This window comes from Terrapene carolina, unplaced genomic scaffold (genome assembly GCF_002925995.2).
Source record: "Terrapene carolina triunguis isolate 2854851 unplaced genomic scaffold, T_m_triunguis-2.0 Scaffold88, whole genome shotgun sequence".
NCBI lineage: Eukaryota > Metazoa > Chordata > Testudines > Emydidae > Terrapene > Terrapene triunguis.
In genome coordinates, this window is record NW_020664439.1 from 47,969,426 (window position 1) to 48,113,604 (window position 144,179).

General features: G+C 48.7%; 1 protein-coding gene across 2 annotated transcripts; it reads right to left on the minus strand.

Annotated features, from left to right (window-relative positions):
* Positions 1 to 3,253: 3,253 nt before the first annotated feature.
* Positions 3,254 to 117,446, minus strand: P3H2 (prolyl 3-hydroxylase 2). 2 transcript variants are annotated; one of them, XM_024202385.3, is made up of 15 exons: positions 116,624 to 117,446; positions 35,671 to 35,817; positions 34,122 to 34,311; positions 28,372 to 28,503; positions 26,212 to 26,354; positions 25,069 to 25,158; positions 23,684 to 23,724; positions 22,202 to 22,296; positions 15,096 to 15,223; positions 13,788 to 13,883; positions 13,531 to 13,681; positions 12,941 to 13,058; positions 12,171 to 12,246; positions 6,781 to 6,921; positions 3,254 to 3,444 (listed from the first exon to the last, which is right to left on the minus strand). In XM_024202385.3, exons 1-15 carry the CDS (start codon positions 117,056 to 117,058, stop codon positions 3,352 to 3,354), a joined length of 2,076 nt encoding a protein of 691 aa, XP_024058153.2. In that variant the 5' UTR covers positions 117,059 to 117,446; the 3' UTR covers positions 3,254 to 3,351. The 2 variants fall into 2 exon arrangements, with proteins under 2 accessions (XP_024058153.2, XP_024058154.2); XM_024202386.2 differs by lacking the exon at positions 116,624 to 117,446 and adding an exon at positions 116,456 to 116,481.
* Between the last annotated feature and the right edge of the window lie 26,733 nt (positions 117,447 to 144,179).

Here is a 144,179-nt window from a genome sequence, read left to right on the forward strand (position 1 = left end):
TTGAGCAGGGGGTTGGACTAGATGACCTCTTGAGGTCCCTTCCAACCCTGATATTCTAAATCCCTCTGGGCGACACAAAACCACAGAGGGGAACCGCACCGTGCCCCAGCTGCAGGAGAGGGCAGATTGCTGCAGGGATGCTGGGGCTGGATAAACGATGCCAAGAAAAGGACCATCCCACTTGAATAAAATCCTTCTGAATAATATAGCTCAGCGCTGTCTTTCAGCAGGCGCATCCCCACCCAAACGCAAACACCCTGCCCGTCAGCCAGCTAAGTACGTTCTTACATCCATTTCCCTGATAGCAAGCTTCCTTTCTGCTCTTTTGCAGACAGAACTCAGACTCTGCTAAACCTGTCCTACTGCTGTTTTTAGTACTAGGAGGGGTCTGGCTCAGTTAACAAGGAACTAAGCTACAGTGCTCAAGGCCTTTTCCAAACCCCACCCGTCACACCCATTGTCGCTGAGAAAGCTGGGTCAGCTCTAATAATCTGAGAAAGTGGCTGCCTGAGCTCCTTTAGCGCCGATACAGAGGCGAATGAGGGCTTGCCAAACCTACTGTGTTACCCAACAGTTAACTTACAGCTGTGCAAACAAGTGACCACTGCAAGTGCAAAAACCAATGCTTCCTCCAGAGAGGCCTCCTCCCAGCCGATCATGGACCTGTCTGGATAAATCACCCGAGGCCAAGGCTGTGTCCTCTGTGGAGTTTATTCCCCTGGGTTTAGACACAGGTCTCTAGCGAACAGCAAAATAGCAGCAGCCAACTCACAACCTGCAATGGGAGCGCGATAGCGCATCTGCCGTCTTGTTCCTTTCCTCACCGGACGCTGCAAGAACCGATGGAGATGCATGTAAATAGGGCTGCGCCCTTCTGGCTTCGGCGGCAATGAGAACTGGAGCGTGCAGCAGGTGGGTGGAGACGAGCAGGCTTGCTTTTGCAGGGGAGCTGGGGGCGTTTTAGGGCTCCTGGGATTTTCAGTGGCAGGGTAAGCCGCTGGCCCCCAACCCCAGCACAGACGGGGTGGGAGCTAGTGTTGATGTCAGGGATGCGTTAATGAAGGGGGAAGCCGCGTAAACCCCCTCGAACAACACAGACGAAGCATTTGCTGATTAATAAACTAGGCACCAGGGGTCAGTGTGGGGCAGCAGCTTACAGCGCTCGCCTGTAAGGACGTAAATACCATTTCTCATGCATTGCTGCTCCTGCGGTTTGAACAGGGCACCCCTGGTTCTGGAAGAGACGTTACAGGGGGGCTGGGATATTAGAAAAGAAACCGGCTGAAGATTTGCAGCAGCCTCGCAGCACGTTGGAGGGATCCTACCGCACCTGCATGCTGCCTCCGTCTTACTGCCGAAACAAAAACGTTGATCCCACCAGACCTGGGGCTGGGGCAAGAACCCCCGGGAAACAGGGCCAGAGCGAAGGCTGGCTGTTTGCATGGTTGCGTACCACGTGGGCTGAGGGAAGTTGCCCCCTCCCAGCCTCAGCAGGAAGGTGGCAGCAAATTCTGGCTCAGGGGCACGCGGTAAACGCCCTTCTTCCCTTGCAAGGATGTAGCTCTGTCCCCTTCCGGGCCTGGTCACGTAATCGACCTGCAGTCAGGAGCAGCCCGCACTGAGATGGCTCCGCTCCTGTGCTAAGGGATGAAGCCGCTGGGCGTTTTGACAGACGTCTATCTGAACGAGAGCAAGCGCATGAGCACCAGTTCCCCTGCCCGCTGAGGTGGCGGCTTTGGAAGCAGACAAGCCCTGAGGAAGGCCTTTGCAGCCAGGAGGAGGAAGGCATTGCTGCAGATTCAGGAAAACGTGGGGCAGGTTCAGCATTAGCTCCGTTATAGAGGAGAGAGAACAAGTGACTGGGTTCAGATTCCCAATGCCCTCGAAATGCCGGGGGGGCAGAGGGATTCTGAGCACGGGCCAAGCTCCCAGCAGCACTTTTTGGCAAAGGGACAGTATCGCCGGGAACCCCCCCCCCCCCCCCCCCCAGTCTCCAGCCTGCCAAGGTGCTCTTTGCTTTGCAGCTGATCGATTGGGGTAAGACTCAGCCCTGTGCATGGGGCCAGCACTGAGGGTCAGGATCCTCACTGGCTTCAGTGATTGCGCTGATTTAGAGCAGCTGAGGATCTGATCCTATAGCCCTCCCAGCCTGGCCCCAGAGTTATATTCACCCTATGAGTGGAGAAGATGACACAGCAAGATACGGACTTAGTGGCCTACCGGAGCTCATGAACTTAACAAACAGCCCACGCTACCCACAGAAGAAGCCAGATCCTTCAAGACATTACACTTCGAGTGAAGAACGCAGTAAGCACATAACACCGACAGGAGCATAAATGGCTTTTGCTGCGGCAGGGCATGCGCTCACTCCCCGGGACAGGATGTAGCTACAGTATCTTGCCCGTGAACAGATGCAAACTGCACACCCAGTAGCATGTCCCCATAACATCCTTGACACTGTCAGACGCTTTACTGCATGGGCCTGGGGCTGGGGACTTCTAGCCTTAAATTTCACCAGTAGCGGCACCAGTTAGTGATGGACCAATGATAGGCCATTGATGGACCTATCCAAAGATGACAGCAGGAGGCTGAGTTTCTTTCCTGCGCCCCAAGCTGTTAATGGGGAAACTGCAATCACAGAGTGCCAATCTCACTGTGGAGCAGCTGGAAATCAAGCGGCTTGGCTTAGTCCCCTTTTCTTCGCAGCCCTTTGCCTGGGCCTTGTGCAAAACACATGCGGGAGCCTGCGGCAGAGCAGTTCCATCTTGTGCTCAGCGGACATGATTTCTTAAAGGACAATTCCAACCCCCTGGCTGTGCTCAGCAATTTATGGCCAGATCCGAGCCATGCACCAGGAGCCTGGACACTTCCCAGAGCAGGATTCAGACCTAACTCCTCAAATGGCAAATGGCTCTGGAAGGGGAGACACCACAAAAAACCAAACCAGCCAGGTCTGACCCCCACTGCACGAGCCCAGGACAACGCAAGAACTGTCCAGTTCCCCTCAATCTGCGGTCAGCACCCTGCCGGGAATGGGGCGTGTGATCCTCCAGGAACTCTCACTCTATGTTCTCCTTGTCTGGGTCTGAGGAGAGACCCCTGCCTGAGGAATGGGAAGAGAGCCTGCCAGGGGAATAGAAGTGCTGGGGAAGACCAGTGAATGCAGCCGGAAGAGTCGGCCCCAGCAGGAGAGGTGCGCACATGGGGCCCAGAGGGAGCTGTGCCAAAACACAGAGGCGCCATGTTCGTATTAACCACTTCATTTATACCGAGGCTCTGTATAAAAATAAAAGGGTTCTAATAGGATTAACAATATTAAATAAATATTTAATCGAAAGTCCTTGGCCTAGTTTATAGCTCGTCCTTTGGGTTGATGTTCAGGTCGCTGGCTCCTCGATGCTCTTGGTCTAACGTCGCTATCACTTCGTCTGCCTGGATTCGCTCCTGCAGAGAAGAGGAGGAGAAGGAGGAATAAACATCAGCAGCAGTGTTGGTGTCTCTTCTCGTCTCTGAGCTATTTCTCCATCAAAGAGGAAATTCATCCTGGCACAGAAGGCCAGTATAAGACCTCGGCACAACTCACCTGGGGACACGGTGCGGTCTAATGGATTGGGCACTAAGCTGGCACTTGGGAGAGCCATTCTCAGCTCTGCCATGACCTTGCTGTATGACCTTGGGGAGGTCACGTGACTGCTTCGTGCCTCAGTTTCCCCTCCCACCCTTTGACTGTCTTGCCAACTTAGATTTGAAGCTCTTTGGGGCAGGTCTCGTCCGATGCACGTACAGCATGTAGCACAACACAAATCACGACAGCACTGCCATGTACATGTGTCCTAAACTAAGGCCCCAAGGGATGGACGGGCTGTGGTTGCCAGACCCCAGAAAGCAGAAGCACAGTCTAACAACTGGATTAGTAGACTCGGTGCCAGGGCTCCTGGGCTTTATTCTGTTTTGCCGATGACTTGCTGTGTGCCCTGAGGGAGCTGTTTAACCCCCGGTACCAGAATTTTGCCATCGGTGAAAAGGGCCCCACCAGGCTGAAGTAACTAATGGTTGTTAAGGGCTTTGAGATCACTGGCTGAAAGCACCGTGCGCTCACAAAGCCGGGGTGCGCTCCTGGTCCTCCCCCTTGCTGTGGATTTCCACTGGGATACCGGTCATTAACTGAATTGTCCACTAGGTGTCACTAATGCTCAGCATAAACATCACTCCAAGGTTCTGTCTACACTGCAATTAAGAACCTGCGGCTGACCCCTGCCAGCCGACTTGGGCTTGGGGGGCTTGAGCAAACTGCAGCATAGATGTTCGTGCTCAGGCTGGGGTCCAGGCTCTAGGACCCTGCGAGGTGGGAGGCTCCCAGACCTTGGCCTGCAGCCCGCCGGTGTGTGTCTGCAGTGTAGACACACCCTCAGAGCCGGGCCCAGATTGCAGGCCCTGCTTCGAGACCTGGCCAAAAACGCAGCCCACGCTAGGGTCACACGGGAAACCCTCTGGGCATTTAGCTCAAATCCATTTCCTTTAGCATCCTGACCCCTGTCTGTGCGCTCACTGGCGGGAGCCAGTCTTTGGAGGAGGGAAAAGAAGTTACAAAACCAGGAGGTGAGAGGACGGCAGAAATGCGAGGTGAATTTGGGTCTGGAACAAACCAGGGACACTGGAGCTATGTCTACACTGCAGCCTGGGGTGTGACCGGCGGCTTGTGCAGATGGACCTGGCTAGCTCACGACAAACAGCAGTCCAAGCCCAGGACGTACTCGCTCGCGAAGGCCAAGCCGCGGCGTCCTCGTGGCTATGTACAGTGAGCAGGTCTGCACCCCCGGCTGCAGTGTAGACAGCCCTGGGGAGGTAGAGCTGGTTCATCGCAGAGCAGTGAGCTTTCCCTCCACCCCTGCACACCTCCCTCACGCTGGGAATGACCGATAAGGCGTTGCTACAAGAGAGACACGGGCAGATTTTCAGAAGTGCTGGGGGAGCAAGGAACTCCTTTCCCTGGGTCTCATGCAGCTCACTCTCTGAAGACCTTTGAAAACCCCGCCCCCAGTTTTGATGCCTGTCAGTGACAGAGAATCATAGAATCATAGAATATCAGGGTTGGAAGAGACCTCAGGAGGTATCTAGTCCAACCCCCTGCTCAAAGCAGGACCAATCTCCAACTAAATCATCCCAGCCAGGGCTTTGTCAAGCCGGGCCTTAAAAACCTCCAAGGAAGGAGACTCCACCACCTCCCTAGGTAACCCATTCCAGTGCTTCACCACCCTCCTAGTGAAATAGTGTTTCCTAATATCCAACCTAGACCTCCCCCACTGCAACTTGAGACCATTGCTGCTTGTTCTGTCATCTGCCACCACTGAGAACAGCCGAGCTCCATCCTCTTTGGAACCCCCCTTCAGGTAGTTGAAGGCTGCTATCAAATCCCCCCTCATCCTTCTCTTCTGGAGACTAAACAATCCCAGTTCCCTCAGCCTCTCCTCATAAGTCATGTGCTCCAGACCCCTAATCATTTTTGTTGCCCTCCACTGGACTCTTTCCAATTTTTCCACATCCTTCTTGTAGTGTGGGGCCCAAAACTGGACACAGTACTCCAGACGAGGCCTCAACAATGTCGAATAAAGGGGAACGATCACGCAGCTCTAGAAGCTCAGACTGATGTGGGTAGAGGCGGCCCAGGCTTCAAGGCAATGCACATGACGGGGTGAGGAAGGAGCGTGTAGCCCCTGGCCCACAACAGGGCACAACGGGCCAGGTGCACTATGGGTTTTCTTTGTGTTCCTCTGAAGCGCTTTGTCATGTTTGGGGCAGGAGAGACCTGAGGAACCACTGAGCTGATCCAATACAACAAATCCTCTTCTAGGGTGACAGTCCCCTCTGGGGAGAGCCCAGAACTAGGGCTATGCACCAGGCCAGTCCCATTCAAGGACTCGTCCCAGGACCTGACTGGTGCATATGTGATGGCTGCCACCTTGGCCCAACCCAGGGGTCCAGCCGGTGCATGGGTGACTGGGTGGTGTTGGTGGCTTGTGAGATACCGGAGGTCAGCCTGGATCATCTGGTGGTCCCGTCTGCCCTTACACTCTATGACTTGCAGAACAAAGCGCACGAGTCTCTACAGCTTGAGCCAAAGAGCCCAGCTCTGTAACAGACTGACCCCCTGAGACCAGGCACAGCAGGGGACATAAATCACACCAGCTAGTGGGTTACACAGAGACCTGGCACTTGCCCTGTCACCCTCTAAGTGGAGGTTTCAGTATAACCACGATCTGCCCAGCCCTCCACCCCCCCAGTGTCGTAATAGGCAGCTCCCAAACATGGCCGAATTTATCAGCGCAAGCCCCTCTGAGGCAGGACAGGGTACTGTCCCCACTGTGCAGATGGGAACTGGGGCCCAGAGAAGTGAAGGTCACACAGCTCAATCCAGATCTCCTGACTCCCAGTCCAGGCCTGCTACAATGCATTTATTGCATTCATTGGGGGTGGGGGGGAAGGGTTCGTTTTGCTTGGGGGAGGCTGGTTGATCCCAAAAGTCCCTTTCCATCTCTAACCCTACGCTCTGTACAGCATGACAGTATCCAAGGCCCTGAAGATGGGTTCCACCCAGCTATGGAAACATCCCCTGGTTCCGAGGCAGACACAACACCTCTGCCTAGGCAGGCATCTTTGTGGCTAGGCAGAGGGGCCTCTTTGCTGCACATGACGGAGCTCCTTGGTTTTCCACTAGCTCCCCGCTGTACCCCCCGTGCCATTCGTGACTGTCTCTGCTCCTGCCACGATGAAAGAACTCACCAGCTCTCTGTAAAGTGGGTCCAAAGTGAACCAGAGGGCCACAGCACACCGCTGGCCTTTGGTGACGGCTTTGACCCCGTGGGGGTTCTCCCCGCCGGATGAGAAGCTGATCATGCGCCCACACTTTGGCTTGATAGAAGCCTGTAAAAAAAATAAAACCAAGTAAAACATTGCAAACACAACCAGCATTTAGACTCATGGCAAAGAACCAGCATACTGCAGATCTCTTGGGTTGCCCTGGATTCCCGTCAGTTCAGGCCTTTGACTTTAATGGATCTCTCTGGATAGCTCTAGGATACTCAAAAACTTAGTGCCAAGATGGGCATTTAGCTCCAGAAGAAGGGCTCCGTCCTGTTGCAGAGGAATAACCCAGAAAAGATGATGCAGTGTGCAAAGTCTGTGCAAAATTCAGTGCAACACACTCAATCATTGCAAACCAGCTGTGCTCACACTAGGTAATAATTAGATGTTCCTTCAATGAGATCAGGTTGACCATCACACTCTGACTGCATACAAGGAAATAAGGCATACATTTCTGACAGTGAGGGTAACTGCTCCAATGGTTAAGTTACCAAGGGTCACGGTGGATTTTCCATCACTGACCATTTTTAATCAAGGCGGGATGTTTTTCTAAAAGACCTGCTCTGGGAATTATTTTGGGGCAGTTCTCTGGCATGTGCTCTACAGGGGTCAGACAAGATGATCACAAAGGTTCCTTCTAGCCTTGGAAACCAGGAATCTATGAAACACGAGCAGTGTTCCTCTTCTTCCTCTTTTGGAGCCATATGTAATTTCTGATGGGGCCAGATAATATTCAGAGATGGCTGAAGCTGGCTTTGGGATAATTTATGTCTTGTGGCTAGCTATATAAACAACATATAAAGCAAACCTGACCCCGATGCTGCTACAATCTAGCCTGGCTGAATTCACACTGAATCACTGCAACGGCTCTGCAAGGGGGACTGGCAAGCCCCCAGGAAGCAGGGCCCTGCCTGATGTCCTGCAGCGGGTGTGGTGACTTTAAACTGCCTGCTTCAGCCTGGTCCACATGGCTCAACGTGGGAGCAGTTCTAGAGTCAGCAAAATGACCAGCTGGGATAATAACCCCCCTCCACACTCCTCCCCGCTTCCTGCAGAGTCACTCCTAATATAGGGTAATCTTCAGTGCTGGAATACAAAAGACTCCTGAATTTCAGGACAATTGGCCCAGCCCCGGTCAATCGATCTGATTTCCCTTGCAGCCTGAGCGGCTGTGGAGCTCCTGCAATATCCGGGCTGAACTGACACACCATAGGGGTGACTAGCACTTTTGAAAACAGACATTTCTCTAAAGGCCTGGCATTGGACTCCTCATTCCGAAAGTGCCTTTCAAACAGAGAACTGGACAGTTGATATTTCATACATAAGAACATAAGAACGCCCATACTGGGTCAGACCAAGGGTCCATCTAGCCCAGTATCCTGTCTACCGACAGTGGCCAATGCCAGATGCCCCAGAGGGAATGAACAGAGCAGGGAATCAAGTGATCCATCCCCTGTTGCCCATTCCCAGCTTCTGGCAAACAGAGGCTAGGGACACCATCCCTGTCCATCCTGGCTAATAGCCATTGATGGACCTGTCCTCCATGAATTACAGGCAGTCCTCGACTTTACGACGTTCGACTTAAGACATTTCTGAATTGACACTCTGATTTAACTTACGACAATTGGTTTTGACTTTACGACATTCGGTCCCGAGTGGAGTGGAGTGGATTGCGGTTCCGAGTTACAACATTTCGACTTACAACGCAATTTTCAGGAACCAATTGTGTCGTAAGTCCGAAGACTGCCTGAATCTAGTTCTTTTTTGAACCATGTTATAGTCTTGGCCTTCACAACATCTTCTGGCAAAGAGTTCCACAGGTGGACTGTGAGTTGTGTGAAAAAATTACCAGGTACTTCCTTTTGTTTGTTTTAAACCTGCTGCCTATTAATTTCATTTGGTGACCCCGGGTTCTTGTGTTATGAGGAGGAGTAAATAACACTTCCTTATTTACGTTCTCCACACCAGTCATGATTTTATAGACCTCTATCATATCCCCCTTAGCCGTCTCTTTTCCAAGCTGAAAAGTCCCAGTCTTATTAATCTCTCTTCATATGGAAGCCGTTCCCCATCCTAATCATTTTTGTTGCCCTTTTCTGAACATTTTCCAATTCCAATATATCTTTTTTGAGGTGGGGTGACCACATCTGCATGCAGTATTCAAGATGTGGGCGTACCATGGATTTATATAGAGGCAATATGATCTTTTGTCTTATTATCTATCCCTTTCCCAACATTCTGTTCGCTTTTTTGACTGCCGCTGCACACTGAGTGGATGTTTTCAGAGAACTATCCACAATGACTCCAAGATCTCTTTCTTGAGTAGTAACAGCTAATTTAGACCCCATCATTGTATATCTATAGTTGGGATTATACATAACCAATGTGCATTACTTTGCATTTATCAACACTGAACTGAATTCAAAGGACTCATAGCAAGCACAAATTCTGTCTTTAAATGAAGGTGGCTGGAGAGTGGAGGAGACAAGGATGGGGACACACTTACAATCTAACCCTACACTGTGATTGGCTTATTTCTTTAACAGGATATCACTTGAATCATTCTAGGTGGGTTAACAGGAGTGTCGTATGTAAGACGTTGGAGGTAATTGTCCTGCGCTACTCAGCACTGATGAGGCCTCTGCTGGAGTACTGTGCCCAATTTGAGGTGCCACATTTGAGGGAAGATGTGGACAGACTGGAGAGAGGCCAGAGGAGAGCAACAAAAATGATCCAAGGTTTAGAAAACCTGAACTATGAGGAAAGTTTAAAAAACGGGGCATGTTTAGTGTGGAGAAGAGCAGACCGAGAGGGGACCTGATAACAGTCTTCAGATATGTGAGAGGCTGTTATAAAAAGAACAGGGATCAAGTGTTCTCTGTGTCCACTGAAGAGAGGATCAGAAGCAATGGGCTTAATGTGCAGCAAGGGAGATGTAGGTTAGACATTAGGAAGAACTTTCTAACTCTCAGGGGAGTTGAGCTCTGGAACCGGCTCCCCAGGGAAGTTGTGGAATCCCCGTCACTGAAGGCTTTTAAGAACAGGGTGGACAGGGATGGTCTAGGTTTTCTTGGTCCTCCCGCAGCGCAGGGGGCCGGATTTGATGACCTTACTTTTCTATGATACAGTGTTGTTGAAGCCATGTTGGTCTCGGGATATTAGAGAGACAAGGTGGGGGAGGTCATATCTTTTATTGGACCAACTTCTGTTGGCGAGAGAGGCAAAGTTTTGTACCTCACCCACCTTGTCTTGCTTCCTTCAAATTTGACCACTAGGGGGTGCAGAAGCTCAGTCAATTGGGCAACCACATGAAGTAGGATCCTCCGCCAGCCTGTCAGGTTTTTTTTAATAAACTTTGTGTCTTAGTCTAAACCTTTTACTTAATGGATCAGAGATTCCAAAAATCCACTCTCTGCAGAAGTCAGGAATCCTGAGTGATTGTAGGCGCACAGGATGCCAGCAGCAAGGTTACGACACGGCTTTAGTAGGGAAAGTAACAAATACTTTCCTCATGGATTGTATTTTCTAAATGGACAACCAACCTAATTCTCAATCAGAGAGGGACAATCCCCTCTCATTGATTTATTTTGCTTTCCACAACCAAATCTCTGTCCAATTTCTCATGAGTGATGTACCCGAGTATTCAGATTCTAATATCTAAACTGTATTGTTAAACCTATTCACCTAAATGTGGGTTATTGAGGATTATATACTCTACGTATCATATGACTTTTAAAAACTAACATTGTATTTGTGGATAATCTAAGCACTATACCCAGATGTACAGACACTCTTTTCTCAACCTATGTATTATATAATTTTTTTAACATTAGCTTTAATACAAATTTTAAATTTGCTTCCACTCGTATCTCCCATAACTAGGGTGACCAGATGTCCCGATTTTATAGGGACAGTCACGATTTTTGGGTCTTTTTCTTATATAGGCTCCTATTGCCCTCGGCCCCCTGTCCTGATTTTTCACACTTGCTGTCTGGTCACCCTACTCATGACAGAGGAACAGAAATTGCTTGTTAGCTTAATTCGGTAGCAATAAAAACCCTCCCGCCGGTTAAGGCTGTCCTCATTGGCCGTTGTACAGAGGGGGTGGCTGTGGGCCACACTGAAGACCTCACACTCTGGGTAGCCTTGTTCTGCAGCATTAGGATGGTGAATGTCTTTTCAGATTACACCTAGAATGGATTCTAGTCTAAGGTTACCGAGGCTAGGGATGTGACTGTTTTATGGAGGGGCCCACTCGTCTGAGGTCATAGCTGAAGTCATCTGAAAAGCCCTGGCTGTCCATGGCCCCAGCTGTGGCCCTTTTACTGGATCCCAGCATGCGTTACCCTTTTCACTCCTGAGGGCCCAATCCTGCTGCCACTGAAATCACTGAGTGTTTTTCCATTGCCTCCAAGGAGACCAGGGTCAGTTTTGTTCAGCAACAGCGGCGTGCATCTTTCCCGCACTCCACCCTGCTGTCTCTCTGTGTGACTCAGTTTGGAAAGGAAGTTAACCAGCATCTTCCCGAGTGGCTCGACCAATCCCTGCTCGGCTGACACACGCTAGCAGAGAGTGGAAGAGCTCTGTGAACACGTCCCAGGGAACGGAGTTAGCAGCTTGACATTTGTGCTGCCTTATGAACAGGTTCCCTCTAGACCATCACTGGGCGGCCAAAGAAGAAGGCTGTTTGTCAGGACACCTGGGTTCTCTTTTTAGGCTTGATGCTAACCCGCTGCACAGCCTTGGGCAAGCTGCATCACCTCTCCGTGCCTCGGTTTCTCCATCTGTAAACTGGGGTAATCACCATCGCAATCCTCCTCACCAAGGCATGAGACTTATCCAATATTTCTCAAGTGCTTTGAGCTCTTCTGACGGAAAGCACTGCTGAATATCAGCGTCATCGTCAGACCGTGCATTTCGTCTGACTCCTCTGCCATCAAACGTTGGCCGATGGGAAAAAGCAGTAGACCAGCTCTGTTTACTGCACTGCTCAGCGTTAAGTGTAGGGAACAAGAACTCTAAGGGCCCAATCCCTCAAAAGGGTATTCAGGTGCCGAACTCCCATCGAACTCCTAAATACTTTTGAGGAGTTGGACCAAAGTCCCACGCACCATGGGCAGTTCATAGTGTTGGACACTTGTGAGACAAGATAGGCGGGACCAGCCTCCGGTTCAGGAACTCCCATGGGGCCTCCTCTCCCCTAGTACAAAAACTGGCGCTATGGAGGAACGGACTAGGAAGGAAAACAACATGGATCTCCTCAACCAACCCACTGACATCGGCTTTGCCAGTCAAGGCGGTTTACTTACAGTAACAGTTTTGGCATCCATCTCCGTGAATATAAACTCCCCACCTTCGAAATCCGTGTTCATGTACAGCAGGGCGCTGGGGGGAAGAATAACGAGATCCAGGTGAGGCTGGCTGGCCGCCCCTGGGCGGGAAGGGAGGGGCTCACAGTGAACATTAACACACACAGGATTTGCCCCAGTAGATCTGGCCCGTGGGCCAGTGGGAAGAAGAATGCTCACCACTCTCCCAGGGCCCACTCCGCCTGCCAGGGAAAGGCTCCCACTGACGTCAATGGGAGGTGGCTGGGCCCACAGGATTTCAGGGGTTCGAGTCCCGCCTGTCCTGTGGGTGCTAGCAGGGGCAGGTATGTGGGGGATGGAGATGGGGTGGGTAATCTCCCCTCTGGGTTGTATCTAAGCCCAGCAGGGACGCACCTCCGTCCTTCCTGGCATGGATGTGCTGACCATGTCCCCAGACTGGCCAGCCTTGCGAGGTGGGTGAAACAGCCTAGAACACCATGGGGCTGCCGCAGCCAACCGCTGCCTGGACCTTGGCCCCAATTCCTCCTAAAACCACGACCGTACCACGGATCTGGAGCCTGCCTCCTCAGCCCATCGCTGGCTGGGATCTACCTGCTCTAGGGCGGCCGACCTTTACCCGGCATCGGAGCCAAAGCAGACTCTCGTGGTCATGCCCACCGACCTAGTGCCCAGCGAGGAACATGCCCGGTCTGTTTCCCCTGGCCTGGCACCTGCATCTGGCACACAGCATCTCAGCCCCACGTTCCTACCTGTAATCCCGGAAGGTGTAGGCCGGGGGCTCCTTCCAGCACTCGCTGGCCTCAGGATCCAGCAGGCAGTTGTCGGCATGGATGGGATGGCTCAGGTCGTTCCTTTTCTCCTGCTGGCCTAGGCAGTACCACGCGGGGGGAGAGGAAGAGGTGAGATGAGTGTGACAGGGTCTCCGAGCTCAGCTCCCGACCGTGGCCTTTGCACTTGGGAGGGGTCTTGCTGCCAGCAAAAATGCTAAGACCGCGGGCGAAGAGGGGGACTCTGGGGAGCCCGGAGACAAAGAACTGACACCTGCCTTGCGCCCACCGCAGCAAGGCGGGAAACACCGTGGGTCAGATGGAACAGACACGCCAATCTGGGGTGACTGAGAGCAAAGGGGGGCACTGAGACAGAGAAGGGAAGGAGGAGAGGCAGACGAGAGATGAAGAACGAAAGAACGAACAAACTCATGCCCCCTGCAGGTGGCTTCCTCCAGGGAGGACGTGGGGGAGGCATCTCCGAGGCAGGAGACAGTACAAACAGCGCCGTTCCCTCCCTCCGGACTGTTTCTTTAGCACTGAGCCGCCAGGCCGGCCCCTGCCCCCCTTACCCGGCAGGGCGGTGCGGCACACCATGTGCGTGTAGGAGAAGTAGAGGGTGGAGTTCAGCCGGAAGTAGGACTCCACAATCCTGCGGGCCTTCTCGCTGACGTCGTAGAACAGGCGGGCGCTCTTGAGCGGGACGCGCCCCTCGTAGCCGAACTGCAGGGCAAGCACACGCCAGAGTGAGCACCGGCCGCCCAGAGGGCAGCAGAGCACCCCCCCCTCTCCCCGAGCCCCGGGGGCCGGAGAGAGGGGCAAATCGCACCTTGAGAGCTTTGAGGACGGTGGCCCCTTCAAACTTCTCGTTGGGGGTGTGGGGTGAGCTTTTCCCGCGATAGCCATCTCCAGCCAGCATGATCCCCTGGAAGAAAAGACATGAGCAGAGGTCAGAGGGCAGGGACATCGGTTATCCTGAGCAGAAACCCCCAAATCCGGTTTATCCTGCTCTCCCCACCCAAAATATCTAACCCTCACCAATAAGAAATACTGACGGAATTAGGTGAGTTCCCTTCTCCTTTGGTCACCGTCAATGGCAATGGCTAAGGACCGTTACTGGTTGAGATGACAATTGAGCCGCCATGGCTCTGTGACAACCCAGAGAGATTCAGGAGTGCAGGGCTGTGTTTTTAGCTCAGCTACTACTTTGCTTTCGGGCAAGCCGCTCCACAACGGGGCCTCAGTTTCCCCCTCTCTAAAATGGGGATAATGGTCCTTATCTCCTCTGCAAAGTCCTTGGAGATCTCTGGGTTGAAAGCACTATGTAAAAGCTGGGTAGTATTGTTCGAGAACCCAGCTCAAATTTTGCTAAAGAAGAAAAATGGAAAATTATCCTTGCAACTCATGAACTTTCCTTAAATGTCATCCAGTTTTTTTAAAATGAAAATATCTGCTGTGGGAGTCAAGGCTCCCCGCCAAAGTCTTGTTGAACTCAAAGCTTACGGCCCTGTGTGCAGAGAGAAACCGGGAGAAAATGATAGAGCGCTAGCGAAAACGGCCCGCTGCTATCGCTGTCCCCTCTGAGTGAAATGCAAAAAGTAAACAAACTGCACCCCTCGGGGAATCGCGAATGAGATGATTCAACTCACTTCAGGGGCTACCTGGAACCCAGGCAAAGGGATTATTTAGGGGTGGGCTATTCCCTAATGGGGTCTTCTTATGTAACCAGCAAACACAGTGGACCAGACCCTGAGCTGGTGTCTATCGGCGCTGCATGGGCCGGCAGTGGGGCTGGAGAGGACTGCAGACGGCCGTTTGATATGCTCCCCTAGTGCACAGATCACACCGTTTTGTTGCAGAAGCCAACCTCTGACCCTGGATACACCCACGCAACTCCCAGAGACCTCGTTAGCGGTTACGTGCGTGTGGGAGGCTGGAATTTGGAGACACATTCTTTGTGTTTGCTGGGGGCCTTGTGCAGTTAGGCAAAACCAGACAATTACACCCTCTGCACATGACTCCCCAGCCCAGATCCTCTGCCCACGTGGTTCCTCTGCAACCAGCAACTTCTCCGTCCCCGCCCCTCCACCCAGCAGCCCCCCTCCCTTACAGCCCCCCCGCCATCTCAGATGCTCACATTGGCCACTCTGCGCAGCTCCTGGCACTCCTCCTCCGAGATGACGTTATCCAGTAGCACTCGCTGCGTGCCGTTCAGCTGCTGGGAGTTATAGATGAACTGCACGTGGCTGTAGAGCAGAGACCCGCCTAACGGAAAGACAGATACAAAACAACCCTGAACAGGACACCTCTTCACTGGCTTGTCAGTCACACGGAGGCACCAGGCCAGCTGAGATCACCCTGGTGGTTTTCCAGAGGCCTGGCTTCACAGCCGTGTAACAGAGAGCAGGATCTGGCCTGGTGTCAATAACAAAGACACAGAGGTGAAATCCACTCACTGCGAGAGTGCCAGAGATTCCCACTTTCTCATCAGGCTCTTTGGCAACGCACGGGCCAGACTCGAAAACGCTGCACAGAGACGCAGCGGGGCCCCGGACACCAGCTAACTGGCTTTTTTGCAGAACAGCCAATAGAACCAATTCCTATTTTAAGTCGACCCTAAATTTCCACTGCATGCGTTCTGTACGAGCCTTTTTGTATTTGGCTCAAGGCACCGGCCCCTGGAATAGTCATCAGCATTTTTTCTGTCTTCTTTTTACTCTGTGGCTGCTGGGAGCGAGCTGCATTACTCCTACCTAATGCTGCTGACGGGAGCTTTCATTGAAGGCCAATCTGCGGTCATGGAGCGGATCTGCCCCCCACCCCACCCCACCCCACGCAGGGCTCCTGGGAGACCAGGAAGCTGTGGAAGTGGCAGTTCTGTGCCGCTGGGGACCACTCCATTGTGCTGCTCCCAGTAGCCTCACCCCTCCAGTGTCCCCCCTCCAGTTAGCTGAATCCTTCTCTTGTCTCGTTTTCTACGTTCTAAGCTCCTTGGCGCAGGGATGGTCTCACGACGCGTGCGCAGCAGCTCGCACGAAAGGGCCTGGCTTCCCAAACGGGGCCTCCAGGGGCTAGTGCATCACAAATCATTCCTAGTCCTAAGGCCCCATTACTAGAGGGGTCATTCCTAAAGGCCCTGGGAAGGGCTGGAGACAAAGGTAACTGCTGCCATCACAGGCAGCTCGAACACCAATGTTCCACCCCCTCCTCGTAGGCCTGCAGCAGCCGATTCGGCCTGGCTGCCCTTCCGTAACGCCAGAGAGGCGGCCGGGCCAAACTGCAGTGAGCAGCATTGCAACCTGGCCCGCAGGGTCACAATGCCGCTCAAATTGTCCTGACAGAGGAGCCAGATCTGCTGCCTAGTTTATCTATTGCTAGAAGAGCCCCTGGCTAGATTCGCTCTATGAAGGCAGGCCTGCACCTCCCTCTCCCATCATGCTCTGGGGCAGACCCCATTTTCCAGGCCTGCAAACTCGTAGGGGCACTAAAATTATTTCAGGCCAGCAAAACTTCATCCCGGTGTCCTGGCGCTGTAGCCGTCCAAGATGCGGTATGCTTTGGCTACAGGAAAGCCGTCCAACACCAGCTGAAGAGACATCGCATGTTTTACTGGGCATGGGGACGCACACAGTGGTTTCCTGTGGTATTCCCTGGAGATTCCAGCCAAGACCCCTTTTTTGAGGAAGGATTTTACATAATCAATTCATATCTGTTCACAATGGGTAATATCTTGGGTCGGTTTTGAGGTCCCCTTGAAATCTACCAGGCAATGTATTGTCCCGATAGCATGGAGATAATGCCGTCTTCGCTTGGCACAAGTCTGCCTTGGGCCAGCATTCCATACTGCAGATTGGGGTCAGGACAGGTTTTTTGTCCTGGGTTTGTACAGCGCCTAGCTCCTAGGAGCTAGGGTATTACAAATAAATACTAGGCAGTTGGTGAGTCGGACGCGTACCTTGCAGGGAGCGGGGAAGCGATTAGCTATTTGGCTCACACGCTCGCTCTCCTGCGCACGGACACGGGATGAGGCCGCCCTCATCCAAACAGAAAAACAAGACAATGAAAACAAAGTCTGTGTGTTTCGAAAACTAAATCCTTAACCAGATGTTTCTCTGGGGGAGGGATTGGGGGGGAAGGTGAAACGCTTCGGAGCCACGGGAAACAGAACTGCTGTTGGAAAGCTGCAGGATTCTACTAAATCCTCCTTTCTTTGCCAACTGCAGCACATTGCTGGTTGGGAAGGGCCCCAGGCCAACGGAGGAGACACGCTAGTGAGTCGAGATCCCATCGCTTGCCGAGGAATGATCTGCAAAGAAGATTTAGGTTTCTTGGACAGGGAGCATCCCTCACAGTCCGTTCTGTCGCTTGACGATAGTATTTATTATAAACACGCACGTATCAGAAAGAGAGTCCTGGATCCAAACCTCCCACGCTCGGGGCACTAGCCAGTTGGGCTCTGAACTTCCTGGATCAGGTTCGACTCTTATACAATACAGTGGGCACCTCTAAGAAAGATTTTGTTCCTGCTTCCTTCTGGATTTGCTTTCAGTAGCTCCCCATTGCTGGCAGAAGATCAACTTCAATAACCAGGATGGAGTTGTTAAAACGTGAACCACAAATAGCCAGCAAGCTGACATGGATGTGCCGCATGCCCCCGCCAGGGAAAGGAGGGTGACTGCTACGTCGCAAACCTGAAACTTCATTTTCCTTCTGTTTGTAAGGTGCTGATCTACCTGGCGCCTGTGCTGGGCCGGGTCCCAGCACGCACGGTGCTGGTGAGCTCTCCAGTGCAAACGGGGAAGTGCTAGGGCTTTGCTCGTGGCTAGACTGTCTTTACAAAACCGAAGGATTTGCCCTGGCCTTGCACTGTTCCTGTGGAGGTCTCCAAACACTTTACAGACATCCACCGAGCCTCTCACTGGGAAGCAGCAGCATCACTACTTAGAGGATGGGCAAACGCAGGCCCAAAGGGGTTAACTGGCCCCATGCAGCTGGGAATGGAACCCAGGAGCTCTGACGCGCAGTCCTCTGAATGTAACCAGGACCAGCCGACACAGTGCTGAAAGCGATCTGTCCTTGTCATCCTCATCTCATCTAACTCCGGGCCTCCCAGTGGTTAGGATAGCTCCCAGACAGGCCCATATAAGCCACCAAACAGCTGACCGAGGGCTCAATTCTGTTTGCTTCACCCAAGCGAACAATCCAGTGGAAGCGAACAGGACTCCTTCTGGGAGTAAAGCGAACAAGATCTGGGGCCTGATCCATTGACCACAAACCAGCGGGGAGTCAGACCAACGGTCCCAAGCAGTGAAAAGATCAAGGGATTAGGAACAGAGCCTATTACTAATCCCCACCCTACGCCATTCAGGAATGGAGCTCTAATGGTTGCCCCTTCGGGAGGCTTTTCATTTTTGGCGATATTTTTGTAATTCCAGCCAGCCGCTGGGGAAAGCCACGAATGACGCCAACTGTATGTTACGGTTACAACAGATCATTTGCAGCCAAAAAGAAAAAAGGAGCCGTATTCGTTCTGACAGCTCACATATGCTGCGAGATTCATTCTGAATCAATCCTCCGGCCAGCTTTGTGCACAAACGGGGGCGGCCAACCCAAAGGAGTTTGGCATCAGAGTTTGGAGGCAAAACCCAAGTACTCAAATTCTGAGGAGACACCAAGACCTTCTGAGGATCAGCTGTTTGGAGAACCGGCAGCTCCATTCCTGCAAAGCCCAGCAGCTCTAGCCCCATGGAGCCCCATGGAGCCCCTAAGCTTTGCAGCAATGCAGCTCCACGTCATGTTCAGGACTGGAAAAACCCTGCACACATACCACAGGTAATGAAACCAGCAGCTTCTGGAATAATGCTAACGCTGGGAGTTCGGCTAACTTCGGCAATCCTCATCCCTTCCCTGCTCTGCTCCGTGCCCTCTCCAGGCCCAGAGGACACAACCAATCTTTGGTTAAACCTGAATTTGAGTGAATCAAGGTTTGCCTGTAACTTCAAAGCCAGGTGAACCCTTAGCTCAAAACAAATGTGGCCTTTGCATCCCGAGTGCCTGTTCCATGTGGCCAGGGCTGAAGCGAGGCTGGCAGGAGGTGGCTTGGTGCGTGGAGAAGCTGAAGCTGCCGTCCCTTTCCTCCAGGTGCTCTGGGAGCCCATCCTCAAGCGCAGTATTTTCTGGAGAGGCTCGTGATGCGCTGGCTGGCTTTGGCGTCTGCCAGGGCTGGCCCTGCAACATTGGGATGTTTATCTTGGCAGAGAGGAGCCCAGTGTGGGTCGAGATCAAAGACCAAAAAAGCCTGAAGGAACAGAAGGCCTTACAAATGTGTTTTGGTTCCTTACAGCCGGTTTGCACAGAGCTGACCCAGCCAACTTGCAGCCGCCGCCTTGGGAGCTGTAGTGTGAACACTGCATCCTTGTATCACACCTTCGGTATGTACTTGGCTAGGATCCTCCAGCTTTCCGGGCCTGTGGTTACAACTGCAGCGGGATCAAGGGGAAACCTAACATCACACACACACATTGTGACGGTGCTAATGATTTGTTTGGCCTCCAGTGTGTCTCGAGACTTTATATGCTCATGAAAAGAGGGGCTCCGTTATCTAAGGCAGTACGTGCGTCAACACAAGCTGGAATGGAACAGGGCAACAAGATCACTGGCATTTTCTTGGGCTAAATCTAGACACCCAGGGGGCCAGATTCTGATCTAAACACACCACACCACAGAAACACCAACCCAGGAACCAATCCCTGTAGCAAACCTTGTTGCCTACTCTGTCCCCATATCTACTCTGGCGACACCATCAGAGGACCCAACCACATCAGCCACACCATCAAGGGCTCATTCACCTGCACATCCACTAATGTGATATATGCCATCATGTGCCAGCAATGCCCCTCTGCCATGTACATTGGCCAAACCGGACAGTCCCTCCGCAAAAGAATAAATGGACACAAATCGGACATCAGGAATGGTAACATACATAAGCCAGTAAGTGAACACTTCAATCTCCCTGGTCATTCTATTACAGATTTAAAAGTCACTATCATTGAACAAAAAAACTTCAGAAACAGACTGCAAAGAGAAACAGCAGAACTACAATTCATTTGCAAATTCAACACCATTAATCTGGGCTTGAATAGGGACTGGGAGTGGCTGGCTCATTACAAAAGCAGCTTTTCCTCTCCTGGAATTGACACCTCCTCATCTGTTATTGGGAGTGGACTACATCCACCCTGATTGAATTGGCCCTGTCAACACTGGTTCTCCACTTGCGAAGTAACTCCCTGCTCTCCATGTGTCAGTATATAATGCCTGCATCTGTAACTTTCACTCTATGCATCCGAAGAAGTGAGGTTTTTACTCACGAAAGCTTATGCCCAAATAAATCTGTTAGTCTTTAAGGTGCCACCAGACTCCTTGTTGTTTTTGTAGATACAGACTAACACGGCTACCTCCTGATACTTGACACGTGGGAATCTGCAGCAAGTCCACTGAGCTCAATGAAATGATGCCTATGCAAAGCCAGGACGGGAAAGAATCAGGTCCCAAATGTGTCATGGACAGAGTCTGTCACAAAGGGTTTTCTGGGCAAATCTCTGAAAGGAATGAAAAATAAAACCCATTTTTTGGAGAGTGATTTTTCAGATTTTTTACAAACAAAAAACAATCCTTTTTCCTTATGCCCCCCTTTTCTCTTCCCTTTCTTCTCCCCTTTTTTCACTGGAAACAGGGAAAATAAAAAGGAAATTAAAAGGTGGGGGGAGACAGAAACTGAAAGTCTTTTAGTTTTGGTGTGTGTTTTTTTTACTGAAAACTTGGACAATTTCAGCTAAAGTGAAAATTTCCCACAAAAAATTAAAGAAAGAAAAAACAAACCAAAAAGGATTCGACTAAAAAAATCCCAATGAGCTTTTGTACCAGGCAGCTTACTCGAGAGCTCTCAAGTCCCAGGCTTTCCGACATTGCCTGTGCTGTGCGAGAGCAATATATGGATCGCTTCCCGCGATGGTGGGCCAAATGCAGCTCCCGGAGGGACATGCAGCGTGGTCCGAGACTGCAGGGCCACTCAACTCAGGAGGGAGTGTTTGTTGCTGCTGAGAGTTGTGCCTGGATATTAAAGACGACGGTGGCCGTGATGTGCTTCGTTGCACGCAAACTGGGCACAGCCGCTGATGATCTGAACAAGTAGCTGATGTGGCCCTGGCAAGTGCAAATGTTAGTTTCCCCCAGTGTTGATCACACAGTGTTATTCATGCTCTGCGTCGTTTTTGACTGCCGCTGCCGACCATGATTTCCAAAAGGAGCAAGGGCCAGGATTACCCAGGAAGCATTGCAAGATCTTGTTACAGTGACAGCCACAGGGCAGAACCCTCCCTTCCCCCATCCAAAGAGCAGAGCAAAGGTCCTGATATTTGACGTGATTTTCTCTCCCGCCCACGCAAGGTGGAGCCGGCTCAGCGGTGGAGACAGGAGATCTGCTATGGCTGGCTTGCTGTCAGGCTGCTTTGTAGCGAAGGAATGGCTTTGGAGTTTGGCAAGAGCGCGCCTGATTTCAAAATCATCCTAGGGAAAAGCTCAACTGTTAGTATAATACTTGGTGGCTATTCTCTCTGGCTGGGAAACAATTACTGAGCCAGCTGAAAACTGGCAGATAACTGTGCCTATCAGGCGTTAGAAGGAAATAACTTGAACCAAGCCAAGATATGAAATTGCGAGCAAGGAGAACAAGTCAGCAGTGCTTACTGGAGTCGGAGGCTAGGCCTAGGACTACTAGCAATGGGGTGGGGGCTAGGAATTCCCCAAAAGTCTAATGCTTCACGGTCACTCAGTGTGTGAGAAATATTCCCCTCCCAGGGTATCGTGTGAGGATTAACGGCCGGACCACGTTTGGAAGGTGAAAGGCGCCCCAGAGCACTAAGGGGATAGAGTGCTCAGGCTCAGTATAAATCACAACACGGGAACGGCCATTTCCGAGCCGCACCTAATCCAGTCTCCCATCTCCAAATTCTGAGCTCAGTGGAGAACGCTCAGCAGCGTGCAGAGTTAGGCCCTAATTGCAGGGCATCATTAAGTCCCTCACTTTGGCACCGTCACACAGAGTTGTAACAAACAGAACCGCAACTCCCACAGCGGACACCAGGATGTGACTTGGTGGCTTCGTCCCCTCTATTGACAGAACTCGTGTCTTCATTGCTCCCAGAAAGCCTCTGGTTTGGGTGGAGATCCCTTGTGCAGACTTACCCTCCCGCAGCTCTCGATCCATTTGGGGCGCAGGTTTCTTTCCCACAGACAGGGCGGGACCGTCTGCCAGCTCACTGTTAACACCCGAGGGGACTCTGAGGAGCAGGAGACAAGAGGAAAAGCCACGACCTTTCAGTGGTTTCAGATTCTGGGAATACTGCTTTTTTCGCAGCCGTCAGAAGCTCAGTAAGAAATACATTGGAAAGGAAAGGTGGCCATGTTCAATACAGAGTCGGCATTTTGGGTGCCCAACCTGAGACTCCTTCAAAAAAAAGAGACCTGAATTTTTTTGGCAGGGCAAGGTCCTGCACTTGCTGAAAATTGGACCTCTTTACAGTGTCTGGGCCCCTAAAATCATGAGTCACTTTTGAAAACATTGGCCTCAGTGCTGGTTGCATGATCCTGACCAGGTTGGAACCGGTGGCCTGCAAAACGTTTGGGAACACGTCTAAACCGGTACCACCAGAAACTAGCACTTGAGGAAAAGAATAGCATGGCAGACATGCTTAATAGTGCTGTCCTATAACAGCACAGCTCCTAACGAACCACGGGATTGCCACTGGGGTAATGGGTCACAATCCATGTGAACTGCCTTTTTAAAAAAAAAAAAAACCAACAAACCCAAACCTTTGGGGTAGTATTTTGTGCTTTTGAAAGGTGTCATATTCACACCAAAGAGACTGAAGCTCCCCAGAGCAGGTTCCTTAGGTTTATGGGCTGTAGCTGTGCATGCCACAATGCCTCACCCAGGGAGTTTATCTGTGACCCAGAGGCACTGCAGAGACACGTGCAGCCCCACCCCTGCTCTGTGTTCTCTGAGCCCATCAGGTCTCACAAGCTAAACGCACTAGGTCCATCCTTATGGCAGAGACCTCCCAGGAACACCTACATGCTGCAGGAAGGCTAGGAGAGCTTCCACAGGTGGTGCTCTCCCCTCTGAAGGAGTCCGGAGCCCACGGCCCAGCATGGTGCACGGAGGTGAGGTGCTAGGCTTTTAATGAGATGAGAGCGTCTCAGAACCGTGTGCTCTAAGAAGAGCAGAATGTTCTCCGCACTCACACACAGCACTAGGGCTCAGGAGATCTGGGTTCTAGCACTTGGCTGGTTGGGTAGCCTTGGTCAAGTCACTTGGGCACTCCGTGCCTCAGTTTCCCCATCAGTAAAACCTGGCTGACACCATTTCCTTACTAGATAAGGGTGCTGGGAGGTTTAATTCATTAATGTTTGCGAGACACAAACCACGATGGGTGCTACAGAAAGGTCTGTAACTAGATTGAAAAGGGACCCATCGTTTCTGCTGAGTTACTGTGCTTGCTGGGACATTTGGAGTTCAGGACTGGAAACACCAGGTACCGCTCCAAGCTCTCTTCAGCAAACAGACTGTTCTCTCGATCACAGCAGCGTCCATTTTAAAACCCGGTGTTGATTCCTGCGTAACCCTAAATTCAGAAAACAAGGTTGTGCCTTTGGTCAGTGACTTACCTGTGCTCGTCCTGACGGGCACCGGAGCTGCTCCAGTAGCTCTGCAATGAGAGAGGGGGGTCGGGTTCTTTACATGGAACCAAAGTGACTCACGAAAACAATTCGGGAGGAAAAACAAAACATTTGAGTTTTTAAACACTGGAGATGGGAATGTAGAAAAAACGGGTTCCTGGGAATGTGCAGGTGATGTCTGTGCTGGCATGTCCCAGGGAGCACGTTTACACACCCTTTCTGTGACCTTCTCCATGGACTGTAGTGGTCTCTCTCTCTTACACACACACACACACACACACACGCTTTTCTCCATCCAGCTATGCCAAAACATATGCAGTGGTGCTTGTGTTGCATCTTGCTGATCTCTGCAGGAAGGGCAAGCAACAAACCAGACGATGTTAGCAGCTCTGACATACTCCACAATACTCTAGAGATGGGCCAAGATGTCTTTGGTTCTGAACTTGAGTATTCCCCAAGTCGAGCTGTGTTCAGAGTCCAGGTATTACAGAGACAAGCCACGCTATGAAGTCTACCTCCACAGTCAAACTTCTCCAGACTGTGAGAGGGTCCAGATCCTCCTATCTCTATCAGGACCATTCCTCCCTCACGCGTTAGGGAAAGGTGCACAGGTCACAGTGTCAGCAAATGGCACAAAGTCCAGGTAACAGCCACAGCATTGGTTCTCCCGAAGAAAGGCTGAGGCAGAAGGGAAAGGAGCGAAGAATCCGAGTGCATATTCCACTCGGCACTTCCACATGGGTGGAGTCATGGGTGCATGGCTTTGGAGCACTGTCGCAGTCCAGTGGCATTCAGGATGTTCTCTAATCTGCAAATCCATTACTTCAGCTGCTTACAAAGGATGTTCCAATGACTAACACACTGGCCTGGGGGCCATGTTCAATTCTCTGCTCTGCCACAGCCTTCCCTTGTGCCCTTGGGCAAGTTACTTCGCGGCTCTGTGCCTGCCTCAGTTTCCCCAACAGCAAAACATGGCTAACATGACTTCCCTAGTAGACAAGAATGCTGGGAGGTTTAATTCATTAATTGAGTGCTTCATGGATGACAAAACCACAATGAGGGTCACAAAAAGGCCTGTAACTAGATTGAAAAGGGGCCCATATTAAAGAATGTGAGGCAGCCACCTACTACAGTGATGGGGGTCTAACAGGTGTGGTCCGTCTCTTTTACACACTGGTAACACCTATATGCCTTGTCAGGCTAATAAATTCTTCTGGACTTAAACGGACATTGATAGACCGCTCTGAGACATACTGCACCCCTCACCTCACATGCTTGGCCTTGCTAATGGGGACAGAAAACCGGCCCGAAACCAAGCGGCAAAGTTTGGAACTAACAAACTGTAATGGCCAGGAAGAGCTACATGTCGTTACCGGCTCGGTGTATACGAATCCCAGGCCAGTTGCTCCCATCTGCAAGAGGTCAGATTCCAGCTTATGACGCCTCAGAAACTTGGCAGCTTCCTGCAACAGCCGAGGGAAGGGAAAAGGAAGTGTTAGGCTGGTCAGGGCATGAGCCTCCGATTCAGGATTCCTGCGTGACCTCGGGTGAAGCACTGAGCCTACAAGCGCAGACACTTGCTGCAGTGATGGAAGGGGTTTTCCGTCGCTGTAGGAGCCGCCGAGAGGCAGTACCGAGGAAGAATTCTTCCATCGACCAAACGGCGTCTACACTGGGATTTAGGTCGGCTGAACCATGTCTCTCAGGGGTGTGAATTTTTCATACCCCTAAGCAAAGGAGCTAGGTCAACCTAAATTTTAGGTGTAGACCAGGCCTCGGGTTCTCTGTACCCCTCCTTCCCCTCGGCACACGGGTATAACAGCCCTGCCCTACTGCACAGGGCTGTTGTGAGGATAAATTCCTTACTCATTGTGAGGCACTAGGCAAATGGGAGCCAGATAAGCATCTAAGATACATCCAGCTCTGGCAGGATGACACATCTCTCAGGGCTGTGACGGGAACATTCTCCAGCATGGGAAAGGTACCCACGACGGGAAAATTATCGCTACAAAGACATTTCCTCCAGTGGTGACTCAATAAGTCCTGTTTCGTCATCTGACCCAAGGCTAGTCCCTGCAGAACAGTTTGGAGTGCTTTGCCTAGTCTAGCTTTAAATGACTCAAGCGATAAGACTGGCTTTCACCACTTCCCCAGCTGACTAACAGCCGTCAATGTCTGGAGTTCTCCTGGTGCTCCTTACCCTATTTCATCACACTGCTCCTACTCCTGTCCTCCTAAACAATCCCTCTCCCTCCTTGGGCTGTACACATACCTGGGCATCACATCCGCCCTGCTTGGCTGTCATTGGGCTAAACACTGTCACATCAGCCACTGGCATTAATCCTGATTTACACTGATGTGACCGAGAGAACCACCTGGCCCTTAATCCTTTAACCTTTCCTCAGAATCGGTGATGGTACGAGGAGATTGCCAAATTGCTGCATCGATTGAGCTACTTCCAAACAACGCTTCCGTTGTGGTGCCGTGCAGGGTCATTTCAATACGTTTATTCTCACCTCTCTGGGTTTGATGGTCTCCGGGTCCATAGTCTCTTCCAAAAGGCTCTTGTAATAATCCGCGTTCTCCAAGACAGCTTCATCGTCCGGGTGGAACAGGAGGTAGGACTTGGCACACGCCAGGGCTTTCACGTACTCGCCAACTGCAAGGGAGCAGAGCAGAGGTTGGGGACGGCATGGAGATTACCTGGCATGACCGATCCAGGGGACTCAGGTGTGACAGGTGCATTGCGGCTCACTAGAGGTAAGAAAGAAGCCAGCCAGAGACGGAATGATGAGACTTTTCACTCAGACAGACTTTCACCCGATGGTCCCCAGGCTCATGACAGACATTTATGAATCAGCTCCACCACAGCCTTCTGCAATAGCTCTGTCTTATACTCTCAATTTTACATAGAGGGAAACTGAGGCACAGAAAGGTGGTGTGACTTTTCCGAGGCCACCCGGCAAATCAGGGAAGAGCTAGGACAGAAGCCCGGAATCAGCAGCAGCCCACAATCCCCGAGAGAAAATAAGGGGGATGGAATTCAGTGAATATGAGAAATGAGCAACCTTCCAGTTTTAAGTATGATTTATGATTCTCATGTTGTATTGCCACATTTGCTTATTTTCCCCTTCTCAGGCTCTTAGTATATTCCTCTCTAGGACACTAATTGTGGGTGCTTTTAATAAACAAACAGACCATTGTCTTATCCTACATGTTGTTTTACGATCGACAATAAGCACAAGTAATTACTTCTATGGTCTTGCCAATGCTCGCGGTTTTGTTGCGACTCTCGCAATCTTTGGTGTTTATCTTAGGTTACTACACGAGATTCTCAGTTCACCTTTCGTTAAAAGAGAAGTTTATAGCCCTAGTGGTTGCAGTGAAAAGCTCACAAACATGAACTCCAAAGGCTCGGAAACCAGAAAGCCAATGAAAAGATCCCAAAATGTATCATTAAAAAAAGAATCTCGTGATTGTTAAGCCAATCTCAGGAGTTTGTGGTGGTTGGTTGTGAGCAAATGAGACTTTTTAAAGCTTATTTAGGGGCCTAAAGACACAGATAAGCCCATAGTGGGATTTTCAACAGCGCGTTGGCATCTAACTCCCCTACCCGGTGCCTGTTTAGGCACCTAAATACCTTTAAAAATCTGGCCCTTTACTCTTTGCACTTCATTCAGCTTGGAGAGTAACACTAGACAGGGCTTTTCCACTCTCCGTTTCTAACCGGATTTATTTTCTAGTTCTCATAGACTGTCAGATGGGACCATCGTGATGATCTATTCTAGTCTGACCTCCTCCACAACGCAGCCCACAGAACCTCACCCACTCCTGAAATAGACCCCAACCTCTGGCTGAGACACTGAAGTGCTCAAGTCATGGTTTAAAGACTTCAAGTTTCAGAGAATCCACCATTTGCACTAGTTTAAACCTGCAAGTGACCCACACCCCAGGCTGCAGAGGAAAGTGGAACCCCTTCCTCCCCCCCCCCCCAGGCTCTCTGCCAATCTGACCAGGGGAAAAATTCTTTCCAGACCCCAAATATGGCGATTGGTTAGACCCTGAACATGTGGGCAAGACCCAAAAGGCAGATACCTGGGAAAGAATTCTCTGCAGTAACTCAGAGACCGCCCCATCTATTGTCCCATCTCCAGCAGTTGAGTATTTTTGTTACTGGCAGTCGCCAATGGGTCACATGCCATTAGGCAGTCTCATCATACCGTCCCCTCCATAAACTTATCAACCTGAGTCTTGAAGCCAGTTAGTTTTTTTTTGCCCCCACTGCTCCCCTTGGGAGGCTGTTCCAGAACTTCACTCCTCTGATGGTTAGAAACTTTTGTCTAATTTTGAGCCTAAACTTGTTGATGGCCAATTTATCTCCATTTGTTCTTGTGCTCACATTGGCACTTAACTTAAATAAATCCTCTCCGTCCCTGGTATTTATCCCTCTGATGTATTTATCGAGAGCAATCAGATCTCCCTTCAGCCTTCGTTTGGTTAGGCTAAACAAGCCAAGCTCTTTGAGTCTCCTTTCATAAGCTAGTCAGTGCCATTACGTTGGGATGGCACACCCCCTAGAGGAGAATATTTAAATCCCCAAATAAAACAGTCTCCACTAACCCAAAGAGTAACAAAACCAAGCAAGGGCTGCTAGAAATGGAGAAGCCCAGCTTTACCTCTGTAATAGGCAAACTGCAAGTAGTCGTAATGGAGGGGAAGGTAGTTCTCGATGGGTGATAAACGCCCGGGACGGGTGGCAAGTTCTCGGACACACTCATGTTGACACACCAGGATCTGCATGTAGTGATCTGCAAGGGAAAGAGAGATATGACAATGTCTGTGCTCGGAAGGCTGATGATCAGCTCTTGAGAGACGAGCTCAGCTGGGTTTATGGAGACCAACTTTCATGTCACAAGTAGATCAAAGTCACAGGGGCCCCCATCCTGTAAGCTGCCGAGTATGTCCGGAGAAGCCAGTGGGACATAAGGGTGCTCAGCAAGTTACAGGAACACATTGTCCATGCCCAATATCTGGGACTTCTGCCATGTTCCTTTCTAACAGGACCCGTAACTAAACTTGGGTATTGAGCATCTTGCAAGCACATAGTCTGCAGACACAACTTGGATACAGGTGTCTGATGTTTTACTCCATGTCAATTTCCAAGGGTGTTAATTTTGCACACATGGTGAGGAGAGACTATACTGGAAAAGCTACTATTTCTGTCTAAAGCCACAGCAAAGCTACCTCGACGTACAATAGGCCTCTTGAGAGATCTTTGCAATGGGAATTAACTGAAGTTGTCGGACTCTGAGGGTCAAAACGAAGTTGAGGGACACCAAGAAAGAGATCAAAGGAACTTGAGATGTGAAAGACTTATGAAGTCATCTAGCCCATCGGGTGAGGAATAGGGTAAGATTGCTCCCTGCTGCATATTTTCCAGTGGTTTGTTCAATCTGTTTTTAAATGCGTCTTGCAACAAGGTTTCCACAGCTTCCTTTTGGAGACTAATCTACAAAGTAACAGGATCTATTAGAAAGTTCTGGCTGATGGGCAGCCTATAATTTCCTGTGTTCAATTTCATCCCTTGACAACGAAATATACTCCTGTTGGAGAACTCTTTCAGAAGACTCTAAGAACTGGATCTTTGATCCTTTTTCTATCGCAACAGCATAATGCACAATAGGGGACACATACCAGCTGAGTGACATTCTGAGATTAATACTGCTGCAAGTCAGGTTGGGAAGTTCAGTGCGAACACTCAAGCTAAACTGGCCGGAATGTGTACTGCTAATATTAAGGGGGGAAATGCTATCGGCAGACGACCTCTGTTCATCGCTTCTTAAAGAGGACAAATTTCTCCGGTTAATTTAACGGACTAGCAAGCATCTGCCGTAAACAAGATTTCTAATTAGTGAAAGCATACAGTACATGTGCTGTGTCAGCTGTAGCATTTATAAGCCAAAGCGGACATCTGATTCCACTTTGGGACATTTTCTGCAATGTACTTACAAATTGACTTTGCTTGCTGCGTCTCTGTATACAATTAAAATCTTTAAGGAACAAACATGGGTTTGAAATAAAACATGCGCTCTGCTACCAGAGCGCTCCCCCAAGCTGCCAGAACGCCGGCTTTTGGAATTTGCATTGAAATCAAGTGGAAACTCAAAACAGTCCCCGTTTTGCTCTGGGGATTCAAAGAACTGTTAGCGTGAGTGGACATTTGATTTTCCACACACACTCAGAATAGTGCACTACAGAGAGTGGGGGAGGGGGAAGCTAAACTTTAAATCTATCGGGAGCATCCTAGATCTGAAGGTTGGCAGCAGATCCTAATATCAATCATCACTGACATATAGTGCTTCCCCTCAATGCTCTCAAAGCGTCCTTCAAAATTTTACAGGCTATAGTGCAGGAATCATTACCCACCATTGAAATGCAGCCATCTCTGGGGTGGAGAGTGGCAGCACCACAACAGCCCACAGCAGCACTACAAAATAGCTCAGGATAGGAAATGAAACACTGTTTTGGAGAAACTTAAAACTGTTTTCTCAATAGTATCAGAATTCCTTCTTTCCACTAAATATAATGAGTCTGGGAACCAGAGACCTGTCAGTAAATTATGGAGTAAGACATCCTGTAATGTATCACTCTCAGTCCTAGGTAGGAAGACAAGTAACAGCAACGGGAGTCTACATTATTTTGCCTAGCTGCTCCAGTCAAGCTGGTTTCTATGGGTGGCTGGATGGCTCTGGGACTTGGTAACGGGCTATAAACTCTTTCACCTCCTGGCCATGGAGTTAAATCCAAGTGAGAACTGAAAACCTCTCTCATATGATGGCTGTTCAGTGGCCTCTGGGAAGTGAGTTTCTTGGTCTTTCCCAAGTTCCCAATGGACAGCATCACAAAAACCATTCGCACCACTGGCCCCAATAAGCAGCAAGGCCAATGACGGAGTGGGCTACGGACATGGAAGAATCTTCTCCATCTAGATGAGGTCCCTCTGCGTCCATTGTGAGAAACAGTGACAGGGCGCGGGTGGAGGGAGGTTGCACTGCCCACACTTTATCTGCTCCGGGGCTTTACTTTCCAGAGCAGCGGGTGTGGCACCCTTCACTAATGCCACGGCAACGCTCCTCTTCCTCCTGGCACGACCTGCTGCTCTGACATTTCCCCAAACGACACCCCCGCACACATTGCCATCAGAGCGTAACGCCACCGAGCGCAGCAAGCACAACATACGTGCACTAAACCAGCGTGACTTTTTCCCACTGGGAACGAGTCCCACCTGCAGCTTTGCCAAATGATCTCCCCAAAGGAGGCTGATCAAAGCTGACTGACGCTAGGGCTGTCTCCTTGGGACTCTCAGCAAAGCATCCTCTGTTTGGAAAGGAGGTGGGACCTCAGCAGTGCTGGTCTCTGGGAGCATGCTCCAGGGGGAGGAGGAGCAGCAGATTTTCCTGGTCTCATGCATGGATGCCCAGGGTTTGGTATAGGTAAACTGAGAGGATGGATGGCAGAGCGGTATTAGCCTATCACGCGGAGACTCTTAGGGCTTATCCACACACAAAAGTGGGACTTTTATTATATTGGTGTAGATTTAACTATGTTGGTATAGTTAAAGCACTACAAGCCTCCTAGTATGGACACAGGTACCCTGGGATAGCTTATTCTTGTAGGGGAAGGGGAATAAGATATTGCAGAAGAAGACACCTTTATGGCAATATAACTATATCTACACTAGGGTACGTACTGGTATATCTATATTGGGGGGAAGGGGGAAATGACATCCCTAACTGACATACAGGTATGAAATCTACCTGTGGATCCAGCCTTTGAAAACTTCTCTTTTTTTCTTGCATGACTAAATATTAAAAACAATCTGCTGTCTTGTTCCAAAAATGATCAATCGATAAATCATCGGACAAAGTCTTCCCTCTTGTTTTACTAATTGTTTCCTGTCTCATTGGTCTCAGTTAGGCTCTCAACTTTGTGCTAGCAAATGAGTTTTGACACAAATAAAAACTAATCTGCACTTGAATGGAAATATTTTCCCTAGCAGCAGACGAAAAACAATCCCCCAAAGACCGTGCATCAGCTCTCAGAGCTGACAGGCCAACTGCAGATATAGGACTTCTGAAGCCAAGTGGGCTTTCCCTTACTGCTAATTACAGGCAATCCAGTTTATGGAGAGAGGGTTCCCACTTAACCCTGCCTTGCTCAGGGCCACACATGCAAATCAAAGGACAGTATAGCGGCAGTGTTCAATTCCCTGCACAGGTTTCTAATCTCTAGTAATTCTTTGCTGTTTTCCCATTATTTTAGCATCTGTCCTATTTTTTTGTCAGTGTCCCCAGCCTTTTCAGACAATGAACTGTTCAGAATATGACCTGACAAAATCCCTCCCTCCCGGATGAAAACAAGGGATGAGGTGTGCTGGGCCTATTTATCATGCCTGCCCGTCCCGGGACCCAGCCGTGTAGCCCTCCCCACCTCAGGAAGTCTAGGCAGATGGAAGGTAGGATGGCCATGTGGGTGAAAGTACAGGACTGGGCTCCAGGAGTTTTGTGTTCCAGTCTTGACTCTGCCAATGACTCGCTGACTGATCACAGGCAAGCTGCTTCCTCTCTGTGCCCCCGTTTTCCCCTCTTTATAAACAGGGGGGTAATTCCTCTCCCCGGGGTGCTATGCAACGTTTGCACAACGCTTTTAGCTCCCTCCGCTGGAAAGAGCGATAGAAGGGCAAAGTCTAGCGGTTATCATTCACTGGGTTGTGAACACATTATCCTGACACAGGGGCCGCGTTGCTCCCAACTCCAGGCTCCTGCATGTCCGACTTTGGAGCATGCCAGAGGGCCCTGCAGGTCAGCAAGTGCACAACTGGCAGGATCTGGATTCTCAGGGGGGTTTTGGTTCAGCCTGTTACGGTGACAGGGACCAGTCGTGAAATTCAGATGCAGACTCATCGTGGACTTCAGGGATGAACTCGGACCCCTGCATGCACAAGCTCAGGAACAGCCTTCCAATCCGTATTTGGGGAGCCCGAACCCGGGCTCGTTTTAAGATGGAGCATGATAAGTTTATGAATGAGGTCCTATGACAGGGCCGCCTCCAATGGCAGGCACCGGACTCTATGAGTGGGGCCCTACCAAATTCACGGCCATGAAAAATGCGTCATGGACCATGACATCTGGTCTCCCTTCATGAAATCTGGCCTTTTCTGTGCTTCTACCCTAGACGTCACAGATTTCATGGGGGAGACCAGCGTTTCTCAAACTGAGGGTCCTGACCTAAGAGGGGGCTGCGAGGGGAGGGGGGGAGGAGGGGGTCGCAAGGTTATTTTAGGGGCGTCGCAGTATTGCCACCCGTACTTCTCCACTGCCTTCAGAGCTGGGCTGCCAGAGCGTGGCGGCTGTTGGCCAGGTGCCTGGCGTTGACAGCAGCACCCAGCCAGCAGTAGCGTAGAAGAAAGGGCGGCAATACCATACCATTGCCATCCTTCCTTCTGCGCTGCTGCCTTCAGAGCTGGGCGGCCGGAGAGTGGCAGCTGCTGACCGAGGGCTCAGCTCTGAAGGCAGCAGCGCAGAAGTAAGGGTGGCAATACCATACCAGGCCATCCTTCCTTCTGCGCTGCTGCTGGCGGCGGCTCTGCCTTCAGAGCTGGGCTCCCAGCCAGCAGCCGCCGCTCTCCAGCCGCCCAGCTCTGAAGGCAGCGCCACCACCAGCAGCAGTGCAGAAGTACGGGTAGCAGTACCACAACCCCCCTACAATAACCTTGTGACCCCCCCCCCCCCCCCCCCCCACAACTCCTTTTTGGGTCAGGATCCCTGCAATTACAACACCGTGAAATTTCAGATTCAAATAGCGGAGATGATGACATTGACGATTTTTAAAATCGTATGACCGTGAAATTGACCAAAACGGACCGTGAATTTGGTAGGGCCCTAGCTATGACCCAGGAGGTTCCTTCAGTCCTGTGTCCTTACGCACATTGTTCTAGACCCCGTAGCATCTTCAGAACACTTTCCCCACAGCTAGCTAGCGCACGGCACGCGGCACGCTGGTCAGGCAGACGTTAATGTCCCCATTCGGCAGAGGGGAAAACGGAGGCAGAGAGGCGGAGGACCTGATTTTCAGACGTGCTGAGCGCCCACACCACCAACTGTAATCAATGAAAATTGCAGGGGCTCAGCACCTCAGAACGTCAGCCCCAGGCCCACTGAAGGAGATTGTTTCCGATTCAGGATTAAAAGGAGGAGTCCCTGGGTCCCAGCTGGCTTCACAGTTCAGCGCTGCCGGTTATTGAAGGGAAGCTGCTTTGCCCAATTCAGCAAAGGTGTTAAAGTTTCTAGTTGAAAACACCCCAGGAGCCAAGGCACATACACGTCCTGTGCCTCAAGGGGACTTGGGGACTGGTTAGAGACCTCACCTGCAATTGCTTCATAGAGGTCAGCTTTATACTCCAAGTACTCGTACTCCTCGAACCGCTGAGGCCCCTCGCACATGACCCGGCACTCCACATCCGCGGTGTAGTAGCCCCGCAGCGCTCGCTCCAAGGACTCGATGGCCAGCGCATACTCTTCTTGATCATAGTGCTTCACCCCTGCGCTGTAGTTCTCCTGCAAAGAAGCCCGGCAGGCTCATTAGGCAGCCGGGAAGTATGGGAGGTGTTGTAACACTGGGACTAAATCAGTGCCCGTGGGGCACATTGGTCTAAAAGAGAATCCTGTAGAACTGCACATTATGCTGAATGAACGGTGATGTTTGCTTAATGAACCTCCTGTGTGTACATTCTCCCGAGCCAGTGACTGCGATGAGCCCAGTTTTGGGGTTCATTTTGGTCGCTTCATAAAGCAGTTGTAAAGCTGGCTTAACCGGCTGGGCACCACTAGATAACACGTGGCCATATCCAAGACCTTACGGAGTCAATGGAAGTTTTTCCATGGGCTTCAATGAGCTTTGGATCATGCTCATGGACCTGACTTAATGCCGGTACCTCGCCCAGCATTGGCACTGGTGGCATGGCTGGGAAAAGAGACACAGCTGTGCTCTGGATCAGTCCTGGGGCTGGAGGAGGCAGGGAATGAAGATGGCTTAAATACCCCTTTGTCACTCCCCCCTCACTCATACCATCCTGTGCAGGGTGCATCTCAGGCAGTCTGCAGAATCCGGCCCCATGTAAATGTGTGAGAGCCAGGATGGGTAAACCCATTTACACAACGTGTGCAAAGCCTGCCGTTTACTGAGCCGGCCGTCAAACCCGGCCATTGTGGAGACTGAGAGCAGTCAGCGCGTGAGTCAGCAGCTCCTCTAAGGAGACAACAGGTTGGAGCGTTGGGTCACCAGGCATACAACAGGGGATACGTGTAACTGAGGATGTGCAGTCAGCGCCGAGAGGACACACATCGGAAAAGAAAAGGGAATTCTGACAGATTTGCTTTCCCAGTTGAACCTTCACAACCAGGGAACACTGGCATGACCACTGCCAGCCAGGGCTTAGCCCTCAGAATTTCACATTTGATGCATCGCCTTGGATGTACATGGATAAAACAGGTGGGTGAATAAGTGCCCTGGCTAAATGCATATGGCTGGAATACAGTGAAAATACAGGTGCACAGACGCCCATATGGAAGTGTAAATGAATGCAAAATGAGCATGCTGCCATGTCTATGCTTACTGACGTAAACCAGAGACACTGTGGTTACCTCTCGGCCATGCACAGGGTAACGGCGCAGCCAGGCAGATGCTACGGGGTGGAAATTGACAAACGCTGCCTCACAGACATGGCAGAAGGCTCGCACGCCAATATTCTCGTGCTAGCCCGCTAGAGCTCACGTCACAGCATTGTAAACGCCGTCCAACGGAGCTTGGCCAGTAACCCGTGTTACCTTCCTCCAGGCCCAAAACTCGTCCCCAAGCTGGCTGACCTTTGACATACTTGTTCAGCAGAGTGGGAAACCATCTCTCTCCAAACTCACCATGTGCGGCTTGGCCTCTCGATCAACCAGACGGACCTTCCCGGCCATGGTTTTGTAGTTCTCAATGTCCTGCTGCATTTCCATGTGCTCAGGGTTTGCCATGAAGAAGGTGTGAGCTGCATCTGCTGCCTCCTCCAGCTGGTTCAGCTAAAACAAGGGAAGAAACAGCCGGCCGGTAAGTGCCCTGCTAAGACAGCCAGAACCGCCCTCCGTGTGAAGGCACCACACTCAAGATTTCTTTCGCCACCTGCCACTGCTCGGCATTCCGGGGGCATCTGGGCCCACCCCACCAGCTGCTGCTGAAGACAGGGAGGAAATCCTGCCATTTCGTCTGTTCTAAGGGTGAATCAATGGCCGAAAGCAGGGATTGGGAAGGGACCAGCAACAAATGAGATAAACATTGAGTGATGAGCGAAATCAAGGAAAAACTGAGCATGAAGAACGAAGGAAGTGATTTCAATGCCATAGCCAGCCTGGTGCAGGGCAGTCAGGAGATTGGGAGTCTCTTCCCACCTGCCTGCGTGACCTTGGGCAAGTCACTTTGCTTCTCCGTGACTCAGTTTCCCCAAGTGTACTATGGGGTAGCAGCTCCTTCAGAGGTGGGTGCAGGCACAGAGTGGCAGGAACTGCTGCTTGGAGCCAGTAAATATACACAGCCTGGTGCTGAGACTGGCTATGCCTAAACCATCGTCGCCACGTCCCCCCGACACGGCGCAGAACGCAAACCCTAGGGGACTTGTGGAAGAAATCTGGGAGGGTCTCGGGGGAAGCTTGAGAAGCCACATGAGAGCGAGAGAGAGAGAGAGAGAGAGAGAGACCAGCCACCCCTCCCATTCCAGACCCCTCTCAACTCTCTGACCCGAATCCCCATGAAAGTCCCGCACTGGGAGTGGCGTGATTGTCCGAGAAGCGTTCTACGCCGCAGGCCCAGCACCCCAGCTGCCAGGCCACGGCTGGGCGGTTTTCAGGCACCCTGGGAGAAATGAGTTAGGAGGAGGGATTTCCCAGGTGCACAGCCCTGACTCCATGATCGGATGTTATCTCCCTGAAATGCCTCCTGCCTGCGTACGGCACCGGGAAGCAGATTCCAACCACACTTGTGCACATGTGGGAAGTTCATTCTCGATTACCACCATTTGACGGAGACCCAGCACGCCAGCCTTCCTGCCAGAGGGACCACAGAGCCTGGCCAGCTCCCAGAGGATGTCGTTCTCTCCCGGGAAGAGAACAAGAGCCCGTGCTGGACGTTGGCCAGTTCACAGTGTCACGGCACAGCATGACTGAGGGTGTAGGGCTGCGAACACGAACCGCGTGCCACTTGGACAGCACCGTGGGTTGTCGGTAAACCACACTGGTTTGTTTGCTTTGGTCCTGTCTGCTGCTCAGATTCCCAGACCAGATAATCGGCGTGGGGGCCCTTACATCTGTTGCCTTCTTTCTTAGTCTATGCTCTGGCTCAAGACGTAGGTTACAACGAAGTAGCACGCCCTGCATCAGCAAGTTGTCTGCCCAGCACACAGCTGGACCAGCTTGCACCAGCTGGACTTTGATTTGTGTGACTGGTCACACTTCATATTACGCTTCCATTTAGCAGCAGTTGATGGAGGGTTAATACATGACTGACAGATGTTTCAACAAATGATCAAGCAATTGTCAGCGTGTCTGCCTGGTCTATAGGTTGCTTATGACATGGGCTATGGGAATTTATAGCACCTTCTACAGGTGTTCATACCCCTCTATAACATGTACTACTTGTGTCTAACATAGATCAATCCTTTCTAAACCATTCATCAATGGAACCTAAGTAATAATAATTGTGACCATTTTACGTACGGACATGCCTCACTAACATCCCCACACCTCATGAACTTAATTGAGTTTGCCCTGACAACTCTCCTGTGAGTACCATCAACTACATTTTATCCACTGGGGAGCGCAGACACGCAGAGGTTAAGGCCCAGATTCATAAAGGGAATTAGGCACCTAAGTTTCACTAATTTCAATTGGTGTTAGGTGCCTAAACCCCATTTACGCCTCTGGGCCTAAGTGACTTGCCAAAGGCCGCGCAGGAAGAATGTGGCAGAGCTCCAAGCTCCCAGCCTTGTATCCTAACCACAGGACAATCTTGTCTCTGCATCTCTCTCGCTGCTTTTGCACGTTTCTGACCCCTTTCCTCCATCGGTTTACAGCACACTCCGGTCAGTCCCTGAGGAACAAGTTACGCTGCTAGCAGTGGTGCAATGCGCCGAGCAAAGGGGTGAGGGGAACAGACACGCTACGTAGCGTGGAGCATGGCATTATCTCTGTGCAGAATGTTTACGCCCTATGGCGGAATTGCTAGTTTTGCATCAAAGGCTTGTCAAAGCGCAGCCATGACATTCGCACTGCAAATATATTTTCATATCTCATGGCAAAAGAAATCAAAACCTGAACTGCTTCGAGGGAGGGGGAATCTGTGATGCTTTAACTTCACACTGGATGAAAACAGGCCCATTGGCAAGCTGGAATGTGCTACGTTCCACTAGGAAACCAGCCACGTTTCGAGCGAAGGTCAGCCCGCTCTTGAGCGAAGAACATGCAAGAAAAGTCATGTTTTTATGTTCCAAATGCAAAAAAAAGGTCCTGGGAAATCCCACCAGGCATTGATGATTTGCAGGCACAACACTGCCCCAAACTGAACGGGTATATTTAATATTCGCCTAGATCATCCCAGGGAAACCCAAAGGCAGGAGGACACCTCCACATGCAGATCTCCCCTGCTCAACGCAGAAGCTGCTTCCGTGATACTAGCCCCCACGGCCTGGCATCCAGCAGAGGGCTCTCCGCGAGGTCAGGAGCTCAGCGGGAGTTTGGGAGCAGCGGGGTCACCCCACAGCAGCCGTATGGAAATTACCTAGAAGGGGTGTCCATCTGCAGCTCTACTTCTTTTCTTGTGGCTCCCTTCAGCATGGGGACCCGAAGCCATCCCAGCTCGTTGGGATCCCCTGGAGTCTACTGAGGACAGAGCAGCAACTCATTCCCCGGGGGGCGGGGCAAACTCCAGAAGTTGGTGCTCAGTGGCTTTTCCTTCCCCGTGCGGGACTAAGGCTACGTCTGCACGACATGCGAGGAGTGCGATTCCCCCGGCTCGAGTACACATACGCGAGCTCTCCTTGAGCGAGCGCGAGTATAAAGAGCCGTGCAGCTGGTGCAGCCCAGGGAGCTGCAGCGGAGGCACGGCTGAGCCCGAAGCCGGGGGGGTACGCACGTGCCTAGTCTAGTTTCAGGCATCCGCTCCTGCACGGCTATTTATACTCGTGCTCGCTGAAGGAGAGCGGGCGTGAGCCTGTGCACACGAGCAGTGGAATCACACCCCTCGCCTGTAGCGTAGAGGTAGCCAGACTGGCCTATCTACCCAGTAACTGGCTACCATGGGACAGCGGCGGGTGGCTGACTCCGGCTCGCGGGGTTCCCAACGTCCAGAGTCCAGACAGCAATGAAACAGCCCCGCAGCCCGAGCCCCGCACACATGAGTCAGCTGGCACGGGCCAGCCCCGGGCTTTTCTTTGCTGTGTAGACATACCCTAAGTCAGTGGCTCTCAAACTTTTGTCCTGGTGACCCCTTTCACACAGCAAGCCTCTGAGTGCGACCCCCCCTTATATATTAAAAACACTTTATAATACATTTAACACCATTATCAATGCTGGAGACAAAACGGGGCTTGGGGTGGAGGCTGACAGCTCGCGACCCTCCCATGTAATAACCTCGTGACCCCCTAAGGGGTCCCGACCCTCAGTTTGAGAAGCTCTGCCCTAAGTGGTAACTGGGCTTGGCAACCGCTGGCCAGATGGCACGCACAGCTGTCGTCTGCCTAGCACGGCTGCAGTGCTCAGGACGCCTGGCTTTGGCGAGGGCTTGTTCACGGGACGTTGTGACCAGAACAGCATGGTAAAGAAGCCCCGTGTTTATGTTAGAGCAGGCATGGCCTGGAGCCGGGTAAGAGTGGCAGCTGGAGCAGAAGAATTCCTCTGGACGCAGCCGGCCCGGCTGAGTTGCTGCAAACCTGTTCCCATTCGGAAACTGGGGCTGGCTGCCAGGGTTCATAAGAGAAGCCAGTTGTTTAACTGGCATAGCGACACCTCCGCCTGTACTATATGTACGGTTCAGCGGGGCTTGGGAAAATACAAGGCTCAATGAGGGTGTATATTTTTGTTCTGAGGCAGCTTTTTCTAAATGTTTAGTGGGAACATATTTTGGCAGCAAACAAACTGGCTAGTACCATTCGAGTCTCCTCTCACAAACAGAAATTCCAAGTGGGAAAAAAGCATGAAGAAGCTACTGAATTGGATTTCCTTGAGGGCTGTAAGAACTAGTAGGGAATTAAAAAGTACAGCAAGCCACTGAAAATAATTTCACGTGAACAAAAAGCAAGCGAGCAAGCTTGGGGAATCAGAGAAGTGTCCCCAAGTCCAGCCACTCATTTCCCAGACTTCCTAGCGTTCTCCCAAAACGAGGCCCTGTGTTCGTGGTGGAGTGTGGGGAAACTTGACTGTCCATCTAACTTGACTGGTCAGAGGACAAAGAAAGTTGGCCTGTGGAATCATGGGATACTTTTGGCAGCTTCCTAGAGCACAAGTCCAGTGGGGCTGTGTCTACACTGCAAAGTAATAGGGCTTGAACCCTGGGCCCCAGCTCGATTTAGGCTCGAACTCCACACTCTGGGTCTGAGCCCTGGGTTAAGGTGATTTGTGTGTAGATGGGAGGGGGGTTAGGGTTGAACCGGAGTTCGAATCCTGGGCTTACATTGCAGTGTAGACGTACCCGGAGGGATAAAACACCCGCGGCCCGGCAGTCCGAGCCCCGCGAGGCCGAGTCAGCTGACCAAGCCCCAGGTTTTTCAATCGCAGTGCAGACATGCCCTAAGGGACTTAGCCTGGGGGCACAGGAATCAATTGCAGAGCTGGGAACAGAAACTGTGTCCTTACTGTCACTCCCATACTTCCCCGGGTGGCGTGTGGAGGGGACGCTGCAGTCCCATTTCGAACCCATTCTCAGATCACATGGAGTTTGAAATACAAACTTGGGTGAAAACAACTTTCTTCCAGGGGCTGGAATCCTACAGCAGGTGCCCCCCCCGGTCGCATTCAGAATCCTCCTGGCTCTGTGGCAAATGCTAACATGGAAAAACACTCCAGATGAAGATGGGGACCAACTTCAGTGGCATGCTCCATGCACTTTGCCTATCCTGTCACACTCCTGCTTTTCTCATTGGTAACAATGGGCTGAATCAGCCCTCAAATCAACACACACACTTTGCCTGGGAACTGAAGCTCACTGTAGTCAAGTTTCAGACAATAAAAACCTCTAAACTGCAGATTTTGTTCTATTGCCCTAACTCAGCCAAAGTCCACTGGCTGGTCCAATTCCCAGCAGACCCAGAGCAGGACTGCCTGAGAAGGAGCATGCGTGATTGCCTTTGAAAAGAAAATGCAAGCCCCAGTCAGAAGGCTTGTCAAAACAGGCTCCAGCTTTGTCCTTTGATTGAACAGCGAAGCGCCAGGGCACAGCAATGCCCAGAGGAACTTGAACCATTTGCCCTGTGCAAACTTGAGAATAGTTTTGGCTTTAACCCTGTAGTTACAACCCGTGCAGGAAACAGAGGCTGGCTTTGCTCTCCCTGCAAAAACAATAGCTCTCCCGTTTGTGTAGTCAATCCAAACAGAAGTAAAGGTTTGAGCTTACACTACACTCAATTACAGACCTAAAAGTGGCAATTCTTCAACAAAAATATAACTTCAAAAACGAACAGACTCCAACGAGAAACTGCAGAACTGGAATTAATTTGCAAACTGGACACCATCAAAGTAGGCCTGAATAAAGACTGTGAGTGGATGGGTCATTACACAAACTAAAAACTATTTCCCCATGCTAATTTCCCCCCCTGCTGTTGCTCACACCTTCTTGTCAACCGTTTGAAATGGGCCATGCTGATTACCACTATAAAAGTGATTTTTCATCCTGCTGAATAATAGCCCACTTTAATTGATTTGTCTCGTTAGAGAGGGTAAGGCAACTCCCATCTTTTCATGTTCTCTGTATATATCTTCCTATTGTATTTTCCACTTCATGCATCTGATGAAGCGGTTTTAGCCCATGAAGGCTTATGCCCAAATAAATGTGTTAGTCTCTAAGGTGCCACAAGGACTCCCCATTCTTTTTGCTGATACAGACTAACACGGCTGCTACTCTGAAACAAAAGAGACAGTGAGTGAGAGAGAGAGAGAATTATGTCTTGCAATGTAGTTGATCAGGTAAATTCTACTTCATCCATTTTACAGATGGGGAAAATAAGGCTCAGGGAAGTAATGTGATGTGCCCAAGGTCATATTATAAATAGGGGTCAGTGCCAAGAACTGAACTCGGGAGTCCTAACTCAAAGTCTCCCCTAAACCCTAGCCACAGAGGGTACGTCTACCCTGGAATAAAAGACCTGCTGCACAGCTGCGGCTGGCCCGGGTCAGCCGGCTTGGGCTCGCGGTGCTTGGCTCACAGGGCTAAAAACTGCAGTGTAGACATTCAGACTCTGGCTGAAGCCACCACGGGGTCCCAGAGCTCAGGCTCCAGACGGAGCCCGAATACCTACAGAGCAATTTTACAGCCCTGCAGCCTGAGCCCCGCGAGCGTGAGCTAGCTGACCCGGGCCAGCCAGGGGTGTTTAATGGCTGTGACATACTAGAGCATCTCAGTGACACGGTTGTAAGAATGTTTTTAACGTGGACAAAGCAGCTACTTACTGAGAGCAGAGTATCAGGAATCTTGGGGTCCAGTCCGGCTTCTGAGGGAAGTGATCTCTAGTGGTCACAGACCTTTCTGTCTCTAGCCTTGTCCCGTCTCTTTCCACCCCAACCCCAGATCTCTGTGCCAGTCTTCTCCCCAGCTCTTCATCCTCATCCCTGTGCCAGTCTCCTTGCTCGCTCTCAGTCTCCCCCCACAGGGGCTCCTTGCCTGATCCGTCATACCCCAAACCCCAGCTCCCAGTCTCCCCTACTCAATCTACTCCCTCTGCCTCTTCCTTGCCTTCCTTTGCCCGAAGGTGGGGAATTGAGAGTACAAGAGAGACAGGCTCCCTGTTCTCAGTTCCAGGGCCAGCCCCCTTGGCCACCAGGAGTAGCAGTTGCAGGAAAAGTCCTATTCAGTCCCTGCACCCCCAGGCTGGAGCATGTCGGTCACTGTGTGGGATGGTGCATGCATAGTCTGGTCACATGCAGGAGCTGGGAGAGATTGGAGCATGCTTTGTGCAGATGGAAGCTTCAGAGATTTAGCTGCCAGCATCTGTAAACTGAGATTTTTCCAAAGTCTTATAATTTGGCCAAATTTGGGTGCATTTTCATGAGAACAATAAAAGCCACAATCCTGGCACCAGGGCGAACCCCTCCTCCCTCACCAGCTCTGCTCCAAAGCAAGGGGGCACTAGCGCTTGTCAATGAAATGGTTATACAAATGTTTTTAATGTGGACAAAACAACGTATTTTCTCATTCTGAGAAAGGACAGCCATTTATGCTGAAGAACTGTCCAAAATGCACCCACCTGGAAAACGTCATCCCCAGTGGTTGAAGTTTGGCAAAGTTATAAGTGAAAACTGGGTCTTACAGTAAGAAGTGTCAGGCAACCTTCACTAGTGGCAGTGCTACCAGTTCAGTCTAAAATTACAGTGGGTTAATTGGTGACAAGAGGACAATAGGTTCATTAGAGAAAAAGAAGCCGCTGATTTGAGAGTACATTGATGATTGATGTTAAGGAAATCTTTGCACTACTCAGAGCTATTTACAGCGCAAACTTCAGCCTTGATCTCTCATTCTTGTTAACTTTGCAGCCCTTCACAGAGTTATGCTTCCAAAGGTTGTGTATTTTTTCTACCACTAAGCTCACTCCAGCTCTCTGCAGCACCAGGATCGGAAGCAAAATGCTTTGGGTTGTGATTGCATTGTTCTTGCGCTTTCTTTTTGAAAGGCGTATAACCTGTGATGGTTTCAGCTCTTCCTGGGGAAACTCGCTCTTGTATGGAGGGCTAGAATAATCCCTGGACGATAGAGAAGTTCCACCTAACTCCTCAAAATAGGGTGCAAGCAGTGTTGAGCTCGAGTGCTGGGTGAAACTCAAAACAGAACATCTGAGCTCCACCCTTTCAGGTTACCCCCTTCTTGTTTGCTTCTGAAATATTCAAGTTCCCGTAGAAGCCAAGCACCGATAAGTTTCTACTTGCCTTGGAGTGTTTAACTAGAAGCACATATATAAACAAATTCCAAACTGGTAAGCTATTCTCAGAAGCTAGGGTACAGAGGTATTATGAAACACACTGGGGTCTGCTGCCAAATTCCTTCGAGCCCCAAGGGAGAGGAAGAATGGTTTAAAGTACAGGACTTGGACTCAGGAGACCATGGCTCCGTTTCTGGTGCCATTGCAGAGCTCAGCTCTCCATCAGTTAGTGACCTGCCTAAGTCACAAAGTAGAATAGGAATAACAATAAATAATGCGTCTTTCCACCACCTTTTCTCGGTCTTGTCTATGTACAATTTCCCTGGGACAGGGACAATGTCTTACTAAGGGTATGTCTACACTACGAGAGTAGTTCGATTTTAGTTAAATCGAATATGTGCAATCGATATTAGAAAGTCGAACGTGTGTGTCTACACTAAGGACAGTAATTCGACTTTGTCAGTCCACACTACCAGGGAAAGCGTCGACATTGGAAGCAGTGCACTGTGGGCAGCTATCCCACAGTTCCCGCAGTCCCCGCTGCCCAGTGGAATTCTGGGTCGAGCCCCCAATGGCTTCTGGGTAAAAAATTGTGGCGAGGGTGCTTTTGGGTAACTGTCGTCATCCGTCAGTCACTACCGCCCTGCCTCCCTCCCTGAAAGCGCCGGCGGGAAATCAGTTCGCGCACTTTTTGATCAGTGACAGCGCGGACGCCACAGCACTGCGATCATGGATCCCGCTGCGACCATCGCTGCAGTTGTGGCCGTTCTCAACGCCTCGCACCTTATCATACACCTTTCCCAGAGGCAGATGCAGAGAAATCAGGCGAGGAGGCTACGGCAGCGGAGTGAGGGCCTGAAGTCGGAGAGTAGCACAGAGCTGTCAGAAACCACGACACCCAGCGCCGAGGACATCACGTTTGCAATGGGGCATGTGGATTTTGTTGAACGGCGATTCTGGGCCCGGGAAACAAGCACGGACTGGTGGGACCGCATAGTGCTTCAGGTCTGGGATGAATCCCAGTGGCTGCGAAACTTTCGCATGCGGAAGGGGACTTTCCTGGAACTTTGTGAGTTGCTGTCCCCTGCCCTGAAGCGCAAGGACACCCGCATGCGAGCAGCCCTGACTGTCCAGAAGCGAGTGGCCATAGCCCTCTGGAAGCTTGCAACGCCGGACAGCTACCGGTCAGTCGCGAACCACTTTGGCGTGGGCAAATCTACCGTGGGGGTTGTTGTCATGCAAGTAGCCAAGGCAATCGTCAAGGTACTGCTGTCAAAGGTAGTGACCCTGGGAAACGCGCAGGCCATCATAGATGGCTTCGCTGCGATGGGATTCCCAAACTGCGGTGGGGCTATAGATGGGACTCACATCCCTATCCTGGGACCGGGCCACCAGGCCAGCCAGTACATCAATAGAAAGGGGTACTTTTCAATGGTGCTGCAAGCACTGGTGGACCATCGGGGACGGTTTACAAACATCTACGTCGGATGGCCGGGCAAGGTTCATGACGCTCGCGTGTTCAGGAACTCTGGTCTGTTTAGACGGCTGCAGGAAGGTATTTACTTCCCGGACCACAAGATAACTGTTGGGGATGTGGAGATGCCTACAGTGATCCTCGGGGACCCAGCCTACCCGCTAATGCCCTGGCTCATGAAGCCCTATACTGGCGCCCTGGACACAGAAAAAGAACTGTTCAACTACCGGCTGAGCAAGTGCAGAATGGTAGTGGAGTGTGCTTTTGGCCGTCTCAAGGGGAGATGGAGAAGCTTACTCACTCGCTGTGATCTCAGCGAAACCAATATCCCCATCGTTATTGCAGCTTGCTGTGTGCTCCACAATCTGTGTGAGAGCAAGGGGGAGACCTTTATGGCGGGGTGGGAGGTTGAGGCAAATAGCCTGGCTGCTGATTACGCCCAGCCAGACAGCCGGGCGATTAGAAGAGCCCAGCGGGACGCGCTGTGCATCCGGGAGGCTTTGAAAGCCAGTTTCAAGGCTGAGCAGGGTACCCATTGACTTTTAAGTTTGTGGACACAGAAGCTGAACTTGCCCCCGTTTCTTTACCCAGTTGCCGTCGACTATCCTCTCCAATTACATACCCCCTTCACCCCCTTCCCAAAAAATAAAATCTGTTCTGTTTTGTTCATGGACACCGTTGTCTTTATTACTGTTTTCACGGGAATGTTTTAAACCTGGGACGCAGACTGTGGCGGGGAGCGGGTTTAGGGTTGTGATGCAAATGATGCTTCTAAACTCCAGGAATGACAGGCTCCGCGATGGTGGACTGGTTGTTTCAACGGAGCCTGCCAGCCCTCCTGGCCGGGACTGCGTGTATGTGTCGGCTATGTGACTGTCTTGCAGGGGGAGGAGGGTTACAGATCCCCTGCTGCGCGGCTCTGTGATCCAGGGTAAGGACCGCTGCATAAGATCTGTAACTGCCCTCCCCCGCCACCAAGTCACAGAGCAACACCACCGCCCCCACCACACAGAACATGAAAACCACCTCCCAGACTGACCAGGATAACTAGTCACTGCACTGTATATGTGCCCTGCTGCTGCACCTGCCCCCTGCTAAAGGTGACTGTCCTGTCCAATGACCAAGGCCCTTCCCCCCCCTCCAGACAGACTCCCCTCCAAAAGAAGAGGATGGAAACAGAAATGAACAGAAACGTATTCTTTATTAACAACCGCACATGGAACGGGGGGGTGAAACTTGGACGGGGTCTTGTGTGAGGCGGGTAGGAAAGGACTTTTCAAATTTTGGGGAATGAGAGCCTTCTAGTGGTAGAGCAGTCCGCAGGGGTGGAGTGAAATTTTTCCCGGCCCCTTCCACCCCTCCGTGTTTGGACTTTGGGTGAGGGGGGTATGGGACTTGGTGGCGGGGCAGGGCAGTTACAGAGAGACTGCAGCGGGGCTCTCTCCTCCTGCCTCCGGTCCTGCAGAACATCCACAAGGCGGCGGAGCGTGTCCGTTTGCTCCCTCATTAGTCCAAGCAGCGTTTGAGTAGCCTGCCTGTCCTCCTGTCGCCACCTCTCCTCCCGTTCAATGTTTGCCCGGTGCATTTGGGACAAGTTCTCCCTCCACTGTGTCTGCTGGGCTGCCTGTGCTCGGGAGCATTCCATTAGTTCAGCAAACATGTCTTCCCGTGTCCTCTTCTTCCTCCTCCTAATGTGCGCTAGCCTCTGGGCAGATGTGGCTGTGGGAATTGGAAAAAGGGAGTGAATTCCTGAGACAGAGCAATGTATCTGTGAACAGAGAACATAGTCTTTCTCTGTGAACAAGACCATGCAGAGCACCTATCACACGCGCACTGAGGACAAGGTCGAATTTTCGGCCCTCGCCTACAGTGCCTGCGGTCTTGCTGTGGCGAGCTGAGGAGCAGGGCAGGACACCGGACTTTGTCTAGATGGCAAACATGGTAAGCCGTAGACTTGTGGCCGCTTAAAACTTTAAGAGTGGCACTGGCCTCCTTTCACATAGAAAGCAATGCGAGTCTCTGCTGGCAGCAATCCTGCAAGCATGAACTCTGGCCCTGTCCCAGCCCCTCGCGGCTGTAAACCGCGTGGCTGTAAACCGGCGGTTGCAGTTCTGTAAAGGGACGGGCAAGCAGTCCCAATACTAACTTTCCCCTACCTAATTCACAGCAGGGAGTCATGCCTGACATCACCCTCCTGAAGGTCTCCGAGAGCCAGAAGGAGAAGATGCTCCGGGACAGCCTGCAGAAACCGGGGCCATTTGCTGCACTGCTGTGCAAGGCCATGATCCCGGAGTACCTGCTGGCGTTGTGGCAGGGAAACGTGTCCTACCACGGGGGGCCTAATAAGCTGTCCCTGCCCAGGAACCTGCTGATGAGGCTTGAAAAACACCTGCAGGAGGTGTATGAGGAGTTCTCCCCGGAGGATGTCGCCTCGATCCCCGGTTACATTGACCAGTTCTTGGCTTAGGTGCCCTTGGAGGGACAAATGACTGCAGGGTTTTGGGCACTATAATCATGAAGCGGACATTGTGAGATTTTTTTAAAATGGTTCGGACTATATATTGAGGCGCCCAAAGACGGAGTAATCATGATACACTTTGCACTGATTCCCCTTTTGTTTGACTTTCCTGTTTACATGTTTTTAAGCACTTTACCCACTGTTAATATTTTCAATCTTCCTGTTTTGTTGCAAATAAATGTTTACATGTTTTAAAGCACTTTAGCTACTGTTAATATTTTAAATATGCCAGTTATGTTGTAAATAAATGTTTGGATATTTAAAACACTTACTGCTTGATCCTTCCCCTGAATCTGTGTCTGGGGTAACGGCTGGGGAGGGTTGGTAGGGGATCTCTGTCAGGGTGATGAAGAGCTCCTGGCTGTCGGGCAAATCAGCGGTGCCAGCGCTGTCGACTGCCTCGTCCTCCTCATCTCCTTCTTCATCTTCCCCGTCCGCTAACATGTAGGAGGAACCGGCCGCGGACAATATCCCATCCTCAGAGTCCACGGTCAGGGGTGGGGTAGTGGTGGCGGCCGCACCTAGGATGGAATGCAGTGCCTCGTAGAAACGGGATGTGTGGGGCTGGGATCCAGAGCGTCCGTTTGCCTCTTTGGTCTTCTGGTAGCCTTGTCTCAGCTCCTTGATTTTCACGCGGCACTGCGTTGCATCCCGGCTGTAGCCTCTCTCTGCCATGGCTTTAGAGATCTTCTCATAGATCTTTGCATTCCGTCTTTTGGAGCGCAGCTCGGAAAGCACGGACTCATCTCCCCACACAGCGATGAGATCCAAGACTTCCCGATCCGTCCATGCTGGGGCCCTCTTTCTATTGGATTGCACGGCCATCTCTGCTGGAGAGCTCTGCATCGTTGCCACTGCTGCCACTGCTGCTGAGCTCGCCACGGTGTCCAAACAGAAACTGCGCTTCAAACTGCCCAGACAGGAAAAGGAATTCAAATTTTCCCGGGGTGTGGCTGGTCAGAGCATCCGAGCTCGGACTGCTGTCCAGAGCGTCAACAGAGTGGTGCACTGTGGGATAGCTCCCGGAGCTATTACCGTCGATTTCCATCCACACCTAGCCTAATTCGATATGGCCATTTCGAATTTAGCGCTACTCCTCTCGTTGTGGAGGATTACAGAAATCGATTTAAGGAGGGCTCTATGTCGAACTAAATGGCTTCGTGGTGTGGACGGGTGCAGGGTTAATTCGATATAACGGCGCTAAATTCGACATAAAAGCCTAGTGTAGACCAGGCCTAAGTGTACGTATAGCGTGTGTGTAGCATATGAGGAATCCCATTCTTGATTGGGGACACTATAATATTGACAACTACTACTGGTGGGTGGAAATAGGCAATGGAAAAACAGGATCTCAAAAGCTATATATTAGAATTGGACAAAGTACAGAGAAGGGCAAGAAAAAGGATTAGGGGTGTGAACAGCTTCCATGTGAGGTGAGATTAAAAAGATGGGGGCTGTTCATCTTAGAAAAGAGATGACTAAGGGGGCCTATGGTACAGCAAGTGAATAGGGAAGTATTATTTATGCCTTCACATAACACAAGAACCAGGGGTCACCCAATGAAAACAACAGGCAACTGGTTTAAAACTAACAAACGGAAGTACTTCTTCATACAAAGCACAGTCAACCTGTGGAACTCATTGCAAGGGGATGTTGTGAAGGCCGAAAATATAACTGGGTTCAAAAAAGAATGAGATAAGTGCCTGGAGGATAGGTCCATCAGTGGCTCTTAGTAAGATAATCAGGGACGCAACCTCATGTTATGGGGGTCCCTAAACCGCCAACTGCCAGAAGCTGGATGACATGGATGGGTCACTCTAAATTGCCCTGCTCTGTTCATTCCCTCTGAACCATCTAGCGCTGGCCACTGTCGAAAGACAGGATCCTGGGCTATATGGACCATTGGTCTGACCCAAAGTAGCCGTTCTTATGTATCAGGCCCTTACAGTACAATACATCTTGAATTACACTAACACTCCTGGAATGATGTTGCAGGAATATCTTCAAAGTTTTACATCAAAACCTTTATATTTCAGCTGCAAGGTCACAAACACAAGATCCCTGAAATACTATTGCAGGGTCAGTTTGGCTACGGCAATGATTAGAGCAGGAAAAGGAGAAAAAAAATTGAAACATTTTTTGAATTTTGAAAAAAGAAATTAAATGTTTCAGCTCAAAACCAAAACTCTTGTTTCATTTTGTTGGCAAATGGAAAGATTTCAAAGGAAGTTTGAAAACCCATTTTTCATCAAAAAATGTTTAGATGAAAAAATTTCAACTGGTTGTAGTTTCCACTTCTCCTGCAGGGGGTGGACAAAACTGTGGCAAACTACTGAATGCAATATTTGTTCTGTGTTTGTACAGCTCCTAGCACAAGGGGGTGAAATCCAGACCCTATTATAGTCAGTGGGAGTTTTGCCATTGGATTTTAATGGGGCAGGATTTCATCCAAAATTAGTGACTTTCGGAAACTTAGATGGGAAAGATTTGAACAGGGTAAGGGCTGAAGTCAGACTGCAGGATGGACCTCAAGTTAGTACCTGCACGGTCTTAGCACGATTTATAGTGTCACTGGACTTCTAGCGTGCAGCTAGTTGGTTTACTTCAATAGTGAAAATCCTAAATGGGGAATGACCACCATTGCTCTCACAGGCTGTATGGTAAAGTATCAATACAGTGTTAGCAACTCGCTCATAATTCACCCTCTTTCTGGTTTCTATTATGAAGCCAATACAGTCTTTCCGCAGCAACCCAATCTAAATCCTCTGCCCTTCTATGATTGCAGTGTAGCAACCAGCCAGGTTTAATACATAATATTCTCTAATGTCTTCCCATTTGCTGCCATAAGGCTGCCAACACTGTACCACCCAGGTATCTAGAACGTGTCTTCACATAGAGTATGATATGATCAGCACTTTGGCTGCTGCATCATTTTTAAAAGGATAACATCATAAAAGAATCGTGTAATCCCAATCCTGAATGCCCACCTGCAATCAGCTGTGGCTAGCTCAGCTCCATTCCAGGAGAGGTGTTTTTAACTTGGACTTGTGCAGAATAATAATTCTGCTACGGACTTGGGCTCATTCGCATGGTGATAGATCCTAAACACCCCAGACTGATCCCAACTCGCTGGGAAGACTCCCATTGATTTCAGTAGGGTTTGGATCAGCTCTCCAGTCCAAGGCCCCGTTGTGCCAGCTGCCATTCAAATACACATAAAAACAGTCTCTTCCCCTACACAATCTGCAACAAGACTCAACGACAAAGCAATGATGGTCAGCGTTTAGCTATTATGACCCTAACCATGCAATCACTTAGGCATGTACATGACTGGCCCTGTTCACCCGGGTACATTGAGTGCAATTGGACCACTCACCTGAGTAAAGCTATGCATGTGCTTAAGTGACTTCAGGATCAAGATCTACAGTGCTGGAAACAAAATGAAATGATCTATTGCCAGATTTTTGGAGCAAGGGATCCATGGTATTATAGTGGCTTATTCCTGCATTTTTCTCTATGTGTGTTTACAGACAGACAAACAAAGTGCATATTCCGTACAATGTAACTAAGTCACAAAAACATTGTCAGGTTGCAAAGTGAACGACTCTGAAGTTAGGAACTGCCAGAATGAATGTAGCCTGTTCAATGTTAATTCTAACTCCTTTTCCATCAAGTACACGACACAGAATTTAATTACATGGTCTCCTATAACTTGCCACAGGCTGCCCTCCCTCTCCCGTCTCTTATTTCAATACATTATCATCTATCAGGATCTGTGAGCTGTCCAGTGTGACTGGCCTAATTCATCCCATTTCGATGATCGATTTCAGGGCCAGTCATGCAGTGTGGGGAGCTGGGGATAGCGGGGAGAAGGGAGGGAGGAGAGAGAAAAAACAAACACACATCTAAATTCAGCCGCCTCTTGAAACTTGGAGAGACCCACAGTTCTCCAACTGTGCCTGAAGAATTTGGTCTTTTCTTTGCAAATGGCTTGGCACAGCTGACCGCTGTGCGCAGTTCAGAGGTTATCAAGCACACAGCTACTTCTGTCGGGGTCAATTTATAATGCAGTCCTAATTTCCTCTCCAATTTGTGTTTATGAAACGCACTTAATGTTCCGCACAGACTGCTTCCCTGTGAGAAATGCTAGGCAAGCAAACACAAACAAATCAAGCACTTCCCTCGTCTTGTAGCTTTCAAAGGCATAAATACACTGCTTTCCCCTTGAAATAGCAGCCATTCCTCACTCAGACGAGGGCTCTTCAAAAAACGGTTTGAACATTGGAGCACTCACTCAAGGAGGAATGTGCAGTGACCACTGGCCAAAGCTTATTTCATTCCACAGGCCAGACCTGAACGGACGCTTAAAGAAGTGAGGCTTGCCCATCCCAGGTCACTGTGGTGGAACACATGACTTTTGCTAGGGCATTTCTCACTGCCGTGGCAGACACACAAAGTCACAGCATCCAGATCCATCCAAACACGTCCCTGTACACAACTCCCTCCCATGAGACGTGGCGCCCACCAGGGTAAACACAGTGCAGCCTGGATGTGAGTGGCGCCGGTTGAAAGGATGTAGGGATACACGGCGATACTATGGCGCCCAACAGCATAGAAATACAACAGACAGAACAGCCTGCAGCAACCGCTTCCGGAATTATTTATGCTAAATTTACATTCATTCAAATACATTTCTGGGTTACCTAAGGAGGTGGTGGAATCTCCATCCTTAGAGGTTTTTATGGCCCAGCTTGACAAAGCCCTGGCTGGGATGATTTAGTTGGGGATTGGTCCTGCTTTGAGCAGGGGATTGGACTAGATGACCTCCTGAGGTCTCTTCCAACCCTAATCTTCTATGATCTCGTTGGTAAGGATGCTTTTCCTGTGCAAAACTTTATGGGGTGGATTGCAACTGGTAGTGATGCCGGTACATAGGTTAGGGAAGAGGTGACAGAAGAGACATGGTTCAGGAGCACAGGCTGACGCTCCAGAGGGTACGTCTACACTGCAATGTAAGCCATGGGTTAGTAGAGCAGACGCTAGGTTTGTTAGCCTAGGGCTTGAGCATCTACACTCATTTGTAACTCCAGGTTAGAAATTGTTGAACCTGGGTTCCAAGCTTGAGCTCCAGCATCGGCAATATGAGTCCCTGAGTCGAACCACCCATATCCCAGACTTCCTAGTGCACTCCCAAAATGTGGCCTCTTTAGCCCTGTGGGAAAACGTGACTGCCCAGAAGACAAAGTCAGCCCGTGGAATTGTGGAACGCTTCTGTGGACTCCCAGAGCACTACTCTGGAGGGGCCGTGTCTACATTGCAAAGCAATAGGGCTTGAACCCTGGGTCAGACCCTCCACCACCCCATGGGTCCTGGGTTAGTGCGATTTGTGTGTAGACCAAAGGGGGGTTAGGCTTGAGCCTTAGTTCAAACCCTGGGCTTACACTGCAGTATAAACGTGCCCAGAAGGTTTGGCCATAAAGTGTCTCATGAGCCCGGGCCTCTGAAATGAGAGGGGCTGGAAGGGCATGGGACATCCCCCCTCTCCCTGGGGCATCTGAAGTGGCTGGACTCAGAGACCATAGCATGTGCTGTGTGGAAGGATTCCAGCTGCATCAAGCGCACCAGTTAAACTAATCGATCCAGTTTTCATAACTTCAGGGTGAGTGGCCGGCTCAGGGATTGGTAAGAAGTTGTGGAGCCTGGTGTGATACTGACAGTCATGGAGTAACAACATGGGGGTTCAATCCAGTTCCAAGTAGCCAGGTGTCCACATCACATGAACCAACACCACAGCCACTGCCCAAGAGAGTCTCGGAAGTCCAAGGGCTGAACGGACGGTGGAGAATGGAATGATCTCCGGGCACTGGCTCCCTCCAGCTCAGGGGTTGAATAGCATCAATGGGCAGCCGGGGGGAAGCTTGTATGGTTGCTGACCCCTGTAGTGCCCGTTTAACCACAGAACTGACATCTCCCTTTGGTACCGGAAAATCTGACCTCTTCGGTCTTTTTAATCAAGTTGCCAGCTACACTTCTAGCCCAGAGAGCTTCTCCCTGCCTAATCTGCAACAAGACCATAGTTGAGACTAGGTCGCCAGCTATTTACATCTGTCGCCTTGTAACTTGCTTCTGCCTGCTCAGGCTGAATGCTCTGCAGCAGACACAACACAATCATTGTCCAGTCAAGTGAACATTTTAATTCCCCGGCTCTCTGTGCTGATGTGCTCCACAACCCTGTGGGGTCTCTTGCCGCTCAGCACTCAGGCTTCTAGGTCACTTGGGTAACGTTTTCAAAAACACCAAAAAAACCGACGATCCAACCCCAGATGCTCAGCTGTATACTAGGGCTACCAGCAGGTAGCAAGACGCCCTGCCGTGCATACTGCAGTAAGGTGTCAATGCACTCTTACAGTAGCAGGTGTTTACAGAAATGAGAGTTGCCGAACCAAAGAGGGGTTTTCAGACTGTATATTATTGCAACCTGCATCACGCAAATTGACTCCAAGTACACGAACTCTGGCCAAGGAGTGAAAAGGAAGCTACTTGAGTGGGTTTCATGCATCTTTGAAAGAGCGGAATGGGCTTTTCTGCGCCTTCCTTAACTTGTTTCTGTCTTTTTTCAGCAGTCTGCAAGCTGTTTTGTTGCCTTTCAGAGCAGAGATATCCTAGGTGGACGCAAACATAGCTTGAAGCAGAACGGTTAGCGCTGCCCGTTCATGCCATTACTGAATGCTGTACTGGGGGAAGAAGGAAACGTTAGACGGGAACCAACCACCTCCAATTCAACGTGCCCTGGGTGTGATGATATTCACCAGGTCTAAGATGGGTCTTATTGATACCGCTGTTCCCTCGGACACGCGCTCCTCTTACATCTGTCCCGAAATATCACTCCAGACGTCAGCATATTAAAAGAAGGTGACAACCCTAGTCTGCTTCAACTGTGTCCCAGTTACCCCAAGTCCAACATTCATCGCCAGGCATGACCCGCTTTGAGTTCAAGAGAGGTGCCAGCATCAGAGAGAGAAATCTGCCCTAGAAAACTATATTCCAAGAGGGGGCCTTTGTCCATAGGTCTCAGATTATTAGGCGGCTGTATAGGCCTTCAAGTGTGAAAATCCATTTCCTTCACAAAACACTTGTCTATTTGCTGTTTACCCGCTCAGGTTACGCACAACTGGACTCTGTGCTACAACCTGCTTAGACAGAAGGTTCTTACCTTAAAAGATTTAGTCACGACATTGCTTTTTCCTCATTGCCTTCGACATGCTCACGAACCAGGACAGAAAACACACATACTTTATGACTCTTTGGAGGCCCCCAACTTTTTTTTGGAGAGACTCTTCCATCCCCAAAATGGAATCAATCTCCAGTTTGCTCTGGATGTTCCCTTTTTAAATAGTTTCAATGTGTCTCACACTAGCACATTAGTCTCCTGTTGGAGGAAAATGGAGCAAATTTGGGAATTGGCACGAGATAAACTCATCACCATAAGGGAGGGTTGGCCTGGGTATGTCACTGAAAAAGCTATCTTGAGAGGCAAATTATACATACTACACAATCATACTTACCAGTATGCACACCGGCATGGGCATGGACACACAGTAGAGCCAGACTGCATCAGGTTTTGGAACAGTCTCCAAAAGGAGGTGGCCCTTTTGAGCATCCTTACTTTGGAAATTTATAACTGGGCTGAACAAACTCCAAGAAAATATTCCACGGGGAACAATCCTGCATCTGCTGCAGGGAGCTAGAGTAGATGTCATAACGGATCTCTCACTTGGGTGATTATCTCCATGTTATATGTTCACATTCACAGACAATGGACCAAAAGAGTCTCCAATCGGATAAGGCCACTTTGTAGTGGGTAAGCAACACAGAGTGGCCATAAAGCAGCCGGAGGAGGTCATCAGAGAATTCCCCCTGTCCCAAGGAACTCTCCACTAGGGTAAAGCCAGTGGAAGCACTGTACTACCTTCTGCACTAGCTACCCCCCATCCCCAGCATAAGGGGAGGAGCGCACCGGGGGCATTCCAGGGGTGGTGGGTGATCAGATTAGGGCGTGGTGGAACGCAGTTTGCTTCGCCCCATCCTCTGGTGGTTTAAGGTAAGGTTGCACAAGGACAGTCCCAACTTGCACCAGGGCTGATGAGTCCTGAATCAGAGAGCCCCAACTGGCCCCCTGCAGCTCCACACGCTGCCTAAGCTGTGCTCAGATGGAGTTGAGAATCAAGCCTTTCGTACGTATATTTGTGCTTGTGCATCAAATGCCTTACGCACTCGCACAAACACAATTCAGCAAGTCAGGCAAAAGGATCATCACTCATGTCCAAGTGACTTGCTAAACCATTTCCCAGAAGAAAAATACTTCCCACACTGAATTTGATTCCTACAATATGTCATGGGAGCATGCAACAGGAGATCTGCTTGTGTTCATGGTTCTGTACCGAGCCTTCAGTGTGACTGATCATGCAAAATGCGCCAGTTGGGATTTTCTCCCAAGAAAACATTTAACACACTCAGAAGACGGCTAACACTTTATAAAGAAAACTTTCCTAGAACACTCCCTGTTGGCTCTCTTGGCACATAGTTAAGGATGAAGCTGAAAACTGTAAAAAGAAGCCTGTGCAGAGAGAATTTTTTCCTCCATGCCAGTAGGTACAACACACACAGCCCATACTCAAGTTGAAGTCACGCGAAGGATGCAGCTGGCAGTACGCAAATTCCACCACCCTGTTTTGTGGTGCAATACTTGACCAGGAAGATTCACTCATACCAGGTGATACATGGCCAATGGGACATCTGGCAAAGTTGAGCCCTTGTAGCAGAAGGCAGAACTGGGCCCAAAGAACCTACTATTAAAAGAGATCAATCTACGGGAACTGAAGACACCAACTAGCTATACTGTAGCTTGTGGTGCAAAACACTATACATTTGACAACCTAGGTGCCTCATCAATTTCTCCTGCTTGGGCCTGGTAAGAAATGTATGTATTCTATGTATTTAAATGGATGCAAACATAAATCAGATGGCAAATGAGTAAGTGGCAAAAGCTTCTCCTTTCATAACTCCCATTGGGACAGGCAGAATTTTATTCAGCCCTTGGGAAACGCCGCAGAACAGTTTACTTTTTGGAACTTGTAAGAAAAACACGTCACATGTTTTTTGGTCAAGCTAGATCAATAGACTTACAAGCGCAATCCCGTTCACTTCCTGGGCCTCTGAGGTCTTTTGTGGCCAGGCATTATTGCCTTTAAAGCCAGACGTGACCAGCAATACACAGCACCAAACACTAAAACGCTGTTTAAAGACCAACGCAGATGTTGCAAGGCAGGCATTCTATGCTGCAGTACAGAGGATGCCCATGGGCATCTCCCTATTCACGAGCTTACAAAATCCCTCTGGCAAGTACAGCTATTAATCACATGGAAAAATATCATTCAGAGAGGAGTTCATGTACTTTAAGTTAATGCAATTCAGCAGCTGGAAATAAGTGGGAGGAGTCAGCGTTGGGGGACCAGCCAGCTCCCAACAGACTACCAGCAAGCATCCTATGGACCACAGTTTGAGGCCCTCTTTCATAAGACAAGCACAATAACTGGCTTTAATCTTAGATTTCCAGGATCTAACGTGAGGAGTTCTAAATGATACACCTGTATTCACTTTAGAGAGATACATGGATAGGGGTCCACCGGCAAAAATATCTGAGGTCGTGGGTATTAATCTGCACAGACTAATGGGTGGGGTACTTGTATGTGAAGGGAGGAAGGTCAAGGATGAAATACTTCAACCTGCGTGAGGCCTAAATTGGGCTATGCTTTCAGGAAAACGCAAATGTGCAGCAAGGACAATTGCGGCAGATGTCACAGAAATCTGACAAAGACAGGGAAGCAGGCCTGTGCTTTCATTTTATTCCTTGCAGCCACTAGGCATGGGAGCATGACAATACTTGATATTTATATCGCCCCTTCCAACGTTAAAGATCTGAATACATCTCACAGAACCCACCACGGAAATGCCGACGCTTCCTCGGAGATGAGGGGCAGTAACCAAGCAGACCAGTGGCACGCAGATCAGAAGAAGTTTGAAGGAAGAAAACCAGGGAGCACTCCTACATTTACTAAAAGGCTTGTGGGATCCAAGGTGCAGGCAGAGCAGGGATGACCTCCGTTTTTAAGGCCTAATCCCAAAGACATGTAAAGTGCATAGAACCCAATTTACAATATGTACACCAGCAAGGATGAAGGGCTGATCAGAATGCCAGGATCGGAACCTGCGTTTCTCATATAATTCTAATCTAAAATGTAGGCCACTCAAACATCCCCTTCATTACAGCACAGAACCTCTGCTGGTTTGCAGACTCCTGCTGTGATGGAACAGCAGTTCAGACCCACGCTCTTGTAGTTGAATTGAGGAAACATGTTGTATAGGAAGATCTATGAGCGTCACAATAAACTCTGCTGTACACAATAGGCTGTTCTACCGACCGACCTACCAACTATTAGCAGAGCACACGGAGCTTCACAACAGCAGGCTATGCCGGTTTTCTCTCAGGGTACAGCAATTCTTCTACCTGTACTGTACCCGCTGACACCTCCCTGCAATCTCTGTAAAAAGCAGTATTGTAGGTGTTAATTAGGAGGTTCACGGTGCAATGAGAGAAGTCAGAGAATGGATCACAGAGTCTCTCTATGGGCACGACAGTCCCCTTGACAGAAGATGAATCAGACAACAGAGCACTGATATCAACCATCCTCACTTCCTCAGTCTCAGCTTATCCATTTCTCTTGCCTTTTTTCATTTTTCCCTTTCTGGGAAGACATATGCAAACAGGACTTTTTGAGGTGAGGGATTCGTCTGCTCGAGCTTCCCGCCTCTCATCCAATGTTCTAACACACCATTTCGAACACCACAACCACTGGCTCTTGTGAGGTTTATGGCGTCATAAGGAGAGGATGCGTGACACCAGGTGTGGGAGCAGATGAAGAGCTAAGCAGCAGGGCCGCTGTTTTCATGCTGATGTCTCTAGCAGTAACTAAAAAAAAGATTGAAGAAAAACAAGACAGAAAACTGTAGGAGCCAGAAATACTCCAACAATAGAATGTTTTCCCCCAGAGCGCAACAAGGCTCAGCACCTCTTCAAAGACTCAAATGATGAGCGCTTCCAAGAGCTGCTTCTTCCCGATGCCCTTTCAAGAGAGAGCTCGAGTTAGTTACAACCATCAAGCACAGGCAACCATGACACGACACCAATCCAGCAAGTAAGAACAACTTTTTTTATTATGATTATTGACTTTTCTGACTTAAAAACAGACTTGTGTCTAGCTGCAACTGGCTAGTCTCAGCACTGCTCCAAGCCGGAACGTGGCTCTCTGACAAAAGACAATTTATCTTCCCAGGGACGTATCAACTGACCTTAATAGTGAGTTTGGTCCATTTGTTATTTTTAAACTCCACAGTATTTATTTTAAAAAAGTGAATCAGTGAATAACCCGGAGGGGCAAGCCAGGCACAGGACTGCGCTATCTGAGAAAGAAGGTGCTATCCGCGTACATTGCAAGCAACACCACCCCTGCAAGAGGGGCAAATAGAGAGAGGCAAATTAAAACTGTAAAATCCCAAAGAGAAAAACAGACTTCCCATGTAACTATTCCCACCAGAATCTTTGACAGTCTTTAAGGAAATGGTTTTGCCAGCCACAGTGTTTTCAGAATGGCTTTTCCAGGGCTGGATTCATAGCTCAGTTCATCACGCCTACCAAGTGCTGAAAGCATGAAAACACAAGGATGGCAGACAGTAAAGCCACTGCAGATTTAATTAAATAACCACCCCCATCATTATTTGATAGAAATTATGCAGAGACTAAACAGCATTTAACCAAAAAGAAGACGTCAGGATCCTTGAAGGGACGAAGGGAAGTGAGAGAGGCAGCCAAATATTCAGCAGCCGTCCGGTTTCAACATTCATTTTTGGGAGGGCCGATAGTTCTGTTTGGGGTGGCCGGGATGGATCTCTGAACCTCTCCTCATCCATCCTGCAGCAGTCTGGAGTGGATATTGACATGCTGAGGAGGGGCAGAGGCTGCACACTTACACACTTCTCTAACCCAGGCGGCTGATTCTGCTTGCTTGAGATAGGATAAATAATACCTCACTCCACAGCTAATCCCACTAGAGTTGATGGAGTAGGGGTAATGGGGGCTGTCAGAGTTTCAGCGTAGCTTCCCCTGTCTTCCTGCTCCGTGATCCACCCAAGGGCCCCCACTTAAAGGCTCCTGGCTCTGAGCCATCACCTCTGTTGGGCAGAGAGCCGCGTCTCTCTCCCTCCTGACTAGACTTTTTTCAGGCTGTACAGTTTCCTGCCTACACGGGGATATCCCCAGCAAGCCAGACTGCCGAAACAGGCCACTGTCTGTGCTTTGCTTGCTCTTCAAAGGCTACAAACCGTGTCATTGCCAGCAGGCATAAGTCACCACACAGCTCTTTCTAAGCAAGTACATTTATTCTTAAGGTGAAAGCATTACAGAGAAAACCTATACGCACGCTAAAAACTTACCAGCGATCATCACCAGCTCCAACCTCAGGCGCTAGTAGGTGTCAATCCTTCAAAACCCACAACTGCATTTTGCCCCGGGTTACACGTTCATAATGGTCTCCGATTCAGAACCGGAACCGAGGCTGGACAGTCCACCCATTTCTTTATACAAACCAGGGCCTCTGATCTCCAGTCTCTGGGAACAGTCAATCAGCAGACAGTGACATACGCCTCAAGGCGGAGCTTAAAAAGGCGGAGCTTCTGCATAACCAGAAGAGGGGCGTTTGCATTAACTTCCACCTAGGGATGCACTTAACACTTATTGCACCAAGAGTCCATTCCTGTCCGGCACATTTTCAAAATAGTCCTTTGACCTCCCAGGCCTCATGTCACATCTCCTCCCCTTCCCTCCCCCACCCCCGGAGAAGTTACATGCAGTCCTGGCCCACAATAACACGTAAACCATTCATTTACAACTACGCACCTCAAAGATACTTAATTCAACAGGGATTTCCAAGGATATTGAAGGAAATGGCCATCTCTGCTAGCTAATTTTAAGATGCAGCTTGATAAAATTATGAACGGGATTGTATGATGGGCTTGCATGCAATAGTAGGGGACTGCACTTATGACCTCTGTTCCTAGAAACTTCTCCTAGAGTAAGGCTCTACTTAACATGAGGATGTGAGCTTGCAACTAACTCAATTTACAAGACCATTCTTTCTGGAGAGCATGGAAATCTTTACAAGAGACTTCAACCCCGATCCCATGAACCCTCTAACTTCTGGGACTCCAACCGGCCCCTTAATTTGCCCACTGCAAGAGAAGTAACATACGTAGAAGTGTGACGAACTGGGACTGTTCTTAATGTGGTCTTTGAATGCTGAGTGGGGAGTGTTGGCTGGGAAGGCAGGGGAGTGTGGCTAGGATGGTCTGCATGGGGGGATGGGAGACTGGCCTTGAGGGAGAATACCTGAGCATGTAACATGAGACCCCAGGAAGGGGTTAGAGGCCAGGTGACACCTTTGTCCTGAAACGGAACAAAGGCTGGGAGACAGTTTCAGGAGCTGGCTGGTGGAATGGCTGGCAGGCAGATGGGGCTCTGACCTTCCCCCCAGGGGGCTGTGGTGCCCCTGGGACCCCAAGATGCATCTAATGTGGGGGGGTCCTGTTGTCTGTGCCTGCAAGACCTGTCTTGGACTGTATTCCTGTCATCTAAATAAACCTTCTGCTTTACTGGCTGGCTGAGAGTCATGGTGAATCGCAGGAAGCCGGGGGTGCAGGGCCTGGTGTCCCCCCACACTCTGTGACAAGAAGTCAGGAGAAAAAGGCAATTAGGGGAATGAAAACATACCTACAGTTCTGGAGCATTAAAATTCCACCTGGCTCGAAGGGTGAATTCCACTGAACACCCTGAATTCCCGCTTACAAACAAAAACAAACAAATGACCCTCCCTTCCTGCTCTAAAGGTGGGATTTGAAGACTTCAGGACAGTAGAGTACATTATTCTCCCTAGGGTTTGGCTGAGGTCATGGAATAAGTAAAGAGCGGAAGCTAGGACATAGTTTTTTGGTTTTTTTAGGAAAGAGGCTTGTAATGAAAACAACACACACACACTTACTCTGATCCACGCATCTAAACGTGTAAGACTCCTGCAGTGAAACCGGAAATGTGTGCAGATTCCTCCATAACTTCACCGAAATCCACAAGCATTTGGGTAAATCAGGGCAGATTTTCACACTGTTTCATGCTGGTTGTTTCATTGTTTGGAAACCAAACCAGGAAAAACAAGCGACAATAGCTGGGTTCCAGGCTCATGAAAACAAAAACCCTGTGGAGAGTTCCACACCCGCATCAGAGAGACTGATCTCGAGTAAGCACTCAGATTGGTGGTGGAGTGACAGGTGCTCTGGCCTGGAGAAGATGGGAATCAGCTTCGTCAGGCAGAGGGAAATGCTCTCAGCCTGGCAGATTTCACACTGAAACGATTCCTGTGCATGGTCCCATGCAAAATTGAACCTAAGCACTCCCTGGAGGAAAGGCCCTCTTTCGGCGGCCCATGAATGTTATAGCCAAGGCTGACTCACAGGAATAAAAACTGTCACGATCCCTCGCATAGATATCATGGTTTCCATCCGGAGGGTTTCCAAAGCATTTTCCCCACTCGATAAAATGTCATCACCTCTAAGGTGGAAAGGGTCATCTGTTTAATAACGCACAGTGAAAATCCACACTACCCTTCAGAAGGAGATCTAATGAAGGACTTGGACAATGGGCAATGAAGGGAAATAGGTGATCCACTAATGTGTTCTCTTCTTCTGTAAAGCTTCTGGGGCCTGTAGAGTCTGCCAGCAGGAGACTTTCTCTCCTTCCCGCCCCACAGCAATCAAATACCTAGAGCGGCATAAATCAGCTCAGGTTTCTATATAGCTGAAGCTAGCATAGGAAAGAACCAAGCCTGTGTTCCTTTTGGAGGGGGCCCGATTCTCCCCGCAATACGCCAGTTTTCCACCAATGCAATGCACTGACTTAAGTGGAGCTACTCCTGATTTGCACCAGCACGAGAGAAGAACCAGCACCCAGTGCCCAGCACGAAATACCTCTGCCAAGAAGTCCAGCAATGGAGCTGCACTGGGCTGAACTTGGCCCAAGCTTTCAGCGAGAAAGGCCGCATGCTGGCTGGACAATCACCTCCACATGCTACAGGAACCACAAATCTCAGCTGGATTTGCGGCTTCTGAAATGTGAAAAAAAAAAAAAAACCTTTGCTTGCATTCCTGGGCCGTGCCTTGGTTAGAATTACTAAACACTTATCAAGTGGACAGCTTTCATTTCCTGAGAACCTGGATCCAATTACTCCAGACCCCCCCCCGCTTTTGACTCAGACACGGAGGCACACGGGTCTCCGAGCCCTCCTACTAGAAAGTTAAACTTTGCTACTGTCTGACGCGGAGAGAATCCAGCCAGAGTCCAAAATGGCCAATTACTGTGATGATTCAGAGTGCTGGGCTTGCTTCACACCACGCAAGAATAATAAATTATAATGCTTTGCAATGTTCCCATACAAGGTTCTTTATTAACCTTTACTAAGCCCTTCAAACCCCCTGTGAGGGAGGTGTCGTTGTCCCCATATCACAGATGGGGAAACTGAGGTCACATGGCAAATCAATGGCAAAGCCAGAAATAGAACCCAAGAGTCCTGACTCCCAACTCCATTGCTTTAAGTACCCAACCACAATCCAATGCACGTTTATCAGGACATTCAGTACAATGGGAGGTTAAAGATTCTTTGCATAACGTTCTGAATAGAACGCCATGGGCCGATCATTGCAGTAGGGCAGTGACATTAACACAATCTCAACGCTCATTAACAATCGCCGGTTTGTAAAGAGACGTGATACCTCACACCCCGCCAGGTCATTCTTGGTTAGACGACAACCACAGCATTACAGGGCTCTAATTCTGTTGTCAAACCACAATACAATCAGTGCGGCTACAGAGGCACCTGCTCTATCCCTTGAGCTAGAGGAAAATTCCTCCGTCAGCACGAGCAATCTCCTTCCAAACTTCCAGTCAACCCCAGGGCTGGAAGCTCCTCATGATGAAGGGGTCTACAGCAAATCGTGGTACGAAAAGGAGGAGAATATGTGCCAAGAGAGATGCCCACGGATAGACTTGTGTGAAACCCTGCACTCACAATGCCAAGACTAGGGCAGGCAAAACTAGCTATGGCAGCACAGAGGCAGTTACAAGAAAACGGCACCTACCCCACCCTACCCTTGGGGGACATAATGGGCTTAACCCAATTGGAAGTCCCCCTCATTCCTCCTGTGCATGCACACACCACGTATGGCCACTCTCTTCAGGGACTGTGCCACAGGAAAAGGGGTCTGTATCTACACTGGAGGCGGGGCTACACTACACAGTTAGGTAAGTGCCCTACTACACCGACATCATAACACCATCTCCACGACAGACGGAGGGCTGATGTCAGTGTAGTTAGGGTGACACAGAGTCTGTGTAGACGCTGTGTCCCTTACATCCGCTGTTGGTCGCCGTGACATTGACAAGAAAGCCAGGCAGCTAGAGCCCAGGTGCCCCCCTCTCCTGGAAAGCTGGGCGGCTGGACCCTGCTCCCAGATGGGAGCCAGTGCGAGAAGGGACCAAACACGGGACCCTTAATTCTCTACCAGCGCAGCTCAGTAGTGGACGTGCAATCCTAGGTTTTTGCCACGAAGGGCACATCTACTCTACAAAGCCTATGCACCAGCAGAGCTATGTTGGCACGGCCCCGGGTGTAGATCCAGCGAATGCCGACAGGCGTTCTTCTGCCGACACAGTCACACCACCTCTCTGAACAAGGTTCGCCAAGTGGACAGTAGCGCCCTTCTGTCGGTATAGTGGTGTTCACACTGGAAGTTCTGCCGGCATGACTATGTCAGCGGGGGGAGGGTGAGATTTTCACACTCTTAGCTGGCACAGCTTTGTAGACCAGGCCTAAGTTGCATTTAACAACACTAAGCTATGGCCTGTCGGATGCTCTCCGAAAATTGTATCTCCTGTTCTCCTCATTTTTCCAACTCCAAAAATTAGGAAATACCACAAGAAAATACCATTGTTTGGGAAGGTGGGGTTACAAGTTTCCATAGGTTGAATTCTTGCTTTTCTGGACACTGTCCATCTCTCTGGTAATCCAGAAGGCTAGGGAGAGCATGATGGGCACATCACGTCTCACAAAACGACTCCACTGCTAATGACCACCACACTGAGCCAAAAGGTAGCTTGGATGAGACGTAGGGGAGTTTTTATACTAGCGCGGTCCTGGGCCTCTCTTTAGCAAACTCACTGCCAGCCATCCACAGCTCTGTCTTTTTTGATAACCCACAGCACGAAACCATAAGGCAGTGTGCTCTCTGCACGTGGTCTGAGATGTGCTGTGCATATTAGAAAATGCTTTTCTTGGAACGTCTGGCTGGACTCGTGGTGCAGACATCGCAGTGCAATGCCAAAGAAACATCTTTTCCCTCAACCCTCCACGCAGGTCTATCGCAGGTAGTCAGAGTGCCAGCTTCTTTCTCGCTCGTGCCCAGGAAGTTTGAAACAGAGTTGCGGCACCCTCTGCTATTCCACGCCTTGGCTCCCCCCAGTTCTGCCAACTCCCATCATTCCTGACCTGCTGCACCTTCGGTTCCTCCAGTCCTGAGCAAGTCGCGCTGCTCTGCTAATACCTAGCCCAGCCATAACACCGCAGAAGGATTTGCAGGCTCGGGGCGCACTGGCAACGCTGTTCCAGTCTTGTGAGTGCCACCTGGCTGTGGGCAGCGTGGAACCAGCCCTATCCCAGCCAAGCTCTGACACGCACAGATCTGCCAATTCCTTCAGCAGCAACTTTTTTCCTAGTCCCAGGCCTCGGCTATGCCAATGGGACTCCATTAATTGCCCATGTCAGCAGATCCCTTTGCAGGATAGGAGCCATGAACAGGGTCAGTGGTGAGCATTCCTTAATGGTCTCCTACCCTCCTTAATTCGTAAGAGCTGATGGGCTCTCAGCACAAGCGCAATGGCTGGAGGAACACACAACCTGGAGTTATGTGCCACTGGGAGGAGTGAAGCCGGTTCAGTTGCTTGCTGCTTTACTTTCCCTCTCTGACATGGAAGAAAGCAGGCGGCTTGGTCCTGCTCCAAGGAGCCCAGTAGGTTGCCAGGATGAACTAGACAAACAGCAGCGTAGAGCCCGCAGAGAGCAGGGTGTGCGTTTCACCTGACTGAACACAGAGGCTCTGCTGCATGGCTCCACGCGATGCCAACACGGGTTATTTCTCCCCTGGAGTGAACCTTGGTACTTCTGACAAAGCTGCCATTATTCATTCAGTACAGTATGGCGGCTCCCTCCTGCGTCCCCACCAATGACATCACCTCCGAAGACCGAGACATTACCGGCTGTCTGGGACAAAGCCATTCTCCGGTATGTAGAAAACCAAGATGAGTATATGCCTTTATTTGCAACACAGGGGGAGTCAACTCTGGACAAGAGGCCAGTGTGGTCTGTGCTTAGCCAGGGACCTGAAAGTCTGAGCTGGTTTCTAAATCCTGCCTCTGACTCGCTGTGGGCTCCTGGACAAATCTCCAACCACCTTGTCACTCAGTTTCTCCATCTGTTCAATAGGTCTAAAACCCACTTACCTACAGACCCACGCAGCTGGGAGGCTGAGTAACCGCACTGGAGACTCTCAGAGGCTATTTTAAGGGCCTAAGATGTTGCAATATTTTCCTACTGACCTTAAGATCGTTAATTAGTCCCCTTCAAGGGCTCACTCAGTCCTTATAAGTGGCTCTTTGTTGCTGCTCCTGTCCACACCCTGGTCCTTCTTTGAAAGTCAAATACGGCTAACTCCATACAAGGCTGTTTAGAGAGAGACTGTGAAATCCATCAAGGGGAAGTCAAACAGGGTCCGGCTGGTTTTGTCTTTGCCAGCCTGAACTGTGGCCAGTGGTGGCTCTTCCTTCCATCCGTGACCTGCGACTAACAAGGCTCTGCCTGTCTGCAAAGTCACCAGCACGGGTGGGGGGCCTGTTTTACTCCCAATAAGGGAGTCCCCAGCTGCGCAAAGAGCTATTTCAGCTCCAGATGAAATAGCTACAGTGAGAAAGGGAGATGATGCCAAGGTAAAGTCAGAGAGTTAAAAGGGAAAATCCCCTCCCCTTGTTCCTAACAGCTGAAACAAGCTGGAAAATGAGGGTAAAGGGAAGCCCGCAGAAAAAATTGACTTTTTGTTGAAAAAATGAAACCCGAGAAGCAAAAATGTATTAGTTTTCAGCTGAAATGTTTTAATTTTCGGGTTTTCTGACACTTTCCACAAAAATTTGTTTTGTCGAAACGCCAAAATTTCCTTCCAAAAAGATTTTTGTTGGAAATTTGTCAAGCAGGCTCCGTGACAGCACTCGAGGCTGATGAAGCCAAAATAAGTTTGCCATCTAATCAACTTCTTAGCCTTCATCCAATTTACTGTCCCCGCTGTGCTGGCCAAGAACAATATAACCAGAGTAGTCCATTTCACTTTCTGCGTACAGTGAGTTTCACTGCTGTTTTCTCCTTTCTCTGCACAAGGGTCTCCTGTTTGGGTTTCCAACAGCGTAGCTCGGGGAGGGAAAGAGGAATAAATAAATAAACTCAAACACACCAGTTTTCGGGGACATTAAAGACAGACAAAATTTCTATCAATTATATTAACAACAATTTCTTGTAACGCTCTGATCGCCACAATATTTCACGAGGATTCCTACAGCTGGCTGTGTGGCAGCACCAGCTCAGGATGAACTGTGGAAGGGCAGGGAGTACAAATGTGACGCAGAAAGGTATTGAGGTAGCCAGAACGTAATTTGGAATTTGGCCAGGATACCAGGTCTAACCTCTGTCGACCCAGGATATTTGGTGACTACCAGGAGTACGGAGCATGGTTCTGCATCTTCTCTAAAAGATGGTCCCTCCAGCAGCACAGCATCTGCTACATCAAGCCCCGGCACTGGTCCAGGAATGACTTAAAGAGAAGGGCATCGATTATGGAGGAGTTACCCACACCATTTCTGGGCTCTCATCCAAGTACAGTTTTGCTTTGCTTGAGTGATCGGTTAGGGCTAACGCACGGCTGGTAGGTACAGCGGCACAAAAAGGCACGGTAACATTCCTTTTAACCAGGTGCCTCATGACAGGCCCAAGGCCGCACGTAGCTATAGCCAATAGAACTAGTGGGCAAACAGGGGACAACAAGGAAGGGCAGCGGACTGAGCAGAAGTTTTTGAGAAGTCACACGGAGAGTGGTGGGAGTTGAAGGAACTTTATCTGGTCAAGACAGGGTCTCCACTAGGACCCAGCTCCTTTGTCCCCCTGTAGCGATGGCCCCTGTTACACTCACACCTCAATGACTGTCTGAAGTCCTCCAGCTAGTGACTAAGCGCTAGAAACAGCCTCCCCATCTATTGTGATGGTTTAAAGGAGGCAGAAAAGTTGCCTGTTCACTCAAAGGCCTGTTAATATAATTACCTGATCATTCAGTCTGATCCCAGTCTCACAACATGGGCCAAGAAAGTATGCTAAATGTCTACAAATAAATGAAAAATGAAATCAGGCCATGCGGGGCTTTGGCACAGCGCCCACCCTGTGTTTAATTTGCCGGGGTCTCTGAAAGCTCTGATCCTTCAGCGCTGGGTCTAAAGCTAACAAATGGAGACGGGGGTGGGGGGAGGAGAAGAGGTCAGAAGTCAATGTACCATGAAGTTGGCTTCCTTCAGAGCAGCTTCCGGAGTGGATACAAATATTTGACTTTTCTCTCCCTTCTAAGTTTTAATGCACACGCCACTAAACCTCTGGGTTTGTTACAGGAAGCAGCAGTTTGCATTTTCATTGACTTAATCTCAACATTATTTCTCCAAGGGTCTGCATGTTTGCTTTCCCCGGTCGTTCTGGAGAGCAGGAGTTAGTCCTCGGCACAGCATACAGTCAAGTTCCCCTGACTCAGAACGCAGGGATGCGATTTCCAGGAACTCTCTGATTTCACAGAACTATCGAGTAGTATGTACCCTGTCAGGGCCAGTCCCAGGGGCTCCCAGAGGGTGTAGTACCACTGCACCGCTTGGTTCTTTTTTTTCTTGGCCGCTGGGGGTGGGCAGGGAAAACATTTTCCACCCCAGCCAGCGGCAAAACAGCTCGGACTGCTCCTGTACCCAGCTACTTCCCCGTGCAAAAACAAGCGTAATTATCAAATGTAGATGTAGTTCACACACAGATACACAGTGCCAGATCCGGTAGGATAGAATACCCTCACTAGAAGCAGTTTCATTGCACCTTGTAATATACCAGGTGTATCCCTAACCCACAGTGCAGACCCCACCGGCACTCCTAGAAAACCCACCTGCCTCTGAGCCTTTGTCTGCAAAGTGTCATCAATACCCTTACGATGCTAGGGGAAAATCGAAATAGCCCCATTCCCCCACCCGGGAAGCTGAGCGCTGTTCCCTTAAACAGTCTCTAATGTAATTCATCTACAGCTTCACTGGCCTCTCCTCTCCTCTCCACCCATGGAGGCTCAGGTTGCATCTAGCAGTCTGAGCAGAGGTGAACCCATCCTCTGATCTCCGCTGCTCCGAGCCATCAGTGGGCTGCCTGCTTGCTATGCTAAGTACGATACGTTACTCCAGCATAAGGTACTACGGAAGAATCCCTGCTAAGAAATCAAGGGCCTATAATGAATATTCATCTATAATAAAAAAAGTACGCCGCCAGCATTGTCTGGAAACCACACACACAGGATATCACAACCGCACATCAGCACGTGCTGTGCAATACCCACCAAATCTAATCAGAAACCACAGTTTAAATCCTCGCTTACAACTGGGTTTCCTTTTTCAACTCACAGCATCCGAGGTTGTCTCCATAGACACAGGGCTCCCATAGGATTTTACGTTTACAAGAATTATTTCATCTGGGGGCAGGAACTAACAACAGAGTACAACGGTCCCCTAGAGGCTATAAAACAGCGTGGCCCCTGACCTGAACAGAGCAAGCAATTTACTTGGGGGTGGGGGGAGAAAGAGAGGCATTTATTAATCTATTAAATTAAACCAAATGAGGATTCCCTCCCCCTTTTTAATGGGCTGAACCCGTCAAAGGGCCAACAGCACAAGACGCACGGCACAATGGGTTTGTTTGGTTTGAAACGCCTTACGCTGCTGAAGCTGACCCAACGCTGCCTTCCAAAAGCAGGCGGTGGGATTACAGGCTTCAGGCATGACTCACCCTCCTGCCACTGCCAAAGTAGTAGTCCTGGAGTGAGGAAGTCACAGGAAGACTTAAATTAGAGAGTGGGAAAAGAAGAAGAAAAAAACCCTCCCCGGACTGACATGTAGGTTCTGCTCTCAACCAGATAATCAGAGGCCTTGCGGGGAATACAGCATATACTATGAAAGGGAGAACTGTGTCTATGGTTTGATATATGTGATTATATAATTAACATACACACTGTCTGAATTTATACATACCACATATACATGCACACACACTTGCCTGCAATAATTTTTTCTTTGATAGAGGAGTACAATTTCAATGTCACCACGTTTTCTAACCAGCTGTAATGTTGCTTTGCCTGTGTGTCTCCTTAGTCCATGTCTACACTATAGGGCAGGGGTCGGCAACCTTTCAGAAGTGGTGTGCCGAGTCTTCATTTATTCACTCTAATGTAAGTTTTCGCGTGCCAGTCATACATTTTAACGTTTTTAGAAGGTCTCTTTCTATAAGTCTATAATATATAACTGAACTATTGTTGTATGTAAAGTAAATAAGGTTTTTAAAATGTTTAAGAAGCTTCATTTAAAATTAAATTAAAATGCAGAGCCCCCCAGACCGGTGGCCAGGACCCGGGCAGTGTGAGTGCCGCTGAAAAATCAGCTCACGTGCCGCCTTTGGCACACATGGCATAGGTTGCCTACCCCGGCTATAGGGACTACTGCAGGATCACTACAGAGCCACAGCCATGCAGACATAAGCCCACAGGGTAGACCAGTGCACACACCCTTGTGGGTATGCAGAGGTCTTCCAGGGGGGAACATCAACTCATCTAGAGATTTGCCTAGTTTTACAACAGGCTCCATAAAAAGCACTAGCGAAGTCAGTAGAAACTAAAATTTCATTCAGACAATGACTTGTTTATACTGCTCTGTCTACTATACACTGAAATGAAAGTACAATATTTATATCCCATTTGATTTATCTTATAATTATATAGTAAAAATGAGGCAGTCAGCGATTTTTCAGTAAGAGTGTGCTGGGACACTTGTTTTTTTATGTCTGATTTTGTAAGTAAGTCGTTTCAAACGGAGGGTAACTTGGGGTACGCAAGCCAGATCAGACTCCTAAAAGGGGTAGGGACAGCACCACCCCGAGCGACAGTAGCTAGGTCAATGTAAGCATCCTTCAGTTGACCTTGCTTAGCTGCATCAACTAGAGGAGTTGGTTTATAGACCCCTCTGTGGCCTCCCTCTGCCTTCTCCATCACAGAGCTCTTCCTTCTGGTCGACAGCAACAGACTGGGGCGCGTTGCTTTGGAGTCCATGAGCACCACTCCAAAACTATGGGGTCGCTGCAGCGTAAATCAAGTTGCATGCTACCAGAGTGCCCACTACCCGAATCAAGTGTTTGCAGGAGTGGGGCCTTAGATTATGAGCTCTTGGGGGCCGTGTCCGTGCCTTGCTTATTTGTCTGTTAAGTGAAGCACCTGGCATGACACTGAGTGACAATCACGTGGGAACAAAGGCCAACTCTAAGGAACCTAGAGCCTGGCTTGATAATATTTCCCAGCCCCGACCCCCGCATAGGTATGCACTTGGCTGACAGTACAGGATCTGATGCACTGCAGATCAGTGTCCTGTAGGAAGCTGACAGATCAGCGTCCGGTCAGACCACTAATGCGGAGGAAAGAAATCTAAAGCTGGGGCCAACACTGCCAATAATTCAAACTGCTGCAAAAAAAACCCCACAGAGACGCAACAGTGAGAGTTAAGGAGGTCACCTTAGCAGGGCTTAATTTGCTCCAGATCTTGCCAGAGTTTGCCCCTCTGGGCTTGGACGTTGGGAGCCTTGGCCCCTCTGGGCTTGCCGCGTCAGTTATGAAAGTAAAAAAATGGCTTGAGCCCCTGCGCCTCTCTCATTACAAATTAAGCCCTGCCCATTAGCCTCGTTACTGAGCCGTCCTGCTCTGTGTTTGTTTAAGGGAAGCCCCCGTGTTTCCAGTCTCTCTGGTCACTGTGTATTTTGGCAGCCTTTTTATTTTGAATCTGGATGAAGAATGCATAATACAGTCTTAAGGAGTTTGTCAAAGAGGGATAAAGTTTAGCCGGGAAATGAGGAGAGTCTTTTCTCTGTAGCTGTTCTTGTGGGTAAACATTGTATTTGCTGTGCTTAGGTAATCTGAACAAGAAAACACATGCTAGGTGTCTGATCGATCAGGAGAAGCCAGCCCTGATATAAACCTACCGGCTATAATCACAAGGTCTGTTGCTTTACAAAACTGTATTGCTACACTGATTATAATATTCAGGAGCCGTTCCTATAGTGCAATTATTCGAGACAGTATCAAAAGCAGTTTCTCCTCCCTTGGGCTTGGTCTACACTTACCCCCCCAAGTCGAAGTAAGGTACGCAAATTCAGCTACGTGAATAACGTAGCTGAATTCGACATACCTTACTTCGAACTTACCGCGGTTCAGACGCGGTCCACACGCGGCAGGCAGGCTCCCTGTCGACTCCGCGGTACTCCTCTCGTTGAGCTGGAGTACCGCAGTCGACGGCGATCACTTCCTGGTTCGATTTATCGCGTCCAGACCAGACGCGATAAATTGAACCAGGAAGTTCGATTTCCAGCCGCCGAACTAGCGGCTAAGTATAGACCAGCCCTTAGTGTTCACACCTCAACTGCTAGAAGAGGGCCTCATCCTCCCTGACTGAACTAACCTCATTATCTCTAGACTGATTCTTGCCTGCATATTTATACCTGCCTCTGGAAATTTCCACGACATGCGTCTGACGAAGTGGGTATTCACCCACAAAAGCTTATGCTCCAATACGTCTGTTAGTCTATAAGGTGCCACAGGACTCTTTGTCGCCTTTTTACAGATCCAGACTAACACGGCTCCCCCTCTGATAGTATCAGCTTGAAATCCCACTTATATTTAAAAAAAAAAAAAAAAAAAGGACCCTAATCCACTTTGAACGCAACACCTGCACCAAGCCTGGCCCTACCAATGTTTGTGATCTTACTTAGAACTGGTGTGGAAAAAAAATTTCCTCACAAAAAAATTAGATTAAAAATTAACCTTTTTCTTTTCTGTCAAAAATTTCTCTTTGAAAACAATTTTTTTTTTTATAAAAATGGAAATTTTGGTATGGAAATATCTGTTTTTGCCAAAAAGTCCATTTTCCTTTGGAAAAACGTTTGGAGCTGCATTTTTCAAGCCAGCTCTAGTTTTACATTTTCTCTCACCTGTTGCTGGGGGAAAGACCCAAGAAACCCTGCCCCTGAGAGTAACCACTAAACTATGCTCCCTCCTCAAGCAGATGCTCTCTCTAATTTGCAGATCTTAGGTAAAAGAGGCTGAGTGGAGGCGGGGCTTGGGGGGGCGGGGGCGGAGCCTTGGTGCAGAGCAGCAGGCGGCACTGGGGCCCACAAAAGACTTATCTGGCTTTGTGGTGCTGAGCACACCTGATTTTTTTCAGTGACTGCTTGAGCCCTGGAGCACCTAGAGCCGCCCCAAGGGAATTCTCTGATTGCTCCCCTTGTAAAACTCTGCACTTCTCTTGTGCCAGTGGCAAATTAGAGCCTGCGGCCTCAGAACCATGTAATAGAATCTCAGGGTTGGAAGGGCCCTCAGGAGGTATCTAGTCCAACCCTCTGCTCAAAGCAGGACCAATCCCCAGACAGATTTTTACCGCAGATTCCTAAGTGGCCCCCTCAAGGATTGAACTCACAACCCTGGGTTTAGCAGGCCAATGCTCAGGCCAATGCTCAACCCACTGAGCTATCCCTCCCCCCCAGGGAGGTTCTTGAAGAGGGGAGAGCAGGCTGGGAAAGGACAGCAATCAAGCAGCCCTGATTACTCAGCCTCTGACAGCCAAGAGTGCCTATTCCTCAGTGCCTAGGGGCAAATCTGCAGCTCCGTACACAGTCTGAGCGTGCTGCCGCTGTGCAGTGAGGTACTCTGGGGGTGGGGGAAGAAGGGAGCGACCGCATCAACCTCCCAAGCTCCTCGAGCAATTCCACAGCCTGCCAAGCTCTCGCAGATGGCCCACCACCATGCCCCACCCGTGGCCATGCGCTGCTGACCGGGAAGCAAGCTGAGCACGGAGGACAGACTTGCATGTCAGGTGTGTGCAAATGCGAGCAGGCACTTTCCAGCCCATTCATAGATTCATAGATTCATAGATTCTAGGACTGGAAGGGACCTCGAGAGGTCATCGAGTCCAGTCCCCTGCCCGCATGGCAGGACCAAATACCATCTAGACCATCCCTGATAGACACTTATTGAGACCACCCGAGGTCAAGCTGCTTGTCAATAGCCAGGCCAGGGAAAAGAATGCAGATACCTAGGGCTTGATTCTCCACTGCCCTTCTCTGTGTAGTTATTTATACCAGCACAAAGAAAGATACTTACATAGGAATGTGTGTATGTGCGTACGTACACACACACACACCCCCACACACCCCTCCATTCCGATACGTCAGCATACACATATACACAGAATATAGGTACACTTACATATGCAATATACAAAACATTATATAGAGACTAACTTTTTATTTAAAAAAAAAAAATGTTTGGGGCCCAAGCCAAGTTGAGAGGGTCCCTTTAAAGCTAACAGGAATGGATCTCAAATCCAAGTTTTGAAGAGCCAGCCAGACTTGTAGTGTTTTTTTCCCTCTCTCTCATTCTGCTGACTCCCCCACGAGAGGCAGAGTTTATAAAATATCTGGTAATTCCATTTCAAGAACAAAGCCAGCTCAAGCAGCGGCTGGAGGTAGTTGTGTGTTCAATAAAATGTCTTGCTTTTTAGCTCGAGAAGTGGAAGCCGTATTTTAAGCTACAAACAATTATGGCTCAGAAACCATCTGGGGCTCTGAAAATGGTGCAAAATCTTGATTTTAAAAGGACTCGTTTTAAACTTCTGCCTCCGTTTCAGTTGTGACTGTTGGCGAAAGGAACCCTGGGTAGCAGCAAGCCAGTAAATCCTTAAGCTACTACAGAGATATGAGGAAGGGGGGAAACGGCAGAGACAAAGGGGACGTTTTTGTCAAGGTGTTCTGCATCATTTTTTAAAATTAGCTTCAATCACTGTTTAAAATAAACACCCTGGACCTTGAAACTAAGTAACTGAGACTCTTGTTGCACTGCGCACATACCAACTTGTTATTGCAGGGTTGCACAAGAACACTGGGTTGTAAACACTGCTTTCTTTCTGTCGGGCTGCTGAGTGTACGGCACTGCATACAATGGTTTGTTATTGTAGGGTTGCTGACAGGTTTTATCTTCTGAGAGCCCCGAGGTATTTATTTTTATTTTAAAAAACCTCCTACATATGTAAAGTTTTAGGTGGATTTTGCAAACAAGTAAGAAAAAAACAAACTAAGGGAGAGAAGTTTTTAACCTCTTGTCTCCCCGCCCCACCTTGGCACTGTCTCCCTGAAGGGAAATATTCTTGTGCAGTGGACAAATAAAGATTCGAGACCTGAGCCCAGGTATTTGTAAGAGCTGAGCCTGCAGACTTGAGACCTCCCCACCTTTGCTCCCCACTAAAGTGTGCAAGTAAAGCATGTTACCAGCATGGGCTGAAGATATTCCAGTCACTGACTCACAGAAGGCAGCCAGGACAAGGGAAAGGGGAGAAGCAATCGCAGGTAGAAAGAAAGACCCATTCGAGTGGCCATGTGCTGCTCCCACCGGAGCAGTTTACTCAACGCAATATTCTCAGTCTGGAATAAAAACCCAGAGTCTCAAATTCATCCCTATCAAAAAGGAGGGGGAGCCGCGAAGACTACTGCAGTCTAGACAGGTCCTCAGCAGCATAACCCCAGGCCAGACTGCACTGAAAGCACCAGCCGCCCACCAGCAAGCGGTGGGGTGATGGATGGAAAAGGCCACGCTGCTGCTCCATGTAGCTCTTCGCCATCCCCCTCTCGGAGGCACAGCTGGGGAAGGGGAAGTGGAGGAGGCCCGGAGGAGGCCTAGCCCATATGTCAACTGGGTTTGAACCATCCTTCCAACTCAATGATCGCTGGGTGCAACTTGCATTGACTTCAATAAAAGTCACCTGTGTTTACGTGAGGACTGAATTTTCTCTTTTTCTAGGCAGCTGGTTTAAAACCAGCCCAGCTGCGTAATAAAATAAAAATAAATAATAAAAATAAATACCTAGCTCTTTTCATTCCTAGCTCTCGAAGCGCTTTACAAAGCAGGTCAATATCGCCATCTCCATTATACGGATGTGGAAACCGGGGCACAGAGTGATGATGTGACTAGCCCAAGGTCACTGAGCAAGCCAGTTTGCTCTGCTGCTGCCCATGCTGTCCCTGATCTGTGGGTAACCAGAGGAGGTTAGACTCTGGGGCTGTCCATCTGAGCAGTGAAATTCTCTGCAGAGAAGCCGAACGTGACAGAGAAGCATTGCAAGAAGAAACAGTGAAAGGCTTAGATTTCTAGTGACTCTAGGAATGTGCAGGAGCTGCTTTCCAGCTGGTAAACCACAGTCGTTATAAAACCAGTTATGAAGCCTGGGCTAAAAGCAGAAGGGAATTCTGTAACACAGGCGCCACGAGTCTAGGGAGTCAAGTGCTGTAAACCAAAGCCTGAAATTCATGCAGGCCTAAGCACTGCTCTGGTAGGAGACACCCAGGACACACAGCATTCACACAGCCCACCCCGACCCCATCTCCACTCGCAGCGGCAATGAAACAAGGCTTCGGAAAATCTGACTTCACGCACACGGTAACTCGAGATCCTCCGGAACACGACTGGCTGGGCGTCTGGTCTGGGGTGGCGGGAAGCAGGGAATCGCTGAATTGCATTTAGAGGACTCCACAACCAGCTCTGAACAGCCAACTTGACAAAACCTCCAGGCTTCATTTTGTGCAGTCCTAAGGCGCGTTCACAATGCCACCCGCAGAGTGGGACTCAAACCCTCACCCTCAATGCCATCCTATAGCAAAGCGGTGGGCTTCAGGCGGGGCAGTCGTACCCAAAGCTCCTGGACAACGTGGAGCAACCCTGAGGCCGATGTAGACACCGGACCACGAGACCCACCGAGACCTGGCAGCATACGTGGCACAGAATAGCCATTAGATGGTAGCAAGGTTCAGTCCCTTCTGAGCTGGGCTGGATTTGAACTGGCAGTCCACAGGCGAAAGGCACCACCAAACCCATAACAATCTCCTCTCCCATATCCCACCCCAATAGCTGCCTTACACCTCCCTGGCCCTGCACACAGCTCAGATCACGGCAAAAAGGAAAACAGGTCAAACAAATCCTGCCTGCTCCTCCCACGCGTAAGGGGGACCTCAAACGCAACATGCAGCTCTGCCGCTCGCCCCAGGGGATTCTGGGATCCCTCCCCCACAGGACAGGGGGAACTGACCCCCTACTTTCCAGCACACAGAGGGGCCAGAGGGGGAGTAGGCTCTCAGCTGGCCTGCAGGCTATTCCCTTTCCGTGAAGGCTTTGTTCCTAGAGCTACAGAATGGCTCTACAGCCAGAGGGGACGTGAGTTCACGTGCCCCTAGAACTTGAAGGCAGCAAGAAGAAATGCTCTTCCCATATTTCCCTGCTCCCACAACAGAAACATTTCTCTCCCCACTTCTGTTCAGCCTCCTGTACATTTCGGGGGGGGGGGGGCAAATATTCGGGGTCGCCCGCGAGTGATCCCACCTATGACCATCTCTGCACGCAGCTGCCCCTGCGCCTGAGTCCCCAGGGTGCTGAGACTCACACGCTCTCTTGGAAGACGGCTAAGCAGCCCCCTTTCTGCTGGACGCCCGCCCAACGGAGGCGCCGTCCTCTGGGGGAAGGCCGGGAATCTAGTCCAGGATTTGGGTCTAGCTGGCTGCAGACAGGGCTGCAGCTGGCTCCACAGGGAGTAGTGGGGGGGGGGGGGGGGGAATTAATTCCATGAAGTATCTGACAGCTGGAAAATCTGAGCCACCATTGTTCTCAGCCCTTTACTGTCCCGGGGCCCTGCCTTCCCCTCTCCAAGTCTGTCGGCTGAAGAACAGCGGGGATGAAAGAGTAGGCGTTGGGCTGGAAACACTGACTCCCCTCCCAGCACAGAGGAAACCCTCGTTGGAGGTTCCAGGCTCCCCACCGCCCCCCCTCTCGGGCTGGCTCTGCGTCTGAAGGGTCAAAGGCTCTCGCTGCTTCTGGGCAGTGGCTTGCTCCCATTTTGCTCGCTCAGCGCAGCTGTGCTGCATCTCTGCACGGGGCGCTAAACTCGCTGCTGTTGCTACGGGGTGAAAATACTCCTCCGAGGCCACAAGGCCGCTGTCCCCTCTGAGCTGCCGTGCGGGTGGGCAGGAGCGTGGCCGGATGCGTCCCACAGCTCCAGCCTGGAGAACGTTACCTCCCCCACCGTTCCCAGCCCTGCTAACCCAAGAGGCTAGAGCAGTAGCTAACCTGTGAGCTAACCTCCAGAGGGAACCTTTGCAGGGACCCGGCCTGCCCCTCTCCACAATGTGGGAAACAAGGCCTTTGCCTCAGTCCGGCTTTGGCAAGTCAAAATTCACAGGCTGGTTGTGGGGAAAGAAGGCAAAAGTTCCAGGTTTCAGCCAGAATCACCAGCTCCCAGTCGCTAGCAAAAGGGCAGCGCATGGTACCAGTGAGCACAACCACCCACCTACCCTCTGCCTCCTCAGTCTCACTCCCCTTCCTGCTAACGAGCCCTTCCAAAATGCACTAGACCCCAGGCTACCTCCCAATAGCAAAGCCCTCAATCAAATCCACCACTGAAAGCACCCTCATCCACCACTGATTTCGGGCCACCCTCATCATCCGAGAAGATGGGAAAATGCCTGAGAACACAAGTCTTAGAATCATAGAATATCAGGGTTGGAAGGGACCTCAGGATGTATCTAGTCCAACCCCCTGCTCAAAGCAGGACCAATCCCCAGACAGATTTTTTTATTTTTTTTTACCCCAGTTCCCTAAATGGCCCCCTGAAAGATTGAACTCACAAACCTGGGTTTAGCAGACCAATGCTCAAACCACTGAGCTATCTCTCTCTCCCCACCCAGATCACCCAGAGGAAAAGGTATTTCCAGACATCCAAATTCACATCCCCAAGGGATACAGTTAGGGTGCTAACACCAGGACAAGGCTCCTGGTTACACTGCAGCGATTGGTCAAATTTTAACCCCCAGGGGTTAGAAAGCGATTTTTATCTGAACCGTTAAAATCGTTCTCTGCTTGCTCCCGAGCTCTGCCCTCACAGGACTGAAATGACAGCAGCGTCTTTGGCCTTCCGGACAATGCGTAAGTAAATGAACCACAGAGATTGTTTTCAAAGCGGATGCTCATACGCAGCGTCAGACCCAGCACTGACCTGCCTTCCTAATAAAAGTCTTGTCTCTGGTTCACTCGGGGGAGGCTTTCACCTCCTGAATGGATCTAGGTGCATCATTCACCAATAAAGAGCCCATGAGCAGTGTGGTGCCTTCATCATCTCACAACTCGCCCAAACTTGAATTTCCCCAGCCACAGATGGTGGCAGGTGGCGGTTGGAAAGTGGCACTTGCTGACAATTTCCCCAATTACATTTCCTTCTCCTGGTGGAAGCAGGCAGATTGGATTGTTTTGCAACTGGAACTAAGAATAACAACTCTCAAACCACGCTGATGGAGTAAGACAGGCACAACCACAAACCCACGCACACACCACAATGGCCTGGAACACAGAAATGACATGACATACACAATAACCGTAAGTGGCTTGAAACTTATTCATTACTGAGCTATTAAAAAACAGGTGGGGAGCATTCTCCCAGCTATATACACAAGAGAGAACAAATGTTAACTATGGTATTCTACTCCCTGAGCGGAGTTAAAGTAATGGAGAATGCTGGGCCACACACAATGCAGAGGAAACCTTGATATTTGAAAACGTATCTTTAAAAAAGTTTGACAGCACCTATAAGCGCGCGCGCGCACACACACACACACACACACACAGTTCAGTACAAATTTCTCGCCATCTCCTCTGTTTCATCTCACACAACGTACACGAGCCAGCCTGATCGAGATGAAGTGCTTTAATACAAGGCACATTCTGCATTGCACCTTCCCTTGGTACCCACTGTTCCCCCATGCTAGCTAGCACATCCACATAAAAACAAAAAACAAAAAAAAAAACCCCACCCTCCTAAGGAGAGAGTCAGAGCATCTCCAAGCCCTCCGAGCGGCCCCTCTCAGACACACCGCCGTGACTTTTCCCACTGTTCACATTCCTTCACCCAGCTGGGAAACATGCAATTATTTATATTAATTTATGTTCACACCGGCCAGCGTTGGTCTGGAAAAAGGCTTAAATCCTACTGAAGGCTGCGTGGTTAAGGTATGATGTAATACAGGCAATGGAAATTCTCCTGTACACGGGACATGTAGATTGTCAAGTTCCAGCAGCAGTTGGCCAGGGGCTCACATAGCCAGCTTACATCCGCTTCCCCCCTTTATGTGTTTACCCCTTCCTTTCTTACAGAGCCTAAACAGACATTTAGCAATGCTGAAGGCTCATTGCATCTCTGCCCAGAGGTAAACGGTCAACTGAACCTGCAGGGACAGGAGCCGACCCTGTTTATCTCAGCTCATCAAGAGACTATGCCCAGCCTCTCACTCCATGCTGAACCTTTGGCTTCGATTTGTGCCCCCACTGCAGCAGGTGGTTAATGCTACATAGAGCCTGGCTGGCTATTGAGCTCACCTGTTATCAACCTCCGGTTTGCACTGATCACCGGCCAGAGCTCTGCAAAATGTACCGTTTGGTTTCCAAGAAACTCCAGCCTCCCTGAAGAACATCCCCTTCAGCTCGTGCAGACATCACCTTTTCCACCCCTTGATCTCAAAACACTGTACCGAGCAGAGTAAGTACCATTATCCCCATATTGCAGATGGGGAAACAGAGGCACGGAGAGTTGAAGGCACCGAAAAGCAGAGGCCTGCATTTTTAAAGGTAGTTAGGCATTGCTGAGCTCAGCCAATGGGATTTGGGCTCCTAAAGGAGACTTGGGCCCCTAAATCAGTTAGGCATGGCGACGCTGAGCTCAGCAATGGCTAACGACCTTTAAAATCTGAGCCAAAGTGACTGGCCCAAGGTGTCACAGTGCATCAGCGTCAGTCAGAATTCAGTTCTCTTAACTCCCACTCCTATGCCCTATCTGTTGGGCCAAAATCCCTCCTGATTTACAGCAGGGGTGGGGGTGGTACTCTGGGCTTGTTCGGGGTAGGGAGAGGAGAGCTAGGGGAGGAAGAGCTTGCGAATTCTGAACTTGTGTGAACCGGCTCCCCCAATGTTCAGAGAATCCATCAGCCTCAACCCCAGCTTTGAAAGCAAAATGTTTTGCACAGCTCTTATCTCAGCCCGTCTCTGCAAAGCCCCTGTAATGCAGCCAGGAGTTTTGGCCTAGAGTTTCCCTTAATTAAGCACTGGGAATTCTGTAGTGAAATGTTAAGAGGCTCTCTCACATTTGCAGAATGCTGGTACTTGGAAAGGGCTGGCTGAAACATTAAGTCATCAGCTCTCTGCAAGTATAGGATCATCAGGATATAAACAAGGAGCTTGACATGTAAACAGTTTTGTCATTAATTTCTGCGGCCCCACCTCCTCCCCCGCAGGGTCTGGACAAGAAGGAGAAGGCAGCTATAAAATGAAGAATTTAACTTGGCTTTTAATTCAGCGCTGAGGAGATGCAACAGAACAATCAGATCGAGTGGTATTACATACCAGAAGGTAGATGTGTGGTGTGGATCTGTTTTTCAGCAATGCAGCCTTGGCGGATTTACATAACCCAAAAGCTTTAGGTTCCCTTTTAACAGAGAAAAGCAACAGAGAGTCCTGTGGCACCTTTAAGACTAACAGATGTATTGGAGCATAAGCTTTCGTGGGTGAATGCCCACTTCGTCAGAAGCATGTCATGCCACAGGACTCTCTGTTGCTTTTTACAGATCCAGACTAACACGGCTACCCCTCTGATACTTTTAACAGAGAGAAGACAGAATCCATCGGAGGTATTATTCCTCTTCCCACTCCTTTTGTGTTGAACTCATTGGCCACTGAACCTTCTGCATGAACTTCCTATGGTCAAGGAAGCCTACTGATAAGGGGTAATGTTTCAGCACCATATGCAGGGAATTACACACATAATTCCTGCTAACATTAATGGGAACCGCAGATCTCCTGCACGTGGTGCTGAAACCGTATTTGGAAGCGCAATAAAAATCAGAATGACTAACTCACACATGCTATTTAGGATCAACAAATGTAGACTATATAACATCTAGAAAGAGTGAAGCGTGGTATGCCTGCATAGCAACATAGTACATTGTCTGTTAAATTCTATAGAATTTATCTGTTGAAGACGATGATGTCCTTCCCTATGTTTTTTTTTTTAAGCCACCCCTAAAACAATTCTCCATTCAATTTTATAGGGTGATTAAAAAAAGGTAATGATCGCTCTCCTGGTTGGCTATAAAACATTAGCAGGTCACTTTTTTGGGTCTTTCCCAGACCTCCAGAAGGAAGAGAATGCTGAGGGTTTACCACTCCTTGAAAGCCATCTGCAAAGATAGCACAGCAGGAATTTGACCGTTTATGTCAGAAGGGAGGCCAGGTCCACTGGAGAGGTTGATTATTTTCCTAGCAAGCATGAGCAGTTCAATACATTCTACATTAGTTAAAAACTGGAATGAATCTCGCCCTCCTGTTTAGTGGGACAGACTAGATATGGATGCTAAGGAAACCCAGTAAATATGACAGGTAAAAGGAAAAGCTGAATTACTTGTGTGTAACATCTAGAGTATTTCTGAGATCTTATTGTTACCATGGGGGGAGGGATAGCTCAGTGGTTTGAGCATTGGCCTGTTAAACCCAGGGTTGTGAGTTCAATCCTTGAGGGGGCCACTTAGGGATCTGGAGCAAAAATCAGTACTTGGTCCTGCTAGTGAAGGCAGGGGGCTAGACTTGATGACCTTTTGGGGTCCCTTCCAGTTCTATAAGATAGATAGGTATCTTGAATTATGGGCCCAGAAACAAGGCTACAGAGGAAACCCTAAAGATCAAAACACATCATTTGGCATGAACGTGCCAAAGCGAGAAAACAAACATATAGAGCTTACTCCCCTTGTACGGGGGGGGGGGGGGGGGGAATGAACTGTAACATCTTAAGGCAAAGTGAGAGCCCTAAACTAAGAAGGGAATAATTTAAAAAAAATAAAAAATTGTTTCTAACCTTCTATGTAATTGTACCCGCAATTGTACCAAGTGATGCCTTACTAATGTACATCAAACGACATGGGTGGTCCACATTGACCTAAATTATTTCGTCTCCTCCCCCACCCCCCACTTCCAAGGGCAAGTAAAAGGTTATTATTATTATGGGACAGCTATAGAAAAGATTTTGCATTTGTTCCTGAAGGTGTGAGTGTCATGGCCAAGATTCACTCATGTGGAAGGGAGTTCCACAGTCATGGGACAGCCACTGAAAAGACTCGATCTCCAGTCCTACCCGTGCCATTGAGAATCCCATTGTTCTTGGACAATGCAGCAATCATGGAAGGATTTGGTGGAGAAAGACATGGGGTCTGAGATAGCCTAACCCTAGCACATTGAGAGCTCTGAAGACCAACACCTAGATCTTAAACTTGCTAGACTATGGACAATCATTGAAGCAATCAGAGCCCTGTGGTGACAAGCGACCCATATCTGACAAGCAAGCAACTTGTTGTACTTGCCAGACTTTATTTTATGAATCTGGTTTCATTCCCAAGCACAGTGTGTGGTTATAATCAAGCCTGGAAGCCAAGAATGCCCAGAGCACCGAGACCTGGCTTACGTTGGACAGGATGGGGTATGGACCTCAAGCCATTCTGAGATGGTGAAGCCTAACCCTGCCCTGTCTCAACCAGAGCAACCCAACTGATACCAAACCCCATTGGGGTCACCAAAGGTGTAGGTCAAAGACAAATGTAGCCCAGGGTATCTTGTTTTTAAGAAGTCTGAATTATGGGGACCGGACAAGAAGGCTCCCTGATAATGAGTGAGTGTACTTGGGCGAGATGCATACAGCAGAGGGGTTATGTGCTCTTACCCGGGCTAAAGGAAAGGATCTGGAGGCACTGGATGGCTCATAAAGGAGCCTCTTCCAGGCACTCATCAGCTCCAGTGGGGATACAGCAGCCACAGGCCCGTATTCATAGCCTGTCGAACAGCATGGTGGAGTAGATACTCTCCTACTTTCCAAGCAACACGTATCGCATGCCCTAATCAGATTCTTCTTAGAGACCTAGGCCCTAAGCCAATGCATAAAAACAGGCAATCCTCAACCTTTCGGTGGGAAGGGGAATAAATATATTAAACCTTTGTATGAATCCAATGTTTGTCAGACATGCTGGGTTGACAGCCCAGATCAATGAAATCCTCTCCCCTCCCACATCATAGGGCAGATACACCACTCCGGAAGCTTTACCACACTGCACTGACAATGCGCCTCAAAACTCCAGCCCCTGAAAATACCACCTCTATGGATGGTGACGTTACGGTCTCCAGCTATGTTCAATCCCCCCCATTTCTGCCAAGACAATGCCAATTGTTTTCACCACATGGGACGACTAAGAAGAGGACTAAGATTACCCAACTGATTTCACATGGGCCCCAAAATACCCTTTGGGTCAAAATTACCATCAGTCACTATCAATGGCCTGAGCTGGATTGGAATGAAGGACTCAAAAGGTTAAGAAGTGCCACAGATCATTACTAATACCCTGACCTGTCCTGTTCCCTTAAAAGCAGTTTCACAAAAAAAATCCGTATTTCTTATTCCCCCAAGTACTAAATTTCCACTACCTCAAAAGGCATCAAATTCCATCCCTTTGCTACAGCTTCAAATTTTCACACTCTGGTTCCAGACACCTCATTAGCTTCCTTGCCACTGGTCCAAGATACAGGGTGTTTGCTCTTAAACATGCCAGAAGCAGTCATCACGACTGTCTGAATACATGCTGGCTCCAAGATGTCTCATCTATTTTTTAAATACATAAAGATGAAATTAAGCAGACAGTTGTAAAGCCATGGGGTTTGCAGTTTTCTTCCTGGAAAACTCGTGCTAATCCCAGTTTCAGAAATAATACCAGGCATGGTCCTCAACGTTGGAAGGCAACATCCTCTAATATCTTTGAAGCCACCTGTTAAACAGGGCAATCAGTGATGGCCGATGGGGCCTAGATGCCTGTTTAGGACGTACTGCAAAGTCACACCCGTAGGGTAAAAGTGAAGTTGGTATTTGCAAGCTGGTGGGCCAACTCCTTGGCCAGTCTGTTGAATAAAGCTCGGAACAGCAGCAGGGATTTCACTCCCTTTTTTCGGGATTTTCTCTATTTAACAAAACAGTTCCAGCTCAGCTCAACTTCTATAGTTCCTTCCTGGCCTTTCCTATTGCCTCTCCCCATTAAGTTTTCTGCCACTGCTTCCTGCAGGTATCAGTCTTAGCCCCCCCACTGCTGTAGCTGAGCACCTCACAATCTTTCATGTCTTCATCCTCACGGTACCTTGTGGTGCAGCGCAGTGCGGTTATCCCCATTGTACAGATGGGAACTGAGGCACAGAGAGACTAAGCAGTTTGCTCAAGGTCACACAGGAAGTTTGTGGCAGAACACGGGTCCCCTGAGACCTAGGTTAGTGTCCTAACCACTAGACCATCTTTGCTCTCTGTCTCCTATCAGACCTTCTGCCTGGCTGGTGCAGAGAGTCCCTCTTGGTCCTTCCATTTTCCTCCCTGAGTAGGTTCCCTCTTAGAGGAAGTGTTATCTCAAATTTGTCATGAGTTGGCTGGTCAGCCAGAGCCTTGAAACAGGGCATTGGGTCGCTTGCATATGCCCCAGTGCCCTGTTACAGTACTGCTTCCATCTTTAGAAGCCATAAACCAGTGGTTCTCAACCAGGGGTATGCATACCGCTGGGGGTACGCAGAGGTCTTCCGGGGGGTAAATCAGCTCATCTAGATATTTGCCTAGTTTTACAACAGGCTCCATAAAAAGCACCAGTAAAGTCAGTACAAACAAAATTTCATACAGACAATGTCTTGTTTCTACTGCTCTGTATACTACACACTGAACTAGAAGTACAATATTTATATTCCAATTGATTTATTTTATAAGTATATGGTAACAATGCAAAAGTCAGCAATTTGTCAGTAATAGTGTGCTGGGACACTTTGGTATTTTTAGGTCTGATTTTGTACGCAAGCTGTTTTTAAGTGAGGTGAAACGTGGGGTACGCAAGACAAAGACTCCTGAAAGGGGTACAGTAGTCTGGGAAGGTTGAGAGCCACTGCCATAAATTGACGGTGTTTGCCTTTGGTTCCCTTCTCGTATCAACTGGTATTTGAAACACTGGCCTTTCTCCATTTCTACAAAAACTGAAAGAAAAATTATTTAGAGCCATCCATTCGAGTTATCTGTTCTGCAAAGGTGCAGAGGGGAAACAAAGCAGGCAACTGTATTCATTTTGATTTATCTGCAAGTGCAAATTAATCACTTGCTTTAAGGATAAGGCCAGGAGGAATTCAGGGCTCACACCACTTCTCTTTGTAGTGGGGGAATTAGAGAAGTGGGGAAAACTTCCATTTCCCAGTTTCCTAAAGGCATGAGGAGGTTTGGGGAGAATCAGACAGGATGGCCCCTCTTCCGCACACAAGCTGGTAATTCCAAGTGGTTTTCTCCAGGAAGCGCTCTAGCATAGAAGGGGCCTAAGCCGCATAGTTCAGTGCTGTCTACATCTGAAAACACAGAAGGAATTTAGAAAAGCAGAAAGCTAATCTTCCAAGGTGGAGTTTGACAAAGACGTGTGATCTAAAGGACTGATCCAAAGCCCAGCGAAGTCAACGGGAGCCTTTCCGCTGATTTCAAGACCAGACCCTAATCCTGAGGTTCCAGTTAACTAAATAAAGTCAATTTATAAAGAATCCAAGCTAGCTCAGAGGAAGAGAATGGGGAGAGACTTCCTCTGTCTGGATCAGATAACTCTAAGTTACCCACTTGAGAAGACTTTGCCTACATATACGAGACCACAGACAACTCGGCAAGACACTAAGGAATTCAGAGTCTTCAGCTCCAGTTACTGTCTCTATAGTGTTATGAAGCCCCTCCGAAGGCAGCCAGCTCAGACTCAGTGATGTCATCTTATTTTGCTGGGTCCTGAATCAGAGATCTAGCCCCATGCCCTTCCGCTTCTGGAGGTTCTTCTCATGCCTTCAGTGGGCACCACGGCTGTGTAATACCCAGCAACGCTCTGGAATGCCCCTTTGGCACGTCAGCCTTATTTTCCACTTTTACATACCACATGCAGAAATCCAATATGTCCTGTGCCTGTTACTGAACTGCCACTCAGGGGGACCTGGTATCACACAGGCCTGTGGGCTGCAAGCCAGGGAATCTGCACTGGAAGCTGAACAAAGTCAGCGTTATCGCGGAATAAAAACTCAGGCCTCCCCTGCTATTATTCAGGATCCTTTGGCATCCAATGCAACTTCCTCAGTGATTTCAGCCTTTCTGCCCTAAGCCTTGTCCCACGGCCTCTTGCTTGGCTGTACATTTTGCACACCCTGTCAATGTTAACACTGGCCATGTTCATCCCCTGGTCTGCACCCATAAACGATTGCTAGGTGGGAAGGACCAGTTTTAACCCACTCCCCATCTGTGAAGAGATTTATGGATACATTTGCAATCCCAGGTCTATGTAACTTTATGCACAACTCTGGGCACGCACACACACACACACACACACATTTACGTCCACTTTGCGGACAGTTCAAAAGAAGGGGGTAACTCCCTCCCTCACCACACATTCACACACACAGCACAACTACTGCACTGTGAGGAGAAATAATTCTTACACAGCTCTGGCTATGGCTACACCGGCGCTTTACAGCCCTGCAACTTTCTCGCTCAGGGGTGTGAAAAGCGCCGGTGTAAACAGTGCCCCAGCGCTGGGAGCGCGTGTAAGCTAATCCCCTCGGGGAGGTGGAGTACCTGCAGCGCTGGGAGAGCTCTCTCCCAGCGCTGGTGCGCGACCACACTCGCACTTCAAAGCGCTGCCGCGGGAGCGCTACCACGGCAGCGTTTTGAAGTTTCGAGTGTAGCCACGGCCTCTACAACAGAAGGGTAACCAGTTAGCAGAAGACTTTGCAAAATGAACTATAAAACAGCAAGAGAGTCAGAACTTAAAACAGGAGAAGGAGATTGTATGTAGAATGTATTGCGTATTGGTGACTCAGTCCACACACACACACACCCCTAACCAAGGCACTGGGAACAGCACCCAGACATTTTCCAAACTGTCCAAAAAACTTCTTTGAGCACAAACAAAACATGCAGAACAAATCCCAACCCCCCAAGCGTTCACACACTATGCAAGATACCATCTGGTAACAACAACTGCATTTCCTCATTCTTGGATCTGCTCCTTTTTCGGCATCTTTCCTCCTTTCTCAGGGATTCCTGAGGGTTCTGCCAGGGGAATAAAACAATCTTCCAAGTGCACATGCGCACAAAATAAAAGAGGCTAGTTACTTTAATTGCATTTCATTGGGATCCAAATAATGGCTTGGCTTCTCAATGTCAATAGACACTAAGCTTATTTATCCAAATAACAGAGGATATCACACTAGGAGAAATCCACCAGTCCAGCAACTTGGGACAACCAAAAATATCCAAGTTGCACTTCACATTTTTTTGTTTTTAGTCTGAGGGACCTGAAAATAATACATGGAATGGGTTTCAGGGCAAGCTGAAGAATACACATCTGGGAATGGGACCTTGTTTCAAATCAAATGAAACTGGTATATATCAGAGTGGAATTCACAACAATCCTCCCACCTTCCAAACAAGCTATTCCTGGTAAGAGCCTGATCCTGAGAGGTGCCCAGAGCCCTCAACTCTACTGAAACCAGAAGCTGAGAGAACTGGGCATTTTCCAATAGCTTCTCAGTCTCTTGCAGATCAGGACCTCAGTTAGGAGCAGATATTTAGTGTGAACCCTTGGCATCTGTAGCACCCAATGACGTGGAAACGGAGAGGAAGCAGGTGAAAGAAAGAAGCTACTGAAGAAATGGGCATCTTTCAAAATACAGGATTAGAAAGTCCATCTGCGGTGCCAGTTCCAAGGCACTAAAGGTTTGCCCAAAAGATGTCAGGGCAGTTGGCTAATTGTGTAAGTGTTGGAACTAGCACCCTGGGTGCATGCTCATAAACACTCTGGGTGAAATCCTGGCCTCACTGAAGTCAGGGGCAAAGCTCCCATTGACTTCAGTGTAGCCTGCACGTCACCCTATACCTACAACGTTCACTCAGTCTTCAGCTCCCCAACAGGGACCTCGATAACCCTGACTTTCGTTTCCCTTGTACGTCTTAGTCGAAACGTTGCTTTGCACACAGGATCGGCAAACTGCATCATGTTAGTAACATCGGCTCTTTGCATCTTTCAGGCTAAAAATAACCATTCGGAAGATGCTGGGATTTATCCTAAAACACACAAGCCAACGTCCACATAAATCAGTAAATAATACACCTACCGTCATTTCCCACCACCTAGCTAGGCTTGCCTGGATTGGCCTGGAGTCTCCAGGAACTAAAGGTTAATCTTTAATTAAAGATTATGTCATGTGATGAAATCTCCAGGAATACATCCAACTAAAATTGGCAACCCTACCCCTACCCGCCTCGGCAAGACAACGTCAAAGCAAACAAACTGACACCGTCTGCATGCTTCTTGTACAAGGATTAAAAGTTTCAGGAGACTAGAATGACTTCTGTGACTATCGAGGGCTCTACTGTTCCTCGACGGGCTGACGATCAGATGAAGAGTCTGTGCATCACCACGAATTACACAATCCAAGACTCTTTACACTTTCCACACTCTACTCCAGGAGGGCTGCTTCTGATTGAGCTGCTGGAAGAGAGAAACGCTACCCCTTTCTCCTGAAACGCCTCTCTCTTGGATGACCATCACGATGCAGGGGCCTTCCCTGTATGCCTTTCCACAACAGGGCCTCAGAATAGTTTCTCTGGCTGGGTTTTTATAAGGTCCCCTATCACCAGGGCATAAGAGCACCTAATGATTTAGAAACATTAGGGTCAGACTGTGTCATTACTATGTGGAGGTGTGGCAAGAATACGTTCCTCTCTCCAACACCAAAGCAAAGTTAGTAGCTTGAAGCTGAGGTTAATGGACTCAGGGTTTCTGAAGACCAAGCTACTTATTTGGGGTATGTCTACACAGCAGCTGGGAGCGTGCTGCCCAGTGCGGAGAGAGACTAAAAATAGCACGGTGGCCACAATTGCACGGGAGGCCGTCTGAGCTAGTTGGCTCCGTACAATCCGACCCAACCGCCTGAGTACCTATGGGGGTGGCTAGTCCAACCTGCCTGCCATGCATTTGTGGCTACATTGCTATTTTTAGCATGCTAATTTAAGCACAGCTGGTGGATGCTGGTCCACCCGCACGGGGAAGAAAGCTCCCAGCTGCTGTTTTAAATATGGATTTAGGAGCCGAACTTTCAGCACCCATTTTCTAAAATCTTGGCCTGAGTAACTCCAGATGAAGATAGGGCCTTTTTGGTCACCTGCCAGACTGGATCTATATTGCTATTTCTACTCTGAATAGAAGTGTCCCTTCCACAGATGTAACAGCTGCAGCAGCTGTTACCTTAGCACAGCCAGGGGCTAAGAGTTTACAGACAGCTACAACAGCCCAAATAATCCTACCCACAGCCAGAGTCTTGTGTGAGAGGCCTTCATTGAGGTAAGGCTGATAAGGTCCCATGTGTTAAATGAACACACAATACAGACCAGATTCTCCAGAAGGAAATCTCTCTTGGTCAAGCAATGACCTGTGTTCTATTCTGGGCAGAAACCACCATGTCCAGCTGGGGAATTTGCCGGGGTGGGAAAACTGGAATATACATGAAACTTCGTGGGAGTCAGACCTCAAAGGATTTTGCAGTGGCAAATGTTTGACTCAGCAAAGAATAAGGGGTAACACCAGAGCCTGTGGGAAACAGAAGCTTACCTCTGCCCTCGAGAAAATGTGCAATTGTCATATGGCCAGTTTCCAAGACAGGGAGCATATCCGGAAAGGAAGCTAAATATCAACAACCTTCCTGATTTAGCAGAGTACAACAACGTTTTCCTGAATGAGCATGCAGCATGTGAGCTGTCTGAGAGAGAATACTCCCTGCGTTACGCCACCTCCGGAAACGACACATTCATTTCTTGGTCTGCCATTTGCCTCACGTAGGACACCACTGTTTATTGGCCCTGCGAGAAAGCACCCAGCGTCGGCATAATCTGCTCCCCCGGAAGAAGTGAACGCTCCCATAGACTTGAGGGGAAGCAGAGTCAGGCCAATGTTGTGTGCTTTTGAAAATCTTCCTCTTGCCTCTGCTCAGAAATTCAGTTCAAGTCAGTTTAATGAACCAGGATGCAAGAGTCAGTAAGTGCACTAGTTATATAAGTACATCGAAATCACAATGCTTGGAATAGTGGTTCTCCTCTGAAAAGTGACTGTATGAATGCCCTGCGGTGATCCAGGCCTGCTGTCTCCATAACAAACGGGCACAGTTTGCAAGTACAAAGATTATCCTTTCCTAACTGCCAATGCAGCAAATTCATCGTCAAGCTGGGTTCCTTCCTTCTCATGTGTTATTTGCAAAATCTACCCTCAACGACACCTGTGCAGCGCCATTCCCTTCCGTGGGTTTGCAGGGGTGTATCTAACTGCAACTATCTGTTAAGGAGGCATGAGGAGAAGTGGAATCCATCTTAGCACTCTGAGCACAGCTAATTAGTGCAGTCCGGAAGCAGTTGGTTTGCTACGGTTAACATTCTAACACTCCGTGACACAATTTCTTACAAGTGAAATATAAATAAATAATTACGAATTTATTTGGACTTTGTATTTATTCTCCAGACTGAATAATGCACATTTACAACAGCGGGTGAACATGGGCTGTGGCAACATTTGTGACACAGCCGCGTCTATTCAACTCATCCCTATTTATTCCACCTTTATTTCTAGATTCCAAGTCAGAAGGGACCATTGTGATCATCTAGTCTGACCCCCTGCAGAGCACAGGCCAGAGACCTGCCCCAGCGTAATTCCTAGAGCAGAGGTTTTAGGAAAACATCCCGTAGAATCACAGAATATCAGGGTTGGAAGGGACCTCAGGAGGTATCTAGTCCAACCCCCTGCTCAAAGCAGGACCAATCCCCAACTAAATCATCCCAGCCAGGGCTTTGTCAAGCCGGGCCTTAAAAACCTCTAAGGAAGGAATTAAAAACTTCTAAGGAAGGAATTCTTGATTTAAAAATGAATCAGTGATGGAGAATCCACCACGCTCTTTGGTAAATTGTTCCAATGATTAATTACTCTCACTGTTAAAAATTTACACTTTATTTCCAGTCTGAATTGGTCTAGTTTCAGGTTCCAGTCACTTGATCATGTTAGACCTTCCTCTACTCGACTGAAGAGCCCATTATTAAATATTTGTTCCCCATGTAGATACTTGCAGATTGTTATCAAATCATCCCTTAATCTTCTGTTTGTTAAGCTAAATAGACTGAGCTCCATGAGTCTGTCACTGTAAGGCAGGTTTTCTAATCCTTTAATCATTCTCATGGCTCTTCTCTGAACCTTCTGCAATTTATCAACATCCTTCTTGAACTGTGAGCACCAGCACGGGACACAGGATTCCAGCAGTGGTATCACAAGTGCCAAATATAGAGGTAAAATAACCTCTCTGCGCCTACTCAAGATTTCCCGTTTATGCATCCCAGGATCTCATTAGCCCTTTTGGCCACAGCAGCACACTAGGAGCTCATGTTCAGCAGATTAGCCACCATGACCTCCAAAACGTTTTCAAGGTCACTGCTTCTCAGGATAGAGTCCCCCATCCTGTAAGTGCGGTCTACATTCTTTGTTCGTAAATGTATAATACATTTACATGTAGCCACATTAAACAGCGTATTGTTTGCTTGCGCTCGGTTTACCAAGAGATCCAGATTGCTCTGAATCAGTGACTTGTCTCTGTCACAATTAGGTTAGAGTCTGTCAATGGTTCACACACTCATTATGGATAACCACTGTTCTCCTATAGGAGACTGCACTGAATACCTTGCCAGGCAAATGTAAATGAAATAACTTTGGTATCTCCCATCTAGTGCAACCCACATTAATCCAACGTGAGCCACTGAGCTAAGGAACTAGGTCTAGCCACTAGCCAGGGGACAAAGATCCACACTGGTTTAGTGTGGGTTACACATTAGGAATTCATTGGCCAGAAAAAGAGAGTCATGGCTGCAGTGAAAGAAGGAATGCTATGAAAGGAAATGTACGTACTTTAAACCAAGGTGATCTTCCAACAGACTATCTACAATATGTGCACTAATAACAGCTCTTCTTACTTCACACTAATATACTCAATCATTTTCTATTCCATTCCAGTAAAATAAATCAGTTCATTTCTCCAATTACCATCCTCCTGCTACTTTAAATTTAAGGGGATTAATGGACCCTGTAGAAAGAAAAAAAGTTCCTAATAAACATTATACCACAACTCTAGAACTGAAGACTTGGCTCAAATACCATAATAATCCACAGCAGCTGGCTGGCAGAGTTTCCCATGACAACTATACTTTTTTAAAAAGTTCGACACGCTTCTTAAAATAGCATTTTTGCACAAAAAGCGATAATTCAGTAGCTTTGCAAGGATTTAAACAAGAAAACTGAAAATGATAAACCCTGAGCATTTACACATCAGGGTACACAGAATGCAGGGTATGTTGTAACGCTGGAATTATAGGATGCGTTCAATTCACATTTTGGTGCCGTACTACCTTGTGTTGTGACCCACTAACTGCTAGCCAGGTTGGGCCTACTCATGACGGGGCTGAGGACTGAGTTCATTCTAGTGTCCATTTAACTCAGTTGTTTTTCCCCCCATTCACTTCAATGGTGCTGGATCGGGCCCTAGACCTATTTAAGAAAATCAAAAAGCAGTAAAGGTCCCAATTCTGCAGAGTCCTGAGTATCATTCCATGGGAAGAGAGGGACCTCAGCAGGTCATCCATCAACCCATGAAAGCAGTTTGTCTAACCTTGCTAGGAGAAGATACTTATTTCATGAGCGATGAACGCTCATTTGTGATCCACTTTCTGCGAGTTGAAATCCTTAGAATCATAGAATCATAGAATATCAGGGTTGGAAGGGACCTCAGGAGGTCATCTAGTCCAACCCCCTGCTCAAAGCAGGACCAATTCCCAACTAAATCAATTCCCTCCTTGCTGAAGGAGAATCTCTCTTAAAGCCCTTTGCAAGCAATGTGACCCAGCATATGTGTATTTGTTTTGTGAATCTGAAGGGAAAATAAACAGTCATCTGTACATCACAGCTGGGTATTCAGCTGTCGTCCACATACCCTCTTGCAGTGTGAAATGGGGCTTCCACAAGGATGAACAGCCAAAAGAAAAAAAAAAACACCCCAAAAAGTGTTTAGTTTCTTGGCATCTGTTCTGGTCTGTGTTACCACCACCAGCAGCAGCAGGAGCAGTTATCAAAGAGTCTATAATTGGTTCAGTCAATGCTCCCTTATTAAACCTAATGGCGTCTAACTAGGAAGGAACTGCAAGCCCCTGAGGATTTGCGGGAGAACAATTTCTGAGACAAGAAGGGGAAAAGAAGGTGGCCGCTTTCCTCAGAACAAGATGTGATGCTTAGAGGTTTCTTTAAAGCTAGGAAACCACTGACAACAACTCAGGACGGGCCTTTCATAAGCAAAAGCTGGTGACTGCATTAGACTAGCATTTGAAAAGCTAGTCACAGAAAAAGCTCAGAATTTCCTATTTATGATAATTATACAGCTAAATGTTCCTTCTCCATACATGCTCCAATGAAGTCACACAGCCTTAATCGGTGAATGAGACCTAGCCTTTTTCCGACTTCAGCAAGGCTCCCACCCAAATCCATATGTGATATTGGCTTTTTACCTTGTATTTAGACTACACCACACTATGCTCTGCCTACACGGGATGAATCCAGACCTTTGTGGGGAAAAGTTTTCAGTTGAATCGCAGGCTGCTTTTCTGTGGCTAATGAGGTAAGACAACTTTAGCAGTGGTTTACTTTACATTCCTTCCCCTCTACGACACTGCACATCTCCTAGAAGAGTCATTATCTTAAGTTAGTCAAGAGCCTTGCTGATAGGTCTTCCAAACTGGCCACTCTAGTACTGATGTGTAAGTTACCACATATTTCAAAACCACATGCTCCCAGATTACACATACTCACCAGGGTCTTGTTTTCTGCCATTCATCGGTATCGGCATAAAGCAGCAGGGCAAATCAAATAAATTACTTCATTCCTCCTGAGACAAAAGTGAATGTGAACAAAGAAGCAAGCATTTAGACATTCAGGCAGCCATGTTTTGCCAAGTTCTCCTCCAGCTGGGAACTCCAAAAGGCTCGACGAAGTACAACCGATAGACTTTTTCCCTAAGGCTGTGAGCGCACGCAAGACCCAAATCCACGTCAGCGTAGCCCGGGAACGGAGGCTTCCAGGAGTGCAATGGTTTAATGCATTTTCCCTGCTGTAATTACTGAAGTGCAAAGATAGATGGCTCAGGTGAAATAAGTTTCAGGATCTCCATCAAGTGCCAGGGGACATCTGTCTGTTCCACCACACTGTATGGAAATCTGCAACAAAATTGTGAAGACTAAAATCTACGGCTCCTGGGGAGCCTCCCATCCTGCAACAGCACAGGTGTTACTGATCAGGACTGAAGGGCATTACCACAGCCGTAGAGTGGAGGGTTGTCCCAGGCCTGGAATAGCAAGGAGGTGCCATAGGTCTGGTTTGAGGTGGAAAAGTTGTTTGGAAGATCCAAGACTAGAGAACTGCTAAATATTTGCTCTCACTCATCTGGGTTTCCATACCTACGTAGCTCCACTGACTTGGATGGAATTACTCCTGATTTTCACCAGCGTAACTGAGCAGGTTCAGCTCCCCTAGGAATTTACTCCTGTGCAAAGAGATATCTACAACAGCTGCCACAGTTACCAAATAGAGAATACATTAAAAAAAAAGACAGATAATAAAATGCCGGACTGCCAAGCAGGAGCTGAATGCAAATACTATGGAATCCCTCCTGAATCTTGCACTAGCAGCAATGGATAAGTCAGTGCAGAACAAAGTCACAGGCAGCATATGGCCCACTCTACTTGTACATATGTGTGTACACACACACACACACACACACGCTAATCAAAAGGCTGAGACACCTGCCCAACTCAACCAGACTTTACTGAGCGGAGCACAAGGAGGGAGGATGCTGCTAGAACAAGATTTCGAAGGAAAGCCCAGAGCCCTGGGGCCGACGGACGGGACTGGGATGCAGATGCAGCCATTCCGAGGGGATTCACAACTGGGCGGGTTGCAGAGCTGCTCAACAAACATTTTTTGTTGTTGAAAATAGCTTCCTTATTGAAATGGACGTTTCGGCAGAACACAACCACTTTCAAGAAAAACTTACAATTTTTTTGCTGAGAACAGGAAAACCTTTGACCCAAACGAAAGCTTTCATTTCTATCACCCTGCGGGAACAAAAACCACTTTCCCGACCAGCCTTAGGGGACTGATCAGACTCCTGCTGTTTGCTGTTGCTGTTTTGGGACATGTGGCCCTCAAGCGGAGTGGCCAAGAATATAATAGGGACCGACTGACCAGTGCTGTTCCACAGGACAGACGGCAAAGCCTGGAGAGCTGTCTCATCACAGGAAGCTGACGGTTTTGCAGCTGAGCATCCGGCAATGGACGCTTACAAATCCAGGTTCAGGATACATACATCAGCTAACCAGAGTAGGTCCCCTTGGGTTGTCGTCCTTGTGACCCTTGGCTCCAAGAGCCAGGACCCAGCACGCAGCTCAGTAAACCTATACCACTGCTATTTCTGGTGGCATTCTGTTTGTACCTCTGGCTAGAGTGAAATTCTCTAGCACTGACATCCTCCTGCTGTTGTCATAGGTCACTGGCAGGGCAAAGTCTTTGCCTGCGCCAAACAGCGTTCCCAGATAAGAAGGGGGGTGGGGGTTGCATTCTGCATTGGTCCAAATAAAAGCCGGCCAAGGAAGGAGTGTTCAGGAATATGAAGTGAGAGCTCTGAATGCAATAAGCACAAAGACAGGCTGCCTGGTGCAGAAAGGGGAGAATACACCAGGGGCTTAACTCTACCATACAACCGTTGTAGCAAGGAAAAATGACAGAGCTCATTCAGAGAGGGCCTGTTGTCCTTGCATGGACTTGACTGATACCCGCAGAAAAAGGAACCTCTAGCTATAGCCAAGAGAAAAGGATTTCTCCTTCCTCCCCTTCACATACTAGTCCTCCTGTCTTTTTAATGTTTTTAACTACATAGGAGTCAGATCCCAAACAAACACCCACAGACCTCGGGGGAGTCAAAAATCTCAACTGGAAGTTTGCAATCTGAGCCAAGCACTCAACTTGGCCTTTGAAAAATAAGGCTGCCAGTGTAGTAGCTTTTATGTACTCTGCAGACTACAGCGCTATTGGAGTGCTATAGCCACTCCTGTATGGGGAACAGATAGCTAAACTGACTCTTAGCTTCAATACAATACAGTGTTCTACTTCACTTCCCAAAGGTGTTGTCCTCCACCCCAGCAATGGCTGCATTTCAGTGCTGGATGAAGTAAACCTGCAGATACTGGGCCAAATTCTGCTTTCATTTACACCTGAGCAAGCCCTCCTGTTTCAGTGGTGCAGCCTAGGTGCAAGTGAGAAGAGAATTTAGTCCTTGTGACCCTTGGCTCTAAGAGTCTCAGTGCAAATGTAGAATAGATCCATGAAAACGTACCGAGCATGTGCAAGGGTGCTCTTGTCATCCATGCATCTGATAAGACTTCCTTTTGCACGTTTTGCTTATTCCAATACTAAACACACACAAAAAACCTAAGAGCATTTGAATTCTTCGGGTAACTGTGCTCATTTATTCAGCTCTCCAAGGATCATTTTCAAAGTTGCTGGTAGTTTATTCCCAAACAGGAATGTAAATAATACATCTGAAATATGCCCCAACTTCAGTCCTTATCTAATGTGTCTCATTCCAAACACGGAGGGTGGTATGGCTGTACACTGCATATTTTCTATTGCTCTAAGGCAGTGCATGGATTTGTAAGAACTCAGAAATAACTTTAAACCCTGTAACTTTCAAGAACAGAAATTAACCTAAGTGATTTTTCAGGTCTACGTAACTGGTTTTGTTCCAATTCAAAAAACTTCAAAGGGACTAAAGAAGCGTGTTTGCAAGTCTATCATATAGCAGCATTTCAAAGAGAGGATCCAGAAATAGCCATGGAAAACAGAAGCATGGTGCTTAAAACAACAGTGAACTGGAGTTAAAAACAACCCCTCAGATAACCTCATGCTCCAGTGCAAAGTCATTTTCCAGAGCATGTTCTGCTGAATGTTTTAAACTCACACAGCAATCAGGCAAGGAATGAGTCCCCAGAGATGGGTTGCTCTCCTCATCTAAGTTCAGGGCCGGAGTTTGAGAACATTCGATTCCCAGAGCTTTAGCGGTCACAGGATGGGTTCAGATTTCTGAGGTTTAGTCATAATGCACCCTCTGGGCCTGCCTGTGTGAGGAGGGTGGGACTGAGCCCTCTAGGATTATAGGTATTGCAGGATGTTAGGAGACATTTAGTATCCTTGGCAAAGGGTCAGGTTTTGATGCTATGCCTAAGTGAGGGCACCACGTGCTGAGGACAGGGGGAAATCAGCCCTTCACTCAGACCCCGCATCTCACACCCGAAAGCAGCTGCCGTTTCTTCTTTCTAGCAACTGTGAAGGATTGGGGGATTTGGGGGGCACTAAAAATCCTCAGCTGGTTTGTGGACTCTTAGTGGAGAAAGTTTGAGGGCTACTAGACCAGATGACCCAGCAGAAACTATAGCTGGAAAATCCCTATGAAAAAAATCCCTTGGAAAAATCTCCGGGGGTGGGTGTGGCAGCCAGGAAAAGCCTGTTTCCTCCTGGATAGCAACAGGCCCCTGGGTGATGGCTCTATTTACACCGTGTCTGGCAGGCGCAGACTGTGATCTTTAAAAGGCCACAGCGGCCATGCCAGGGAGGAGACGTGGGGACAGGGAACATAGCCTGCACTAGCGGAGGGGTTGCAGGAACAACACAGGAAGTTTCTGTAAAGCACTTTAACCCCCACTTAGTGTTCTGGTTTGGCGATGAGCTGCAGATCAGAGGCACACACAGAACATCTGCCTCCAGTCAAGGAAATGGGCTAGAACTACAAATCCAGGGTGCAGGGAACCTAGGCCCAAAAGTATCACGTTTCTGCCGACAGCGACATTGATTTCCTACACTCAGCCTTTCTTCCATTTACCTGCCCGTGGTTCTGGTGACAGGGGCAGGACCGACAGTCCGGGGAACTCGCAGCCTCTGTCCATCCACAGACAGGATACAGGCTGGACTGCGGACAAGTTGCCTACCACACCACTCCCTGCCAAGATGCCTCAAGAACAGACCTACCCGTAGCAGAAAGAGGCCTCCAGGGCCCACTCTTGGGTCCTTGATCTCTCTACAAGGATGCCAGTGCAGTGCCAGCTGGGAGAGCTGTGTGTGAGATGTGGACATTAGCAACTAGGCTGAGCCCTGCCCTTCCTGCACCCATTCCACATGGCGATCAGTTGGCAACAACTCATCACTACTGACTGGCTGTGCACAGAACCTAAGGCCAAACGGCTCTTGTAGTCCAACACCCCTCCCCCACCGCCCTGCATTTTCCCAAAATACGTATTTTTACTGGCTACAGAAAATTCTGCACCACAGGGGTAGATGTCACAGTCCACTTCTACGCCTGTGCCAAGAAGCTTATGGAAGGCAAGGTCGGTTTTATTTCTGGTGCAAATCTCATGAACGATACAATGCTATATGTGAGGCAAGCCCGTCGGAGCAGCAGAGGAACCCACACGCATAGGAAGGGTGTGAATGCTATTGCAGAAGCAAGAGGTGAATGCCAAGAATGTCCCGTCCCCTTATGGCCCAGAAGCCAAAGCAAAGGGTAAAGCAAGGCTCAGTTCAGCCTAGCCCTGGGAGGGAAAAACCCCAGTTGTCCACTCAGAGATCCTTCCTCCTGGACTGTCACTACCAGCCGCAGTGCCAAAGACCCACAGCACATCTGACAGTGTGCAGGGGAGGCAGAATGAAGTAATTCCCCACAGCTGGCCTTACCCCGCTACCCTGCAAATTCCCCACACTCAGGACAGGCAATTGTCTTTCCCCAAGCCAGAGGGAGATGACTTAACCCCTTCCCACCCCTGGATCGGCTGCACCGCCCCTGTGATAAAGCATTACTCCTTTTCCGGCGTATTAACTTGTTCAGATAGTTACTCGCTGCCTGCCCACACCTACATTAGACTGGTAAGACTCACAGATCAGGCACGTAAGCGGGGTCCTAGGCGGAGATAGTCACTTGCAGGTTTACACACACCATGCCGTCATTTAGATCATGATCGTTCTTAACACACGGCTGCTCTGACCTCAACATATGCCCGCTCTTGCTGGGCTGCTGTGTAATCTGCTCTAATTACTGGGGAACAGAGGAAAATGAAGGGGGATATGATAAAGAAAAACACTAGTAGGCTTTACACAATTCTCAGCTTAATGTGAGACAGAGCTTTAATTGATAGAACAGGCTTGCACGAATAAATGAACACTTGCTATGAATCAGCGCTGCCCACCTTTGAGGCAGGCTTATGTTCTGAAAGCAAAATTCCCTCTGACTGCACTGCCCTGTATGTTCCGAGCTTAGCTCATGTTTCAAGAGGAACCCCCGGAGTCCCGATGTCGGGAGGTAAAAGCATTGCAATGCACAAATTCCCCTATTTAAAAAAAATCCAGTTTCCTTAAAATAGTGTCTAGTCCTAGAAATGTCCTGTAATACATTCCTTTAAGAAAACATTTTATAAGGGTTTTTCCTGCTCCTCCATGGATGTCAATGTGGGTCTTTTCCACACGGAATAATTGACTAAGGCCTTCCTCCCGCAAACACTTATGCACATAACTTGACACAAGAGAGTAGCTCCATTGGGCCAGATTCTGCCTAGTTACACCAGTGTAAATGCAGAATAACGCCATTGACCTCCCTGGGGCTGCAGCAGTATGAAACTGGAGTAGTGAAGAGCAGAATCTAGCTGGTTGAATTCAACGGGTGCAAAGTTACTCAGGTGCTTAATCGTTTTCAGAATCGGGACCTTACTGACACGGCAGGAGAACACAGGAACTACCCAAGGCACCCATCTTGCAATGGAAGGCACCCGGGCGGACGCCAGAGCCTGCACAGGGGCCCGTTCACACCAGAACCATGGCCCTAGCTGGTCTATAGCACCCATCCCTGTAGAATCCAAACACAGATGACAGGCAAAGAGCGGTCATGTCCAGTTGTCACTGTCCCTTTAAGAATGTTTTATGGAAACTGGGGAACTCCTCAGCAGCAGCAGATTCATGACCCTTCCGAATTGAGTATCTCAAGGCACAGGGCCTTACAACACACGCTGATGCCACGTGCCTTCAAACAGACAGCACCAGAGCAGGGGCTCTCTGAGCAGGAATCCTCAGGCCGTGGCTCGCTTCCTGGGCAGCCTTCAATCTCAGCAACACCTTGTGCAAATATTTGGAAGGTTGTTCCGCGCAGCTTTGCTTCTTACCACTCGGATGGTTTCTGGGAAGGAAGGGGACTGGCTCCGTTTTTAAAAAAGAAATGTCATCAAGTTCCTTGCCAAAGCGTTAGGCTTTGTACCTCAGCGTCTCGTCATGTGGCTCCCTACAGAATCACGCTAGGGGTTTACAGCTGCGGTACTGGTCAGTGACTTGCTGCCCCCATTTTAAACATGTCTATGCCCCCTTACCCGCCAGTCCTGCAATGAACCCTGTGTGGGTAGATCCCTGAATTCAGTGGAGTGCTGTGGGTCTGTTTACATGGGGCTCATTGCCGAAAGGAGGAGCAAGGGACTGGAGAATTCATTTATTTTCCCCCCTCACCATTTAAAACAGAGCCAGTCTCTGACCTAAGGAAGGAGGTGGCCCAACTTGGCAAACAACCTGTAACTGTAGCCTCCCTGCAATTCCAGCAGACAGACACAGTTGCAAGAAGAGAATCCACCTAGGGTACGGACAGCATGGCACGGCCTTCAGCTCGTGCGGTGAGAACGGGCGTGGAACACAGACTTTGCAGGGAGGTCTCACCTCTTCCAAGACATTTTTTTTCCATGGCACCCATTTGGACTAATCTGGTAAACAAGAATTGCCAGATTGGATCAGAACCAAGACCCATCTAGCCCAGTGTCCTGTCTCCAACCTTTCCCCAGGGATTGAACCTTGAAGAGGTGGGAAGGCTTGCGTGCTCCAATAACCTTGAGAGCTATGCTGGTGGGAGCAGAACCCCTGGGAGGGCCACCCAAGCAAGACAGGGTCAAAGAGTAGGAGCCAGACTATAGCTAGTCCACCAGTCCTCCTAGCAAGGGGCTATAAATCAGGCTAATAACCTAGCCACATAAAAATGCTTTCTGTTACAGAAACAGCCCAGAGACAAAATAAGTATCACAGATTTGCAAATACAGACATCAACTGTGGAGATCTATGATCTGCTGGACATAAGACAAGATATTACTGGTCAACCAGCAAATCCAGCCACCACTATGATCCAGAAGTTCTTCCTCTGAAACAGGATATCTTCACAGCTAAGATCAAGACAAGAATTGGGTGTCGGAATGTTAGATTGCTTTGGAGCACAGGTAGATTGATACAAGTTATCAGAGACATGAAAATCTTTGGCCTACGTATACTTGCACTGAGTGATATTAGGTGGGCTGGATGAGGCAAATTACTGTAGGAAGGTGTGATTGTTTTATATTCTGGAAGAGAAGATGACAAAACACCAGGAAGGAATAGGTTCATTATTGAGCAAGGAAGCTACTAAAAGCACTGAAGGAATGGGAACCTGTAAACTTAAGAATATTGACTGCTCACTTTGTCACAAACTATGCGAAAAAGTCACCATTGCTCAGTGTTATCCTCCAACAAACAATAGCGATGAACAGGTCAAGACTGCAGAGCGTCTGCGACAAGATCAAGAACTATGACATTGCTATCCTCGGGGGAAATCTAAATGCACAGGTTTTAGTGAGGATAATACTGGATATGAACACATTACGGGAAGAGACAGCATCTTAGGACAGACTGACAATGGAGAATGTTTTGTTGAACTCTGCAGCATATGCAACCTTTGCATTGGAGGGTCTACTATTACTACACGAGGAAAGAAACGGACACGGAGATCATAGGATGGCTTCACCCAGAAACAGCTTGACCATGTTGCTATTAGTACATCTTGGAATTACAATATCTGCTAATAGTAGCTCACTAACGTAACGAAGGCAAGACTGGGCCAAGCCAGTGGATCATTTTCCCGTTTGTCAAACATCTGGAAGAGTAGAAAGATACATCGACGTACTAAAATGAGATTGTACAATGCCTTACTGTATACCTAGGAAACATGGCAGATGGTGGAAGTACAAAAAGAAGCTGAATGCAGCGCTGTTTAAGAAGAACCTTGGGAATTCATAGGAGAGATTGTGTAACCCATGTGGAAGTGTTGTACACACAGGTCAGTGGACTGCAGATTCAATAATCGGACAGAGACGGCTATGGTGGTTTGGCCATGCCATCGGGCTACCGTGTGGCACAAGCACAAGGCATGTCTTACATTGGATCCAATCTGGAGAGAAGAGAAAGCATGGAGGACAAAGAATGACCTATCAGAGGATGATCGAAAAGGATATTACCGTCATGGAGACAACTTACGATGGGGTAAAACATCTTGCTCCGGATAGGCAACAATGGGGGAAAATAGGCTGCCTCAAGCACCACGAGGCATGGGAGAGTCTAGAGTTAAACCAGATGCTTCAGAGGATGATGCAAGAAACCCGCAGCAGTAGATGTTGGATGATCCACTCCCCCCACATTAGATCTCATCCTGATTTCTAATAATTAGTGATTGGCGTAAGTCCTGAGGCACAAGCTTTAATATCCCGGTCAACATTTTTATTGTCATTAATTATGATATTCTAAATATTCTTGCTATTTATATATTCAATCCCTTTTTGAAGCTTTTTAATTCTTAGCCTCAACAACTTCCTGTGGGAGTGTTTTCCACAGTCTAATTACACATGTTGAGACAGAGTAGATCAGTTTTGAATTTCCCAACTCTGTGTTTCACCAGATGTCCCCTTGTTCTCGTATTATAAATCAAGAAGAGCAGAAGTTCCTGATCTACCTTCGAGACAATTCATTATCTCACATACTCTTAATCTGTACCTCCTCTTGTTCATGTCCTTTCAAAGATAAATAATCCCAACCTTTTCAAATCTCTCTTCAAATGAGAGCTTTTCTAGGCCTTTGATATGTTCCAAAGGTAAAATAAAATGCGATCCAGAAGTATTTGTCTGAGCCCTGGGAACAGATCCTCTCTGGTTGGGATCCATACATGGAATGACTCCAACACAATCTCATTAAACTCCCTCTTCAACTTGGTGAGAAGATTATAACAAGGGACTCCTGGAAGCTGCCTCCAGCATCTCAGTTATTGGCACTTCCTTCTGCAAAATCCTCTGAGTGCACTGGCAAAAGCCAGGCCAGCTCATTCATCTGAAGTCTCCATACCATGCACAGCATTATTCTGAGTCTAATTTCAGTTCTCCGGTTAGGTTGTTAATGTAATGTTGTTTTCGGTGCTCGGGAAAAGGCATCCAGTCAATCTCAAGAGGTGCTGAGTCCCTGCAGCTTCTACTGACATCACTTAGAGTTGTGAGCATCCGGCTACACTGGAAACCAGTTCGGTGTCCATAGAACTGATACACAGCATCGATCACTTGTGTCTCCCCACAATGCCCAACTCCCGATTGAGGGGTGTGTGGGCACCTCTAGGCACAAGGGAGTGCTACAGTCTCTGTTTATGCCTATTCAGCACTCTCCCAGGAGAGCCTATTACAATGTTGACACTTGTGCATGAGGAACCAGACTGAGACCCACCAAACAGCCATCCCAAGTCAACAACTCTCCATCACCTCTGAGCCAGGCCAGATTCAAACCAACAACACACAGAGTTGGTTCACACAGGATGAGATCTAATGTGGGGGGAGCAGATTATCCAACATCTACTGCTGTGGGTTTCTTGCATCATCCTTCGAAGCATCTGGTTTAACTCTAGAATCTCCATTGCCTATCCGAAGCAAGATGTTTTATCTTTGGTGTGAGTGTGTGTGTGTGTGTGTGTGTGTGTGTTGGTGATGGAGGCATCCATGCGGATCCCCCCTGAGCCACCACATCACCCTTAGCTGAGTGGCCATCAACAATAAACCAGCACTCCATTCCCCACGAACGTTGGGCAACGCTCTAGGAGACATGCAATGAACTGGGGTTAGGATTTTGCAAAATAGAGGCCTGACATTAGACTCCTGCGTGCATACAGAAGAATGTAAATAAGTGGCCTGAAAGAGCGGAGCATCCAGCGGCCCCTACAGTCTTCAGCAGGTGTTGTGGGCACTAGGCACAACTGGAAAAGTAGGCTATTTATTTGAGGAGCCTAAATATGGATTTAAGAGCCTGATGTCAGGTCCCTCGTTTTTGAAAATCTTGGCCTGCATGTATAGTTCATCACTTGCATGTGTTTCTTTACTTATGATGCCTCGGTAAGTCTGATTCCCTCTGTCACATCCAACCTTCAATGCTTTCTGTTTTTAAATACAACCTTGAACACCACAATATTAATTCTGCCTGCCCATGCCTGTTGCAAGTTGAAAGCTCACCACCTGCCGTGAGACCTATCACGCTAATGAAGCAAGCCTGGTGCCAGCTCTGCCCTTTTTACTCCTGAACACCCCATCTGCATGCTTTACATCAAGAAAGATTAAGCTTAAAACGCACCACACCGGGGGGCAGAGGGGCAGCTGAAGAACACACCAGCTTGCAAAGAAAATTCTGCTGCATCTGCACGTTGCAAGGGTGGAGTTGCAGACGGGGGAACAATGCACTGGCATTCTCGGGGTGAGGGGCAGCCAGCCACCTGGTTCCAGTCCAGTTATGAACACAAATCATCCTTTCACCCAGGCCTGAAGGAACATTTTCCTCTTTTTTTTAAATGAACAAGAAGCTACAAGAAAATATTTGGCCTCCAGATCTGATAGGCCACAGCCAAACTCTGCCCTACATTCCAGTTAAGACATGTGGGTTTGGCTTCCCATCCAAGGAAGGAAAAAAGGACATTGATGATCTGGGATCAGGATACTATTTTTGCTGATATAATTATTCAGTGGCTAATCCACGACCCTTGACGCCAGCCTCGGAAGGGCTGTTAAGTGCCCAGTTGCCATGGAGAGGAGGTGGTTTGGCTGGGAGGTATGGTGCGGCTAAGGAATGCTGTTTAGCTACCTGCCCTTTGCATGAATACACTCAGACCCCTCACCAGCATCAGTCATCAGAGACCTAGGAATTAAAGCCGTTGCTTCATGGGCGTTATTGCCTAGGATTGGTCAGAAACTAAAATAACCAAGGAACTTTGAAGGCTGTGCTCCCTGCAGTCAGAAATGCTATTAAAGACCACAGGCCTTCCCCAGTGTAGACGCAGAGTAACTCTGGAGACTTCAGTGGAGTCATTCCAAATTCATGTGGGTGTAACAGAAATCAGAATCAGCCCCGTTCCCCTCTTAATGCCTCTGAACACCTATTTAGGGAAGTGATTTGATAGAGGAACCAGTTATGTGCAATATCAGATTATATTAACAACCCTTTAGGATCCAGTCTAGCTTCCTTTGACTTCAGTAGAGCAGGAACAGGGCCCTGGCTAGAAAAGAAAGGATGGATTCTTTTGTAATTACCAGAGCTGTCTGTCCCGTCCCGTCCCACCCCCCCATCATGACCCTTATCCTCCCCACAACAGGCTTCGAGGAGAGAGGAGACCCCAACATCCACTTATGGGAAACTTTACTCTCCAATTGAAACTGACAAAAAGAGGACTAGACTCTAGAGCATTTCAGCTCCAGGCCACTGGTTCAAATCTAGCCCAGGTGCCTGATACTGCAAGGTACTTAGGCCCCCTGCAAGGGAGCTGAGGACACTCAGCACCTCACAGGATCACATCCAGTCATCCCCATCGGGTGGTCGTCCAGTGGCTTTTGTGAAATGAGCTGGGTGGATTTCAGCCCAACTTGTAACAGTCACGTATGTTCACACTACAAAAAAAATGCCACCCTCCCTTGGTAGCTTTGTTGCTTAAACAAGGGCCTGATTTTGAGAGCCCAGAGCACCTGCAGCTCCCATTGACATCAATGGGGGTGCTGGGTGCTCATGAGATCTGAAAATCGGGACCCAAGTAACCTTTTTAACCTTCCAAGCTCCCTCCCAAGTCAGCGTGGAGACACACGAGGGGGCCAGTATGGGGGGGGGGGGGGGCAATTTGCCCTGTCACAGCCCGCACTGCATCTGTTCTGTGGATAGATAAAGAGCTTCAGTCTTCAGAGCGGTGTATCCAGCGCATTTCTCCAGCCCTCAGTTCACTCTCACTCCTCAGGTTGAAAGCCAACAGCAAACTCCTGAGTGTTCATCAGTAAACCAAGAAACCCGCGTGGCTGCACCACTGGGCCTGCTAGTGGGAGTAGTTTTCATTCAGGACACCGTCACCAAGAGCGAGCAGACGATAGATGCCTAAGTCCATGGATTCAGGGTGGAGCTAGTCCTTATAGTTAGGTTTATATCTCATACAAACCGATCAGAGTCCAATACCTTGTTACCTTGATTTAAAGGTCATTCAGTGACTCCACACTTCCACATGGGGTTTTAGCATCGCTACTCTGTCCAGAGAAGATGAACGGATGGGCTGTGTCTGGACATGGGCCGAGTGGCTTCGATTTGCAGAGCTCCTACCCTCTCCTTCTTCAGAGACTGATGTGACTGACAGAACATTCCCATCTCCAGCTGATTTCAATGGCAGCGGGATGATGCCTTCAGGGCTGAAGGCCTGGGTCGGGTTCATAGCTCCATCCCACAAGGCTCAGAGCATTTCCATCCCATACAGATACTGTTTATTTTTGTACTGCAATACTTTTAACTTCGCTGACCACCAAGATGTTTACCCTCTGGGTGAGGACTAAGGATGCTGTTTTAGACAATCTAAATTAAGAGATTTTTCCAAGAACCCAGCTCTGAAATCTCTTTATTTAGTCAAGAGCAGAGCAAAATCAGTCTTCAAGATTAGAGACAAAAGCAGCCCCCTATTATTACCGTATATTTCTATTTCAACATTTGTCTGGGATACAGGACATCTGTCAGATGAAAACAAAATGGACAAACCCCCCCAAAAAAGCATAGTGGGTGATACCTCTAATGAGAAATAAGTTAAATTGTTTGTGCCAGCACAGATTTTGAACCAGTGGCTTTTTCTCGTGTTATTATTTGCCACTAGGCATCAGGCATCCAAAGGGAACAGCATTTTCCAGTGGTTTGGGCAAATTCGTTACAGTCAGCGATGTACACTTAGAAATGCAAATACTACCATTACGAAAAATCCTGTCATACCATGAATCCCAACATTCTTTATATTCTCCAACTGTGCTATACAAAGTACATGAGGGTAACGTCCTCCACTACTGAAATTCACCCCCGTGAGGTTGAACGCTGCAGCTGTTTATAACACACAGCAAGTGATCTTAGTACCAGAAATTAAAAGTAGTGTCTGAAACTTCAGAGATTAGGCAAGATGAGCCAGATTCTAGTCTCTGGTGCAAATCCAGAAGAAAACTCCATGATTCCCATCTAGTGATTCCAGCTTTACATCAGTGTAAGAGGAGAAACTGGCCCGATATAATTACGCAGTTTGAAGTTTAGGTTGGCAGAAAGTAATTTTGGGAGATGGAAGGAATTTGGCACAGGGCCCATGGTAAACATTCCTAGTCTTGCAACAAGTGCCAGGGGACCTTTAATGGCTGCAAATGGTCCATTTCAAGTCTCACTCTGGTGCTAGTGACAGATGATATGGGTGATTTAAAGTGGTAAAAGTGATTTGATCCAACTCTCCTGCAGGACTCCTGAATTACTCAGATTGTAAACCCGTTGGAGCAGGGACAATCAGTTTGTTCTGTGTTTGTACAGCACCTAGCACCCTCGGGTTCAGGCCCAGGACTGGGGCGCCTCGGTACTATGATAATACAACTAATAAATAATAATAATTCCCTTCCTGATCCATCTGCTGCTTTGTTGTATGGCCTTAGTCAAGTCATTTAATTGCCCATGCCTCAGTTTCCCCATCTGTATTAGTTAATGTTTGTGAAGTGTTTTAAAATCCTTGGATGAAGAGCATTATACAGTATAAGAGCAATGTAGCAGTAATAGCTGTTCACAACAACGTATTACTGGTAGTAGGATGCAGTAGTTAAAGGGACATTGTGAGGTCAAAATACAGTGTTTTTACAAACACCTTTTTAATAAAACTTAAGATCAATACAAAGTTTTTCATGTTTTAAAAACAAAAACATCAACAGCAGCAGCTTTATTTAAAAAAAAAAAACAAAAACAACCAAACCTTCTCCTGCTCTACTGGTGACCGAAAAACAGCCACCCTGTACTAATGCATGAAATCCTCAAAGTAATATTGGCTAGAAACAAGTTATGCTGGTTAATCTGTAATCGTTATCCTAGCCAAAAGAAATGCAGAAAAGTAACAGAACAAAGAGTAAACATACATTCAATTTTTAAAACTCTTTCCATTTTGATGATCTGTGGTGTTAGAAAGAGAGGCAAGGACATTGGATCACTGTCAGGATAAAAAAATATTATTCTTCAGAAACCAATGAACTTCCTCTCCCCTCTCCCCCCCCCCCCCCCCCCCCCCCAAGTCCAAATCTCTCTTGAATGTATTTGGTGGTTACAGGCTACAGAAATAGAATTTACACGGTGTCTTGTCATGGTGCACAAAGAGGAGAGGCTGAGTAGACATGGGTTTAGCGATGGATAGCTAGAAAAAGGTACCAAGCACCCAGGAGCTGCAAACAGAAAAGCAAATGTGAAATGAAGCAAAGGCTATTAAGATCATTCGGAAAACAATGCAGGCAAAAGGGGGACAGGAAAAAGACTAAAGGAGGAAATGAAAACCTAGGAGAAAAGTTGGAGAGGGTAGGTTAGAAGGTGCAATGGTTTCTGATTGACCTGTCAATTTTTTCCAGGAAGTTACTAGTTATTTTTGGCCAAGGATTCCCGATTTGTGGGAATCCGTGCAGGGAATGGGGAGCTCCATTCTGTTGTGCTGTTCACAGGCAGAACGTCCACAGCAAGTTCCAACAAGGTTATTAACTCAGCAGTTTGTAACCAGCCAATGCCGTCATGTCACACAATTGCCTACTTCCCCAACCCACATGCATAGCAGAAAAAAACCCTCAAGAGGGCAAAAGCTTTGGCCTCCAGGCTACATTCAGACACAAACAAAAATTGCTAAGGCAGCAAAAGCAGGTGGGTCATAATTCAAATCAGAGTCCAGAGGACAAACAGCACCAGTGATCCCCCAATCCCCTCCTACCGAAGCCTAGCAGGTTTTCAAAGGACAGCAGCCCAGCATGTAATAGACAAGTCATCCTGTCTCTAATAGAAGTAGAGCGCTCCCAACATACTGCCTCTTCTGCTGATGAGACAGGAGTTTGGGAACACATTACAGATTCTTCTCTTCTCCATGGGCTGGAAAACTCAAATCGTCTTTTATTCCCATTAGTGCCTCCCCCCCATTCTCTAGCCTTATCCAAACACTGGCCCACCCGGGCTGTCTCCGGGGTATTTCTGGCCCAACTGGAAACACTGGCGATCTCCTGGGGAAGCATGAGCATGGGACATTTCCAGCCCAGTGACTCCAAAGGTCAGAGGGCACATCTGAACTTTGGGGTGCTTGGCCAAACGTCAGCACTAGGTCCAGCACTAGGGCCCTGATCCAAAGCCCACCCAAATCAATGAGAGGCTTTCAGCTGACCTCAGTCAGTTCTGAATCAGGCAGAAGCTTGCTCAGGCCTGGGGCACACCTCCTTGTATCAACATTTTGTGCAGGAATTTGATTGCGTTTCTTTTTTAAGCCTTTATGGGTTAGCGGAAGCCAGAATTTCCCCCCTTCCCTCTACTGCCAGAGAGTTAAAGGCTGAGCTGCTAGTGGGTTATGGTCCAACAGGGTTGTATGGTATCGTCCATGAACCTAGAAAACCCCACCTATCATTGCAGGAGTGTTTTCCGCACACATTTAAAAAGAGACAGAGGCAAGGTGCTCCAGTGAATTGGCCAGGACAGCGCAGCAAGTAGCGCTGGGCACCAAAAAGCCTCAGTTTCTAAACCCAGCTCTTCCACTGACTTACTACAGGGACTTGAACAAGTGACCTTGATTATTGGGCCAGATTCTGCTCTCACGGAGCTACCCCATTGTAACTGAGGCCCTCTGAGCATCATTCGGATCACACTTTCACTGGTAAACTCCACTGACCCAAAGGAATTACTGTAGCTCTATAGTAGTGTGAGATGAACATTTGGCCCTCTGACTCAGTTTCCCCACCTGCAAGGCAGGGATAATAGCAGCTGCCTTCCCTACTTTGCAGGGCTGGTGTGTGGATGAGTTCATATTTATACAGCTCCATATTTTTTAAAGCACTGTACAAGTGCCAAGCCTTATATTTTTTATTTATTCCATGTTTTGTCATTACCAAATAGGAGGTTCATTCCCCTCCCCTCCGGAGAGCTACACAAGCAAGTGAGAGGTCACTAGGAGTGGGACAGAGAAAGCACATTCCATACAGTTCATTCTCTCTGAAAATGCAAATGACATCAACTCCTGCCGTCCAGCCACACAAGGGAAGCGATGGAAGTACCCAGCAGCCAGTGACCCACCCACTCCTGGCAGAGCGACAGGAAGGAATTGTCCAGGATACACAGTGGGATGTTTAACCTAAATCTCATTTCCTCTTCGGTTTCGAGACAAGCAGCGAAAGCAAGACACGGCTTGGATCTCCAGAAGTGTTTTGTGGCAGGTCGATTACAACCACCACCACCAATAAACCCTTCCCCGCAAAGGCACAAAGAGCCACCAATGCGAGGAAATAGCGAGTGGAGAGTGAAAATGCATGTCGAATGAGCCAACTAAGAGAGAGACCTACTTGGAGGGGGGAGGAGGGGTTCACCGTCTGCCTGCCTCTCTCCCCAGATGTCATACAAGTGCAATTAGAGACCCAAGGCAGGTGAGGGAATATCTGGGGTTGGGCCAGCTTCTGTTGGGGAGAGACATGAGCTTTCAAGCCACGCAGAGCTCTGCTTCAGCTCTGTATGGCTCGAACGCTGGTCTCTCTCTCACCAACAGAAGCTGGTCCAATAACAGACATTATCTCACCCGCCTTTTGTGTCTAATATCCTGGGACCGACCGGGCTACAACTACACAGCATACATACAAGTGCACTGTGAGTTGTACTCGTAGAGCCTGCAGCCACTGGCAGCTGCTTGGCACATCTGGAACTCAAGGCCCTACTTGCTAAAGTGAATGAACAGATAACGTGGTTGTAAACAGCAGTTGCCAGAACACAAATGAAGCCTCCCCCTGCCCCCTCCCTAGAGAGGTGTGCAAGTCTCGGTAGCAGCAGAACCTGCGTGCAGAGGGGTTATTAGGGGAGGAATTCAGGGAGTTCTGCACACCCCAGCCATGTCTGTCTGCTGCACTGGACAGGACTGTGTGGGGGTGAACAGAGCTGGGGTGAGTTGTGCTCTATGCATCAACCCTTTTCCCAGCCTCCCCTCCCCCAGCTTCAGGTTTTAGTGGGGTGAGAGGTGTATTGCATCCCCTGGGGAATATGCCAAACCCGTTTACTCAGACTTGGCACAGAAAGAGGATTTGGCTCTCAGTGCACGTACGTCCAGGACTCGTGGTCAGTACAACTCCAGGCAAATCCAGTCTTGCACAAGTGACCTGGATCAGTCTCTGCACCGCAGGGGCCCATGCAGATACATCATTATGGAGAGACATTCTTCCAGCTAGCAGATACCCCACTAATGGTTTTGCTAAGCAAGAAAGATGCTAAACCAAGTGGCTCACTGGAGGCCAAGGCAGAAAAACCGGAGATCAGAAGAAAGTTTTAAAAATCATTTTACGGAAACCTTCCAATTAAAATAGTTGCAGTCAAAGAAAAAATCCCCAGAGGCAGCATCTGAAACCCAAACATTTATACAGCTAATGAGAACATCCACAGTTACAACAGGTGGGGATAGACCTGCTTTGAGAAGGAATACAGGCTCACATTCTTAAAGGTTTCAGGCACCAAAACGTTCAGTGATTTCAATGCGAGTTAGACCCCTAAATACCTTTGAGGATCTAGGCCATAAACTTCGGGGGCTGTAAAACATTGGCGGGGGGGGGGGGCTCAGAGACTGCTGTGTAATATCTGAATCTTCTTTCAACTCCTCTTTTTAAAATGGAGTCGTTCTCAAGTTCACTGTATCCCTTTAAAGGAGGAAAACTGACTCGGATGGCAGAAGCAGGAATGGAAGGCAGCCCGTATTTGGCAAACACAAAAAAGACCCTAAAGCATGGAGTAATTTTGCTGAAAGGGACCCAGATATAACAGGTTCAATCCAGATCCTTCTGAGAAGTCTATGCAGGCAGACCCCTGAACCCATGGGCAACCCCATTGACTTCGCTGGATTTGCTTCTCAGTAGGAGAAAGCTTGAAACTGTGTCTTTCTCAGGAAGGTGACTTTCGCTGAACTCCACAGAGGTGAAGGCATCCGCCCACAAAGAGCTCATTGCAGGATCAGCATCTAAGGTGAAAGTTCTTCCGGCTTCAATGACACCAGAATTTGGACCAAATTATCACCCTGTTTCTCCGGTGGTATTTCTTTCTAGGGACGCACATTATGCATGCTGGAGTTCTTAACTTCCTGTAAAGCCTTTCCTTGGCATTTCCAGCTCTGCGGTTTGCAGAAACCTCAAACTAAGACATTACAGAACAGGAAGCAAAGCACAAATTGCAGCTAGGATTTTCAGCGGGTTCTTAATCACAGGGACTGATGATGGTCACCCACGTTCTGTCGCTGTGTAGTTAATACATTACAAGCGTTTATGCTTTCTAGTACTGATGTTTGCTTCTCCATTTGGCTTCAGCGGATTGCCGCAGAATCGCCCCCACCAAGCCACGCTCTACATTTTAAAGGGCAGATCTCCACTTAATACCTGCCTTTAGCAACTACAGCCTTGTGTCAATTAAATAAGGAAAAAGTCCAGAGGGAACGTCCCAGCAATGTTTTAAATTTTCAGCTTGGCATAGAATAAATTCCCAAAGAGTCTCTATACTGTTAGCCATAAAAAGTCAACTTACTGCAGGTACCCGGTGGCTCAGCAAATACAACATCAGCCTTGAATTAAAGGAGAGCCAACCTCAGCTGTCGAGGAGATTTTCTGCCCACGGGAAGTTCATTAAAGACAACACAGTCTTCTTCATGAAGAGTAAACAGTGATGATTTGGGAACGATTGTCAGGACAAGGGGCAGATAAGCAGGATTTCAGAGGCTACAAAAACCCCGATCCTACTCTACCCTGCAAAGTATTTCATACCAGAAAAAGAGAGGCAGATGCAATACGAGAGTAGAAATCATATATCCTCTTGCTACATGCACAGGGAGAGAGAAAGGAGGTTTCTCTGAAGTGACAGGGGTTTAAGGTACTGCTGCATTAAAATGAAAAAGCCTCTTGTACCATAACTTCATGCGGTTTTGCTGGGTTTTCCTTAAAACACTCCTAGTAAGGCAAGTCATTTTCAACCCTAGCCCAGTCCCCTTTAAACTTTCATTAGGAGGAAAGAACATGCATGCTTTAATGATGTACTGAGTTTGTGAGTCCTCAGCCAAAGAACAGGAGAAGGAACGCAACGGTCATAAACCACAGCAATTCAGGACACAAACTAATGTCTTAGCATAGATAATCGCCCAGGACCAGCTTATCAGTCCATCCCTTCGGATACCATGGGTTTCAATTTTCCTTTGACTTTAGGGGGCCAAACAAACACTTGGGCTTCACATTGGCCCATCTCTCCCCTAGATCATTCATTATTTTTGCTTCATTGTACGTAGTGTTACCAATGAGATGGATAGAAACTGTAAAGACAGGTGAATGGCTGAGTGGGGAGACAGAAGAAGGGATGGACTGGCTAGTTCCTCACTTGGGTTCACACCTACTGAAGCGGATTCTAGAGGGCACCATGAGCCAGATGGATGGACGGATGGGAGGGAGGCCTCAGTCTCACCTGATGTATGCCCACCACAGGTAGATGCAGGGCTCCAGGTGCCAAATTTTAAAGGTGTTTAGACACCCTAAAGATGTAGATAGGCACCTAGTAGGATTTTCAACAGCGCCTAGGAACCAAATTCAGACCAATTTCATAAACGCATATGCGTTTAAAGATCTGGCCCCAGGTGCTGGGGGAATAGGTGGAAGGGATGAGGAGGACAGACAGGGATGAAGGGAATTAACAGAAAGGCAGGTGAATGGATGGAGAGGCTGGCTGGCATCTGTCACCTGGATGTATATCTGTTGCAAGTAGGTGGATGTGGGGGAAGAATGCATGGAGGGGGTTGCGGGGCTGGCCAGGGCCAACTCTCACCTGGGAGTACACCCACTACAGGTCGTTGTAGGACACCCTGCATGAAGGGATGGAGGGGTGTGGGGATCGATGGTGGGTGGATGGAAGGGAGGAAGCTGGAGGTGGATGTGGGGTGGGGGGGTATAGAAGGAAGCAGGGGGTGGATAGATAGGGGGCCTGGGTCTCACCTGGATGCAGGCACCCTGCAGGGATGGATAGATGGAAGGAAGTAGGGGGTGGATGCGGGGTTGGGGGAGGGTAGATGAGGGGCCCGGCTCTCACCTGGATGTAGGCCGGCTGCAGGTAGTTGTAGGGCACCCGGCGCTGGAAGGGATGGATGGGTGGGCGGATGGACAGAAGTTGGGGGTGGTCCGGGGGGTATGGAAGGAAGCTGGGGGTGGATGCGGGGCCTGGGGGGGGTATGAAAGGACGCTGGGGGTGGATAGAAGCAGGGCCCGGCTCTCACCTGGATGTAGGCCCGCTGCAGGTAGTTGTAGGACACCCTGCATGAAGGGATGGAGGGGTGTGGGGATCGATGGTGGGTGGATGGAAGGGAGGAAGCTGGAGGTGGATGTGGGGTGGGGGGGGTATAGAAGGAAGCAGGGGGTGGATAGATTGGGGGCCTGGGTCTCACCTGGATGTAGGCCCGCTGCAGGTAGTTGTAGGGCACCCGGCGCTGGAAATCGGCCCGCACGTCCTCGCTGGCGCGGTGCCGGGAGGCGGCCCCCAGGCGGCGCCCCAGACACTCCCGCAGGCAGCGCGCCCGGCGCAGCACCGAGCCGAAGAAGGGCAGGTCCCCGCCGGCGCCCGGCCCGAGCCGCCCCAGGGGCGCCCGGCAGCCCAGCCCGCAGCGCAGCCGCGCCTCCCGCAGCTGCCGGTGGCTGCTCAGCGCCCGCTCCAGCCAGCGCACGGCGCCCGCGTAGTCGCCGCCGTCGCAAGCCTCCACGCCGCGGGCGAAGAGCGCGTCGAAGGGCGGCAGGGGCTGGGGCTCCGCCGGGCTCCCCGCAGCCTGGCCCAGCAGCGGCAGCAGCAGAGCCCCCCAGAGCCGGCTCCGCCAGCCGGGGGCCATCCGCGCTGCGCTCGGGGCGGCCGGGCCGGGACCGGGCTCGGGCTCGGGCTCCCCCGGGGCAGAGGCAGGCGGGGACCGGGTGCAAGCGGCTCTCCCTAGGCTGCAGCCGCGGGGCTGGGCTCCGGCTCCACGTGCTGCTCGGGGACCTCCTTGGGCGTGAAACTCCAGCCGGCAACTCTTCAAGGGACCCGCGCGGGGTCCCACGCTCCTCCCGCTCCGGAGCGGGGCGGGCCGGGCACTGCCGCGGGCTCTGCCGCTCCGCCCTGGGAACCGGAGCCGCCCGGGCTGGGCAGGGTCACGCGGAGCGCTGCCTGCCCGAGCCGCTTCCAGACAGGAGGGAATGGGGAGCCTGCCAGAACCCCCAGCCGGACCCAGCCTCAGCGCCTCCTTCCCGAGATCGTCTGGCTGCGGCTGAGCCAGGAAGCACGGCCCCTCTGCTCCCCCGCCGCCACCCCCAACCCCGTTTGTGACTCTTCATCCACTTCACGGGTCATGCGGCACGTTGTCATTGGGGGAGAGTCGGCTAGGGGCCAGGAACCAGCACAACAGCCTGTGTGGTCGGTTCTAGGGCACGACCGAGAACCAAAAGGTGTAAAGATGAAGGAAGCCATGAAGCTGCTACCAGATAGGACGTGGTGCTAGGGTGACCAGATGTCCCGATTTTATAGGGGCAGGCTTGAGATTCGGGGCTTTGTCTCATATAGGTGCCTACCCCCCAGCTCCCCCCCCCCCCCGCCCCATCCCAATTTTTCACACGTGCTATCTGGTCACCCTAAGTGGTGCACAGACTTCATTCCACCCCAGGTCACTATTGAGCTGACCCCAAAAGAGAGCAGCACTTAGAGCCCCCACTGAGGGTCAGAGCCCCATTGTGCTAGGTGCTGTACAAACAAGTAATAAAGACCCTCCCTGCCCCAGTGAGCTCACAGTCTGCAGGAGTGGAGAAAACTGATGACTAGGGTGTGTGAGGGGGGAGAAGGACTAGCCATAAAGCCCAAAAGTCTCCTCAATTTGTTGCAGAAGTGCCCCTCTGCAACCTGTCCCCTCTGGGGCAAAGAAACTGGGGTAGCTCTGATGTCTTTAAGGCAAGATAGGTAAAATCAGGCTGAGCTGGGGCAGGTATGGGGATAGAAGATAATGAATAAGTGCTGGGGGAAGGAAGCCCAGTTTGTGTACAGATTTCTAGCTACATGCCCCACTCTAGCGGGCCCGGGAGGGGCAGTGTTTGGTGTGGTGGGGGGTGGAGAAGCCAAGGAAGTCCCTCTTAAATGATCTGCTTCATGGCTGTAACCATTAAAAGAAAACAACTTCCCAGCTGCAGGCAATGTATTTTCCTCTCTCCTGCTCCCTCAAATTCCCTGTGGTTGCCTTACTATTTGCTAAATATTTTATGACACACTTCAGTCTGCTGCTTGGAGACCTTGATGTCTGGCTTCTCTGTCCCCCTTCCCACCTACACAAGCCTCCAACCTCTAGGAATTTTGCAAATAAATCATCAGGGATGGGTATAGTCAGCCAGAATGGAGAGGTCGGTGAAGCATTCTCCTCATCTCCCAGCTGTGTGTATGTTGCTCTCTTCAGGGTTCCCTCTTCCAAAGCTACAGCACCTGCTCTGCCAAAATATTACTCATTTTGGATTCATTTTAAGGCAGTATTTTTTGTCCAAGCTTCTCATTCTTGCAATGAAGTATTTGGCAAATGCAGCTCAATGAAACACTCAAAAATCTCACTTGACACTGGGGGGGGGGGGAAAACCAAACCGTAATTTAAAACATATTGTTGGATCCCTGAACAGAAAAAAAGTATTAAAAAGAAGTTCAGATGATGGGGGGGAAACAAGCTTTCAGTGCACAGGGTGGACTGGGCAAAAGTCTGTTGGACCTTTTTTTTGAAACCGAAGGAGATCCAGGGCTTCTGACTGTCAGCTCTTTGGGGCCCACCAAACTGATTGTGGCCTGAAGGCGCTGCTGCAATATAAATGGTTAATAATAATCATGAGAGTTTAAACCTAGACCAGCCCGGGCAGGTGTCTGTCCAACCGCGTCTTAAACACCTCCAGTGACAGGGATTCCACAACCTCCCGGGGAAGCCCCTTCCAGAATTTAACTACCTTTATAGTTAGAAAGTTTTTCCTAATATCTAAGCTAAGCTCTCTCAGTGCAGATTAAATCCATTACTTCTTGTCCTACTTTCAGTACAAATAGTTTATTTGACAAAAAGTGCGACCGAAAACTAAAATAGTTTTGTCCAATCACAAACCAGCTAGAGGAAGTGATGGTGCTGCCATCCCAACCCCCGTATCCTGATTCCTCCCACATTATACCTAGATGCTGCCGCACCCCCTGCCTTGAAATGGTTTCTATTATGTAAATGGTTTACAGTTTGGTTCAATAGGAGGGGGAAAGGGTGCAGCTGGAATGCATTGTGCTCTGGGTATTCTGGCCTGCTGAATGCTCCCTTGGGTTTAACCAAGGGTTTTGGGGGCTAACCCAGGTGTTCAGGGTGACTCTCTCCCACCTGCTCACAACAGGAGGGAGCCTTGTCTGTGCCCACCAGACTAAACCCTCCTCACTTGCTGGTAACAAAAGCACTCTGGTGCGGACTGTCCCAACGCAGGCTACACCCCACTTTGTTACACTGGCGTGCCCAGTCCTTATCTTCTGGACCCCTGCAGTGTTCTCCAATCCCTCTTCGCTGGTTTCACCTCAGTTCAACCCTCTCCTTAGCACAAGCCACCTAGAAGTGTCTACTGTCAAACCAAATTGAAGTTTGTTTAACAGAGCTCGAGATAGAGATTCAAATAAAAGCAAGTAAAAAGGTTTGGAAACATAAGGCTACAGGTTAAAACCCCCATAAAACACAGGCGATAGCTTATCTATTTACTAGGAAGTTACTTTCCTGTGTTTTTCCTCCTACCGTCAGTCCTTACAGTGCTTGTCCAGTCCCGGAAGCTGGGATCTGCCTTTCATCAGATAGTCCCACTGGCAGTGTCTCCTCCATAATGGAAAATATCTTATACCCTTTTCTCTTCTCTAATACAGTTACAGATAACCCCCTGCCCCCCCCCCCCCGACACACACACCCCGGGGGTCCCCTATTCACAGATTTTATATTTGTCTGGTTCAGACAGTAAATTTAGGGCTGGCAACAGTTCTTGGAGGTGATTGAGTTGGCCCCGGGACCCGCCTCACCTCGGGACAAGTTTCACTTCAACAGTTTGAAGACCTAATCGTCTACATTTTACATCTCTCACAAACTATTCCCCATATAAACACCTCACAAGAACTACAACGATCAGTTGGTTCTTAGCTTTCGGCAGAGACCGTGCACGACCCGTCTTTAGTGAAATATTGAGAAGATGGTCAGACACGGGGCAATATACTTGTCTGGGCATCTCCGAGTCACAGCATATGAGGCTGCTCTAGTATATGCTGGGAGTCAAATCAGCCCCAGAATCAGAGGGGTGCAAAGACTGAGTAAAGCCCCCCACTCCTAGGCTGTATCTCCTGAGAGGCACAAGTCAGAATCAAGGCCTATTTGTTATTTGCAAATAGGCTGTATTTGATTTCTTCCTCTATTTCAGGGGTAGGCAACCTATGGCACGCGAGCTGATTTTCAGTGGCACTCACACTGCCCGGGTCCTGGCCACCAGTCCGGGGGGCTCTGCATTTTAATTTAATTTTAAATGAAGCTTCTTAAACTTTTTAAAAACCTTATTTACTTTACAGACAACAATAGTTTACTTATATATTATAGACATAGAAAGAGACCTTCTAAAAACGTTAAAATGTATGACTGGCACGCGAAACCTTACATTAGAGTGAATAAATGAAGACTCGGCACACCGCTTCTGAAAGGTTGTCGACCCCTGCTCTATTTCCAAGTCAATTACACAGCACATGGTCAGCATTGAGGCCATGAATATTTCAGTGTGTTACCTTTTCTGAGCCAGATGTTCTTTTCAGAAAAATCTTTTTGAAACAATCAAAAGGGGTCTTAGGCCCAAGGTCTTATTTTAGAGCTGGGTCCTGTAACCTTACTCATCGAATGGGCCTGATTCTGATCTCACACCAGATTTACACCGGTATTGCTCCATCCACATCAACAGAGTTACTCTTGAGTTACATCACTGTAAGACCAGAAGACATGCATGAATGAGGAAGAACAGGATCCCACCCTTAGTTCCAGCAATACCAATATTATTTTATCATCATCATAATTTGTAACCAGGCCCCAAGATGCCCGAGGCATCTTTCAAGCCTTTAATGAAAGGAATAATTCTAAATATGCAACAACTCAACCCGTGTTCAGCTGCTGTTGATCCTGGCTCCGGCAAGGTTGTTTTGAAAGTTTTTTTTTTTTCTTACATAAACAGATTCATCAGAAGCTCCCCTCCCAAATACACCCTGAGATGTAGGTCAAATCACCGATGATTTGGCAATATGACAGGAGAAGAACTTTCCCCAAAGAATGCATTTTAAGTAGAACTTATTTATCCGGATCCATGTGTCAAGTGCCCCCTTTCTGTTTTCATTAGCAGTTTTTGCCCTGATTAACTCACCTTAATTCACAACTGAACTCTGCAAATCCTAAATCAAACACTCAAAGCTGTGCAGCCATGTACCTTAAGTAGAGATAGAGCTTTCCTTTTCGTTTGAAGGTAACACTTCTAAACTGCAGGGGCTTGATCATCAGCTAGGGTACATCCTATCCCCTAGAACTGGAAGAGACCTTGAAAGGTCATCGAGTCCAGCCCCCTGCCTTCACTAGCAGGACCAAGTACTGATTTTGCCCCAGATCCCTAAGTGGCCCCCTCAAGGATTGAACTTACCACCCTGGGTTTAGCAGGCCAATGCTCAAACCACTGAGCTATCCCTCCCCCCACTGTAGCTTTATTAAAGTCACGGGATCTCTTCTGATTTACAGTAGTTGAGGATCTAGCCCTGAAATCAACAGCTGATTTTTGAGGCATATACCTATCTGTAATCATAATTCCCTTTGTATTAAGAGGATTGGTGATGGTGGAGATGGACGGATGAAGGGAAGGTGAATACAAAGCTTATGAAATGCAAAAATAAATGTGCGGTACAGATTTGGAATATCTTTTTATGGAAAACTCACCCCTTGAGTCATTTAGAACTAGATTAATCAGAGCCCTGGAGACTCCTAAGGGGGAGAACCATTGTCATGGGAGGGAATGGTGAGGGGACTTCTCTCTCTCTAATTATGTATTCTTTGTTTTACTCAGAAGGACATCAATAAAATGACATGTTGCAAAAGATCAGGAGGAGATGGAGGTGAAAATACAGGGCACATCATGGCATTTAAAGGAGGGATGAGAACGCCGCATCATCTGTCCTATGGATTTAGCCATCATCTCTTTGCTGATGACTCATAAATTACTCCTCCACACCTGACCCATCGCCCTCTGTCCAGTCCTGCATTTCAGCCTCTCTGACATAGCATTCTGGATGCCCCACCAACAACTCGAGTTCAGCTTGGTTAAGGTGAGCTCCTTCTTCTTCCTCCCAAGCCCTTTTCACTTCCGCCTTCCTCTGTTGCTGCTGACAACACCTCATTGTCACCCTGGGGGTCATCTTCAACTTCTCCTTCTCCCCCGAGATGCGGGCCATGATCAAATACTGCATTTCCTCCTCCACAACATACACTATCAAGAGCCTGACACTTCCTCTCTGCCCTGACAGCTGAACCCTTGTCCAAGCCCTGCTCATCTCTCGCTCATCTTGATTACTGCAGCCGCCTCTTCTCCAGCTCCCTCTGTCACCCTCTCCGGTCTCTCTAAAGCTGGCCCGCTTAACTTAGCTTCCTTGCTTGTCCGTCTGACCACGCCACCCGCTCCTTGTACCCTTCCGCTTGTTTCCCGTCACGTACAATTTCAAGTCTAAACTGCTTGTCCTCACCTTTGAGATCCTACACAACTCTGTCCTGGTATAAATCTCAGACGTTGTCCCTTCACCCATCTTCCCCAGCCTCTGTGCTCCACTAACAATGCCAGTCATGAGAACATGTTCTATTTATTGCTCCTCTTCCCACCCCTGTGTCTGGGCTGCCCTGTATGCATACGTAACCCACTGGCAAGTGTGTGTTACAGGTCCCCTCTGTGTTCAGTCCATGGAGGATATGATTTGTTAGCTCAAGCTGTAGTCACTTATGCTCTTTGCTCTGGAGGTTCACGGTTCAATCCCTGGTATGTTGGCTAAGAGGGTGGCCATCACATATAAAAAAAATTAATGGAGATAGCCCATCTCCTAGAACTGGAAGGGACCTTGAAAGGTCATTGAGTCCAGCCCCCTGCCTTCACTAGCAGGACCAAGTACTGATTTTGCCCCAAGAGGTCTCCTCAAGGATTGAACTCACCACCCTCAGTTTAGCAGGCCAATGTTCAAAGTACTGAGCTATCCCTTCCCCCGCTTTTATAGATCCCACTTTGCAAAGTAACCATCCTCTCCCCTTCCAAATTCTTCCCAAGATACCCTAGTAAGAAACAAAGCCAGCTCTGGGTTGTTCCCTCCTCTGGATCTCCCAGGGTTCCTCTCTTTTCTGATGTTGTGTTTTTGGGTATGTCTACACGGGAGATGGAAGTGTAATATCCAGCTCGAGTAGACATACCTGTGCTAGCTCCGATAGAGCTAGCGCGTTAAAAATAGGAGTTCAGACGTGGAAGTATGAGGGGTTTGCTACCCCAAGTGTGCAGCTAGGGTCTTGGATGGGGGGTCATTCTCAGGGAGGCTGGCCTTTTCCACCACTTGCGCCACAACAGCTCCACTTCTATTTGTAATGCCCTAGCTGTGATGGAGCTAGTGTAGGTATGTCTAGATCTCAACTGTAAGATCTATGCTGTGCTCAGGTACCCGGGTGATGGATCAGACATAAATTACACACAAGAGAATAGAATTATACAGTACCAAGCACACTGTTGGCACTGAACAAATTATCTATCCATATAGCTATATCAATATATGGATAGATAATTAATAAACAACAACATGAATCACATGAATAAGAGGCTTCTCTGTGTTTCCATGTGCAGACAATTGTATAACTTTATTAAATGCCAAGTGCCTGCACACTTTGCTTATGCAGAAACTTGGACTGCAGTGCAGTTATAAATCAAAAACTAATAAAAATAAAGTTTAACAAGTATATACAAAGTACACAACCACAGGCACACTAGTGACTGGGAGGGGCTGGCCAGCTGTCTGTGTCTTTGAGCACAGATTTAAAATAACTCCAAAACACCATGCTACTTATTGTGCTAACAATTACTAATGCTAACAAATAATTAAACTACATTTTACATTGCACCTTTCCTACCTTAGTATCACAGAACGCTTTACAGATTTAAAGAAAGTTGCAGAGCTGAACAGAAAAAATTGGCATGATACTAGGAACAGCAAAAATATATTCCTGGAATCGTACAGATATATTCAATACATAGTCCGGAGTTAATGAGGCTCTTGAATGGTTTCAGTGCATAACTTTTGTCTGAACTAAAGCTGTTCGCTACAGTTATCTATCTTTTTGGTTGTATTCTGTACACAAAGGGCCAAATGTATCCCTAGTGTAACTCCACTGACATCATTGGCATTACAAGAGAGACGAGTTTAGCCCAAAGCGTGTATATGCACAAGCACGCACACGCTGGCGCAGGCTGTCCGTTCGTGAGAGCGTGATCTACACCAGTGAGTTATGGCTTGATTTCAGCAAGGCCCCAGTGAGTCTGTTCAGTGGAACAGAGGGAGAGGCCAGTAAGTGAGCTCTGTTTTGGCAGTGCGTGAAGGATGAAACTCACCCAGGTTATCCACCACAGCATCAAGCCCTCCATTACTCCTCCTCTAAGGGACGGGGAGGAGGGACTAGCAGCCATGCAATGGGTCCCTCTTGTGTGACCTGCAATGGGCTTGTGGTAGCAAGGCTGCAGTATTTGCACTACCATAGAGCTAGTGACCTACACTCCTGCCCAGGTGGCTCAGAGGAACTGTGGTGTTAGCTCAGGGCTGGCTCCAGGTTTTCTGCTGCCCCAAGCGGCAAAAAAAAAAAAAAAAATCGGTGGCCCCTCGGCGGCACCCCAATGGCCCGGCCCATTCCTCGGCGGCAGTTCGGCGGCAGGTCCTTCACTCCCCCTCTTCCTCTTCGGTGGCACTTCGGCGGCAACTCAATCGCGCTGCTCCATTCTTCGGCGGCAGTTCGGCGGCAGGTCCTTCACTCCCCCTCTTCCTCTTCGGTGGCACTTCGGCGGCAACTCAAAGAGAAAGAGAGGGACTGAGGGACCCGCCACTGAATTCCCACCGAAGACCCGGACAGGCCGCCCCAATAGTGGACAGAGTGCCCCCCCTTTGTATTGGCCGCCCCAAGCACCTGCTTCCTACGCTGGTGCCTGGAGCCGGCCCTGTGTTAGCCCCAGTCCCTCCAGTGTAACTCTCAAAAAGCCTGATTCCTCTTGCTCTAGGCTGGGTGGCGTGTGGGATTTCCCCGTGAGCACCTAGGAGTTTATCCCCTACGATAGGGTAGCACAGCACATGTAAGACACGCTGATGCATGCATAGCTGCTAGAACTAGGGGTGCTGGGGGTGCGGCAGCATGCCATGGCTTGAAGTGGTTTCCATCATATACAGGGATTACAGTTTGGTTCAATGGCTCTCAGCACCTCCACTGTACAAATTGTTCCAGCCCCCCTGGATGCATGCAAATGGAAACAATCACATCTGGTTACTATTGGCCTAGGTGAGCTTGGGTGGGATCTGTCCCTGCTGGGGCTTGAATCAAGAACAGTGGCCACAGCAAACAGCAGCTACTGTGTATGCTCTAGTCATGTTCCACTATTGGGCACTACAAGCTTTTGCCTGAATTCACACAAATTTCTGTCCTGCTGGCTTTGTCTTTAGCCACAGAGCGAACCTGACTATGGTTGGCTTCCCACAGCAAGAGAGAGATCTCCTTCATCACCATGTATAATGAGCAGGAACCAATTGATTTCACAGAGTACTTTGGTTGATCTGCCTCATCAGTGTCTTCTCATGCTAATACTCCCCATGCCCCAAAACATTGCCCATTGCTCAGGAAATAGGCCAACGGCCAAGGCGATGCGGGGAAGAAATCAATACCTTAAAGAAGGAGCTACCATTTCAGAAGGTCACTAACTACTAGCAGTTGTTCTATAGGCAACAGATTCTGGAAGGCAGGTTGGAACTGTAATAAAACACAGAGATGGCTCTGGGACAAGATTCAGAACTGAATCACTGCCTCGAAGATATGCGTGAGAAACTCGAGGGGGTTTGGGCAGAGACAGATAAAAAACATGCGTGCCGGACGTTGGGGTGGGGCGGAGTCTACTTGTGTCTAGGGCAACAAGTAGTGATTCGAGAAAAACAAACCCTTATTTGAGATTTCCCTGTAATGTGGGTGATCAAAGGGAGTTAGAACATTCCACATGTCAATGTAGTACCGTAGATAAGTGACCGGACTGGGTATAAGGAGACCAACCTTTTAGTCCCAATTCTGCTTCTCATTTACTGAATGACCAAGGATTCTTCAGTTTCCTGATCTGTAAAATGGAGAGGGTGCTGCTCATGTATCTTTGTAACATGATTTGATATCTATGGAGCAGATCTTCTGGGGATGTAAATCAGGAAAGCCCCATTGACTTCAAAGCACTAAGTGTTATTATCAGTGACAAGTGAAGAGCCAGAAGTAGGCATTTGTTCATATTGAACAAATGAATATACAATGGATATTAGAGAGAGTAGGAGGGGGAGGTAATATCTTTTATTGGACCAACTTCTGTCACTGAGAGAGACAAGCTTTCAGGTTGTTCTTCAGGTCATAAAATGGATATTACATTTTAGCACCAAGTTAAAATTGTTAGGCAGGTAATATACGATACAGATTGTGTTCTCCAAGGATATTGGCCAAGAGAGGGTAAACAAGGAAGCTCATAAATTGATGGAAATTAAGAGATGGAAAAGGTCTATTAGAAGACCCCCTCAGGTGCCTGAATGTAGTTCTCTAACTTAGGGCATGTCAATTAAAGAAATATTAAACTGAGACCCACCTATCCAAGAAGCCAAAAGTAAGAGATACTTATACAGAGAGAAATAAACTTTGGGCTTCATTGCTGATTTGCACCCTGTTCAATCCGTTGTGTACTGCCTTGTATAATCCTCTGCCAAGAACAGCATGCTGTAACTACTAAGAATTGCCGGTTACCAGCAGAAAACGCACCTATTGATAATGCAGCTTGAGGGTACTCCAGTGTCACTGCCTTTACACATGCCCATGCTGAGAGAACTAGAGGCCCTGTTTGAATGGAAAGTGCCAAAAGAACAAACACTGGAGGATGAAGTCCGTTCTCTCTATGGGCCAGGCACTGTACTTCCATCCAGTCTTTCATTTAGAGGATCATTTCTAGGGATGGGAGAATGCTTCATATTGCCTGTGTCCTAGTCATTTCTTTGTCTCGCTCTCTTGACTTGCAAGGATGGTCTTGCCCATATGCTCATATGGAAGCTGGTATAGAAGTGGTCATTATTATTACTGTTACCCATTTTTAGCCTGAGTGGTTAGCCAATATTCAGGGGCTTGCAGGTTGTCTCCATTAAGAGGAAAAATGGATTATATGACTCAGGCATTTCTTTGATGCAGTCTTGTTTATTTACAAAGAATGGACACAAAGCCCCATTTCCCTGCACAAAGGAGGAATCAAAACAGCAGAAGGCAGTTTGCTTCCTCACAGTTCCAAGTCTGTTTCCAGCCAGCACTCTGCCCAACAATCTCTTTTGGCTTTCTCTCAGGGCCACAATACCAGTGCTTTTCTTGATGTCTCCTTGGCTGTCCTGCTGCCTTCTCTGTGTCTGCTTTGGAGGACTCACAGACACAGCTGCACCAAACATTGCCCAGTCCCTGTGTTTGAGTCAGTCCCCAAGGAACACTTGTCAGGCCACACAGCTCAACTTCTATTTCCACCTTGCCAGGCTGGACTGTGATTTGAGCAGTGGCTTCTTGTGTTTCAGGTATCACTAAATAAAGCAGTATTTAACTGCTCCCTCCTTTAGCCTGAATGGAAGGTGGGTAGCATGGAAGGTTGCTTCAGTGAGGTGTGGGACTGCCCATAGATCAAAAATGCACTCCCTGGGAGCCACTCAACCTCCAGCATAACATGTTCTTATTTCACATAGACCACCAGATCGCAACAATTTTTGATCAATGTCACCCCAAGCTAGGTTTAGACTTGTGACCCAGCATTCAAAGCCCCCATTATTTTTATTTTTTGGGGGGCTTAGGAAGTCACAAGTCTTCTTAAGTCTGTGACTCTGATACACATTTGAAGAGTAAATCCATCAACCTGCTCTCATGCTGTTAGTCCCACTGACATCAGTTGGACTATTGGAGTGTGTAAGGACCCCTTGTGCAAGGACTGGGAACAAAGGGTGAATTACTCAATGTGGGGTGGGGGGAGAGACAATAACAGAAAAAGTGGAAATGACAGAAGTGCTAAATGTCTTTTTTGTTTCAGTTTTCACTAACCAGGTTAGTAGAGGTCAGATGTCTAACATAGCGAACGCTAGTGGAGATGAGGTAGGATCTGAGGCTAAAATAGGGAAAGAACAAGTTAAAAATTACTTAGACATGTTAAATTAGATGTCTTCAAGTTGGCGGGGGCTGATTAAATATATCCCAGAATACTCAAGGAGCTAACTGAGGAGATATCTGAGCCAGTAGTGATTATCTTCGAAAACTCATGGAAGATGGGAGAGATTCCCGAGGACTGGAAGAGGGTAAATATAGTGCCCATCTATAAAAAAGGGAATAAAGACAACCCAGGGAATTACAGACCTGGCAGCTTAACTTCAGTACATAGAAAGATAATGGAGCAAATCATCAAAGCAATCAATTTGCAAACACCAAGAAGATAATAAGGTGATAAGTAACAGTCAACATGGATTTGTCAAGAACAAATCTTATCAAACCAACCTGATAGTTTTCTTTGACAGGGTAACAAGACTTGTGCATAGGGGGGAAGTGGTAGGTTTGGTATATTTTGACTTTAGTAAGACTTTTGATACTGTCTTGCATGACCCTCTCATAAACAAACTAGGGAAATATAGCTTAGATGGAGCTACTATAAGGTGGGTGCATAACTGGTTGGAAAATTGTTCCCAGACAGTAGTTATCAGTGGTTCACAATCAAGCTGGAAGAGCATAACAAGTGGGGTCCCGCAGGGATCAGTTCTGGGTCTGGTTCTGTTCAATAACTTCATAAATGATTTGGATAATGGCATAGAGAGTACAATTATAAAGTTTGCGGCTGATACTGAGCTGGGAGGGGTTGCAAGTGATCTGGAGGACAGGATTAAAATTCAAAATGATCTGGACAAACTGGAGAAATGGTCTGAAGTAAATAGGATGAAATTCAATAAGGACAAATGCAAAGTTCTCCACATAGGAAGGAACAATCAGTTGCACACATACAAAATGGGGAATGACTGCCTAGGGAGGAGTTCTGTGGAAAGGGATCTGGGGGTCATAGTAGATCACAAGCTAAATATGAGTCAACAGTGTAATACTGTTGCAAAAAAAAAAAAAGCTCACATCACTCTTGGATGTATTAGCAGGAGTGTTGTAAGCAAGACACGAGAAGTAATTCTTCCGCTCTATTCCACACTGATTAGGCCTCAACTGGAATATTGTGTCCAATTCTGGGCGCCACATTTCAGGAAAGATGTGGACAAATTGGAGAAAGTCCAGAGAAGAGCAACAAAAATGATTAAAGGTCTAGAAAACATGACCTATGAGGGAAGATTGAAAACATTGGGTTTGTTTAGTCTGGAGAAGAGAAGACTGAGAGGGGACAGGATAACAGTTTTCAAGTACCTAAAAGGTTGTTATAAGGAGGAGGGAGAAGGATTGTTCTTCTTAACCTCTAAGGATAGGACAAGCAGCAATAGGTGTAAATTGTCTAGGTTGGACATTAGGAAAAACTTCCTAACTGTCAGGGTGGTTAAGCACTGGAATAAATTGCCTGGGGAGGTTGTGGAATCGCCATCATTGGCGGCTTTTAAGAGCAGGCTAGGCAATCACCTGTCAGGGATGGTGTAGTTATTATGTAGTATTGCCGTGAGTACAGGGGACTGGACTAGATGACCTATTGAGGTTCCTTTCAGTCCTACACTTCTATGATTCAATGGGAGCAACTCATTGTCCATGAAAATAAGGCTTTGCTAGTGCACTGGGAATGAGACAGTAGGTGAAAATACTCAGCAACATCTTGAGGTTTGATTTAAATCCGTTTGTATATTTGGGTGTGAATGTTTAATGGGCCAAACCCAACCCAGAAAGGAAAGTCAACAAACTTATACCAAGATTAAATTTGGCCCAGTTTGTTTTTTCATTGGCTTATTTTTTTCTGTACATTTTCTCATATTTCTGTTGCCGTGGTGCATTTATTATTTTTGTCTTTAACTTTGTCACTTTTGGTCCTGTCTCAAAATGCCCTTCATCAATTAAACAGTGTTTGAAAATAAGATCATGTGAAACCTGTGGGGCGCCTGAGCCAATTAAAATAGACTCCAAATTCCACTCCGAAACACACCCTGAAAAGAGCAAGGTTTTTATCAATAGACCTGTATCCCCAAATTACCCAGCAGTGGAAGACTGTAGTAAATAAAGTAAGTATTTCCTTTCCCAGCACAACTCTCAACTGGATTTAGATCCCACTTTGAGTGTGGGAGGAAAAAGGGACATTTAAAAAATGAAAGACCCAGAAACAATATAAGGGAAATTTAAGCGCAATATTAGGGAAAACTTTCTATCAGTGAGATCTATTCAGTTAGGTTTCCCTGGGGGAGCAGTGAGAGCCCCATCACTTGGGAAATCTAAAAATAATTTAGACACGCATTAGATAATGTACTTTAGAGAACAATGCACTGAGAGAAAGATGGATTAAATGCTTACTATTAGCACTATGATAGCATCTAGAGGTCCCAGATGAGAATCTTACAGTCTAAATAGCCAAGACAGACAAAAAGTGGGAGGGGAAATGATCTAATACAGTATGTCTTTCCTGGTTTTAATTATGATTCTATGAAAATAGAGGAGAGAAACTAGAAAAGATGAGTTCACTTAACATGTCTTATGTGTCCTAAGATTTTTGTGTCAAGATTCAGCATTCTTCCAATTACTACAGTTCTAACAAATCTACCAAAAGACATAAATCCTTATTTTTAGATTACTACTTTGCAATAATAAAGAATATGAGAAAAACGATCTACAGCTAAGAGGTACAATACTCAGTGGCTCTTTGTGATTATTGTGGTGTATTGAAAACATAAGATGTCACTTTAAATCAGGGGTGGGCAAACTATGGATGAGCTCCCACTGGGGAGTGGGATCTGGTGCGCCAGCTGGGGAGCAGGGTCGGGGGCCACTTCATGCGGCTCCCAAAAGCAGCAGCATGTCCCCCCACCGGCTCCTACACATAGGGGCAGCCAGGGGGTTCCGCTTCACATGTTGCCCCCACCCCACAGCTCCCATTGGCTGGGAACCACGGCCAATGGGAGCTGCAGGGGCGGTGCCTGCGTACGGGGCAGTGCGCAGAGCCACCTGGCGGTGCTTCCGCGTAGGAGCTGGAGGGGGGACATGTCACTGCTTCTGGGAGCTGCTTGAGGTAAGCGCTGCCCAGAGCCTGCACCCCCGAGCTTCTCCCTGTGTCCCAACCCCAGCCCTGATCCCCCTCCCAACCCCTCAGTCCCAGCCCGAAGCACCCTCCTGCACCCCAAGCCCCACCCCAGAGCCTGTTCCACCAGCCACAGCCCTCACCCCCCCCATGCCCCAACCCCCTGCCAGTTACTCTACAACACCTGCCCATGCAGCATAAGGGGAAAGGCAGGGGCAGGAAGGGGTGTGCCTAGGAGAGAAGACGGGCATGAAGCCACTCCTGCCCACCTCAGTTCTGTGCTACGCATGACTCAGCCAGACCCCAGGCTCTGGTGGTGACCTGGTGCTGTCAGCTTCAGAAAGGAATATACCTGTCTTGGTAAGCTTGGGGCACATGGCATTGGCATCCGAATGTACGACTCAGAGCTCCTCCTGTCGCCCCAGGGAACGAATAGCGTCCTGGGGGGGAGGAGTGGAAGGCTCGCCAGCCTTCTGGGATGGACGGATGGATGGCGGCCAAGTGATATCGAGTGTTTGCAGTGCCACTGCCCCCTCATGGAACACATTCTGTTTGGAAACAATTCTGCTAATATACACACATGTTTTTTCTCTTTTTGTTTTTTCTTCCCTTGTGCCCCAATTCTGCTCTCAGTTAAACTGGAGTAAATCCAGAGTCACGCCAGCGAAGTCAATGAATTTACTCTGGCGTGAGTGAAAGGAGAGTCAAGCCCTTTGCTGCTTATTTCTGGAGACAACTGCATGAAGCTTTCAGGCCAGAACCTTATCTCAGTGACTGCCAGGTGAATCTGGAGTGACTCCAGTGACTTCAGTTGGGTGACTCCAGATTTACATCTGGGTACCTGAGATCAGAAACTATCCCTTAGTTCCTGAGGGGTTCCTCTCTGCTCCTACCATATTGTTCCAATCTAAGGTGATACAATGTGCCATCAAAACCAATTGCACGGCAACCAACTGCAATATCAGAGAGTATGATTCTGGTATCTAGTGGGAATAGGGTGACCAGATGTCCTGATTTTATAGGGACAGTCCTGATTTTGGGGTCTTTTTCTTATATAGGCTCCTATTACCCCCCACCCCCGTCCCGATTTTTCACATTTGCTGTCTGGTCACCCTAAGTGGGAAACAAGCAGCAGCAGCAGATGGTGCTGATGAACTAGTGAGGAACAAAGACCATCTTTTCATTCTAATGTCCCCGGTAATTAAAAAATGGAAGAGAACTGTAAATAGCTGCGTACGTGAAGCAGAATTGTCTCTACGTACAATGACGGATTCTCCCCTCGTGTATATTAGCACAATTCAATTAAAGTCAATATTATTATTATTGTTTGTATTACAGTAGCACCTAAAGGCCTCAGTTGGGATCAGGACCCCATTGTGTCAGGCACTATACACACAGAGTGAGAGAAAAACCTTGCCCCAAAGATTTTACAATTTAAGTATACAGAGGGTGTCTGGGAACCAGAGATACAAAGTGATTTGCCCAGCGTCACTCAGCAGGTCAGTGGCAGAGGAGGAACTAGAATGCAGCTCTCCTGACTGCCACTGCAGTGGCCTGTCAGCTGGACCACACCCCTCTCCATGGCAAGACCCCCCCCAGTTGAGACTGGCATGATCAGCATCGCTCCATTAAAGCAAACAGAGCTGGTGGGGTGCTCCCCTGGTCTGTGCAGCAGAACCTCAGTGGTTCCTCCCAAACCCTACTTGGCAGTGTGTGGGTGTTGGGGGAGCAGGACTTGACCTTCAAATAGCAACCAAAAATAGAGCCCAGTTAGTCTCCCTTATCGATCTTGCCAAATTGTATAAGCTTTGGGACCTGTCCAGAAAGGGACACCGAGTGGGAAAGAGGAGAGGATTGCTGGAGACAGTAGCAGGACCTCTGGCTTTCTTAATTTACTACTTACTGGAATGCAACTTCTTGTCAAAACAATAAAAAAGTAACCCACAGACAGCTGGTTTTAGAGCTCCCCTTCACAAAGGCTCTCTCAGAGGCTAGGAATTATAGCGTGTGGTTGCTTGTGTGATCCCTGCGATCTCATTAGGGAGCAGCAAGCGGGTCTCACTGCTAGTGCTTGGGGTTGGGAGTGAGGTTTTCTGGTATGCCAGGCCAAAGGTGGCTTTCAGAGCACATACCCAGGGGGAGCAAGAGCAAAGGGTTGCAATGATCTTTCACTGTGTAAATCCGTCAACTAGCGATGGCTCCGGAACTGGCTTGATTCCAATGGTGGCGCACGTAGGGGACAGTTATTAATGAGAGAAGAGGTAGCAACGGGAGAAGAGTTATGTGACATCCTTCATCGCGGTGCAGGGAGCTCTAAGGAGGTTCTGTCTCTGTTATTCATTTGAAAAGGGCTCCGTGAAACTGGGCTCGAATGGTTAGTTGGGCAGAATCTCTCTCTCTTTAAGCAGTTTCAATTGTTATAAGCTGAGAGGGTTGCTCCAAACGGCGGCCGTTCAAGTGGCTGGCGAGCATTTCACAGCAAAGGTCTTCTGAGCATTGAGAGCAGGGCACAGGGCATTTCCTAGGGATTAACGACCGGCTGGCTGGAGATGATGGCCTTGTGCAGCAGCCGAGAGGATTGTTAGCTACAGCTGCTTGCTAATCCCCAGCTGCCTCGTGCTGAGTGAGTTAGTGCTGTTATGAATTAAAACAAGCTTTTCAAACAATACATCCTTTTAAATGACTTGTTTGGATTTCAAGGCTTTTGACGAGGGCTGCAGCCCTGAAGTCTGAAGTTCCCCGTTTGCCCGTAGCGATAACGGAGGCAGTGGTCATGTAGGTTTCCACCATGCTTGGTGGCCAATATGCCCAATGCCTGTGTTAGAGCGAGTACTTCTAAGGTGGCATCTTCACTGGCAAAGCTGGGACCCATGCCTCATCCCCGGTGCCGACTGGCACAGCTACAGCAGTGGTAGCCATTGTGGTAGCTGCAGTGCAAGATTAGAGGACTCCTTGGTAAAGATGCCTGAGCCCGTCTGCACTACAGCTTTGGCTGCTGCTACAACCAGTAGAAAATTGTGGCTTCTGGTTTTTCCAAGTGTTAAGAAAGCCTTAGAGTGGAAAGGGAGCACAGTCTCCGTGGCTCATTTAAACCACGGCCTTCCTGCTGAAACTGCAGTCCTTGCTCAGGCAAAATCCCCATCGAAGTCAGTTGGTGCCCAAGGCTGCCTGTTGTGGTGGTGGTTTTTGATCAAGGACATTTGTCTACTGGGAACTGAGCTGAAACCAGCAAATGCAATTCATTCAGGTTACAAGTAAGTCATCAGAAAGCAATAGCTTGTTGGCCCTGCTGATCTAGGCTAGCTTTTGCAACCTAGTAGTTCCCTGATTAGCACCTTTTTTACTTTGGTCTTTGATTTCAGTCGGGACAGGCAAAGAGTTTCTCATCTGATCTTGTGTGGAGATGCACTCCATCTTTCATGTCCTTAAACGCACAGTTCAAGAGTACTGAGAAGAAGATTCTAAAGAGTGTAGGGGCAAGAACACATCCTTGCTCCACTCCGCTTTTCATCTCAAAGCTGTCCAAAGTGGACCCGTCAAACTGGACAGTCGCTCTCATGTTGTTGTGGAATGAACATATAAGACTTAACAAGGTTGGTGGGCACCCTATCTTTTCTAGTATTGCAAATAGACCTGCTCTGCTGACTGTGTCGAATGCCGGGAACGGCGAACGGCGGCCACTGGGGCTGCGGGCAGGCATACCTGCAGACGGTCAATGCAAACAAACTGTCTCATGGCCCGCCAGCGGATTACCCTCATGGGCTGCGTGCGGCCCACAGGCTGCCCACCACTGATCTACATCACAGGCTGCAATTCCCACCGTCTCTCGCAGACGAAAGGATGTCAACAACAACTAGAGGGGAAAAGACTACGCTCGACTCTGCCAGTCTTCCAAGCCATCTTGTTCCACTGGGGTGTTTAAAAATTATATTGCACATTTGCTGCCACTAATGTCATTTTCATTTGTCTGTACCGGGCATCTGGAGAGAAGGACTTCTCAGTTGGTCTGATGTATTTCCTAGATCTCCACTGGACTTAGAATCTTATGGAAAGTCAGGCCAAGTTCTGCTCTTGGATTGGACAGTAGAACTGTGTGGAGTTTGGGGAGAAGGAAGAAATGAGATGGATGGGTAGGAAATCTCATAAATCTGAGAATATTTGGATGCCTCTTTTTATACTTATGCCAAGACACTTTAATATTTGGGCCAAACTCCACTGGGGGAATGCCAACAAAATCAGTGACATTTGGCCAGCAGAGAATGTGGCTCTTTTCCTTTATGTTCATGTCACTCCCCTTTACAGTAGGATGGTATGTCTGCATTTCATCCCAAACAACACAGTGAGTCTATCCCGCGACCCACTACAGACATTTTGGGGGTGAATTTAGTCATCATTCATGTTCAGGAAAGTTGTCATTGGAGGTTTGCTTAGGACTAGTTTAAAATCAATTTGGAAGTCAAGATACTTTTGAATTGAATGAAGCACACGCACTGAAAGAAGACTTGCCAGGGGGAGTGGTGTGGGGGGGTAGCCCTTGAAAGATCGAAGTCCAGTTAATAGGCCCCATGGAAGCTTTTCCCACCTCACCAAAGTTCAGCCAAAACCAACCTACATCCTGATTTGCAATCAGCTCCCAGCTGTGCCAGGTGGGCGGGACTGGACAGCAGGTCGAGATGGAGGCAGTACATTCAGTTTCATTTGGGGAATGAGTCAGATTTTGCCTCCCAGGCGAGGTGCTATCAAAAGGCTAGTGCACTAAATCATTAATATAGACATCCAGCTTTTGCAGCCATTTCTTTGTAGATGTATTTTGGGGGTGTAACAGGTTGCAGACTCACCGCCGCGGCACCTCCTGCTGGTCATCCAGGAATTAGCTCAATTCCAGAACCCAGAGCGCCCCCTGCTGGCCATCATCTCCCCTGCCTCCGGCCCCCATGTCACCCCTGGACCCCGGTGCCCCTTACCTTGGGGTTCTGCCCACAGCAGTACCCCCACCCTCTGGGTCTCCCCTCCCAGGGGAACCCCCAACCCTCTATACCCACCTGGCCTCAGTGGCTACTGCCAGTCATCATCTAGCCCCCTCTCCCTGGGGCAACCTGCAGTCTGTCATGGCCACTCAGCATTGGCAAAGGGGTTGGACCAGCTGCCTTTCCCTGCAGCCCCAGTACCTCCTTTGGCCTTCAGCAAGGCCTCAGCCTGGGGCCTCGCCAGGCCAGAGCACCCCAGCACTGCTCTGTTTCAGGTACCCTGTGCTCCTAGGCATCTAGGTCCTTCCCACTCCCTTTTATGAGGGCGAGTAGTGCCCTGATTGAGCTGGCCACACCTGGGGCCAGCTACCCAGCCAGCCTCCCTCAGCTGCTCTTAATCCCTTTTCTAACTGGGCCCCCGCCACAGCCCCCCCCAAGGGCTGCTTTTAACCCCTGCTCGCCTGGAGTGGGGCAGCCGTCCCACTACAGGGGGCTGTTTTTAGCTTTGTTTGGATAACTTGAGAGTCCCCTGCTAACATGATCAGAGACATTATGGGCCTGATTCTGTTTACACTAGTGTAAGTGAGATCAGAATCAGGTGCCACATTCAGAGCTCATTGCAAGTGCCAACATTACACCTTTGTTGCAGCTTTGGTTGGGGGAGCTGGGAAATCAGCCAGGTGTGTGGCTGGTGTATGCACGCCAATAAAGAACAGGCTTGAACAGAGACAGGTTCACACTGCAGGAATCCTCAGATAGAAACCTCGAGGCAGACGGTTTTAGGGCCCTTCTGATCAATGCTCCACACACAGGGCTAGGTCCTTGCAGCTTCATGGGGTTACAGTCTTCAGAGTCTTCAGATTTACAATGACTTTAGTGTAATATCTAGTCCACTGAGACAATCACGAAGCAACACAACCCATCAGTGTCTAGGTTCCAGAGAGCCATTTATGGGGCCAAAATACCATAAAAATCAGATGTTTCCTCCATATAGTAACAGGAATTCTATTAAGCCCTATGTAGGGACAGATTGCACTGAGTAGCATCAATTCAAACCTCTCCTGGCCTACACTGTATGAGTTTGGATACTCTGGAGATGGAGACCTATACAAGAAACATCATAGAATATCAGGGTTGGAAGGGACCTCAGAAGGTCATCTAGTCCAACCCCCTGCTCAAAGGGGGACCAATCCCCAGACAAATTTTTACCCCAGTTCCCTAAATGGCCCCCTCAAGGATTGAACTCACAACCCTGGGTTTAGCAAACCAATGCTCAAACCACTGAACTATCCCTCTCCCTGATAGATAAAGAAACAATTCCATGGCTCTGACGAGGCAACAGTATTGGGCCTGGCTAGTAATGGATTTTGAAAGAGGGTTACCACTTGCATCTGAAAGGGAACATCCCAGAGATTCACAGACTAATGCAAAACCACAAGGTTTTGAGGAACTATGACTGGAGAAGAAAGAAATGGTCACATCACAGAATACAAGAACATGTTAGATGTAGCACTATAAGAAAAACCAACTAAAGATGGAGAATAAGGACAGAAGAAAGCTTGGTATTATTCCAGGTGGTGAGCTAAAACTACTGGAGGATGAATCCAAAGAAGATCACAGTTGTGCCAAGATGGTGTCTTCATGGGAAAGAGCGGCTTTGGGACACAGGCAGGAATTGGAACGGTCGGGCAAGCATATGAGGTTTGGTCAGGACAAGATGGTGTTTTCCATTCATTACATTCTTTTCAGCTCAAATTGTGGTCTTGGAAATGACTGTATTAGGGCAACTAATGTTTGTCAAAGCACTTTGTTTACTTTTCTCTGAGAGACCCAAATCAGTCATTTTAAAAAACAGAATGGAGAAAACCTATTGTATTTCCTTTATGCAGAACACAAAACCAATGGCCAAGGAAGCAAGGCTGTGCCAGGCCTCAGCGGTCTGTAGCATAACAGAAAAGGGTTAGGTTATGGAGAAAAACCAAAACCCACACACACGTACATGGATTTCTAGGATGAATTAAAATAATGAAAAAATATTTTGTCTGTCAAACAAAAAAAACCTCATTCTCTGGGTAGGCAGGCAGCCGTTTTTAATTTATATTATATATATTTAAAACACAAAACTATATTAAAAAAACATGATTAAGGTTGCAAAGTCAAGCACTCAGAAGTTTGGAAATGCCAGTATTAATGTTGCGCAGACAATCTTAATTCAACCCCCTTGTGTGTATGAATTATGAGACAGTCATTAATTACGTGATCACATGGTATTTTCCCCACAGGACCCTGCCTCATTCAGTGCACAGTGCTGGCTTTTACTGCAGCTATTCATTATTTCATGTTATCCTCGTTGTTCAACGTGTCGCCCAGGTCTCATTTATCGCATGCTCGTCACACCCTGTTCTGAAGACAGAAGAGTGAATTTCCCCATGGGCATTTCTATGGCTCTCTTTGCTCTGGTATCTGAGTGCTTCGTGAACACTGATGAATTGATGGTCACAACACCTTTGTGAGATCAGGGGGTATTATTAACACCATTTTACAGCTGGGGACCTGAGACACAGAGACAAAAGTATCAAGCTAGTGCTGGGTGGCCAATTTGAGAGGCCAGAGACCTGATTTTTCAGAGTACTTAGCATCGTGTAGCTCTTTATCTGTTCAAAGCACAGCTCCCATTGACTTCAGGGGCAACTATGAGTGCTCAGCACTTCTCCCATGCACCCAGAAAATGTGTGACACCGAGGCGTCTAGGGTCCCCTGTTCTTTGCAAACAACTCTCACCTCAGACCTGACAAACTCTCTACACCAAGCACGTTTTACAGGATTTTTACGCATAAAGAGTAACATGTTAAGGTATCTACAAAAAGCTTGTCCCTTGTCAAGGTTTAGTCACTGTGAGATGTATGTACAGGTAATATTTAAGGAATAATGTATGTATATTGAAAGTATGCTCTATGGACTTGGAATAGAAATTAGTCAGCAGGAGACAAGTTGATTGTTATTGATTTAGTTGGGGATTGGTCCTGCTTTGAGCAGGGGGTTGGACTAGATGACCTCCTGAGGTCCCTTCCAACCCTGATCTTCTATGACAATGTGTCTTGGCGACAGTCCATTTGGGTGGGAGGGAGTTGTCAGCTCACCCTACTTGCTCCATCCCAAGACTTACAATGGAAAACCCATCAGAGACAACTGCAAGCAATGTCTTCAAGGTAAAAAAGGCACATTACAACAAGAGCAGGGTTCGCCCTGCCTGTGAATACAGTTTCAGTATAACACGGAGGAGAGAGAAGTCCTCTGAATCCATTCACTGAGGAGACATCTTCAGGAATGAGGTGTTCTCTTAAAAAGAATAGATTCTGGCTCCTGTGAAGCCAGCCAGCTCTGCAGTGGACTGAATTTTGGGGGCAAAACCTATTTTATTAGCTAAGAAAGGGAACAGTTAATAAGTGTAGACTGAGGTTCGAGTTTAAGGGTTGTGTTTTGTATTAGGGTTGTGTGTTTTAGGGTTGTGTAACCTTTTGTTTCCACCACGCTCACTCTCATTTCTCGGTAAATCTCTATTCTTTCTTAAATACATTTATTTTTGTTTTATTCTAAGTGCTCACAAGTGCTGTGTGTTATACATGAGCAGTGATTTAAGGTGCAACTAGTAAACTGGGGTACACTGTTCTTTGGGTGCAGAAGATCTGGGATTTCTGTAAACAGCCAGTGTCAGGTGCTGGATTGCACAGGGGAACAATTCAAATGGACTTGGGGATTGGGGTGCACCTCTTGTTAACCTGGAAGGAGAAGACAGGGCTGGCATAGCCCAGAGGAGAGCGCTTGATGGGCTGAAAGGCTGGTGGTGCTAAGGAGTTGACACCCCGCCAGACACAGGAGAGCCTCCCTCATGCTGGAGGCAGGGCTAACAAGGTGACTCACAGTTCTGGGTACCCTGAGAACCGTCACAATGAGGCACACACAATTAGCGAATACCTGTGAACAGTTCATTTTAAGTGACTTGCCCAGCATCACATAGGATGTCTGTGGCAGAGGCAGGGACAGCATCCCCTTCTCCAGGACAACTTTCAACTGCCTTAATCAAGAGACTGTCCTTTCTCTTCTTGCAATCTCCTGCTCATTCACTACACACCTTCCCAGATGAACTCCCTATGGTCAGTGACCAGGACTGGTTAGACCAACCTCTCACTCTGGCTGAGTCTTGGAAGCCCTCCATCGGATACCCATACCATGATAAGGGAGAAGACGACAAGTTGCTCTGAGGCTTCCTTGGGTTGTCCATGGTCCAGCTGCCAAGCAAGTCTGAAAATGGGACAGGGAGCTGTGAAGCTGTTACGCGGAGCCAGTCGAAACTAGACAGAGTAAAGCAGAACCTTGCCAGCGCCTGAAGCACTGAGTGGTCACTGATCACCACACGTAAATCTGCTCGTGGGAGGTGCTAGCTCTGGAGTCCAAAGCCACAGAACATGTGTAGCACAGCTCCCACGGCAAGCTCCCTTGGCCCGTCTGCCTCCTAGTAACCTCTTGGCTTGGGAAGAGGGGAATCCCAGCTCCGTCTTCCATTTAGTCACTAGCTTTTCTGCTAGGACTGCCAAGAAGGAGGGCAAGAATGTTGGGTTTGGTGACATGCCCCCTGGGAACTGGACTGAGGTCATCAGACTTGTTTCACAGATTATTTGCTCTTCACTAAACTCCTTCTCAATGACTTGCTGCTGGCCACACCTGAGATGGTCTCTGACTGAACTAGCGGGCCGAGCACATCTTAGGACATAAGAAATACTCCAGCCCCGGGTACACAAGGAGGCTTTGCAATTAACTTGCAACTCCCAGCTAATGAGGGGGATTGCTTTCTTCTTCTGAAAATGGCACCAGTTTCTAAAGGGAGCCTGTTTGATGTCTGGCGTGTTTGGGGTTGTGGAAAAATTTATGAAGTGTTCTCTGACCATTTTTTTCCAAGAGGACATTGAGTCAGTTTTCTTCCAAAGAATAACTGGATGCAGACTCTTGGAATATGTGATCTCACGGTGTTTGTATTTATACCCCTCACAAAGCCTCTTTTATAGCCTCGATATCTGTGAGGCACCCAGCGCAGTCAGTGCAAGGTCACTCGGAGAGAATGCTACCTCCTGGCTGGAAGGGATCCGTTTTATTGTAGGGATGGTTGAGGAAAGTAACTACAGCCATTGCCATGAACTGAAGAAATACAGCAATGAATATTAAAATGATGAAGTAACCTAATAAAAATATATATGTATATACTATAGGGAATAATTCTGCCCGAATGGTGGTGGGAGGGGTGGATTATGCAGGACTAGATGATCTAACAAGATGGTTCCATCCCTGATTTTGGTGAAATTCTCAGCGTAAGAGGCTTACTGAGAGGTTTCTTTAGCAACTTCCCTAAAGAGCCCCTGATGTCTTACGACAAAGTAGAGCAAGATTTCTATTTGAAGTGGTGTCTATGTCTAATGCAACCTTGCAAAGCTGTCATGGAAACATACCACCACAGACCAAATCCATTTGCCCTTTATCGTGATGAGGATCATGGAAAAACCTTTAAGAAAACTTAAATAAATATTAAATATTCAGCGCCCCCTGCCCACAGTTTTAATGTGAAAGATACCTGAGTGAAAGCTGCACTCTGCATTTAACAGTTCAGGTGCTGCTTGTTTTCCCACCTGGAATCCTAAACCTTTGTTTGGAGGCCTAAGAACTGGTCATGAGGCTGGACAACTTTGTTCTGCCAAGCAATTAGGGCTTGATCCAAGATCCACTGCAGTCACAGGGAGTCTCCGTATTGACTCCAATGTTCCTGAGATTGGAAGACCCCAAATTAACTGCATGTGTGGTGCACATTTCTGAAGACTTCCAGATGCTAACGAGACCATCATGTCATAAATGGCTTTTAATAAGTACAACTATGTGAAACATTAGCAAGATTCTGGGTCTGGGCCCAAATCTAGGCCCACTCCAGTCAACTGGAGATTTGTCATTGACTGTAGTGGGGCCAGGATTTGGTCTCTACTATGCAACAAGGGTGACCAAATGTCCCAATAGTATTGGGACCATCCCGATATTAGCGGCTTTGTCTTATATATGCAATTACGCACACACACACACACCCTGCACTGAAAAAAAAATGTCCCGATTTTTCACACTTGCTATCTGGTCATTCTATATGCAACATTGTGGGTTATGTTCCTCTGTGTTTTGCCAGAGTAACTATTCTGGCTTTGGGGTACAGCCCACAGCCCAGAGTCAGAGAAAGGCGAGTCTGTCCCATTATCACTAGTGTTTTCCCTGAGGCTGCTGCGGACCTTTACTCAATGAGCGGGCAGCCCTAACCCACAGGGATAGCCCCACTGATTTTAATGGGACAATTCACAACAGTATCACAAGTTTGCAAGACCAAGCTCTTCTTGCCTTTTGCTCCAGCGGGGTCCTTTCACGGAGGCGGCGACTGAACACATGGCTTAGTGCTGAGCGACGTACAAGGCGGAGAGTAAGGCAGAACATCCAGAATTAGCTCTTGGCTGGCTTTCAAGGGAGATCTCAGATGCCGCATTCTGGGCAGCTCCACCCAGGAGAAGGAATCACCATCTCCTCAGCAGGAGTGGGGGAAGGATGGCAGGAGTCTAGTTTCTGCATGCCTCAGAAGCAAGGGGAGAGCCAGGGGCTTGGAAGGAGTCGGGGGCTGTGAGCGGGGGCGGGTTGTTGGTGTGGGAGAGTGAGCTTTGGGTGGGGGGCAGGGACTGCGTGGGGAGGGGGCTATTGGGGAGCAGTGGGAGCCGGGGGAGGGGGCTCCTGGGAATGGCAGAGCCAGCCCAGGGAAAGGGTGATGAGGTGGCAGAGGAAGCCTGAGGCAGCCCCCTTATTCTGCCCCCTCCTCATTTCTGCTCCCCCCTTTTGGTCCCTTCCAGGCCCCACCTGCCTGTCCTGTCCTTCCTCCTCCCCACACCACCCTGACGCCTCTCTGGGGGATGCCTGGGAACCTGGCGCTAGCAGGGGAGCAGACAGAGGGAGTAGCTCCCCAAAGGGGAGGTGGAGGCACAGGGAGGGGCAAAGAGGATGTGGGACCAGGGCTCAGCCCCACTACACCAGGAACTGGCCAGGGGCAGCAGAAGGAAATGTATCGCACCCCTTAAAGGGAGATAGCAGCACGGGACCTTCTCCGCATCATGAGCTTTCTGCCTCCAGGGCTTCCCCTGGGCTGGCGGGTTCTGCACCCCTTCCCACACAGTGCTGGGTCTCACAGCACCAGCGAGCCCGAGAAGGTGGGGAAAGCAGCGCCTAGGGCAATGTCCTAGCTCCTTAAAATCGAATCACTCTCTGCCTAGATTCCCCTGGCCCCCAGCTTCCCGGGGCTTGCTTTAGACACAGCTCCCTCACACGGAAACGTTTTCTATGGCCAAGGGTAAACCGGTTCCCCCTCCGGCTTGTGGCAACCTGGCCTGGTAAGCGC

What these genes read in the sequence shown, in the direction of transcription:
- P3H2 (XM_024202385.3), bottom strand. Translation starts at nt 117,058, where the DNA reads ATGGCCCCCGGCTGGCGGAGCCGGCTCTGGGGGGCTCTGCTGCTGCCG. An exon ending in GAGAGGCCAAGCCGCACATG is followed by an intron (nt 34,312 to 35,670) that starts GTGAGTTTGGAG and finishes GCTTCTTTGCAG; the next exon opens with GAGAACTACAGCGCAGGGGT. An exon ending in GCCCGTCAGGACGAGCACAG is followed by an intron (nt 22,297 to 23,683) that starts GTAAGTCACTGA and finishes CCTGCTCCTCAG; the next exon opens with AGTCCCCTCGGGTGTTAACA.